This window comes from Saccopteryx bilineata, chromosome 2 (assembly GCF_036850765.1).
Source record: "Saccopteryx bilineata isolate mSacBil1 chromosome 2, mSacBil1_pri_phased_curated, whole genome shotgun sequence".
Classification (NCBI taxonomy): Eukaryota; Metazoa; Chordata; class Mammalia; order Chiroptera; family Emballonuridae; genus Saccopteryx; species Saccopteryx bilineata.
Window position 1 is genome coordinate 132,097,890 of NC_089491.1, and position 144,179 is coordinate 132,242,068.

The 144,179-nt window shown below is 41.2% G+C and overlaps 1 long non-coding RNA gene and 1 other non-coding gene across 2 annotated transcripts; one reads left to right on the plus strand and one right to left on the minus strand.

Annotated features, from left to right (window-relative positions):
• Window positions 1–2,448: 2,448 nt before the first annotated feature.
• On the plus strand, window positions 2,449–2,525 carry TRNAG-GCC (transfer RNA glycine (anticodon GCC)). Its single transcript has one exon. It is a non-coding gene; the product is annotated as a tRNA-Gly (tRNA).
• Window positions 2,526–62,935: 60,410 nt separating this feature from the next.
• Window positions 62,936–99,931, minus strand: LOC136322960 (uncharacterized). Its single transcript, XR_010728892.1, has 3 exons — window positions 99,595–99,931; window positions 65,104–65,181; window positions 62,936–63,455 (listed from the first exon to the last, which is right to left on the minus strand). It is a non-coding gene; the product is annotated as an uncharacterized lncRNA (long non-coding RNA).
• Between the last annotated feature and the right edge of the window lie 44,248 nt (window positions 99,932–144,179).

The window sequence follows — 144,179 nt, forward strand, 5'->3', positions numbered from 1 at the left end:
GTCCTCCCATGTCACAGTCCAGCTCTGAATAAGGCACTGCTTACCTTCAGTGAGCAGTGAGGACACACTTAGCAACAAATTAATTCAGCAATTATTTATTGACTTACTACATGCTCAGCACTGTACTAGAGACCTAAGGTGATAAGAAATAAAGCCACTTATAGGATAGTAGGGATACCAAAGGCTAGACTGGCTAAAGTTCATAACAGGAGAATTAACAACACAAAACATGTGTACATGGTTAATGAGAAAATTGCAGAACATGGAAGAAAGTGTGGTAGCTAAATAGAAATTAAAATCTAGACTCCATGTGGGTTGGGCAATCACTTAGAGAATGATTTAGAAGAAGGGGGGCAGTGGTTGAGGCCACTATGGAGGAACTGAGAGTACTGCTCAGGATTCCAGACCTTTCACTGAAAAGGGTAGCACCTGGCTTGCATTTCTGCCTGAGGCCACTGTCCTCCTTTGAGTCCAAAGAGCATTTGTAATCTGCTGGATGATGCTAATATTGATACAGTACACCATTTTGCTTATGACTGCTATTCTGCCCAGGAGAAACAGAAAGCAGATCTGATAGCATAGGAAATGGAGGAGAGCATGTCCCAGGGAAACTCTCAGTCTGAAATATGACTGTTCTAAAGAACTCCTCATGAGACAGTGGGCAAGAGTTGTTCAGGGATCATTTATCGGTAATTTATGTATTCAGAGAAAGACAAATCTCCTTTGGCAGAAGGAGGAACCTTGGGAATCTGAGAACTCCGGGGCCCTAATTACCCTTCTCTATCATTCACCCTACTCTCCTAGACATACAGAAGTTCTGTGGGTCTTCTGCAGTGAGAGTCACTTGGACAGGGAGGAGAGAAAAACAAGAAAGGTTATGATAAAGGTGCCAACCTTCCTTCCGACTTAGAATTCCTTATCTGGGTCATATTACAGAGCTGGAGACAACATTTCCAAAGGGCTGCACTGAAATATTTTTTGGAAAAGAGAATGAAGGCCCAAAAGTCTTTTCTTCATCTCACTGGCACAGATCACTAGTTCTTTGACACTTTGGAAAGACAGGTGAGTCTAGGATGATAAAAAAAAAGGGAGGGAAGTTCTGGGTAGAGTACCCCCTCATAATACCCACCATCTGGAACAACCAACTGAAACACACTTTTTTATTATTCTGCTAAATAACTTTTCTACCACTAATAATATTAACTCTTTGCTATTTATATTGCAAATACACTTATCCTGTTTGTCATTATTTTTTAGTTCTATTTCTGATTGTTCTTACCTACTGGAAGATTTTATTATCCTATAGTCTACTCTATCAGTATTGGCCTTTGTTCTTTCAAACTTTGGTTTTATATACAAAGAAGCCTTCAACATCCAATATTACAAATTATTGATGTATATTACCTCTAATCCTTTAGCACTAATTCATACTACTTTTGTGTATAACATAAGAAAACAATCCAATTTTATTTTATCTTTCCACATAATTAACTGATTTTCCCAGGTCCATTAAAAGTGTTATTCATTTCTTTAGTCATTTAAAATGCATCCTTATCATACACTAAATATTTTATATACTTGAATGTGGCAGACTGTATTACTACAATCCTGCCAAATAATCTAGTCACTTTCTGGGATAGCATTTCTGCGGGAGAATGACAAACGTCCCATTGAACTTAAGTGTCACCATATAATTTGTGTTAGCCAATGAAATGCAAGCAGGAATAACATGTATCACTTATAAATAGGAGCTTTAAGAGCCACCATACTTTTTTTTTCTATAACAATATCACTAATGTTTCCAGATAAATACTGCTCCATTAGCATGGGTCTCAGGATGAAAGCAACATGGAAGGAAGCTCAGTGGACCCAAGATGGGGCTGCTGTGTGGGCAAGAAGTAGACCTTTACTGCAGTAAACTACTATCATTTAAGGGGCTTTGTTACCACAGCACAACCGAGTCTACCCTCATGTATTTGTGGTCTCTCTCTTATGCCTACTCTTGTACTGCAAAAAACAGTCTTAATTTTTTATTAACTAGACCTCATCCAACTAAGACCAAAAGTTAAGCATAATTGCTCATCTGAAAGTTCTAGGAAACAAAGCAAGAAAAAAAATATATGACCAAACCATTGCCTCAAAGGTTCACATGTTTGCTATTTTCTTTCTACCTCCCATAAATAAAAAGTGACAAGCTGTTGGGGTCAAAAAGGAAGGATAAATACAGGGTAGGGCAAAAGTAAATTTACAGTTGTTCATATGAAAAATAACACAATAATTAATAAATAATAATATAGGAATAAATTCGTGCTTCACATACAACTGTAAACCTACTTTTGCCATATCCTGTACTTGGGGAAAAGCAGAAGAGTTGTGTTAAAACGGCCTTGAAAACACTTAGTTTTAGAGTTTTAGTGTTACCTTTCTCCACTAACAAAGAAGGCCTGGGCCCTGGCCGGTTGGCTCAGCGGTAGAGCGTCGGCCTGCCGTACGGGGGGACCCGGGTTCGATTCCCGGCCAGGGCACATAGGAGAAGCGCCCATTTGCTTCTCCACCCCCCCCCCCTCCTTCCTTTCTGTCTCTCTCTTCCCCTCCCGCAGCCAAGGCTCCATTGGAGCAAAGATGGCCCGGGTGCTGGGGATGGCTCCTTAGCCTCTGCCCCAGGCGCTAGAGTGGCTCTGGTCAAGGCAGAGCGACGCCCCGGAGGGGCAGAGCATCGCCTTCTGGTGGGCAGAGCGTCGCCCCTGGTGGGCGTGCCGGGTGGATCCCGGTCAGGTGCATGCGGGAGTCTGTCTGACTGTCTCTCCCCGTTTCCAGCTTCAGAAAAATACAAATAAATAAATAAATAAATAAAACAAACAAAAAAAAAAACAAAGAAGGCCTGGCATCAGAATGGGTTCTCCTGGGGATGGCTGTCTCACTATTTCTCTGTGATTCCTCTCCATCAGTTCCTTGGTTTGGACCTGAAACAATGTCAGAAGGCCACACTGGGTTGCTGAAAAGTGGTGTGCGATTTTACCTAGGGGAAATGCTGAAAGGTAGTGAAGTTTGCATAGCCTGTGAACGCTGTTTACTCCTCATGAAAGGGAGCACATCTGGTGAGGCTGCCAGACCAGCCGCTCTGGAAGGCTTTGCACGCTCTCAAAGGTGGCATTGTGACTTACACACTGCTGGGTCTGGAATGATTAGATGCAAAAGCCAGAAAGGATTTTCAGGGGAAGGATTTTTTTTAAAAAAGCTCTGCCTCCATCTGGAAGGAATGTCTGTCTCCAAAAGGGCAGAGTGTGAATCCTTGCACCGGCATCTGGGAGACGCCACTGAAGCTATGGAGAACATTTGGGTTTGCATCTTTCCAACTTTGAAACCATCTTCATAGCCTTAGCCTCCTCCAATTTAGCCAGTAATGTGAATTGATGGACTCTAGTTAGAATCACATTTGGGTGTATAAGACCTAATTTTGCTCCTCTGCCCAAATTTTGACATTGAAGAGAAGCCAAAATTCAACTCTCTTTTGAGCTTCAAAATCAGGGCAACTGTACTATTTCCAATACATTTCTACTCCAACCCCCCTTCTCAACCACCTCCACAGCTCAGCAGAGATTCCCAGACTTCAATCAGAGTTGGCTCAATTTAGAGAAGGATGCAGAACTGGACACCACCCAGAGAAGTCATACCCACAACAACTAGTTGCCGGCAACACACATCCCAAACAGCACATCACAGAAACAGGAATCTCTTAAGTTCACTACAATTCAGAACAGAAGCAGCTGGGAAAAAAAAAAAAAAAAACAACCCAGAAAAAGATTGGTAAGAATTCTAACACAAAGATACATTTTTGGTATAGACTGAGTATTTGCATCCCTGCAAAAGTTGCGTATTGAAACCTAATCTCTAATGTGATGGTATTTGGAGGTGAGGCCTATTGGAGATGCTTAGGTCTTAAGGATTCTGCCATCATGAGTGGAACTAGTACCCTTACAAAAGAGAGCCCAGAGACCCCTCGTCCCTTCCACCATTTGAAGACCTAGGGAAAAGCAGCTGTCTGTGAACCAGGAAGTAGACTCCCACCAGACGCTGAATCTCCTGACCCTGACATCTTGGGCTTCCAGCTTCCACAACTGTGAGAAGTAGATACTTGTTGTCTATAAGCCGTTCAGCATATGGTATTTTTGTTATAGCAGTTCAGACAGACTAAGACAGCTTTAAACAGTGAGGCAAAGAAACAGAATCTTCTGCAAATGTTACAAGAAGTTTTACCAAGAGAAAAAGAAATTCAAAAAATACGTTGGGTACAGGTAGAGCACATCGGTGAGTCAGAAGATGGAAAGCAGAAAAGGATACAAACTGGACCAAATCAAAAATATTCTCATCTCCTCTTTAATGAGAAGGAATCCAAGAGAACACATTCCACGTTAATGGCTATCATCATAGTCATACTAAAGATACTATTTAGTAAACTCAGTATGGTTCATACTCCATAGCTTATGTGAAACAATTGTAAGTTAATTAAAAATGTGTATTTTTGTAAATAAACTCCCAAAGCAAAGAATCAGGCTTTTTTTTTTTTGAGATGGATATCTGATAGGTGTAGATAAGTAGATTCCACTGCCAAGTGAAGTCAGCACTTTGCTACCCAGATTGGACAACCCAGATAACCAGCACCCCTTACAGAATTGCACCTTAACAAGCCTTAGTCCTGTTTGCTACAAGTTACACTTCACATCTACCATCTCCTTTCATCCTCCCAGTGCCTTTGTAAGGCAAGTCGGATAGATATTTTACAGATAAGGACAGAGGCCCAGGGAAAGCCAGGATCACAAAGTTGGCAAGTGCAATGCTTTATCATTGAAACCGACTCTTGGACCCTTTCCTCTAGCCCCAGCAGTCTAAATGGCAAACTCTTCTAGAAAAAATGCTGCAAATATCAATGTTCAAGCCAGCAAGGAAAGATGCGTGTTAAATGCTTTTGAGAGTAGTTTCCCGGTTTCTTTGGGATCTACCCTGAGCCCAGAGTTGGACCCTCAATAATCATACTAAAATGTGAGATTACTGTACTGCACTCTAGCCGTGGCTAATGGATCCAAGTGGATACGATGTAAAGCAATCAGAACAAAACACACACACACACACACACACACACCCAATCCATGAGAAATTTTGAGAGAAGGAGCAATAGATTCTGGTAGGGGCAACTCTCTCAAGCAATTGTTCTTAGATACTGATGAGATACTTCAGTATCCACTTAATCTTTTTTTTTTTATCTTAGAGAGACAGAGAGAAAGAGAGAGAGGAAGACATTAATTTGTTGTTCCACTTAGTTGTGCATTCATTGGTCACTTCCTTTGTGTGCTCTGACTGGGGATCAAACTCACAACCTTGGTGTTTCAGGATAATACTAACTGAGCTAACTGGCCAGACCTTTAATTTTTTTTTAAATATAATTTAGTTTTTTTGAAAATTTGCCTAACTAATCACATTCTGCTACTTGCAACCAACCAACCATAACAAATACAATGCAATTTTCCTAGTCTTTCCTTTTCTGGGTCTTGTACTTGACTTTTCACATAATACCTCTTGCTTTTATCCAAACATAGTGCTCTCTTCACTGATCATTTTTCTGCATTTCTCCAGCAATGGCAAAGTTGGGGTATATTTCATGTCAGCCATATTTTTCTTGAACTCACCAAACATTGATCATCTCAGATGATCATGAAAAAATTAGAAGCTGGAGAGAAAACCATACTGAAGTACTTAAAAGAGATAAATGGATTGGCAAAAAGCCAGTGGAATTGTGAAGTCACCGTTAAATTAATAAACTCCTTGTCAAATTGGCTCAGTTCCTCTAAACACTAGGAAGGTACTAAAAATCTGTCTTGGTCACACCAGAACCAGCAAATTGACTTATGTGGCAGGTTAGGTCAGTTTCGTATCCTCACATCACTGCTCTTTAGAGTCAGGTTTGCATTTCACATACTACCAGATCAGCAGGGTGGTAGGTAAAATAACACTCAGATGGAGAGTATTATGAGCTCTAAGTTTGCAAGTGAAATTATATATAAAAAAAGAAGTTGCTCTTTGCTCTTCCATTTGAAAAGACTGAGTGCAGTGACTGTAAATTAGAAAACGAGAACTAGAGCTGCGAGCAGCACCTGCAGCACGCCAGAGCCTCCTGTAGCTTGACTGAATTCCCTGCAGGATTATGGGAAAAGCACACCCGGAGTTGGAGGGAAATGACTTGTACAAACACCTGACGGCCTACACACAGAGGCCTTCTCAGCCCTGGGTGGCACCAGGCATGGGTAACCAAGGGAATATTTTATGAACCTCCAGTGTCTACTTCAACATGGCTAAAAGTGCTCTTAATTGGTTTTCTATTCAGAGGCATTAAATTAACTTTACCTAAAAATACTGCTTACTTAGTTCAGTAGAGGAAAATTGGATTTAGATTTAGAGTCTCTGTACATATGCAAAATAAGCTCTAAGACCTTCACATTTTTACCACAGCATATGGGCAAAGCAAAATGCGAATGACTTTGCAATTCTTGATTTGAATATAAGAACTCTCCTTTCTGACACCAAATATTTTTTTTTCATTTTTTTCAGGTTGATATTGGGGGGAGAGACGGAAGTTAAAGAAACAGAGTCAGAAGGACTCCTCTAAGTTATCGTTGTCAAGGGGTACGCCATTTCATTTAGAAACGAATCCAGCAGAGCAGGACCTTGTTATTGCAGATTCAGAGGAAGAGCATTGAACAGAATCGTGAGACTCAGGTCAGAAGTTAGACAAGTTCTTTCTCCTGGGTGAGCCTAGAAAATAGAGTCTCGACACTAGATTATCTCTAAATCTCCTTCTCAGTCTATATCATGTTTGTAAGTGACATTTTATTATTATTTATTATCCTCAAATTTGGAGCAGGGTCTGAACATAATAGACTCTTATTTATCTAAAATATGAACACCCAACACTTTCAAATAATCAGAACAGTTTTTCTGAAACTATATAATAGTCGCAATAATAGTTATTATGATGTATAATGTCCTAAATTGCTTCAGAATCATAAAAAAAGATTAATTTTGTTCTGCTTGGTTTTATGAAATGTGTTTTAATTCTCTTCCAGGGAAGTTCTCAGGAAATGAGAGACAAATTAGAGTACAGACAGATCTCAAAGATACTGTGGGCTTGCTTCCAACTACTACAATAAAGCAAACATTGCAAAAAAGTGAGATACTGAATTTTTTGGTTTCCCAGTGCATATAAAAGTTATGTTTACACCATATTATAGTTTATTGTGTGCAATAGCCTCATACATATATATATATATCTTAATGTAAATAGAGCTTATTGTTTAAAAATGCTAACCACTATCTGAATCTTCAGCAAGTTCTAATTTTTGTGCTGGTAGAGGGTCTGACCTTCAATTTATAAAAACTGGAATATCTGTGAAGTGCAATAAAATGAGGCATGCCTGTAGGTTAAAAAATAAGTAAATAAGTAAATAAATAAATAACAACAACAGGGAAAAAAGCAACATCCTCTATTATTCTATCAGGTTCCCCAAACCTCAAGTAAGACTGTTATTTAAATTTATTTTTTTCCTTATTGTAAATAAATCTCTTTTCATTTAGAATTGTCTCATTTCCATCAGTTATTCTTGGCATCCAGAAAAGACATAATTTTTTTCCCCACTAAAATCAGAATCCTGCAACATAAAGAAAAGAGTCACAGACAGCTTTATTTCTTTGGATTTTGTAATGACTGACCCAACTTTGGGTGGAAAGTTTCCTTAAGTCCAAAATACTATTTGAGGAAACTTCTTATGTTTTATAATAGAGAGCTAAGTGCACCCCTTTAAGATGTCTAGATCCTCCCAACAAGAGCACAGTTGTTCAGCAAAGACACTTCGAGTGCACCATGAGCTAGGTACCCACTAGACCAGGGGTCCCCAAACTACGGCCCGCGGGCTGCATGCAGCCCCCTGAGGCCATTTATCCGGCCCCCGCCACACTTCCAGAAGGGCCACCTCTTTCATTGGTGGTCAATGAAAGGAGCATAGTTCCCATTGAAATACTGGTCAGTTTATTGATTTAAATTTACTTGTTCTTTATTTTAAATATTGTATTTGTTTCCGTTTTGTTTTTTTTTTACTTTAAAATAAGATATGTGCAATGTGCATAGGGATTTGTTCATAGTTTTTTTTATAGTCCGGCCCTCCAACGGTCTGAGGGACAGTGAACTGGCCCCCTGTGTAAAAAGTTTGGGGACCCCTGCTCTAGACACTGAGTTTGTACGTGTTGGTGGGTAAGATGCTGTCCCACCTTCCAGGCCATACAGTCTGTCTGGGCGAACAGACATGTCTACCCTTGCCAGCCCTATTTTCCCTTGTACAGATAGGGGAAAAGGAGGCACAGAGAAATTTGGCTCCAAGATAATAGAATTAGTAGCAAACCTTATCCTTAAAAAAATCTATTTATTCTCAAGGCCTCATCCAATACAAAATGCGTTTAGCTATTTTTTAAAGTATAACTTGTACCTAAGAGAATATCATTACAATGAATCTTTAAAAATCCAAATCTACAAACAGTTAAGATAATGGGATTCAAATATATTGCATTCTGGTGGCCTTGTTGGTTGAAGGAACTCCCAAGTATTGTATCAATCAGTTGGGACCCAGTCAGGAGACAGAGACTTTGCCAGTTATTTTAACAGAGAGAAGATAACATACAAAGTTGTTAACTAGGTACTGAAAACTACTGATTTGTCTCCTATTCTTTTCTTGGCTCTTATTTATAAGAGGAAGTATCCTCTCATAAATCCAAATGTGTTATTAGTCTTTTAGATTAAAATCAGAGGTTTCTTTAAATTAAATATATTGGGGTGACATGGTTAATAAGATCATATAGGTTTCAAGTGTACATTTTTATGATACATGATCTGTATATGGCATTGTGTGCCCACCATCCAAAGTCACGTCATCTTCCATCACCACATATTTGACTCCCTTTACCTTTACTAGTCCCCACCCCGCCCCTCTGGTAACCACTCTACTTTTGTCTGTGTCTTTAAGTTTCAGTTTTATATCCCACATATGAGTGAAATCGTATGTTTCTTAGCTTTTTCTGACTAATTTATTTCACTTAGCATGATACTTTCAAGGTCCATCCACGTTTTCATAAATGGCAGCATTTCATATTTTTTATGGCTGAGTCATATTCCATAATATATGTATATCATACCTTCTTTATCCAGTCCTCTATCAAAGGACACTTTTGTTGTCTCCATGTCTTGGCCACCATGAATAATGTTGCAATGAACATACAGTGATGCATATATCTTTCAAATAAATGTTTTTGAGTTTTTAGGTAAAGACCCACTAGAGGGGATTGCTGGGTCATATGATAGCTCTATTCTTAAATTTTTAGGAAGTGTCATACTGCTTTCCATAGTGACTGTACCAGTTTACATTTCCACAAGCAGTGAATGAGAGTTCCTTTTTCTCAAAACCTCTCCAATACATTTTTACTTGTCTTGTTGATAATGGCCATTCTAATTCTAACAGGTGTGAGGTGGCATCTCATTGTAGTTTTGATTTGCATTTCTGTAACAGTGAAGTTGAGCATCTTTTCATATATGTTTTGGCCATTTGTTTGGTGCTGAGTTTTATTAGTTTTTTATATATTTTGGATATTAACCTCTTGTCAGAACTGTTGCTTGCAAATATCGCCCATTTGGTTGGTTGCCTTTTTGTTTTTTTGGTGATCTGAGAAAAGATGTTTTTATATCTTTTATTGGTTTTATATTTTTAAAAAGCATAACAGATTTTTCAGTCTACAAAATTATTATTTATCCACTATGCACATTGTTTTCATAAGTGCTATTTATCTTTAAGAAAATAATATATATGAACCTGTAATTGTAAAACAATGATTGAAAGATAACACAAAAGCTAATGGACTCTACTATGTATCAGTAAATGATTATAATGAATAGCTTCAGTAATGAGAATTGCTAATAGAATCCACATATCACTAGAAAATTTTCAGTGTTTCTGTTGTTTTTTACTTTGTTTAAATTGTTACAAAGAATGAACTGTCAAAGACATTTAATCTCTGACCATCCTGTTAAAACTTGATTTTGCTTTGCTCAAAAGTAAATTGTATTCACATTCAATGGAGACCAAGTATAGAGATAGTTAGCCAAAGAATAGTTCTTTTCATTTAGAGTACTAGCAATTTGAAAGGCATTTTTAGGGTGGCTATTGAGTGTCTGTCACTGAACATAACTTTGTAAGTTAAAATTAAAACAAGGTCTCTAACCCAGCTATAGTACATCTCCAGCATGTGGGGTGTTGTATAACGTAAGGGAAGGCATGGAGGTATGTGTTATCATAGCAGGTGGGTGCTGGGAGTGACGATAGCCAGGGGATTTCCCTTTCCAGTAATGTTCTTATAGGGAGTCCACCATGCTCCTCCTTCTTCAAATCACTCCCAGCATCCCTTGTAGCATCCTGTGGCCCTGTGATGAATTTCTCTCCAGTGGATTGTGGCAGAATAGTGGCACCTGGGTCATACAACACCCCACATGTGCTCCTTTATATGTCTTCCCTGGCCTTGGGATGCAATGACAAAGACAATAAGTGGAGTGACATCAGAGGTTACATGTTAAGGATGGTAGAGCAATACTGTCCTGAGTTTCTAAATGACTGTACACAGCAGAGGCAACTCCTTCCCAACTTCATCCACCTGCAACCTGTAACTTCTTCCCTGGAGTATTAATAGCAGAAATAAACCTCTACACACTATACATAAGCTGACATACTTTGGGGTTTTTTGTTATAGGAGTTTAGCCTACTTTAATTAATACATAGTTACAAACCCAATACATTGTATTGAAGGTTTTGAAATAGTCTGGTTAGAGTTCTTAGAAGAGATAAAACTGAATCTTGGTCGTAATTAATAACAATCAGAAATAATTTAGAACCTTAAAGTGGCAGGGACTATGCCAAGAACTGACATCTATCATCTAATTCTCACAACAGCCCTTTACACTTATGTGTTGTTAAACCTTACTTTGCAGATGAAGAAACTGAGATTCAGAGTAATCAGGTAATTTTCCCTAAGCCATACAGCTATAATAAGTGGTAGATTTACAATTTGCATACAGGTATTTCCTCCTCCAGAGCTGGTGGGAGATAACGTAAGGGAAGGCATGGAGGTATGTGTTATTGTAGCAGGTGGGAGCTGGGAGTGACAATAGCCAGGGCATTTCCCTTTCCAGTAATGTTCTTATAGGGAGTTCACCATGCTCCTCCTTCTTCAAATCACTCTTGACTTCTGAAATCTAAATTGCACTGCTACTTTCTCCATCAATGTTACAGCAATGGGAAAACCCAGAATAAATTATCAAGATATTTAGAGATGAAAAGGATAAAAAAAATCCCCAGCCCTCACCCCCTGTCATTCCCACCACCAAGCAGGAACCCAGGCCATCTGAGAGAGGACAATAAGATCAGTGACCCTTCTATGTATAAGGAGCTCCAAGAGGACCCAAAGGGTGAGGCACAGGGATCTTGGCCACAGAACAGAAGGAAAAGAAGCCCATTCAAAGACAAATTCACATTATTCAAGATTACCAACCATTTGCATAGATAATCAGAAGCTAAATGGAAGTCATTTGTTTTTGGCGTTTGGATAACCTTAGAGGAATTCAAGACAAATAAACAAATGTAGCCCTGGGGATGTCTAAATAAAACCACATCCAAGAGCTACTAAGCCTTAAGAAAACATGCAGAGCTTTGAAGAGAGGAGGTGGACATCAGTGGGGGGTATAGACAGTATTTCCAATGTTGTCTTTGGGCTGACATGTTTAAAGTGTGAGAACTGCTTTTTAGTTTTTAGTGGAGAACATTTATAAGTCATTTCTATTGCAGACGGCTCCGTGGCTCGGATTGACATGCGGTAGCTAAACAGAGCCTTCTGCTAAGCTTCCTGTACTCCAAGACACCCCCACGCTCCATCCTTTTGAAATCTTTCCCAGAACTCTGTTCTCCTTGACTAACAGTGACAGCCAGCAGCCAAAATGGTTAAGGCCACTCAAACTCAAACTAAGAGCACCAAATGCTTTCACTGCAGAAGCATAACAACAACAATAACAAAACACTGTGGGTGTCAAAGTGCTGTTTGCCAAAAATATTTGCCCCCTGCTTTCTAAGCACATGATAGAATGGCCCTTTCTAGCCTGCAGGTGGTCTACGGTGATCCTGGAACTAATTCTGGCCAATGAGTTAGGAGCAGAAGTGACAGTGTCACCTCTGACATGGAACATTTGATTGCTAGTGCAAGGCCCTCCAGAATTATCTTGCTTTCTACCCAGCAGTTGGCAACATCTGAGACAATGGCTACTCCATGGGGGACATACAGTTTAAGCAAGAAATAAAACTTTGTTCTTTCAAGCCACTGGGATTTTACAGTTATTTGTCATAGCAGCATGACCTTACCTTTCCTCACTGATAACAATAATTAACTGTCATTGAGTGCTCTATTCTAAGCACTACTTATATATCTTGACTTAATTCTAACCACACCCTTTTGAGATGGTTAGTAGTGTATCCTCCTGGCACAGATGAAGACACAGAGATAGAGAGAAGTTGTACAGATTTCCTAAAATGGCATAACTCATGCAAATGGCAGAATTAGATGCAGGTTGAGGAAGTCTGTTTTTAAAGCCTGAGATTTAGCCACTGAGCTATGCTGCCTCTTGATCAGTATCATTCATCTTAATATGAGCACTGTAACAAGCTTGAATAAAATTGTTCATCGTTAAAAATGTACACATAGAGAGCACATCATCATATCAAAGTCACCATATGCTACCATCAAGACTAACTCTTGCTTGCAGTTTATTGCAATCATTTTATAAGAAGAAAAACCTCACATCTGAAATCATTGTGCCCCAGATGTCACTACTAGAGTCGCCAAGTTGCATGACAATTTTTTTAAAAGTAATAGCCCACACATGAAACAAGTAACATTTAATCATGTAGGCTGCCGCATTTTCTGCAAGACCTACACTTTTGAAACTGGTCTCCCTGAATTAGACTCATACCAAAACAGTCAGGAAAACAAAACAAACAAATAATAAATAAATAAAAACAGGAACTGGAAACATTAGTGAGCATGTTTCATTTTAGATTTAACAGATTTTACTCCCTGTTCCCCAGTAATTATATATAATTAAAAGCAGCAAGGAATGTGTGTAATGATCAAGTGAAGTAATGATCATGTGAACAGTAGCTGATTTTGACTCACCGTGGAGAGGAAGGAGCTTTTATTCAGATTAATTTGTGAAAGGACCGATGAGAAGATGACAGTGAGACAGAAGGAACATGTTCTTTCAAATTGCTTTGCTCAGAAAACAGGATTAATGAAACACATCTAATTGCCTAAATGCTTCAGAAGGCATTATTACTGAATACACTTTAAAGGTCATGCTCTTTTATAACAGCTTTCTTTTGAGGGAGGACAGATTCTATTTTTCAGTACCTCTACTGAGGTCGAACCGACTCCGGTCACTATTCTAAAACAAGACAGAGTTGAGTAGCTACAATAGTCAGAAGCTGAGTTCAGGCATCATCTTACTCACATGCTGCCCTCCACTTGTGTGTATTCTCCAGAATAAAGACAAGTATGGAAATGCTGACTGCCCATCAAGTCATTTATTTGTTAAAAACAATGTATTGCCTGACCAGGCGATGGCGCAGTGGACAGACTATCAGACTGGGATGTGGAGGACCCAGGTTCGAGACCCCAAGGTCGCCAGCTTGAGCGCGGGCTCATCTGGTTTGAGCAAATCTCACCAGCTTGAGCCCAAGGTCGCTGGCTTGAGCAAGGGATCACTCAGTCTGCTGTAGCCCCTGGTCAAGGCACATATGAAAAAGCAATCAATGAACAACTAAGGTGTCGCAACAAAAAACTGATGATTGATGCTGCTCATCTCTCTCCATTCCTGTCTGTCTGACCCTATCTATCCCTCTCTCTGACTCTCTGTCTCTGTTAAAAAAAAAAGCAATATATTGTCTACTCAGCCATATAAACAGAACAAAATCTTACTTTTTGTAACAGCATGAATGAACCTATGCTAAGTCAGACAGAGAAGGACAAAGACTGTACAATTTCACTTATATGTGGAATCTAAAGAACAGAATGAACAAATAAACAAATTAGTAACAGACTTATAGCTACAGAGAACAGATTGATGGTTATAGGAGCAGAGGGGGGTCAGGGGATGGGTGAAAAAGAGGAAAGGATTAAAAAGTACAAATTGCTGGTTACAGAATAGTCACAGGGATGTCAACTATAGTGTAGGGAGGATAGTCAGTAATAGTGTAATAACTCTATATGGGGCCAGGCAGGGACTTGAAATATCAGGGGGAACACTCTGTCAATTGTCTAGCCACTGTGCTGTACATCTGAAACTAATACTGAATAATATTGAGTGTCAACTGTAACTGAAAAATACTGTTTAAAAAAAGAAAAGAAAAGGTAATGTAGTGGGCATCTCCACAGTAAGGCCCTGAGCTGGATGCTATGGCGTGCAAAGCATAAGGATTGTGACTCCGGCAGGGAGCTTACTGTGTCGGGTACAACCTCACTAAACCCTCGCACTCGGTGAGATCAGGGCCATTATTATCACTATTTTTAGATCAGGTGTAGTAGGGCTTATGTTAACACATACAGAATGCTATCTAGTGATTTAAGTGGTAAGAAGAAAAATAAAGCATGGAAGGATGGTAAACTGGCATTATATCTCAATTTGAAATGGCTAGGGAATGTCACTAGAAAATGACATTGGAATAGAGATCTAAAGGCAATGAGGAGAAAGCAAAGAAATCTCTGGAAGAAGGGCACTCCAGTCAGAGAGCAGCGCGCATGCAAGGGCTCGCACGGGAAATGTTGAAGGGCCTGCAGGAAGGAGAGTGGGAGCAGCAGGCTCCTGCAGATCACTGCACGACTGTGGATTTTACTCGAGGAGACAAGGACAGCCTTCGGAGCATTTTGAGCACAGGAGGGACATGATCTGACAATAGAATCGCTCTGGCTGCTGCGTTGAAAACAGACCGAAGGGAATCATGCACCTGAAACCTGTATAATTTTGTTAACCAGTGTCACCCTAATAAATTTGATAAACAAAATAAATGAAAAAAGACAAAAATGAAGAAAATAGACTAAAGGGCAGGAACAAAGAAGCCGAAAGACTCGTTAAGAGGATATGGCAATCAATCAGGTAAAAGGTAACAGCGATCTGGCCCAGGGTGGCAACAATAAAATGTATAAAAAGGGCCCAGGGTGGCAACAATAAAATGTATTAAAAGGGCGGGGCGGGGGCAGTTTCTGGATACACTGTATTCTTAAAGTGAAAACAACAGGATTTGTGACAGATCAGATGGAGAGTGTAGGAGAGAGGGATGGGCCTTAGGTCCTCAGCCTGGATTTAGATACGTGGCAGTGTCTTTTACTGAGGTGGGGAAAGCTGAGAGGAGCAATTTTGGAAACCCAGTTTGGGGTATTTAAGTTTGAAATACTCACTAGATGACAGGGTCAAGGGAATGAATGAGACCACCCAGGGTGAAGGAAATAAAACTAAAGGCTGAATCTGGAGTCACACCAACATTTCAGGGTTGGTTGATGGCTCCCCAGCAAAGGGGAGTCAGAGTAGCAGTCAGAAAGGCAGAAAGAAAATCAGAGTCCACAACAGTGATCTGGGGTCCACCGGGCTGGAGAAATAAGCTTTATTCCAGCTCGCCTGCTTCAGTGGTGTTTTGAAATAAAATGAGAGGGTAAATGTAAAATCTTTAGAAAAAGATAAAAAGCCTTCTATGTCTCCAGGATTCTCAAGAGCTTCCCAATTGTGAATGCAAATTAACTATATTGATTTTTAAAAATAAATTCACAAACATTTGCTATATTGATTTAAAATGTTATCACTCAGCCAAAATATATGAGGTAGTGCTCTGTGAATAATACATTTTAAAATGCACAACAGGTTATAAAAACCCACCAAGATTCTTAAACATTGTTGAGTCTCCCTGCATCTTCTAACCATTTGAACAATCTGTCTGTGGCCATGGCAACTTAAAGAGAAAAATATTTGCCTTTTATGGTATCAGTGTCACTTCAGGATTTATAATTTCCTGTTTCTTTACCAGAGGTCACAGAGCTGTCTCTGGAGGGTTAAGAACGAAGAATGAGACTGTACCCATTACCCGTTAAGTCAGTGGCATCCTAAACTTAGTGATTCTTAATAATGTATGCTATCTTTCAGGTATTTAAGACACTCTTTGGATCATGATACTTATATTTATCGAACCTAGAGCTTATAATGATCCTTTGAGTTTTTAGGTAATGATGATGACAGATGGTCATTCCCTTAATTCAGCAAAAATGCTAGACAGGCAGCATAAGGCAGTTGTTTAGACACAGGGTCTGGAGTCAGACTGCCCAGGTTCAAATTCTAGTGGGGCAAGTTACTTAATAGCATCCCCATCTATAAAATAGTGATAAGCATAGGACCTCCCTCATAGACTTGTTGTCCGGATTCAGTGAGTTAATATCGATAAGACTCTTAGGATGGTGTCTGACACATGAACTAGCTACATGAGGACTTACTCCATAATTAACACTATTTCATGCGTGCCCACTGTGTGCTCTGCTTTCCTAAGCACTGGGGATACAACAGAGAATAAGACAAGATTCGAGTATGGGTTGTGGAGTGGTAGAAAATAAACAAGGAAACAAATAAATGGGATAATTATAAAGTGTGTTGAGTATTAAACAAAGACATGTGGCAGACAGTGGCTAGGAGCAAAGAGAGGTGAAGAAGGGCTCTTTTGAGAAGGAGAAATTTGAACAGAGGCCTGAGCACTGAAAACATTTTCCAGGGTTAGAGGACTTTTAGTAGAGAAAACCATAAAAGTAAAGAGATTCGGCCATGAAGACAAAATAGACAACTTGACCTCGGAAAATAAACTCCCTACGTTAATGTGGGCAAGGGCCAGATTAAGCCCTGCAGGAATTAAGCCATGTGGGCCAGGAACAGACCACAGGGAAACCTTTCACCCTCATGGGAGAAAGTCTCAGAATGTACTGATGAAGAAGATGAAGAATTGATCGAGTTTGATGCTGCAAGGTAAGGATTCATTTAAACTCTAAGGTGATTGACCTGCAAATTTTAACAACAGAATGTAGAAGTATACCTCCCTCTTTTCAACCCACTGACCCCTCCTTAATATGTTAATATGATCTTTGTTTTCTTTTTTTTTTTAATGTGCTTTAAAACAAGGCTGGAAAAAGGACAAGTAACTTTTTTCCCTATATGAAATGGCTTTCCTTTATGTCTTATTTTGCTCACATAAATCTTGTGCTTCAAGGTATTTCTGTCAACTGCTGAAGAAACAGCATGAATTCAGACAAAAAGATTACCTGGTCCAACCTCTTCTGTCTGCTCCTGTCCTCCAGTGCTAAGTTAATAGCCACCTAGACTCATGCAGCAAGGGCAGGCTCTCTGCAGCGGCCTCCCCAGCCTTGCTGCCCAGAGTGTGATGGGTGCGTTTGTGCCTTTCGGTCATCCCCAGCCCTTTGTTTTGTTCCACTTCCTGACAGCTATGGACCTTGAGGAGAAGCCAAACAGGTTTGGAAACCAGTCTGGTCCTAGCAGACCTGCACAGTGGGACCTCACCTCTACCCACAGGGATCTGGGGCAGTGCCTGCCTGGGCACTAGAAAGTCAGCCCAGGTTCCCAGAGAGCCCTAAGGCATGCAGTCTAAACAGATACATCAATCTGCTCACTGAGAAATAAAGCTGGCTCCCCCAATATAATTACAGGGTGGCTGATTTATTAGTCTGAACTTTGGTGCATGGCAGGGGTAATGTTATTTGTGCCAGTTTATGGTATTGGGCCAAAAGATGAAATACCAAGCTAGCCTGATTGGTTCCAACAAGCCATTTGCACAAATCGAGCTTCTGCATATGCCAACGTGTGTTCAAGGATTATGCCACGTGGCTTAGCCTCTTTGGCAAAGCCCTTTCGAAAAGGAAATTACAAGTCTTTATATATTCAGAGCCATTTAATGGCTGGCAAGCTGCTGCCAACCACCTAAGCTACTGCCAAACATACTGAAATATCTTAAGGTGTACATCCTTGTCAGTTTAGTTTTGTAACTAAATAAATACACCACAAATTGAAGTTGCTACATTTTCTCTAAAGCAGTGGTCCTCAACCTTTTTTGGGCAATGGGCCGGTTTAATATCAGAAAATATTTTCACGGACCGGCCTTTAGGGTGGGACAGATAAATGTATCATGTGACCGAGACAAGCATCAAGAGTGAGTCTTAGATGGATGTAACAGAGGGAATCTGGTCATTTTTAAAAAATAAAACATCGTTCAGACTTAAATATAAATAAAACAGAAATAATGTAAGTTATTTATTCTTTCTCTGCGGACCGGTACCAAATGGACCAGTACCGGTCTGCGGCCCAGGGGTTGGGGACCACTGCTCTAAAGGATAAAACAATCCTTTATCTCTAGACCTGGTCCCTGTCCCTGTAAATCAGGGGTCAGGAACCTCTTTGGCTGAGAGAGCGCCAAGAATACCACATATTTTAAAATGTAATTCCATGAGAGCCATACAATATGTTTAACACTAAATACAAGTAAATGTGTGCATTTTATGTAAGACCAATACTTTTAAAGTACAATAAGTCACTGAATTCTTTTTAATAACGTTGTTATGCTGTTGCTAACCAATGATGAATAAAGTACTTATTAATGCGACTTCTGGTGCTGCATGGTTTTGTTGATGGCTTTGTAGTCTGGTTGATACGTGGTGAGGTTAAGCTTCATGCAGGCGTTGAGACTTCCATCCGTTAAACGTGATCGTAGGTTGGTCTTAATGTTCTTTAGATGTGAGAAAGACTGCTCACTTGCATAAGTAGAGCCAAACATTGTCAGTACAGCAATACTCACATGCTACAGTGTGTGGTATGTGATGGGAAGCGCATTCCAAGTTTTGACAATCAGCTGGTCTGCGGGTTGAAGTTTTTTCATTTCTCCCCACTTGTGTTTCCTCGCCAACTCTGCTTGCTGTTGTGCAAGTCTTTCCAAGTCTTCATCTAATGACTTGAACTTATTCACCCACATGTCTGAGGCCTTTAGGTCAGCAGCTTATAGCTCAAAATCTCTGACAGAGACACCGGGGTTGTAACTCAGGTCAGCGCTGACCACTGCACACTCGTGTGGATGGGTGATGAACTTAAAAAGACTAGTGCGCTCATGAAATTCTCCAAAGTGCACTTTGAATGACTGCAGGAGATTAGATGTGAAGCCCGCTAGCTGCTGGAGATCAAGATGTTGAGCAGGGTCACTTGCTGTGCATGCATCTTTAAACTCTCCTAGTTTTTCAAAGTGTAGTGGCTGGTCCGATGGTAGTGGGTTATCAGAACTTATTAACTTAGTGTCAAAGTGTAGTAAATGACCTGTTTCAATGTCAGCAATGAAGAGTTCCAGCTTGTTTTCAAATGCAAACACTGCTTGTTGAAGGGATAAGACTGTATTTCCAATGCCTTGCATTTTCACATTGAGCTGGTTCAGATATTCAGTCATGTCCACAAGATAGTAGAACTTCAGGAGCCACTCAGTGTTAGCTAACTCAGGATGTTCAATGTTTTTCATTTCAAGAAAAGTCCGGATTTTGCTCAGACAAGCCGCGAAATGGCTGAGCACCTTTCTTCCTGATAACCAATACACATTGCTGTGCAGAAGCAGACCAGGATAATTATTCCCAACTTCATCCAGTAGTGTTTTAAACTGGCAATCATTTAAAGCTCAGGCAACAATAGAGATGACCACCCGAATGACCAGTGACATCAGCTCACCAAGCTGCTCACCACACATCTGAGCACAAAGCGCCTCCTGATGTAGGATGCAGTGAAAACTTAGGATGGGTCTCTTTTCATGTTCACGAAGAAGCACTACGAATCCTGTTTTTCCCTACCATGCACGGAGCACCATTAGGACACACAGAAATAAGTTTATCCATCGGTAGATTTTTTTATTTAGTGAATTCAGTGAAAGACTTGAATAAATCTTCCCCTCTTGTTGTCTCTTTCATAGGCAAAACAGCAAGACTTTCCTCATGGAGTGTGTCACCAACAGCATACCTTGCAATCACACTGAACTGGGATAAATGGCTTACGTCTGTTGACTCATCCAAAGTGAGAGAAAAGAATGGTGCTGCATTTATATCCTTCACTTGTTGCCTCAATTTGATTTGCCATCATGATGGTACGATCATGAACAGTTCTTGCTGACAGAGGAATGTCTTTTATTCATTTGATTATCTTGTCTTTATCCAAAAAGTCGTCAAAAAGTTCATTGGCAACATCAAACATGAATGTTTTGGCATACTCCCCATCTGTGAATGGCTTTCCTTTTCTCACAATTACTAAAGCACCAGCAAAGCTAGCCAAATTTCAGTCACCTTGTTGGGTCCAAACACGGAGTTCCTGCTAACTAGCTTGCACTCTGCACAGTAGCTCTTGACATGCTTTCTTCCTGCTGTCCCCCGCTGTATATTTTGATGCAAATGTAGTATGGCGAGTGTCGAAGTGTCGCTTTATATTTGACCGCTTCGTCGATGCAATTTCATCATTGCATATTAGACACACTGCAGAATCTGTTCTCTCCACAAAGGTGAATTCCTCTGTCCATTCCTGCTGAAAAGTATGGTACTCCTCATCTTTTTATCTTTTAGCCATCTTCTTCGTCAAGAGTTTCTGCAATTAGCTAGCTGACTACTTGATTAAAAGGAGGGAAGTTTACTTCCTGACCTCACAACTACCCATGTACGTTACTCATTATCCAATAAAAATTTGATGTTTTCCCAGAGGACAGCTGTGATTGGCTCCAGCCACCTGCAACCATGAACATGAGCAGTAGGAAATGAATGGATTGTAATACATGAGAATGTTTTATATTTTTAACGTTATTATTTTTTTTTATTAAAGATTTGTCTGTGAGACAAATGCAGCCATCAAAAGAGCCAAATCTGGCTCATGAGCCATAGGTTCCTGACACCTGCTGTAATTACACTAAACCTGGGATGGATAAAGAATACTTTGTATGAGATTGTGGGAGGCCATGTGAGATCACAGCCCAGGAAACAGACCATGGAATGACAGAGATGGAGATTAGAATTATAGCTCCTCCACCTGACAGCACTGTGTCCTTCAACAAGTTTCATAACCTCTACAAGCCTCAATTACCTCATCTGTGAAAAGAGAACTTAATGTTGTTAGAATGAGTGAGTGGTTCTAGCTAAGCCACCTGAATAGCTCCTGGCACAAGAGAGGCATTCAATAAACCACTATTTCTTGAAAAGGCAGGGATCTAATGAGGAATCTTCTATATTTGGAAGTTCTCTATTAAACATTTTGACCTTTATAGCTTTACCTTTCAATCACAACTGGCAAATCAATAGAGCCATATTGTAAATCAGCTGAAAGACCCACCTGTATTAGAAGTTGGACCTCAATTTGGAGTCTGTGTTTACAATTACATTGGCACCAAATGGTACTACTTGAATTGTGATGAGCTACAAAGATGAGGAGAAAAATAGAGTTGATAAAAAGGAAGCATCTGTACCAAGTGAAGGCCCATGATGCTCGCAACTGGTGTGCACGCAGGTTCTAAGAGTTCAGAACAGAGAGCTGAGGTGGGAGAACCGAGGATCTCACAGCTCTCACCCACCCAGCACCAAGAAGGCAGCCCGCGTGCACCAGCAGTGAACAGCAGTCAAATTCAGAGCGACACTTGTCATGTTTCATTAATACTATTATTTTTATATGTATTGGTTTTGTAATTTTGTTTCTAACATACAAAATTGCTTGGAGTTCGTGGTTCTTTGCAAGGCCATGGTTTGAAGCTTTATATATTTAAGTAAGTAAAAGGGAAAACAATTCTTATAAATGGTGGATGTTCATGCAAAGTTTTTTCCCATAGAATGAGTTCATAAATTATTCAATTTTCAGTAATCCAGTAATAATTGACACTGTTAGTATAATTATTGTGAAGGAAACAAAGAAATTGATGCAAGGGATAAACAGCCTTATGTTACTTTAAGTGAAAAGGCAGTCTAGAATATGACATATATATTATGATTAACATTGTGTTAAAAAATTATGTTCAGAAAAAACAAGAACATAAAAAAATGCTCTAATAATTGTTATTTTTAGGTGATAAAATGAGTGATTATTTTTTCTATTTTAAAATATTTTAATTTATCTTTAAAGAACATGAATTCTATAATTTAAAAATACCTGTCTAAACGTAAGCAGCCCCGCCTGACCTGTGGTGGCGCAGTGGATAAAGCGTCGACCTGGAAATGCTGAGGTCGCCGGTTCGAAACCCTGGGTTTGCCTGGTCAAGGCACATATGGGAGTTGATGCTTCCAGCTCCTTCCCCCCTTCTCTCTTTGTCTCTCCTTTCTCTCTCTCTGTCTCTCCCTCTCCTCTCTAAAAAAAATGAATAAATAAAAAAAAAATTTTTTAATGTAAGCAGCCCCTACAACAGGGCGAGAATGTAACTTGCAAGTAATTCAGGCTGATTCCAGACAGCCGCTGAAGGTCTTAGGAACCCTTCACTTCCCAGCATTTATATCCCAAGCACCCAGTCTCTGGTTGCAATAGAGTCTTGTGCTATGCACTTCAGATCCCTGACTACCCCCCTCAGAGCTCCCACAGTGGTGATTTACAGGGCAAGTTTCTCTTTAAACACCTTTCTGGGAACTCTAATTCTCTGTACTAGTGGTGAGTTCCAGGAACCATCTGTGTGGCAGTGAAGGTGGTTACCCCCCACAGTTTCTCCCTTGGCATGTCTCCATGGCCCACCCCTGGCACACAAGGAAGAGGCCTCTGTGGGTTTTCTTGTCTCTCTGGCACTCCTTTTGGCCACCTCTGCTTTCTATCTGGCTTTCTTCCCCAAGCCTGAGTCACTGTACCACACCCGGGCCAGACTTTCCTTGGCTGATCTTCCAACGTTGTCCGCCCGCTCCTCCTCAGTACTTACCTTGAATAACTGCTGGGACTGCCCATGCCAGCTGCACTCCCTAAGTGCCTAAGGCTAATCGAATTTCTCTCTCTCTCTCTATATATATATATGTATATATATATAAACACATAAATATATTTATACTTAAATATATATATCTTTTTAAGTATATGTCTATATATAACTCTTTATATGTGTGTTATATATGTTATATCAGGTTATAAAAACATATGTACATATATGTGTATGTATATATATTATATATAATTATTTTTTTTAATACTAGGACTATCCCAAAAACATAAATCAGTGTCTGTGGAGGTGGGTGCTGGCATTGGTATTTTTCAGTGTACTATATTTTCAGCGGACGCTAATGTACAGCCAAGGCTGGGAAGCAGCGGATCAATGCCAGAAGCTGAGGCAGTATCCCCAAGACCTGACAGCCACACTGAAACTGCCTGAAACTGAATGCTGGCTCCGCCACAAACCTGTTCTCTGCATCACCTTGGGCAATTTAATTTACCCCTTGGTCCCTCCATTTCCTTATCGTTAAAGTGGTAAAGATGCTGATAATGCTATGTACCTCATAGGGTTGAGGTAAGGATTATATACCATTTTACCTATGAAGTACTTAGAGCCAGTGATGGGATTCAAATAATTTAACAACCGGTTCTCTGCCCTAGTGACCATTTTAAGTATAAAGTAAGATATACTGAAAGATAGTTTATTTCATGCATTTAATACTTAAGAACAATAAAAGAGGTACACAAAAGTAGATTGTTATAAGAAAGAGTTTTAAAAAATAAATGAAAAAATATTAAGTAATACCTGACAACAATAAAACTGTTATTTAAGATATTTTCATATTGCTTCTTGATTGGTGTCCTCACTTGCAATTTTTTTTCACCTATGGACGGAATGAACATTACTATGGGCGCTTAGAATACGCTCTTGGGCAGATGAACATTAAAAAAGAGTAAGGAATGTCGCCTGACCTGTGGTGGCACAGTGGATAAAGCATCCACCTGGAACGCTGAGGTCGTGGGTTCGAAATCCTGGGTTTGCCTGGTCAAGGCACATATGAGAGTTTGCTTACTGCTCCTCCCCCTCCGTCCCCTTTCTAAAATGAATAAATTACAAAAAAATTCTTATAAAAAATAGTAAGAAATGTAAATTTCTGATTTCCACATTGGGCGGCTGCCCAGGCCTACCTTAGAGAGAATTCTGATTACAAGTGCCATTTTAACAACCGGTTCCCCAAACTAAACAAAAAATTAGGTATGGGTTCTGCCCAACTGGTACAAACCAGCTGAGTCCCACCAGTGCTTAGAGCAGGTTGGCATACAGTAAGTGCTCCGTGCACGCTGGTTCTTCTTACCGATAATTATTATTACTCATCATCCCATAGGGCTCAGGGAAGGGACCCAGGGTGGCAGCTTCAGGAATAAAAGAACAGAATTCTGTCTCTGGGCAGAGTTGGATCTGCTGTGTAGGGAAGCAGGCTGCAGACAGTTTACAAGGTCCCGCTTTTCCTCTGAAACAAGATCTCATGAAAGCTCCTGTCCTAGACACGACCTTTGCTGGTCGTGGTCCCCAGTGAGTGCCTATGCCTAGGATACCCGGGAGTCCGTGTAGATCAGTCACACTTGTCCCGACCTCTCCGAAGGGGCCCACGGAGCCCAAGTGCCTGACGGAAGCTTTTCACTAATTTCAAAAACCCATCTCTGCAGCCCTGTTCCGGGAGGACCAGGCCTCCGCCGCCTGTGGCGCCCCTCCCGGTGCCCCGGGCTTGTGGGGACGCGGGGGCTGCGGCTGTATCCGGAGGGGGTTGGGTCCCGCCCCGCCTCCTCGCCCTCCCGCGCCCTGTGAGCCGCACACCTGTCAGTGTTTGTTTCTAACGGGCGGAGTTGATGTAGCGCTCGGCCCGCGGGGGATGTGGTTACAGGGCTACGACGACAAAGGCTCCCAGCGGCGCGGCGCGCAGGAGGGAAATGCCAAGTTGGGCAATGAAAACTGTACCGCCCCGTGCTCCGGCTTAAAAATATCTTTACCAAAATTATGAAAGCACCACAAAAACAAAACAAGCATAAACCATCCCGTTCTGCAAGGGATATTTTCCTCCCCCACCCCGGAAAGCAGTGTGGCGTATTGGAATCAGTCATAACTCAGCGGTGAAGTCCTGTCATCTAGTGATAACTTCCAAGGTTCCGCTGGGCCTGTGCCGGCAGATTTCTCCGTGTGCCTCAGTTTCCTTGGCTATGGGAGGGAAGGTCTGAATGTGCTCATCTCTATGGGCCCTTCCAGTACCCCATCCCCTTGCCTGTTCCATTGTCGATGAGGGATGCGGAATGCACTCAATTCCTGAGCACACACTATGCGTTAGGTGATATGAGAAACTGGGGAGAAGGGAGACCAAGGCAGACCAGGCATATCCCTGGGAGCAAGTGTGTAAACACAGAGGCACAAGCAGGGGTTGTGTAAATACGTACTGGATACATTTATTCAGGGAGAAGTTGATTTTTGCAAATCAGGATCAGTAGTTTCTTATAAAGAAGGTGGTAGCTGCCTGGGCATGCGAGGTGGGGGCACAGAAGAGTTGAGGGGAGGGAGAGATTCTAGAAAGGCAGAAACAAACCTTTAAGGGTGCTGGATATGTTCATTATTTTGATGTGGTGACGGTTTCATGGGTGCATGTATATGTCAAAACTTATCTAATTGTGTACTTTAAATATGTACAGCCCATTGGATGTTAACTAAATAAACAAACAAATAAGGAAACTCTAAAATTGAGTGATGAGTGGGTGATTGCCAAGGCAGGTTGGGCTGGAAGGGGTGGTGTCACAGGCAAAGTTTCACAAAGGCTGGGGTGCAGCAGAGCATGCATGGGTGCAGGGGGGCGGCAGGCACTCCAGAGAGCCAGGAACCTAGATTGTGAGGGTGTGTGTGTGTGTGTGTGTGTGTGTGTGTAAGAGAGAGAGAGAGAGAGCTGGCAGTAGAGAGGAATGCTGTTGGATCCGAGAAGAGATGAGAAGTGAGTAGGGGCCACAGGAGAGATGTATGATATGGAGGAGTTTATAGAATTTAGCCTACAAACACAGAAGAACCAGTGACGACCAGTTTTAACCACAACCCATCCAATTTGGGCCAATGGAAATTTCATGAAAAATAGTTGTATAAGCAAATGATCAAGAAATTAAAATAGGTGTTTTGTTTTCTGCCACATTTTTTATGCTGTTAGATAACAAATGAGCATTCAGTGTAATAATCCTATTTCCTTGCTTGCTTCCTAAGTGACAGTACTTGAGGCTTCAGGACATTAAATTTACAAGTTGTTGGCTTTAATTTGCAGACTTCTTCTTAATATCCTTTCCATTTAGGCCATGCGGATTGAGAAACTATCATTTCCTAAGTGCTTCCAAGATGAATTCCTTTGTACACTTGCCACTCGCTTATTCTCCTCTTTCCCGTTATGCATTTTCCTTCCTTTTTGGGCACCTTGATTATCATCTGGCAAGCAGAGATTATATCATGAATATTTTATATCCCCGTAGTGCCAGCATAGAAGAGGCTATTAATAGCGGAATGATTTAAAAGACTATTCCCACAAGCCTAGCACATGCCTGGCCCAGAGCAGGAACATAACTAGAAGAAAGCACATAGGCTGTGCTGTCAGAAAGTGCAGGGCTTTCATCCTGACTGAGTCACCTGAACATTAGTGCTCCTGAAAAAGTCATTTCACTCTGAGCTACCATATTTTCATCTGTAAAATGGAGTTTAATAATAGTGTTAAAGGATTTTTTTAAAGATACAATTATGACTCCCATGCAGATATAAAATGAACACATGCTGAAGATTTTAACAGATAAGGAGAAATAAATTTATTTGATGTAAAGGAATGTTGAAATGAGTTTACAAATAGAAATAGGCCCCAGTGGGTTGGTTCAGTGGCTAGAGTGTTGGCCCAGTGTGTGGAGATCCCAGGTTTGACACCCAGTTAGGGCACATGAGAGAAGCAACCATCTACTTCTCTTCTCTTCCCTCTCTCCCTTCTCACTCTCTTCCCCTCTCACAGCTAGTGGCTTGATTGGTTCTAGCATCAGCCCCAGGCAGTAAGGATAGATAGCTCAGTTGGCCCAAGCTTCGGCCCTAGATGGGGGTTGCCAGGTGGATCCTGGTTGGGGCACACATGAGAGCCAGTCTCACTATCTACCCTTCTCTCATTTAAAACAACAACAACAAAAACCCAAATAGACAGAAATAGGGGTTTTCAATGGATGGGGGACGAATGTGTAGAGAAGCCAGTTTAATTCCATTTAGCCAGTATGTCAGTATATCTACACACTAGACTCACTTGTATTGCTATCAGTTATCTATAATCTACCGACTCGTAAAATAGCTTAAGGGTCATGAACAGCTCAGACACCCCCCCGCAACATGCACACACACCCTGGAATCAGAATCAGATAACATGAAACGTGTGCACTAGGCCGTGCACGGTTTTCCACATGCCAGCATCCAGTGGTTGCTGGAAGGATTCTCCCATATGCAGAGCACCTTGCATAGTCCAGAGAATGTACCAGTTACTGAGCAAATTTGATAGCTCTTTCACTATTATTAATATTAATGTTATAAAAGAAAATTGTTTCTTTGGTAAATTTTTGCTCATTCAACCAGAATGTGTATTTTTCCATCACTATTATCTGATAGTATCCAATAGACTGCCCAGCACTGGCTTGGTACGCAGTAAATTTTTGAATGGCAAATTTTTATTAAGGACAATATTTCAATGAATTGTGAAACATGTTTTTAAACAATTGTGAGTCATCAACTGTTTAAATAAGTCAATTATTTTCAACATTGTTTTTTAAACAATTAGAGTCAGGGGAGCTGGCAAGGGCATCTAGCTGGCTGCTACCATCGCGTTCTCATTGTGAAAGGCAGGAAAGCTCAGGGCCTATGAATGTAAAATGATGGTTGAATACAATGTAGCCTCAACCTCCTCCCACTTGAGGCCAGTGTGGATTCTGCTGAAAATGAGTATTCTGGCTTTACCCTGGGTCTAGGGTCTATTCAAACACAACTCTCACTGACGCCAGCTGGATTTCCCACTGTGCCTGCTGTGACATCCCAGCAGTATTTCCTTCAAGGAATCCACACCAAATGATAATGGCACCAGTGTTGCTGGCAGCTTAATTCTCTTGGGAAGCCAACTAAACAAACCCTATTTCTCAAACTCACCTCTTTCAGATGATAAGGAGGTTAAAGCAGAATTGGGGCTGGGTAGCTCAGGTATGCATGAAGCTGAAATAATTTTCAGGTGATAAGGAGAGGGACATGGAATTGGGATAGGGATAAAAATTGGATGCATTTTGAAACTGTCTCTGGATTTAGAGGTTTAGTATTCACAGAAAAACTCTCTAGTGCAAATTAGAACAAGCCATAGCCTGCTAGACTGTACTTATTTCTCATGGTACTTATCATACTGGTAAAGTGTCTGTGTCCTTATCTATTATATCCCTGTCTGCCTGACCTGATAGACTCTGGAAAGATACAGGCTATATCTGTCGCATGTGGCCTGCACCCTTTTATAGCCCCAGTGCCAGGCACATGCAAGGGGACCATTAAATGCATGTTGAATGAATATTGTGCAGTATCACATGGAAGGAGAGGAGCTATCAAAGATAAATAGTAAAAAAATGAACTTAGTAAATTTAGAGAATATTGTACATGTTACTGAGTTTAGAGGTGAAAACATAGTGAGACATAAGACACTGGTAGTGCAGTGGACAGAGCATTGGACTGGGACACAGAAGACCCTGCTTCAAAACCCTAATGTTTGGAATAGAGACAGAGGCGGGATCAAAGGATCCAGAAGAAAAGCGGACAGAGGGAAAGGGGATGATAGGCTGATAGGATGGGATGAGAGCAGAAAAGCAAATCTTGGAGGGAAGGGGGGAAAGGTGTTATGGGGAGGGGGAGGGGGGGATGTACTAGGGGAAATGGGGGAGGGGAAGATGTATTCACGGGACACTAGAATCTATGTAAACACAATAAATTAATTTTAAAAAATGTAAAATAAAAAACAAGACAAAAAACCTTAAGGTCATTTGCTTGAGTGTGGCTCTTCTGACTTGAGTTCGGGCTCACCAGTTTGAGTGCAGGGTCTATGGCTTGAGTGTGGAATCATAAACATGATCCCACGGTCGTCAGCTTGAGCCCAAGGTCACTGGCTTGAGCAAGAAGTCACTCACTCTGCTGTAGCCACCTGGTCAATGCACATATGAGAAAGCAATCGATGAATAACTCAGGTGTTGCAACGAAGAATTGATGCTTCTCATCTCTCTCCCTTCCTGTCTGTCTGTCCTTATCTGTCCCTCTCTCTGTCTCTGTCACACACATACACACACAGTGGTAGAATTGTGGACTATCTTCTCTTCTTTCAACCTCCGTAGTGGAGGGAGCCAAAAAAGTACATGGAATGTGGCCAAAGATAGTTAAGATTTTAGTTAAAACTAAAAGCTCTTGCCCTGGCCGGTTGGCTCAGCGGTAGAGCGTCGGCCTAGCGTGCGGAGGACCCGGGTTCGATTCCCGGCCAGGGCACATAGGAGAAGCGCCCGTTTGCTTCTCCACCCCTCCGCCGCGCTTTCCTCTCTGTCTCTCTCTTCCCCTCCCGCAGCCAAGGCTCCATTGGAGCAAAGATGGCCCGGGCGCTGGGCATGGCTCTGTGGCCTCTGCCTCAGGCGCTAGAGTGGCTCTGGTCGCAATATGGCGACGCCCAGGATGGGCAGAGCATCGCCCCCTGGTGGGCAGAGCACCGCCCCTGGTGGGCGTGCCGGGTGGATCCCGGTCGGGCGCATGCGGGAGTCTGTCTGACTGTCTCTCCCTGTTTCCAGCTTCAGAAAAATGAAAAAAAAAAAATAATAAATAAATAAATAAATAAATAAATAAAACTAAAAGCTCTTGTATGACTTTGGTTACCCTGGCAACAGAATCCTCATCTTAAGATAATGATATTATGATATGATGAAGTATATACAAATAAATGAACAATTTACTGAAAATGGAGTGATAACTGGTTTAGTCAGCTTTATTTTTTAGAACAGCTCTTTGCTGTAGTAGAGGATGTTGTTCTACATTCTGGGTTCCATGTACAAGGGTGACCAAGTCATGGAAAACCAATTTTAAAATCTGTATAAGAGCGCACATAAGGCTAAGATGGTTATAAATAACAGAATAAGACATGAGACTTGCCCTATATGTTGGTTATCTTTTAGCACAATTATGTTATGGAACGAACAACTTCAAAACCCCAATAGCATAACACAATAAGCCTTTATTTTGGCAAATAAGTTTATTGGTTGGCTGTGCAATTCTAGTGTTTTAAGCCAAGAGTAGCTGTTTTGGCTGGCTTCATTTATATGGGCAGCTGGTGGGTTGGCTGGGCACTGGCTGGCTTAGAGTGGTCTCACCTTGGCTTGACCCTGCCCTGCATCACTTGTCTCATCCTTCGGCACACTAGCCTGAGCTTACTCTCGTAGTGAAGGCAGCATTGCAAGAGAGGGAGTGGAAGCACGCGGGATCCCCTGAGGCCCGGTGTGGAACTCTCACACTGTCTCTTCCACCATATTTTACTGTCCAAAGCACATAACAAGGCCAATCTTGATTCAAAGGGTAGAGAAATAGACTCAGCTGCTTGATGCAATGAGCTGCAAAGTTATGCTGCTGAGGATACAGATACTAGGAGTCTATTAATTATACCCATCAATGCAATTGACCTACCATACCAGCAATCAACTTACTATAGAGCTATAGTAACTAATTCCATGTGATATTGGTGTGGAAATAAACAGAATGATGCAGTATGGTGATCCAAAAGAGAGTCAGTCATGTGATAAAATATTATGACAAAGGTGGCACTGAAAATTCTCTAGGGGGGAAACTATAAACTATTCAACAAATGGTGCTTTGACAATAAACTATTCAGTGGAAAAAAGGGATTCTTACCTCACATTACACACAAAAATTAATTCCAACGTTATTAGAAATCTAAATATAAGAAGAATATTTCTATAGCTTTAGTGTCCAAATATTTTAAACAATACACAAAAGGTACAAACCATAATGAAAATGTAGATAAGTTCTATTTTATTATAATTTATAACTTTTATGCAAATAATCTCCAAAAAGTATAAAGAAACACCCCAGTCTTTAGGAAAATATTTATAAAACAAATAACAGAAAAGATTAGTATTGAGAACTAATAAAGAACTTCCTAAAATCAATGAGAAAAAAAATAAACAAATCAATAAAAAAACTAAACAAAAATAATTGTGCAAAATAAGAAGCAATTTACAGAAGAAGAAACTTAAATGGCCAATGAGCATATATTAAAACTATCAATTCCATTAGTAAATGTAAAAATGAAAATTAAATTCATAATGAAATACTACTTCTTGCCCATTAATTTGGCGGGAGTTATGTAGGCTGACAATAGTAAGAGTTAACGTGGGGCCACTGGCTCTCTCATACACAGGGAGGTAAGAATTGAACTCAGCACAACTACTTTAGAAAGCAGTCTGGCAGTAACTAGTAAGATTGAATATGTACATACCTTATCCACAGCAATTCTACATATACATTCTGGAGAAAGTTTCTCACATTTTCCTCAATTCATTCCTGAGAATATTCATTGCAGGATTATTTGTAATAGCAACATGAAAAACATTCTAAATACCTATAAGTAAGAGTATACATAAATGTATACTGGCATATTTAGACAATGACATACTACACTACAGTAAAAATGTATGAACTAGAAGTAATATATCAACATGGGAACACCTCAAAAGCAAGTCACAGGAGGTGTACACAATATCATAGCTGTTATATAAAGTTTAAAGACATATCAAACCACACCATAATGTGTGTTTAGGAATACATACATACAGCCTGACCTATGATGGCGCAGTGGATCAAGCGTCGACCTGGAATGCTGAAGTTGTGGGTTCAAAACCCTGGGCTTGCCCAGTCAAGGCACATATGGGATTTGATGCTTCCTGCTCCTTCCCCCTTCTCTCTCTCTTCTCTAAAATGAATAAATAAAAAAAATAATTTAAAAACATATACATACATACATAGTAAAAGCATAAAGATACACATACCAATCATACAGAAGAAATCCAGATAGTACTGGTACTTATCTGGGCAGCAGGTGAGGTTATAAAGAAGAAAATTTCACTAGGAAAGGTACATAGGAGAATTCAACTGTATCCATCATGTTATATTTTTTAAGTTGGATGATGTTAACATGTTTTTTTTATTATTCTCCAAATGTCATTTATACTTTTGATGTTTAGTTTCAAAAATCAGTGAATATTTAAGAGTCTTGCTAAGAAAAAGAAAAAAAGGTGATGAGGATGAAAGAAAAATAACGTTGAGGCCCTACCTACTCTAGTATGACTTCATCTTAACTGATTCCATTTGTAATGACCCTTTTTTTCAAATGAAGTCACATTCTGACACACTAAGGGTTTATAATTCAACCTATGAATTTTTAGGGGACACAGTTCCACCCCTAACAGAGATCAGTTGAAGTAATACCATTCTTGTAAGGACTTACAAAATATAAGGTTCTGTGTCTGTCGCAAATTCCCACATTAAAGCCCCTCATGACGTGCTTCATTGCAGCACTCTGCCAAGAGTTGGCTTGGCACCGCTTAGCCGGCGTGAGAATGATTTAACAGAGCTTGTCCAGGGACTCTTTAACGTGAATGCTCTGTTTAGTTCTAAATCTATTCCTAGTAATTGATTGCTTTACCTCAGCTAACGGAGAAAAATCCATTCTGTTGAGTTACTAACTACATTGGGTGTGTGTGTAAAAGGGCCTAGAGCAGTATGCAGAGAAATTAAATCATTGCTTTGGGAGCAGGGACTCAGTGAAATTTCCTAAATTATCTGGGCCATTCCATGGTTAATGTAAACAGAGAATCCAGATTCTCTAATGTGCACCTGGTGCTGTGCTCCCTGGCCTCAAAGGCATGGGCTTTCTTGAAGGTCTACTTTTATAGCATCATTTTCCCTAAAGAGGAATTCAGAATGGGATTAGGCAACCTTGGACCTAGCAAGTCTGTTCATGTCAGAATACTTTGTTGTTAGGAGAAGCCGCATAGCCTGGTGGAAAAAGCAGAAATTCTGATGTCCAACTGCCTGGGTGTATGTCCTATGAGATCTTGGGCCAGAGACTTCAATGACTTTCACCAATTAACCATACTCACCTGATAGGGCTTCTGTGAGAATTATACCCTATGCTTCCCTTCTTATCCTGAGCATGTTCTCAGATGCTCAAAGGGAAACAATATAATTATTTCTAAAGCATCCTTCCTCCTATTCTTTGCTTGCTAAACTCTTACTCATCTCAAACACACACCCTTCCCCTTGCCAGGCAAAAGTCACTGCTTCATCTTTACTGTTTCCAGGACACTTGATACATATCTTAGTACTCTGAATAACTAACAGTAATTGCACATTGTAGATACTCAAAAATGCTCAAAAAATGATGGCATATTGTAGATAAATACATTATTTATGGACAGATCTGTGTCTGAGAAGTCAGAAAATGCTTAAGTAATCTGTTTTGACAGTATTAGATAAGAATACAATGGTTATAGCAATGACTTTGGAGTCAGATAGACTTTGAAATGAATATTAACTCTACAATGTGCAACTTAAGAAACCTTGGAGAACATAAGTCAACCTCTCTGAGTCTCAGTCTTCTCATCTGAAAAATGGGATTATTTCTACCATCAACTTTCTTGGAAGGTTAAGATGTGGATTAAACATAGATGCAAAGCACACAACAAGCACATAGTTTAAATTGGCAGCTATTAGAACTAGCAAAAAGAAAATGCTGAAAAGTCAAACTGGCCAAAAGTGTTGTCCCCCACTGGATCTTGTCAATGCACCCCAGGTTTTCAGCTCTCAAGAAAGAAAAAAAGCCCTAGCCGGTTGGCTCAGCGGTAGAGCATCGGCCTGGTGTGCGGGGGGGACCCGGGTTCGATTCCCGGCCAGGGCACATAGGAGAAGCGCCCATTTGCTTCTCCACCCCCCCCTTCCTCTCTGTCTTTCTCTTCCCCTCCCGCAGCCAAGGCTCCATTGGAGCAAAAATGGCCTGGGCGCTGGGGATGGCTCCTTGGCCTCTGCCCCAGGCGCTCGAGCGGCTCTGGTCACGGCAGAGCGACGCCCCGGAGGGGCAGAGCATCGCCCCTGGTGGGCGTGCCGGGTGGATCCCGGTCGGGCGCATGCGGGAGTCTGTCTGACTGTCTCTCCCCGTTTCCAGCTTCAGAAAAATACAAGAAGGAAGGAAGGAAGGAAGGAAGGAAGGAAGGAAGGAAGGAAGGAAGGAAGGAAGGAAGGAAGGAAGGAAGGAAGGAAGGAAGGAAGGAAGGAAGGAAGGAAGGAAGGAAGGAAGGAAGGAAGGAAGGAAGGAAGGAAGGAAGGAAGGAAGGAAGGAAGGAAGGAAGGAAGGAAGGAAGGAAGGAAGGAAAGAAAGAAGGAAGGAAAGAAAGAAGGAAGGAAAGAAAGAGGGAAAGAAAGAGAAATCAGAGCAATATGATTAGTTTACCTAGAAGACCGAGTGACCCAAGTTTTCAGTTACTTTCTGGTCCTATTGTTGATGGGGATATTCTGCTCTGGTCTTTCACTATTTACTGCTCAATCTTACCAAGATACTCATTTAACATAATGGGCTGCTGAAGGCACATGCCACCCTGTCCTGCTCCAACTCTAGTCCATATCCAGGCCTTTTCCACAGCTGCTTTGTTAGCTAAGATCCATCTCATTTTTGTCTTTTCTCTGAGTTGAGGGTTATTTCTAGCCAATTCCATGAAAAGTAAGAATTCAATGTGTGATCTGGAAGGACTGACATATAAAGTCACAAATGTCCATATTGATTATTGATGACCAAGAACTATAGCTAATATAATAAAAGATTATTGACCCCAAAGGAAGGGTCACCAAGTACAATTGTTATGAATAGAGGAGGAGAAAGTACAGAGGACAAAATCGAGATCTAGATGGCATTCCACAAATGTGGCCCTGAGCACCAAGGGGATGGTAGACTGTGGATTATTTTAGGAAAGAAAGAAAATTACAAAATGGGAAGAAAGAAAAGACAGAGGAAGAGTGGTGTCCCACTTCAGGGTTACCAGGCATCAGCCCTTCCTGTGCCCAGCGGCACTCAACACTCTTTGCTAGGTTGGTTAATGGGCTGTAGGCTGAGCGGAAGACACAACCAGCAGGTTCAAATCAAGCTCACAGGCCTCAGCAGCACTGGGCCAGTGCCAGGTATACTTGTTACAGGCTGTCAGAACATCCAGGGACAAGGAAAGAGGTGCTCACTGGCCCTAGGAAAGCTCTTTAAAAACTTAAAGCTTTGTATTTCATTAAATTCTGTAAGATACAAAAGATAAAATGTTAAAATGTACAAATCTGCTAAGAAATAAAACCAAAGCGATGCCAAAAAATTTAATCTAAATGCAGACACAAAACAAAATTATAACTCTGTTTGCTTGGCCTAGATACCTGAAGCATCTTGAAACAAAGCATCTTGAAACAAACCTGTCATACTTCTGCACATGAACAATGGTCATCTTCGGTTTAAAAAGAATTAGAGTATATAGGGAGAGTTTTAAGACTGCTGAAAATCACTTTTGATTACAATTAGATATTCTAGCAAATCAACCAAGTATATTTTAGAAAACTGTAATGTAGAAGACACCATACTAGAAAATAATGATGATGACAACAACTAACCTTTATTTTGGTACTTTAGAGTTGACACAAAGCTTTTCACATGGTGGAAGATGCTCATTGATCCACAAATAATGTGCACCTGTGCAATGTGCTATAGGCCTGGTTTTATCCCTTAGGGAGCTTACAATCCAGGAACAAAATAAGACATGTACACAATGTAGTACAATCTAAGCTGGATGATGATGAGGGCTATAATAAAAGTAATAAATTATTGTTGTCAAGGAGTAGGCAATATAAAGGAAATATAATTTTAAATGTACTTTGAACTTTTGATCAGTGGAGGTGTGAGACAGATATTTCAAGCAAAGAAGACATCACATATAGGGCAGGAAATGAAAAATTGCAGCATGTGTTCAAAGAATGATAGGAAATGCAGGAAGAGTAAGTTTTGTGAGACATCTGTTGCTTTTGCCTACTCAATATACATACTCTCTTTGTAATGGTACCTGTACCTCTATATCCTTTGGGGAAGCCCATTTTCTCTTAGTATCTGAAGAGAGGAGTTGAACCTTCCCCTGGAGTCAGGAAAGAACCTATCATTATCACTTGACCAATCACTACCTTCCTTCTCCCTGTACATTGTAATTGCTTCAGAGTTAGGTGCATGACTCAAGTTATCTACTATACCGAAACTAAATTCTAGGAATTTTGTTGGAACTTTAAGAAAGAGACATTCCATGACGGTAGCTATAAGGATGATGTAAACCTGTAGTTACCAAGTGTCTCTCTGAAGAGAGTGTCTGTCATAGAGAAAGGTGAACACATTTATACATCTGGATCTTGTCATGTCTAAAACAATCTGCCCCTTAACTTTTCAGATACAGGTGACAACACATCTCTCAATTGTTTAGCCAGTTTGAATTTTCTGTCACCTGACAGAAAATTGGGCTGTAGGCTGAGACTCTATGAGAAAGGCCTAACTATCATACCCATATTGAAGAAAATGAAACTGAGGCATGAGATTAACAAATCATTAATGTTCCACAACTAACCAAATGGCAAAACTAGAATTTGGACCTTGGAAGTCAGGTTTCAGAGCCTGTCCAGAGCCACATGTAATTAGAAGAATCATAATGTACAGCTAAGGACAGATTAGAGAGGGTCTTGAGTGACCCATCATGGGACTTCATTCTCTAGTCAACAAACCCTAGAAAAGTGACTTTTTAAAAAAAGTAATGGATTTTGAAATTCCATACCAAAAACTGTTTGAAGGCAGTGTGTTAGACAGGAAAACAAGGCAAAGCCAGTGGTAAGAATGATTGATTCTTTGTGAGTTTTTCTTGAGTGTTCATGGAATCATTGTCATCATTTCTGAAGCTTAGTGTGCACTAACATTTTTCTAATCACTTGTACACACATTAACTCATTTGACAAACATTATGAGAAAAGTCCACTTATTATCATCTAATGCTCACATCAACTCTATGAGAAAGGCCTAACTATCATACCCATATTGCAGAAAATGAAACTGAGGCATGAGATTAACAAATCATTAATGTTCCACAACTAACCAAATGGCAAAACTGGAATTTGGACCTTGGAAGTCAGGTTTCAGAGCCTGTCCAGAGCCATGCCTATCCCAGGACAAACTCCAAAGTCTCTTCTCCAGTGGCCCATCTTCTGCCAGTAGCCGGAATGTCCATATTTAGAATCACTTCTTTGCCCTAGAAAGAGAAGTTGGAGGTGTTGTTTCTAGAATGTTCCAATTACATTCTTATTTGAGTAGAAAAAATAAGATGATGGTGTTTTCCCATTAAAATATCAACAGAGCCTGACTAGTGGTGGCACAGTGGATAGAGCATTGGCCCAGAGCACTGAGGTTCTAGATTAGAAACCCCAAGGTTGCTGGCTTGAGTATGGGCTCATTGGCTCGAGTGCCAGGTCACTGGCTTGAGCACGAAATCATCAACACAATTCTTGGGTTGCTGTCTTGAGCCCACAGTCGCTGGCTTGAACCAAAGGTCGCTGGCTTAAACAAAATGTTACTACCTTGGCCTGAGCCCCCCAGTCAAGGCACATACAAGAAGCAATCAATGAATAACTAAAGTGAAGTAATTACGAGTTGATGCTTCTCATCTTTCTCCACCCTCTCTCTCCCTTCTTGTCCTGTCTCTCTCACATGCCCTCTCTCACATTTCTCTCTCTCTCTCTCTCTCTCTCTCTCTCTAAAAAAAAGAAAAAAGAAAAAAAATCTAACAGAGCCATAAGGGAGACAGGTAAGGTTTAAAGAGATAAATGTAGAGAAATTAGGATGTGGGACACCACTGGGGGAAATGCCAAATTTCCCTGGTGTTGGCATGTGGTGTGCAGATGAGGAAAGAGAGGACACAGATAAAGACTTCGCCTCCTAACAAAAACTCCTTATCTTCTTCAAAAGATTTCTGTCAAAATTTCCAAAAGCACATTCTTGCAATTCTCTGCTCACTTCCATAAACAGCCGTTGCCTGTGTTGTTTCAGGAAGTACTTGGACACAAGGCAATGAAGTCAGGCCTCCCTAGTACTGTCACTGTCAAGTACTTTCTCTGCCAGACCTTCCCACAGCCCCAGATGGTCTAACTTCTCCTTCCCTGTCATTTCCTGAGGGGGTGGGAAAGAAGAGAGAGTTAGAAAAGAGGCAAGAAGCATAGAATTTGCCAGTACCAGTCCTGGCTCTTACACAACCCACCCAGCAGGGCTGGTTCCAAACAGACCATGGGTTGGTAAGTGGTTGAAGCTTGGCCCTGTGCCAATGCCTCCCAGCCTGCTCTCCTTCTGCATGAAGTAGCACCCACTTCCTTCCCACCCCAAACTACCAGTTCTCATGGGGGTTCTCATTGCATTCTCGTTGCACTCACATAAGTGATTAATTATATGCAGAAGTAACGCCCTCCTAGGTCATTGGAATGATCACCTTAATGGGAGCATTTGGGAGAAGAATTTAAAAGGGGAGGCATAATTCTTCGGAGTCCTCCATTTATTCACAACCAGGGTCTGCACTTGATGCTGGAGACAAAGTGGTGAACTACTATCGTCGTAAAATTTTATTCTTGAGGAAGACAAACAAAAAACAAAACAAAAAAATACATGAAACAGTGTCAGATGGTAAAAAACACTATGAAAAAAAAAGACATCTGGAATTTGGATAGTTAGTACAGAATTTTAATTTAGGAAAAATTGTCTGGGAAGTCCACACTGAGGGGGTAGCAATGAACTGAGACATGAGCCAAGCAAAAATTGGAGGGAAATTTATACTAGGCCCGTGATGGCGAACCTTTTTATAAAAACCACCCACTTCTGCAGTGCTGGTCAACCTGCTCCTTCCCACCCACTAGTGGGCGTTTCAGCTTTTATGGTGGCCAATTGTGGTGCCGTTTGGTTGCTTCTCTACTGCCCACCATGAAAGCTGGAACTCCCACTAGTGAGCGGGAGGGACCAGGTTGACCAGCACTGCAAAAGTGGGCGGGTTTTTTTTTTTTTTTTAGTTTTTTTTTTTTTTCATTTTTCTGAAGCTGGAAAAAAGTGGGCGGTTTTTAGAAAAAGGTTTGCCATCACGGTACTGGGCAGAAGGAAAGAAAAGAGGCGGAGTCATTCTTGAGAAGGAGTATATATATAGAAGAGTCATTGGGAATTAAGCTGGAGAAGGAGCCATGGGCCAAATGAGAATTTTGTATTATATTCTTTGGGTGATAGAAAGGCATTGGAGGATTCTTGCACAGAAGAATGTTATGATGTGCTTTAAGCCAATGGTTTTCAACCTTTTCATATTTGGGGACTGGTGAAAATAGAATTATTTTGGGGACCACTAAGGCAGAAATCACCCTGAGCATAAGCAAATCCGACTAAGATCAGTAGGTCTGTAATCTTCATACAACATCAGGGTAGTTAACTCTTTCACAGACCGGCACAAAATTTCTGGTGGACTAGCACCAGTGCATGGACCAGCATTTTAAAAATACTGCTTTAAGGGGTACTGTGAGGCAAAAAAGACTGTAAGCAAGAAAGCAGGAAGACCAGTTGGGAGGCTTTGTTGGGGTCCAGATGAGAGAAAAAGGTGACCAGGACCAGGATGATCATGGTAGAGATGGGTAGAAGTAGTCAAGTTCAAGATCTATTTTGAAATTAGAACCTTAAATCTCATCTTGTGGCTGTGTAGTGGACACCTCTGGTGACTGTGTCAATGTGCCATTGGCTCACCTCTGATTTTAACCATAACCGTGATGGTGATGGACAGTTCCCAAGAGCCCACCCTCACCTGTGTTACTTCTCCAGTATCAGAGCAGTACCCTTGGCCTGGAGTCAAGCAAAAGGGAGGGCATGCTGGGGACATTATTACTCTGGGACAACCCTCAGCTAGCAGGGCAATGGAACCATATAAATTTTCCAGTCTTCTGTCTTTCATGTGGGAGATTCTAGAAGACATTCCATATACTTCTCAGAGGTCCAACCTACAGAGCGACCTCAAACACATCTCCTCATGTTAACCTGTCCTCCTTCCCTTGCTCTCCTCACCCACTCACTCCTGCCTCTTACGATCACCTCTTAAATACACTTCATTCCCTCAGTTCCTTGCTTCAGTCTGTGTTTGGGAAGAACTCAACCACAGGAAATTTGCCCACTCCACCTGTTCCTCACTTGCCCCCAGGCTGCCCCTCAGCAGCCACAGTTCTCTCCACAGGCCTCAAGCTCCTGAGGGGAACAACCAGGGTATACAATCCTCATATACCAGTTTCTACTTTTCTTCCAAGTTTGTCTGAGGTTTACAACCAGAAATAGGGTTTTTCCTCAACTCCTCCAAAACATCCATCATTCATCCTCACTTCAAAGGTTGACATCTATAGCCCAGCTTATGAAAATTCAATTGAAAGCAATTGCATGTTATAGGAAAAATAATCAGGAAACTTTTCCAGTCTTGATACTATAGGATACTATAAAGAAGACACGGTCTCAAAATACATAAATGAGTTTGTAATTATGGACCTGAATGGACACATGGCCAAGTTTATAAATGATAAAAGGACAGGGGTACGGCTGAATGATAATTCAGCTGAGAAATAATATGCTTAAATGAGACTTGGCAAGAATTACTTAAAGTGCTTTGGCTGGTAGGTTCTGAAAGTTCTTTATTAGAAATGACTATAGATTAAAGAGGTATGAGACAAGTGAGTAATACAAAGCAGAAGAAACCCTTAAATCAAAATGGACATTTTAATAACTATGCTTTAAATAAATCCCCCCTCTGAAGTATTCTAATGTTTAACAGCTGCAAATAAATATGACACCAGGAGAAGCTAATCAAAAAGTCTAATATTGCAGGAAGCAAAAAATCAAAAAAAGAAACTGAAACAACCCATTTTCAGTCCCTTCTGCATTTCAACCTTTGTCCTTCTTCTGCCCACCCATCCCCCCAGCAGCCCGCTGCCCCACAGGCGACTCCCCATCCTGGGCTAAGAACCATGGAGACAATCAGACTGGTTGGAAATATCAGCTCTGTCGTGTTTCATTTCTGTGTTCCTGGGCAAGTAATTTAACCTTCCAAGCCTCCATGTTTATGTCTATAAAACGGGACTAAACCACCTGATAGGTTTGTTCCAAGACTTAATTGACTGATACATGTAATTTATTCTACAAAGGCAGAATAAATACTCAAGAAATCATCAACTGGAATGGAAGAAAACTAGAAGATAAGAAACAGAAAAGGAAATACGGGTTGACAGGAAAATTAAATAGAAGGAACGAGTGCCCTGAAGGCAACTAAGCTGGCCATCCTCTTTGGGCCCAAATTCAGGCCACTGGCCTCAGTGTATATCAGCAAGTACTGATGCCTCAACTAGTTGAAATATGTTGAAGCTCATCCCTGCCTTGGTTTATGCATTATTCAGCCATAAAAAATTTCATGGGATGTAAACCTTCACATATCTTTAAGAAATCAATATGGCAGCACATATCAAAGACCATGAAACTGTTAATACTTTATATCCCACTCCTGGAAATTTTTTCAAATACAAAAGAAGAATAAGCTACACAGCCACTGATTCTTATGGAAGTATTACCTATGAAGATAAAACACCACAAGTAATGTCGAAGTCCAACAATAGAGACGTAGTTAAATTTGATGTCACTTTTTCCTTCAGTAGAAATGATGTACTATGAAAATTATAATTATGAAAAGCAGAAACCCATAAAAATATGGTATAATGTTCAGCCAAAAAGAAAGTAGCATAGAAAATTATGAATACATTCTGATATAATCTGTAAATTACATATGGATAGGAACAATAGACTGTGCAAGAATAACTGTGGCTTTACTAATTTTCTTTCTTTTTTTTTCAAAACCATTTAGTATGTTTGTTATAGTAATTTAATAATTAAAAGAAACTGGGTGTTGGGAAGAGACACAGCCTTCCCTTCCCAAAATCCCAAACTCAGAAAAAAATAATAATACAGTGGTACCTTGAGATACGAATTTAATTCATTTTGTAACTGAGCTCGTAAGTCAGCCCACTCGTATATCAAACTGCTGATACTGGACCCATGCGCCAACGCACCAACTAGCGGTAGCTTCCAGAATCACGACTCATATCTCAGAATTTCACTAGGATCTTGAACAAAAATACAGACCAAGTCTCAGCTCGTATCTTAAAAAATTTGTTTGTTGGTCTGTTTGTATCTCAAGGTACCACTGTATATACAAAACATGGTCCAAAGTTTTCTTTCTTACAGGGACACCATTAGCCCACTGTGGGCTTTTGTGCAAATTAGGAAAAGCAGCTCCTATTGAAGAATACCCTTCCTAGAATGCAGACATTTTCTTTTGTACTGAGTTCTGTTCAGAGCCTTGCCATCCTCCCCTGGAGACTGGTTGTAAAGCCAATAGCCGCGGCCGCCATCATAACTGCCTGACCTGTGTAGGTTCACATTTAATTCAAACCAATCGTAGAGAAACAACAGAGCCAAGTACTGGTGAGCCATCCTTTTTATTCCTGCTCGCAACAGGCAGGCGAGAAAATACACACAGCAGGAAACACTTCCCTTTCCATTCAGGGCTCCCAAAGCCACTGACTTTCTCCAGTTTTTGCTAGAATCAAAGGCCTCACTCAGTCTCCTCTGCATGCTGCCATTTTGGCTGCCTCTTCTCTTTCATGTGACCTCCCTTCCCTGCTACAACATGAGCTCCTTCTCTCTACAAGAACTTGGTCATTTACCACAAAATGGCCTCCTAGCTCCTCCTTTTAAAACCTTTCAGTGGGACAATCCCTCCCCCAGCATACATTAGCATAACCAAGCCCCTTTCCAAGCATGAAGGTAACCAGCTGCCCCACGTGGGCAGTGCCATTTTTAATTAAAAGTGAGCAAAACCAAATAACACAAATTCTAAAAACTTATTTGCCCAACACTGGTAAACTAAGATTCTTCTAAAAATATGTTGGCAGGGTTGTCAAAGAAAGAAGCTACTGTGAGACTCGAAGATTAGTTATTTTAGGCAGTATGCAGATAAGAATTAAAACAATGCCTGTTAAATAAACAAATGTGTGTGGAATGAAAGTTGACCTATATGGTATAATAGAAATTAGATCTCCTTCCCCTTGATATGAGCTATTTGTGTAACTTTCTAAGCATTTCTCTTCTGCCTACTGAAGATTATTTTTAGACTAAATCAAGAAAGATATTGCACCCAAAATCCCACAAAAAAAAACTTGGGAAGTGAGTCCCAGATGTAGAGAAAGTGAATTTGCCAAACCATGCTGTCTGCACCTTGTCCAGAGGCCGCACTATGCTGGGCTTCTGACGCAGGGTGAAGACGAGCCTCCACAGTGCTGTGGGTGGAACCAGAGTCTGGGGCCCTGGGTCCATCCCCAACAAGGCCCTTGCGAGCTCCCTCCATTTCCACATGCATCAAGGGAACACAATACGGACCCAGGCACCTCACATATGGGTTGTGTCTTTTTAAAGAGACTGCAAATACATAGAAATGGTTAAGATTGCATAAAAATTTTCCTGTAAAAGAGAGCTTTTATATATAGCTCCTTGTGATCAAGGACTGAGTTTTTGGAGCCATGCTCCAAAAATGTTTAAGCAGTGTGACCCGCTCCAGTGTACTGAAGAGAAACAAGAAAAGGTAGTTTATGCTCTGGGTGAAGAGTAACTGAAAGTTCTCCCTCCCTATCTTGGCTTCTATATATCCTGGGCCCATCAAACTTCACTGGAAAGTTCACCTTAACACATATAGGGAACCACTTTCACTAGAGGTTTGGATGAAGTTGATCTGGGACTGAAGCAAACAGCTATGCAATGTCCTTGGGCTCAGCACAGATTCCTATAGCTTAAATGTTCTTTTCACATCTTCCAGCTAGGGTTACAGAGGCCATGACCCCTACTGAAGCCAAAGGTGTGACTTCTGTTGGGTGACCCAGAGTTCATGCCTGCAAAAGCCCCATGAGCCTTAAGGTGGGGTGGTACTGCCCTGGGGAGTGGCTGTCTTCACCAGGGGCGGGTTTCTGAAACCAGCAGTTCAGGATGCTGCAGAGTTCCCTTTGGCCCGTTCACCTTCTACTGCCGTTTCCTGACGACACAATACTCTTAACAGAAGAAGGCTCTCCTGTCCGGACAGTCCAGCCAAACCTGCCCAGTGCCCCAATCATCCAGCAAATAGGCAATGGCACTGAGAGCTGTGTGACAGGGCCTTTGCCAGCAGCCACAGGACACGTCTCCCCTGTGAACCTGCACAGTTCTTCACCCTTAGCACACTTTACATTTTCTGGAATAATTCCATCTTCTTGTAATGGTTTGGTAAACAGAAGGCAGTCATTGGAAATGCGTTCATGCAAATGTCACTGCACACGTCACTCTCCCCCAAAGCAACAGCAGCCTGTCCAAATGCCAAAGGATATTGGGAAATTAGTGAGGAGGCACTAGAGACAGAAGCCTAGCTTTTCCTCTTCCTGGTTGTGCTGCAGACAGCATACTGTCTTGGCAGCCCTCCAGGTCTGCTTCGTGTTCTGAAAAGTCTAGGTGCCCAGACTCTCTGCTGCGCTGCCTGCTTAACCAGAGTACGTTTGTACTCTGCTTTGAAGGGGGCAGCCATTAACAAAGCACAGGCTGGCGCAGACCTGGGCAGGCTTCAGCAGCATCACCGTCCTTCCTTTGAATGAGGAAACCATATTCTGAGATGTGCTTGTGGCTGGTGGTTTAACTTTCAATCTGCCACAGCTCACTGACAGAAAGGTTTTATTCTCTCTAACCTTCATCTATGGTAGAGCTACAAAAGTCTGCTTCAAAATGGAAATATTTCCCTGATCCACTTGATACACAGTTTGGAGAATGTATGCTAACAATCCTTATAGCGTACGGTACTGTTCTATTTATTCCTCTTACCTTCTACTTCCTCTGCCAGGGAGAAACCACCCACTGTCATGGCCAAGTCCAACCCTCCCTCTAAGATTCAGTTCATATCCCTTTATCCAACAAATACGGCTTAAGCACCCACATTGTGCGCCATCATTGAACTGTCAGCCTACAAGGGAAGATGACAATTAAAATAGTATGTGCACAGCCAAGGGATGTATCTGCTATGAGAGTGACTTCATTTGAGGGGTTAGGGATCACAGAAGGATGTCATCTCCTTTTCAAATTCTTCCTGACTTTTCTCAGGCACCATTATTGCTCCATTCTCATGTCTTCTCAAAGGCATATGTCCCACCAGCTCACTGCGTGGTCTTTCAACATGATGCTACCCCCACCCCTGCCACCCCTGCCATTTCATTAAGAGGGCTTTAAGGTCACAGACTGTTTGTTCTATTAATCAATTACCTGATAAATGTTCAATGATTGAAATAAATCAATCTCTACCAATGCAATTGCTATCTACCTGTCCCCATAGATCTCTGTTTGACCAACCTCTGAAGTGACAGCGTATTTTATTATTTGGACCGGGAGCATACAGATAAGAATGACTCAGCAGATGAGCAAAAGCTGAGTTAGGTAGCTCATGCAGGGATGAGTGCATGGGGGCAGCAAGGTGAGTGCAGGAGGGTAGTGAGGGCCAGGCAGTGACCAGGGCCTGGCAGTGGGGACCTGGAGTGGCTGCTGAACCAGGGAAGGAGCCAACCAGCAGCAAGGGTTAAGACAGAGGCCAGTCCCAAAGCACATTTCACCCAGGAATTTCTGAATCATTGACATCCAAACTACTGAAAATATACAGAAGTGATTTCCATGCCATAAAAATATTTGAAATGTTATTAATCTCTTTGTACAGGATGCCAAATACTACATCTTGATAGTAATTAGCCAACTCAATGTAGTAATTAAATGATCAGTTGAGAATGGCCTAACACAGTGATTCTCGGGCCTTCACGTGTATACCAAAGATACTGAGTATCATGATAATACTCAAATTCTGATATATTAGTGAAGTGAAGTAGATACTCTGGACCTGAAATATCTTTCCAGGATCTGTCAGTCCAGATACCTCACTCTGAGTAGCCAGTTCTAAAAGAGACCAAGAAGAGCAGCCATGATTTGGGCAAAATACACTATTACTCTTCTTTCACATTTTTTCTGTTCATTGAAAATGTTCTAATTATGGAATTAATACACAGTCATCAAGATGAGTTTGGAAACTGTAAAATGTATAGGGAAAAAAATTAAAACACCTTCAATCTCATCATTCACAGATAACCTGTGTAAACATTTCATGTGTTTTCTTCCAATCATTTTGTTTCTTTGGTTTTACACCATACTCTCAATAAATTTTTCTATTTTTTTTTCAAATTGTGTGTTTTACATGCTTTTATATTATTTGAAAAAGTATTTTATATTAGCAAGTCAAAAGCACATATTTAGAAGAGTACCAGGCCCTCTTCCAGTCACTAACTATACAGCAGTTAAAGAAAGCTTTTTTAGTGAGGGAGAAAAAATCAAAAATATTCTGATAATAATTAAGATTGAATGGATAAAATTCTCATTTTAAATGACTGCATTATCTTCTATTTTATAGAAGATTATAATATAGTTAACCAATCCTTTCTTCAGATATTTAGATAGTTTATTTCATATTTCATATATAAAATGAACATTTTTGCAGGTCAGTTTTTGCATGTACCCCTTTACGTGAAATTTCTGGGTCACTGAGTGTATACAATTTTTAAGCTTTAGTACATATTACCAGTGTAACTTCAGCAATGTTGTACAATACACACTCCTACCAGCAGTCAAGAGGGTGCCCACGTCTTTTTCATAATTTAGTATTTATTTTTATATTTGTCAAGTTATTTTAATCTAAATTTCTTTTATACCAATAAACTTAAGCATTTTTACATGTGTATAAATCATTTGATATCTTCTTGTGTGAAGCATCTTTCCTTTCCATTTCCACTCTAGGGTATTTATCTTTTCCTCTTATTATTTTGTAACTGCTCTTTACATATAGAATATATTAACCCCTTGCTATACATTTTGTAAACATTTCTCTAGTTTATTGTCTTTTAATTTTGTCCTCTTTTTTCAACCCATGCGTTATTTAGAGGTATGTTATTTAATATCCATGTATCTTGGGATTTTACTGTTATCTTTCGGTTATTGATTTCTAGTTTAATTCCATTGTGATTTGAGATTAGACATTGCATTGTTTATAGTCTTTTAAATTTGTTAAGGTACGTTTAATGACTCAGAAGTCATCTACCTTGGTGAATGTTCTGTGTGAACCTGAGAAAAATGTGTATTCTGCTGTTGTTCAATGAAGTATTCTATAGATGTCCATTAAATCCAATTGACTGATGATGTTATTGAGTCCAACTAAGTCCTTACTGATTTTCTGCCTGCTGTATTGGCCCACCTCTGGTAGAAGAGTGCTGGACTCTCCAACTATGGGAATAGATTCATTTATCTATCCTTGCAGTACTATCAAGTTTGGTCTTATACAGTTTGACACATTTTTGTTAGGCACACATATTAAGGATTGTTGCCTTCTTAGAGAAGTGACCATTTATGATTATGTAATACCTTTCTTTATCACTGACAACTTCTCTTGCTTTGAAATATACTCTCAAAATTTAATATAACCACTCTTGCTTTCTCTTGACTAACATTATCCTGGTATATTTTTTCTCCATCCACTTACTTTATTTTTTTAATTAAGTGAGAGCAGGGAAGGCAGAGAGACAGACTCCCACACGTGTCCTGACCAGAATCCACCCTGATTGGGATCCACCTGGCAAACCCCCTATGGGGTGATGCTCTGTCCATCTGGGGCATTGCTCTGTTGCTTATTAACTGAGCTATTTTTAGCACCTGAGGTGGAGGCCAGAGAGCCATCCTCAGTGCCAGGGGCCAACTCACTCCAGCAAACAGAACCATGGCTATAGGCAGGGGGAGAAAAAGAGACAAAGAAAGAGAGATGAGGAAGTAGAGTGGTGGAGAAGCAGATAGTCATTTCTCCTGTGTGCCCTGACCAGGAATCAAATCAAGGACATCCACATGCAGGGTGGAGGCTCTACCAATGAGCCAATCAGCCAGGGCCATCACTTACTTTTAATATATATGTGCCTTTATATTTAAAGTGGGCTTCTTGTAGAAACATATAGTGGATTGGTTTTCTTATCTACTCTGATAATTTTTGTCTTTTAAATGGTACAGTTAGACCATTGATGTTCAAAGTAATTACTGATAGAGTTGGATCTACCATATTTGTTACTGTCTTTTAATTACTCCCTTATTTTTTATTTCTATTTTTATCTTTTATTCTTTTTCTTATTGCAGTTTTAATTGAGAATTTTGTATGATTTCATTTTTTCTCCTTAGGATATCATTTTTATTTCTATTTTTGTCTTTTTAAAGTAGCTACCTTAGACTTTGTAATAGAATTTACAACTAATCAAAGTCCAATTCAAATAACACTTTCCACTTTACAGGTAATATGAGTACTTATAATAAATAATCCTAATTCTTCCCTCCCATTTCTTTTATCTTTGCTTTGTATGTCATTCATTGCACTTATATATAAGTATTCGTAAGTGTAGATATATATATATATGCATGCATAATTGAATACATTTTTGTTCCTGTTTTGAACAAGCTGTTATTTATTAGAGCAATTAAGAATAAGAAAAAAAATATGCTTTCATTTTACCTTTACTTATTCCTTCTTTGATGCTCTTCTTTTTTTAATGCAGATCTGAGTTTCTGACCTATATTATTTTCCTTCTCCCTAAAGAATTTCTTTTTTAACATTTATTGCAAGGCAGATCTACTGGTAATAAATTCCCTCAGTTTTTTCTGTCTGACAAAGTCTTTATTTCTCTTTTACTTTTGAAGGATAATTTCACAGGGTATATAATTCTAGGTTGGTGTAAAGATTTTTCACTTAACATTTTATTTCCCTCCACCATCTCCTTGCTTGCATGGTTTCTGCAGAGGAATTGGATGTAATTCTTGTCTTTGTTATAGGTAATGTGTTTTTCTATAGCTTTTATCAAAATTTTTTTCTTTAATTTTGATCTTTCATAATTTGAAAGTGATATGCCTAGGTGCCAGTTTTGGGTGCTTTGTTTTTTGCATCTATATTGCTTGGGGTCCTCTGAGCTTCTTGAATCTTTGGTTTGGTGTCTGACTTTAATTAGGGGCAATTGTCAGTCATTATTGTCTAAATTTCTTCTATTCCTTTCTCTTTTCCTTTCTTTCTGGTATTTCCATTATACATATGTTACACTTTTCTGTGGTTGTTTCACAGACCTTGAATATTCTGTTTTGTTCTTTTTCAGTCTTTGCTTTCTTGGCTTTTCAGCTTGTGAGATTTCTGCTGAGATATTCTCAAACTCAGGGAGTCTTTCCTTAGCATCTGGTCTACTAAAAAGCCCATCAAAGTCATTCTTTATTTCTGTTACTGTGTTTTTGATCTCTAACATTTTTATTTGGTTCTTTCTTAGGATTTCCATCTTTGCTTACATGGCCTTCTTGAGTGCTGTCTGCTTTATCCATTAGGCCACCTAATATATTAAAATCTTAGTTGTTTTAAATTCCAGCTCTGATAACCAACACCCCTGCCTTGTCTGGTTCTGATGCTTGCTCTGCTCCTACAAGTTGTATATTTGGCCTTTTGGTATGTCTTGTGAATTTTTTTTTCTAGCTGAACATGACAGATCAGGTCAATTGAACTGCTGTAAACAGGCCTTTTGTAAAGTAGCTGTGAGAAGGGAGGGTAGTGCTCTGGGGACCTGTAATTGAGTCTCAGTGTTTTAGTGAGCCTGTGCCTCTGGACCAGGGGTCAGGAACATTTTTGGCTCAGAGAGCCATGAACAACACATATTGTAAAATGTAATTCCGTTGAGAGCCATACAATGACCCCTGTACATTACGCATTATCCAATAAACATTTGGTGTTGTCCCAGAGGACGATTGGCTCCAGCCACCCGCAATTGTGAACATGAGCGGTAGGAAATGAATGGATTGTAATACATGAGAATGTTTTATATTATTAACGTTATTATTTATTTTATTAAAGATTTCTCTGTGAGACAGATGCAGCCATCAAAAGAGCCACATCTGGCTTGGGAGCCATAGGTTCCCGACCCCTGTCTGGACTGTGAACTTCACAAATGCTGCTTAATTTTCCTCCCCCTCAGGTGGGACAGAATGGCTAGATTGAGCTGAAGTTCAATATTTCCTTTCTCTCAGGCCAGTTGGACTCATAATACACAACAGGTCTGGCTCTGGTTAATTAGTTTCCCCTGATGGCGGCCTTAGTAACTCAGGCCCATCTGAGGTTAGCCCATCTTCCCAATATGCCCAGGTATGGGTTCAACCTCGGTCAGAGCACATACACGAATCAACTAATGAATGCGTAAATACGTGAAACAACAATCAATGTTTCTTTCTCTCACCCCTTCTTTCTCTAAAATTCATTAATTTAAAAATAATAAACAAACAAACAAACAAACAAACAAACAAAAAAACCCAGAGTGCTCTGGTGTATTTCAGAATGGCTCCTCCCTCCTCACCCTGCTAAAAGCATGATGAGATTTTCCTTCTATATTTACCATGAGATCCTGGTTGAGCTCCAGGAGGTATATTTCACAAAATTGTGGGGCTTCTTATGACAGGGCCCTGGATTTTTAATTCTCAGAGTTGCCCACATTGACTGAGCCTCCAGCAATGCACTGGTTGCAGTTTAGGTGTCCCTTCCCTAGCACTGGTTCCCACGGCGTTTCAACTCCCGAATCTGAGTTCTGGTCATGTGACTCCCTATACTAACCTGTCTGTTTGTCCAACTTGGGGTCATCAGTTTTCCTTGTATCCCCCTCTCTCTTATGGATACCAGACAAGTTGTTGATTTTCCAGTCTTTTCAGGTTTTTATTTGTTTGGACAGAGTGGCGACTTCTTACATGTGGAACCAGAAACTGAAAACCCCCGTTTCTGTTTTTTAAAAAAACCTATACAGGTTTTGAATTTTAAGTAAGTCATAGATATCAATGCTGTTCACTGAATTCAGTGTTTGTTTTTATATTTGGAATAGTCTTGCCCAAAACAAGGTGAGAAAAATATGAATCCTTGTTTCTTTCTTGTTTTTTAGAAGCCTCTTACATGACGTGTATATGGGAAGATTAGAGGGCAGTATTGCAAAGAAACTCCTCTCTCCTGTAATAAAGGTTTCCTAAAGCTGACATGTGCAACAGGCTTCTCACCAGAGAACTAGGAACAGGAAAACACTGGAGGTTGATATCTTTCATGGTAGTAGTATGTTTCACACAGGAAACATATGATGGGGTCTTTTGCCTGTCTTGGTATGTATGGTACACAAAATAATACCCTCCAAAGATGCCCACATTCGAACCCCTGAAACTTGTGACTGTGTTACCTTTCATGGCAAAGGGACTTTGCAGATGTAATTAAATTAAAGATCTTGAGATAGGGAGATTATTACAGTGCGCCCAAAGTAATCCCAAAAGTCCTTATAAGAAAGCCAAAAAGCTCAAAATCAAAGAGAGAAGGCAATGAACAATGTAAGAACAGGTCAGAAAGAAAGAGAGAAACGTGAAAACACTATGCTGCTAACTTTCAAGATGGAAGAAGAGGCTATGAACCAAAAAGTGCAGGTGGCCTCCGGAACTGCAGAAGTCAGGGGAACAGATTCTCCCCTAGAGTTTCTGAAAGGAATGCTGCCCTGCGGACACCTTGGGTTTAGGACGTCCGGCCTCCAGAACTGTAAGATGAGAAATTTGTGTTGTTTAAGCACTGACTTGGTGGCAGTGTGTTACAGCAGCCATAGGATAGTGGTACAGAATTGTGAGAGCACAAGTCAAATACAAGCCAAATCCCCACAATGGTTCCTGAATATTGTTGCTTCTCAAACTGTGTGCAATTTAATTGGGCTACTGCCAGTATAGCAAGATTGATTCTACCATCAATGCATGGTCTCCAAGCACTGATATCGTTCTGAGAAAGCTCTGGTTGGAGTCATTTGCCTAAAAATAAAAGGGCAGGATTTTAAGTTTTTGATTCTTATCCTTTAATTATCCCAGAGAATTCCTATGAGTCCTTAGAGAATTTCATTCTCATTAGCTTCTGATAGGGAGAAAAATCTCACTACCTTTTAAAACTATTGTGAGGATTAAAAAAATGACTTACTAAATACATGCGTAGCCTTTAAAATCTTGCCTGGCACATAGAAAGCCTTCAGTAGGTGTTAGCCCATACTATTTGCATTACAGTTTTCCAGAGAAACAGAACCAATAGAATGTGTATGTATAATATATAGAGATTTATGTTAAGGAATTGCTTGACACAACTGTGAGGTCTGGCAAATCTGAAATTTGTAGGCCAGGGCAGGAGGCTGGAGACCCAGGAGAGAATTGATGCTGTGTGAAGTTCAAAGTTAGTTTGAAGGCAGAATTTTTCTCCTCGGGTACCATAGTCTTTTTCTCTTAAGGACTTCTACTGATTAGATGAGTATGGGAAGTAATCTGCTGACTTTTAACATATATTACTGGTTTAAATGTTAATCACATCTAAAAAATATCTTCACAGCAACATCTCAGCATAAGCCTAGCCAGATTGACACACAAAATTAACTATCACACTGTTAGTTGTTTGTTTCTTGTTTTATTTCAATGGCTAAAACTTTCAGGAAAATAGTAAAAATAATACTGGACCTCTATCCTATTTCTAGTTTTAATGGAAAAGCCCTACTGTGTCTTCGTTAAACATCTCTCTCAGTGCTACTAAGGAACTGTTCGCTATTCCCATTTAGTGTATTTTAAATCATTAATGGGAACCATCTGCTAAAATGATTATATAATTTTCCTCTTTTGACTTATTGAAATGTTTTATTTATAGATTTCCTATTAATCAACCATTCCTTGCATTTTTATGGTAAACTTTACTTGATCAGATCGTAGGTTTCTTTTCAGATGATGCTGGGTTTAATTTCTTAGTATTGCAGTTCATTTTAAATTTGTATCCGTAAGTCAGTGATGGTTGTGTCTGAAGTGTTTTGGTTTTCATTTTTGAGGGGCAGTGTCTGTTTCTGCAACCTTTATTAAAATGTGGTGTTGTAGTTTTAATTTTGCTCACTTCATAAAGTGAACTGTAAGTATTCCCCGTTTCTTTGTACCATGTAATGATGCATAAAGCATGAGACTAATTGTGTTCTTAGTGTCAAGATATGCAGACTATCTTATCACAAAAGTAATTGGGTGTCTTTTCCCTTGGAAATTCCCTTCCATTGACTCAATATTAACATTATATCAACCAGTCTTATGCTAAACATCAATTCAATAGTATACTTTAAAAAATACATACTTTTTTTTACCAAAAATAAAAGGACATTTCTTTTTACTCTGTCTTTTGGATCTCCTCCTTAATTGCTGTAACTTTGTAAATTTCCCACTTAAAAAAAAAATGTGCCTAGCATGAATAGCCAGCTGTGATTCAAGGAGTGATAGCCATTAGAACTTAGGTGCCCTTATGAGTCATTCTGCTTTAAGAATCAATCGTATATTCTTTGATGAGTTATAATTTTCTATTTCAAAAGCATCACTGTTTGGAGCGTCTCCTATACTGAGACCAGCATAGTTTAGACTTCATGTGGTTTCCTACAAAACAAGCTCAAATAAACAAAAGTACAAAATATGTGTGGCTACTCCTGGCTGAAAAAGAAAGTCAGGGTTTGGCCTGGGTGGTCTTAGTGAGGACAGACAGCACAGAACTCAGGGCTCTTCTGCTGAGGACTGAGCTGCTACTTAGAGCTTCGTGTGGCTTCTGTTTAAAAGTGAGGCCAGCCATTGGAACAGCCCATTCTGATTCGGAACTGAAGCCTGACCTGCTGCACTGCGTTGTGCCCATCACGGCAGATGGCCGAGATGGTGATCTGCATTGTCCCAGACTCCAGGAAGGCCAAGAGCCAAATGCAATATTAGTCCAATACTCACTGAGGACAGGTTCTGCACTTAAGCTTCTTTATATTTAACTCTTGTTTTGCTTTCTGGTGAAAGATTTTGAATTAGTGGCACAACTGGAAACTATTTCATAATCCAACATTGTCCAATGTTATCCACTGCCTACTGCACTGCCAGTCATATAAAAATAACATATACAATGTTCTTGGGGACACTAGTGATCCATAAATGTCAAATAGATGTCACTAAGTATTACAAAAATAAAAATAATAATAATAAAAAGGTTGTCTTCAAATAAATTTGAGGAAAGCTAGGTTAAACAAAACTCACAACTGATTTCTTTACTGTACAACCCCTCAGAGCTTTTAGTACACTGATGTTCTCTGTGACTTCAAAACTTTTTTTCACAGTATATCTATTAACTTTTTCTTTTTTATTGAATTACTGGGGTGGCATTGGTTAATGAAAGTCTATATGTTTCAGGCTATAACACCTCACCTGTGTATTATATTGTGTTCACCTCCCCAATCAAGTCCTCTTCCATCATCATCGATCCTCCCCCCACCCCCTGTTCTTGTTGTAAACCCCAGAGTTCTCTGTGTCTATGAGATTTGGGGGGGGGGGGTGTTTGTTTGTTTGTTTTGCTTAATTCCTTCACCTAACATTTTCAATTACACTATTATTGGGTAGAATATACTTTGGGCAACATTATCTTAAGTCGTCATTATTATCACTCCCTGCACTTACTGAGTGCTTAGTAGGCACCGAGTAATGCGTTGGGGAATCTTCATGCTCTATCTAACTTAATCCTTGTGATATTTCTAGGAGGTGGGTGCTGTCTTCATTGCATAGTCGTGTAGAGGGGTTAAGTAATTGGCTCACAAAGACAGCATGAGTGAATCACAAACCCTAATTTGCATGCAGGTCTGTCTGATTCCAAAGTCTATGTACTTAACCAGTAAGCTACATTTGTTATACTACTACTGTACTTTGAAATAATTACCTCATAAAATACAGTCATGTGTAGTATAATGACATTTGGGTAAACAACAGATGGCATATACAACGGTGATCCCATAAGGTTATAATGAAGCTGAAGAATTTTTATCATCTAGAGTCTTTACAGCAGTGCCCTAACATCATAGAGCAATGCATTGCTCATGGGTTTGTGGTGATACTGGTATAAACAAGCCTACTGCACTGCTAGTCATATAAAAATAGCATATACAATATGTGATAATGGTAATAAACAACTATGTTACTGGTTTATATATTTACTATACTATACTTTTTATTGTAATTGCAGAGTGTACTCTTTCTAATTATAGAAAAAGTTTTCTATAAAACAGTGTGCCTTGTTATACCAGCAGTGGCCTCATACCTCTTGTGTTTTCCACTTCTATCGCATCTTGTGTTGTTTTGTACAATAACATGCTTTATCAGCTTGTAGCCTAGGAGCAATGGGCCATATAGTCTAGGTGTGTAGTAGGCTATATACCATATAGATTTGTATAAGTACAATCTGTAATCACATAACAATTAAATTGCCTAATGATGCAATTCTCAGAACAACGTATTCCCATTGTTAAGCAGCATAAGCCTGTATTACATTGTTAAAATATACCTTCCCCATCTTTTCATGCCCTGACAGACAGCCTGGCAGAGCCTCCTGTCAGTAAGGACAGCATGCTGCAGCCACTCTTGGCCAATGGAAGCTGAATCAAGCATGTGGTAATGCATGTTGGTTTCTTACTTGGGACCCTTCCTTCTGACCTCTATGTGTGTCAAGAGATATCTAAGTGATGGCACCAGACCTTCTACAAACCAACAACAAAGAATACCAACCTGTGTGTTAAAATGCAACTTTGATAACATATTCAAGGACGTAGTAGAAGAAACAGGGTAAAGATTAGCAGGCAATTAAGAGCTCGTGGAAATCCTTTGGCAAATGAAGAGCATCACTGTGGCCTAGGAGGCCTAGGAGGAGTGAGCAGCCATTGTGTGAAAGTCTGGCCAGAGGCTGGCCATGACCTCAGAGGATTTGAAGAAAAGGAAAGACTTATTACCAAAGAAATGTCTGGAAATTCATCTTCACAGGGACCATTCCATGTACTGCTATGATTGCTCCCATTTAACGATCTCATCTCCTCTGTTAATGGAGCAGCCTTGTGCTGCCTCTTTTAATAGCTTCCACATTTCTCAGGCCAGTGACTGTCTTATCATAGCCTTTCATACATAGAGATGAAAAGTTTATAGCCATGCAGTTTTTTATATCAGAAGAAGAAGATCTATTAGCAGAGCCAACCCCAGAGAGACCATCTTACTCAGCGAGAGACACGGCAGCTTGTTTTATGGGAAGCATGACCAGTTTAGAAATTACACAGCTCAAGAAATCTAGGAATAAAAATTCCAGACCTGGAAGATGTAGTTTGGGTGGCCCTACTCCTACCAGCTCCTCTCTTCAGATGTTCCCTCGTCTTCTACATTCAAAAAAGTTAAGATGTTTCTACACATACAAGTTAGCTATTGTTATATAGTAAACCACTGCTACCACTAGTGACTTAAAATAGCTAGCATTTGTTATTTTTTATGATTATACAGATTGGCAGGGCAATTCTGATGACTTGGGCTTGACACAACAGATTTTAACTGGGCATAGAGTTCATGTGGCCATGCATTCTCTAGCAGCCTAGATGGATTCATGCTCAAGGTAGGAGCTGAAGAGAGGAAGGAAAGCAAACTGCAATGTATAAGCTCTTTCTATAAGCCAGTAGCACCATCCCTAATTGAGTATTATATTTGAGTTACTTATTGAGCAACTAAAGAGATATCGAAAGAACAAATGGACATATAAATCTACATTTGAAGAAGAAGTCAGGGCAGGAGATAGAGATTTGGAGGCCAAAGACATAGATTTTATTTAAAGCCATGTGACTGGACAAATCACATGGAAGGAATGTAAAAAGAGTAGGAAAGAAGGAAAGGATTGAATCTTAGGGAATTAATATTTAGAGGTTGAGAAAGGAAAAGAAGAGACCAAAGGAGACTCAGACTAACCAATAAAGTAAGAGGAAAATCAAGAGTGTGATATTATGGTACCCAAAGGAGAAAGAAGGGGATCTCAAGAGAGAAGAATAGTTGGATGGTGTTGAATAGTTCTGAGAAGTAATGCTCTGTCACCCTTTTGGACTTGTAGACCTTCATCTGTACCAGTGCCAGCACCCTTGTCCTCCATGCTCCAACTATTGCACTTTATTTTCCTCTGCCTTACATCTCTAGGCCATGGTTTCCTTGCCTCTGTGGCCTCACCTGCACCTCAGCCTCCACCCAAAACCCCTCCATCACCCTTCTCCAACCACTGTTCCTCCAAATCTGACTGATGGGCCCCTTCCATATGCTTCCAAAGAATCCTGCACTTCCCCACTATATTAGTCCGCTGGGGCTGTTAGAATACTACAGACTGGAAGGCTTATACAACAGTTCTGGAAGCTAGAAGTCCAATATCAAAGTGCCATCATGGAGGCCTCTCTCCTTGGCTTACAGATGGTTGCCTTCTTACTGTGTCACCACATGGCCTTTCTCTGTGCACATACCCAGAACACTCTGATGGCTCTTTTTATAAGGACACCAGTCCTCTCAAATTAGGGCCCTACCCTTATAACAGTGCATGAGGGTTTCCTTTTACCCACATCCTCACCAACACTTGTTTGTTGATTTATTGATGATAGTCATTCTGACAGGTATGAGATATCTCATTGTGGTTTTAATTTGCATTTCTCTGATGATCGGTGACTTTGAACATCTTCTCATATGTTTGTTGGCTATCTGTATGTCCTCTTTGAAGAAATGTCTATTCAGATCCTTTGCCCATTTTTAAGACACTTTATCCTTTAATTTTATTTATTCATTTTAAAGAGAGAGAGAAGGAAAGGGAGGAGCAAGAAGCATCAACTCCTACATGTGTCTTGACCAGTCAAGCCCAGGGTTTCAAACCAGCGGCGACCTCAGTGTTCCAGATCAATGCTTTATCCACTGTGTCACCACTGGTCAGGTGCTTTTGCCCATTTTTAAATTGAATTGTCTGTGACTGGCAGTTCTTGGCAAGATCCAAGCTGGCCCTTAGAAGAAGAATCCCTTTGGGCCTCTCTGCAGGGTACAGTCTAAGCCAGGGGCCGGGAACCTATGGCTCGTGAGCCAGATGTGTTTTTTTTTTATGGCTGTATCTGGCTCGCAGACAAATCTTTAATTAAAAAAATAATAACGTTAAAAATATAAAACATTTCATGTATTACAATCCATTCATTTCCTACCGCTCATTTTCATGGTTGCGGGTGGTTGGAGCCAATCACAGCTGTACTCTGGACAACACCAAATTTTTATTGAATAATGCATAACGTACACGGGTCATTGTATGGCTCTCACAGAATTACATTTTAAAATATGTGGCATTCATGGCTCTCTCAGCCAAAAAGGTTCCCGACCCCTGGTCTAAGCCATCAAGATGCGCACTCTAGTGCTGGCTATAACCCACTGTTAGAATTGCCTTTCCTTGCCCTGGTGGGATCAGGAAAACCTCAGTACTCCTCAGGCACCCACAGGCTGCCGGGATAACATCAGTGTGCACACGTGAATACACACACACACACACACACACACACACACATACACACACACACAAAGACATGTCAGCCTTATTGAGCACTGACCCAGTTTGGTAAAAACTGTCATCCTTGCTGACCTCCTTCTGTCTCCCTGGCTCTAGAGATTGAGGAGATTATTAAACTGATTTTGACTTTGCTCATATCTGATATCTCAGAATTCTTTGGAGAAGATCCTGCTCACAACTTTATCTTCTGAAATAGTTTATTAATCTTTAATGAGAGTTCATTCACAAATTCACTAGGATTGATTTGCTTTCATATTTTCACTAATTTGGCTCTCACCTGTGGAGTGGGATTACAGTGCCCTACTCACAGACCTGTTATGAGGCTTGAATGAAAGGAAACAATGTATGTGATAACGTTTTATAAACTGGAAGGGAAAAAAAAGGTAAGTCCTTAAAGATCTATTGATCGAAAGCCAAATTTATTCATGTTGATCTAAGAAGAAGATTCTAGGATCATGCATTCTTAGTCATTTTCAAGCTGTGTTAACTTTAGGAAATTAATTAACTTCTTCAAACCTTAACTTTCTTACCCATAAAATTAGGAAAACTATTTTTACAAAGCTGTTGTAAGAATTAAAAATACATGCTCTTACGCTGACCACGACGCCCAACATTTCGCGAATGCTTTTAAAATTGTAGTTATGGCTGTTGTGTTAACCGGGGAAACCTTTGTACAAATGAAATATTTCTTTCTTCCCTAAGTTGCTAAAGTTCTCTTTCCTGATCAACAATTAAATCCTGACCTCAGCTATTGTTACGAGTGTGCAAGCATGTGGTTAATGAGACTGATATCTGAGGTGTGTAAATAATTCAGGGACTGTACTTTGAACACATTGCTTGAATGTGTATGAGGATTAGTAGTATTTCAATGTGCTGGGCTGGAAAGGCAAAGATATGAAAAAAATTAAAAAGATAAAAAATAAAATAAGAGCACACCAAAACAACTAATTAATCTTCCCAGTACACAGTTTGCTGAATTTGCTCTGTTTAGCCAGAGGTTAGGGTCTTTATTGACTCACAGGAGAATGGAAAAATTACATATTGGGCCTACCAAATAATAACCTGTAATTTAAAATTTTTAAATTTATAAAGAAAAAATATCCTAATGACTTTTGATAAATAAAATACTTTCAGATCCATTAGTATGGTCCATTAAGAAAACAAAAAGAAAAGGGAGAGAAACAGCAGAGAGAAGGGAGCGAACAAAAGGGAATAATATTCCACGAGACAAAAATCTCACCTGAAGACTTTGTGGGTTGCAGCCACGTTGTACATTTCCAACCACAGGCTTATTGCAAGGGCATCTTATATTGTCACTCTTCTCCCAGGAGTGACTTGAGACAGAGTTTTCACAACTACACAAGTACATAAATAAAAGGAACTATGAACATTTCTGCTGTTATTTAGTAAACAAAGGCAACTCATGGGTCCTGGATCTGGAGTTAGCCATGGCTGGGTTGGCCCTGGATTCAATTATATTCTCCAAAGAAGAAGAGTTTGTTTGAGGTGAAACAGCAGAAACAAGGAGGCAGAAATTAGAGTTGTAAGAAACTGAATAACTTGTGTGCATCACCTCCATCCCCTGCAGTCAGAGCCTCTCTCTGTCCCTCCCTCTCCCCCCCCCCCAGGTCCCCCTTTCCCTATCTCTTCCTCTTACTCACACTAAAAGGTGATATCCACTCACTCTTCCTGGGATAGTCATATTTGGATGACAGTTCTGTAAGTCCAGGTAGCATTGCAACACAGGGGCAAAACTTGTTGGTCAGTTGGTCATCAGCAGTCACTTAATCTAGGGATGAGGTACTGCCAAGCTTTGTCCAGGAACCGAGTGACCTGACACCCATTTGAGAAGTTTCTATTTTAACAGTCCTGAATAGAGCTTTTTTATTTGTCACCCTGCAAACAAACACACTGAGACAATCAAAAATCCCTCAGAGACTGTGAACAGATCTCCCCTCCCATGCCAGCCCGGATCTCTCTGAATGGCTCTGAGACCATCTGCCAGCGTGGAAGCAGTGAGATCTCGTTGGTGCTCACAGGGGCTCCGAAAGTGGAAGCAGTGGGACACAGATATTGTAGCTGCCATCTCTGAGCTGCGTGCAAAAGACAATCACAAATGTTTAACACCAGAGTTGCTGTCACCTAAGAATTATCAGCAGCGGCATGTTGGCCTTTGGGTTTCAGCAGCTGCTTGGGACACCCTCGCCCTGCCTCCAGAGTGGCATTGCCTGCAGGCTTTCCTCACACTCGTCCTGCAGCAGTTTCAGTTTCTGTGCTGCCTGGTTCCGCTGCCATTGTCACATCTCTCTCCGAGTCCTTTTATTTGCATGATCCTGCCTGAATTACACTGCTAGGTTGGAGAAACATCTTTGGCTAGCTAGGGAAAACAAGTAACATTTTTTTTAAATCTCATATACTTGGTATCTTTCATTTAGGTTCACTTGGCTCAGTTTATCTGGTGCAACCCTAAACCGATGAGTTATGCTAATCTAACTAACTCTTCTCCTTTTTGTTTCCATTTCTCAAGGTAGCAATGGTTGTTTTACAACTGCCCCCTTAAAGTTAAGTCTAAGGTCTTCGGGTCCTTAAAGACCACAGACTTGCCCAAATAACTGTCAAGTCAATGACCTCACTGACTACGGAGCAAGGTCCCCAGGCTCCAGTGACTACAGCAGCCACCCTGGCCATCCATCCCTCTTTGTGACTTTTTGTTTCACTTCTGCTTCCCAGGAGGGGCTGCCCCATGACGTGGAGCAGGAAAGACTGGTTTCTAGGCAAACTGCCAATAACAGAAATTGACACATTTCAAAAACTTCCCCTTCTTAATTAAAATTACTGCTACCTCTGCACAGAACTCCCCTTTGAGCTCGCAAGTCCCTTATACACTCTTGCCTCCCTCTGGGTAGAAAACAGACCACAGCGCCAATCCCATGTTAGGGCACCCACCAGTGCAGAGAAGCAGAGAAGAGATGGAAGAGAGACTTGACAGATGATGAGAACATCTCCTCCTTGTGCCAAAATTGTGCTTGTTTGCCATAAGCCACACCTCTGGTTGGTCTCAGAGGTCAACCCCACAGTGGCCTGTGCATGCGGGAGGCCCAAGGAGGTAGAAACCCTTCAGCACAGCAGGGAGAGAGCAGAGCAGATGGAGCCTGTGTGAAAAAGAGAGCTAAAAATACAAACGTTTTGTGACATTTACCTGTCCCTTTATATAGGTCTAGCTAGCTACTTGGATACACTCCATCAGACTCTTCTGGATGTACTATTATACTTATAAAAAATGACAGCAACTATCTGAGATTCCATCATTGCTACTACATACAAAAAAGAGATTTAAAAACTTGTCGAAATTCATAAACACAAAATAGATTATTAAGTAAAAGTAAAGAGTACAGTGAATACACTTCTAACCATTTGGGCGATATCATGGAGAGTAGCTCCTGTGCTCTCAAATAAAATTTAGATTGATAAACTGCTATTAGAACGGAAGAGAGAGATGGACAATTAATGACTTAGGGAGAAAATAAATTATGTTTCTTACCTTAAATAAATTTACCTTCCAGTCTTCCATATGGGAAAAATAATATTTTGCTTTTCTTTCATTTTTCAGCCACTTATGACAACTGCAGAGTCTCAAGTTCCCATGATTGGATTAAACCACTATAAATAGACTTTGGAAAGATCATTCTTTCAGACTTTGGCACTCAGATTCAGATTCAGGAATTTCCTCTCTCCTTCCTGATTTTATATATATTATATGATATATATATATATCATATATTATATATATAAATCTTGCTATACTCTTTGGTCTGTGGATTAGAGTTTCTCTTTCACATGATTTCCATGCCAAGTGATGAAAAGTGTGCAGGTAGAGAAAGAATGTAGAAGTGTATGTCGCTTGGTAAAGTGCCTACATGTGACCCCAAGAGTCAGTGGGCAGCAAACATGAATTTGATAATCTGAGAAAATTTTATTTTAACAACTGGGCTATTTAATCCATAGATAGTGTGCTTACTTGTGCTTAAACCTTACACCTTATTCAAGTCACAGATAAATCCATAATGCTTAGCAGATCTTCAAGAGGTGGGTTTATTTAGGTCTTGTCTTTTCAGAGGAGATTGATATGGGCTTGTTGGAAGGATAACCTGCCTTCAATTATGCAGATACCTGCTTGGACACATTGGCCCTATGGAAAGGAATTAAATAAAATACCAGCTCATTGTAACCTTGTTTGAATGGACCTCAATCTGATCTTAAGGGAAAATGAGATCCATTAGAGACAAAACTATTAGACCAGAATCAATACTTTGAAACTTGAAAAATTTTTAAATTTTTTAGTGAGAGGAGGGGAGGCAGAGAGACAGACTCCTACATGCACCCCAACCCAGATGCACCAGGAAAGCACACTACGGGGAATACTCTGCCATCTAGGGCTGTTGCTCTGTTGTTCAGCAGCTGAGCCACTTTTTCAGCACCTGAGGCCAACTCTCTTGAACCAATTGAGCCATAGCTGCAGGAGGAGAAGAGAGAGAGAGAGAGAGAGAGAGAGAAGAGGGAGGGGGAAATTTGAATTTTAATAAAAGGGGTTATGCCATCTCTCTGAATTGGTAATAACATTATTTTTCTTTTCAGGGACTTTATTTTTACTGCTTCCATTTGATAATATTTAAGTTTGAGGGGTTAATTTTTTAAATTACAATTGATGTACAGTATTATGTTAGTTTCAAGTGTAGAATGTAGTGATTCAACACATACACTGTACAAAGTGATCACCACAATAAGCCTAGTAGCCATCTGTCATACACAGTTATTACAATATTATTTATTTCCTATGCTATACATTATTTTATCGCTGTAATTTTGTATTTCTTTGTTTCTTTCTGAAAATATACTTCCTTCCCCCAGTTATAACAAGTATGTGGCCACAATGTGGCAGCAAGTACCTGGGCTTCATGTAATTCGGTACCTACATTTTGACAAGCTCTAATCATTTCTGCTATATTAGGGGGCTTCCCCTTAAGAGGAGCCATTACCTTTTGGCAATCAGCATTTGCTTTCTCATAAGCCATTGTAGACTTATGAGAAAAACCTTTGCTGCTTATTCTACCTGTCGTGAGATGACTGTTTGCAGGCACTTGATGGAATCAATATGGGGTTTGTTAGGTATCTGATGGATGCTTGCAAAAGAGCCCATAGGGGTCTTGGTATCTGGAATCCAAACCCATGCCTTAGAAGCCCGTGTAGAAACCTAAGACAAGGTGGCGCAGTCCATGCAGGCCTGAGCATGGGGAGTGTCATAAACCCCAGCTCCTGTGAGCATATCAGCACCAGCTGGAACTCCCACATTCAGATTCTCTACAGCTGTGTCTGAGCTGCATCCTGGTATTCTTGTAGCCAGACACTGTATGGAGCGGTGGTGGCTACTGCTCTCACTAACCCCTTCCAGTCCCATGGGGTCATTTCATATCCTGCCCCTATAGCATCTACAATTCCCTTAATAAATGTACTCTGTAATCCATTTTCTGCTGTGCTTTTTCTTAATTCCTTAAACACTTGAAATGGCAGGCTCTGATGTCTAACAGGCTGTCTGGGCAGGTGGGTTACTGAAAATGCATAGAAGCAATTTTCGCTGCGCTCCAAACCTTCATGCAAACATCGATCGATTATACTTTCGATTTACGGTGGAGGTGGGCAGAGGTGATGGTAATTCTAGCTCAGAGGAAGCCTTGGGGGGTTAGGGAGGTGGCTAGTGAGGTTGGGGCTCATTAGGAGGGGGAACCTGGTGATTTCTGCCCTGAATCAGGCTTCGTGCCAATTGACAATGATTCCATGTTGGTAGATGTTGTACAGTCACTGGCCCTAATGAGTTGCGGAGCCAGTGCCCCATTCGCTCCCAGTCTTCAATGTCTAGGCTTCCTTCTTTCAGATACCAAGGACACTGCTGACACACGATAATAAGCAGCTTTGTGACCTTACATCCCGCACTGTGGAGGAGGCCATGAAGTTGGAGCTTATGGTTGTGCTGCTCCAGGGTCAGGGAATTCCCCATGATAGTCAAGGGAAAGAAATGGGGAAAAGGAGGGGAAGATGGTATGAAACCTATTTGACTTCACCACAGATGTTTGGAGGCTATTCCTCCATCATCCGTGTCCCCTTACCTGGATGTGTTGGACGTCGTTTCCCTTTTCCAGGCTTGGGGAGGTCATTTTGTTCCCATTCCTCACACTGGGCACCACCTGTGGTGGAGACAGTAACTACTCAGAGACCACATGGAGTGCACCGAGGGACCTAGGGGAGACCACCTCACAATCCCCTGTACAGGTTTTATGAGACAGCCCCAAACCCCAGTCCTTATGGGTATTTATTGATACACACAAATAGAAGCCGTTTCAAGAATGAGAAAGTCAAAAAATTAAAAATCGAACTGCCTTTTCACTCAGCTATCCCACTTTTAGGAATATACCCCAAGAACACCATAGCACTGTTTGAAAAGAAGAAATGCACCCCCATGTTTATGGCAGCATTGTTCACAGTAGCGAAGATCTGGAAACAGCCCAAGTGTCCGTCAGTGGACGAGTGGATTAAAAAGCTTTGGTACATATATACTATGGAATACTACTCAGCCATAAGAAATGATGACATCAGATCATTTACAACAACATGGATGGACCTTGATAACATTATACGGAATGAAATAAGTAAATCAGAAAAAACTAAGAACTATATGATTCCATGCATTGGTGGGACATAAAAATGAGACTCAGAGACATGGACAAGAGTGTGGGGGTTACGGGGTGGGGGGGAAGAGAAAGAGGGGGTTGGGGGAAAGGAGGGGCACAAAGAAAACCAGTTAGAAGGTGATGGGAGACAACTGGACTTTGGGTGATGGGAATGCAGCATAATCAAATGTCAAAATAACCTAGAGATGTTTTCTCTGAATATATGTACCCTGATTTATCAATGTCACCCCATTAAAATTAATTTAAAAATATTTTCTAAATAAAATTATAAGAAAACAAAAAAAATTAAACATTATCAACTATATATCAATAAAGCTGAAAATGGGTAACTTTTTTTTCCATCAAATTCAATTTCTAAAAATAAAGGATTAAGTATTTACAAATAAGCACATTTTAAGATATGTACAAAAAAAAAGAATGAAAAAGTCAGGAAGGGAAACTTCTTTAGAGATAGACAAAAGAGCAAGGGAGTAGCTCAAATGTCCCCACCTATTGATAAATCAGAATTGCTCATTCTGTCCCTATTGTGCTGTGTTCAGCACAGTACTGCATTCAGTACTTTTGTCAGTAAAGCCACCTTGGCTTTTGCCTCAGGGCACTGAACTCTCTCTGGTCTATGTTCCTATTCAGGGCCTCTACACTTAGTTCCCTTCCTTTACCTTTTTAACCCATTCTCCCAATCCACCTCCCTTCTGGTAACCATCAGTTTATTCTCTGTATCCATGAGTTTGTTTCTATTTTGTTTCATTTATTCATTTGTTTTGTTTTTTAGACTCCACATATAAGTGAAATCACATGGTATTTGTCTTTGTCTGTCCGCCCTGTTTCACTTAACAAAATACTCTCTAAGTCCACCCATTTTGCCACAAATCACAATATTTCATTCATATTATGGCTGAGAAAAATTCCATTGTATATATGTACCACATGGTCTTGATTCATTATCAGTGGACACCTAAGTAGCTTCCACATTTTGACTATTGTAAACAATTCTGCAATGAACAAAGGAGTGCATATATCTTTTTTAATTAATTGTTTGTTTGGGGTTTTTTTTTGGAGGGGGATATATATCCAGAAGTAGAATTGCTGGGTTGTACTGAAGTTCTATTTTTAAGTTTTTTTGAGGAAACTTCATACTGTTTTTTATACTGGCTGCACTAATTTACAATTCCTACAGTGAACAAGGATTTCCTTTCCCCACATTTTTTCCAATACTTGTTATTTGTTGTTCTTTTCCTAACGGCCATTCTAATAGGTATGAGGTGATATCTTATCATAGTTTTGATATGCATTTCCCTGATAGTTAGTGCTGTTGACCATCTTTTCATGTGTCTGTTGACCATCTGTCTATCTTCTTTGAAGAAATATCTACTCAGGTCCTCTGCTCAATTTTTCATTGAATTATATATTTTTATGTTGATTTATATGTATTTATTTTGGATATTAACCCCTTATCAGATATGTAATTTGTAAATATCTTCTCTCGTTTGGTAGGTTGCCTTTCTTCTTGCTGATGGTTTCCTTCTCTGTGCAAAAGCTTTTTTGTTCCATTTGGCCCCATTGGTTTTTTGTTTGTTTGTTTTTGTTTTTGTTTTTTTTTGCTTTTGTTGCTCTTTCCCAGGAATATACAACCAAAAAGAATATTGTTAAAACTGATGTCAGAGAGTTTACTGCTTATATTTTATTCTAGGATTTTTATAGTTTCAGGTTTTGCATTTAAGTCCTTAGTCCATTTTGAGTATATTTTTGTATATGGCATAAGAAAATAATCTAGTTTTATTTTATATTTTTGTATCTGTCCAGTTTTCCCAACACCATTTATTGAAGAGACTGCTTTTTCTGCATTGTATATGCTTGCCTCCCTTGTTGTAGATTAATTGACCATCTAAGTATGGAGTTTCCTATGGGCTCTCTGTTCTGTTCCATTGATCTATGTATCTGTTTTTGTGCTAGTACCATACTGTTTGATTACTATAGTCTATACTAGTATAGTTTGAAATCAGGGAATGTAATACTTCCAACCTTGTTTTTTCTCAAAATTGCTTTGGCCATTTGGTCTTTTGTGGACTCATATAAATTTTAGAAATAGTGATTCTAGGTCTGTGAAAAATGCCATTGTTTTTTTAATAGGGCTTAAATCTGTAGATTGCTTTGTGTAGTATGAACATTTTACCCATTTTAATTCTTTCAGTCTGTAAATATAGTCTTTTATTCTTTTGTGTCTTCAGTTTCTTTCTTCAATGTCTCATAGTTTTCAGAGTACAAGTCTTTTATTTCCTTGTAAATTTATTCCCAGTTATTTTATTGTTTGGATGCAATTGTAAATGTGATTGTTTTTTTAATTTCTCTTTCTAATAGCTTGTTATTTATGTATATTATGATATTTATGTTCTTCATGATTTATGAATATAATTTTGTATTTTTCAACTTTGCTAAATTTATTTTATTAGTTCTAATAGCTTTTGGTAGAATCTTTAGGGTTTTACATATATAGTATCACTTTATCTGCAAATAACAACAATTTTATTTCTTTGATTGCTGTGGCTAGGACTTTCAATACAATGTTAAATGAGATTGGTAAGTGTGAACATCCTTGCCCTATTCCTGATCTTAAAAGCTTTTCACAATTGACTATGATGTTAGCTGTGGGCTGGTCATATATGGCCTTTACTATTTTGAGGCATGTTCATTTTATACCTTTGTTGAGAGTTTTTATCATAAATGGATGTTGAAATTTATCAAATGCTTTTTTTCTACATATATTTAAATGACCGTGTGATTTTTATCCTTCATTATGTGTATGTGGTGTATCACATTGATCGACTTGTGGATATTGAACAAGCTTGAATTGCTGGAATAAATCTCAATTGATTGTGGTGTATGATCCTTTCAATGTATTGCTGATTTCTGTTTTAATATTTTATTAAAGAGTTTTGTATTTATGTTCAATAGGGATATTGACCTGTAAGTTTCTTTTCTTGTAGTGTCATTGTCTGGTTTTGGTACCAGGTAATGTTGGCCTTGTAGAATAAGTTTGAAAGATTTCCCTCCTCTTCAATATTTGGAATAGTTTGAGAAGGCTAGGTATTAGTTACTATTGAATGCTTGGTAGCCTTAACCTGAGAAGCCATCTGGTACTGGACTTCTGTTTATTAGGAGTTTCTGGATTACTGATTCAATTTTGTTTCTAGTAATCTGTCTGTTCAGATTTTCTGTACACTCTCTGGACATAGTCTGCCCTCTGGCTGACGTGTCCTGATTGGGCCCACCGAGACACACAGACAGCGGGGGCCCATACACCTCTGCAAACGGGGATCTATGTTTTCACCTCCAATTTGGCCTTTGACTCTCAGTGACCTGAAGAAACTGGGTAGTAGATTCTCTTGGCAAGTTTTTCTGAACGGGAAGAACAAGCCAAGCAAGTAAATAATGGCCTCCCTTTCCAAAACCCTTTTTTTTTTTAAGTATTTACTTCAAAGGCACCAGAGTATCCCGCACCCTCCCATTTCTACTCCAGCCACAATGATTACATGCCTGCAGAAATAACCGTGTAGGAGCGGTTGGAAAATGAATATGATGCCTGCCGTCTTAGGCTCGGGCTCGCTCACTCCCCATAGTTTGAGAGTCTTGGTTACTGAAAGGCTCTCATAAATCTTGTGTATTGTGTACCTGCCCCCCATGTTCTTCTTTAAGACCTTCTACACTGTTTCTAAGTAATGAAGAGTCATTATGCCACGTTCATTCCAGACATCATTAGTGGGGTTTACTCTTCAAGTCTCTCATAGTATTTTGTCCCTGAGGCTGTATTTTGGGGATTAAAATCTCTCAAATTTACTTGTAAATGTCAGGTACTCAAAAAGCTATGCAAGTAGCTCTAATCTTTAACAGATACATGCACCATTACCTAGAAAATGAATGAGAAATATCATAACACCTAACATTTTGTCAGCTGGAAAAATTTTGCCTCTAATAACCAACATAATATTTTTAAACAAATTAAGAATATTTCTTAAAAGAATAGTATATGGAATTTGTACAACCTTTCATTTTTTTTAGATGGGGAAATTGAGCCATAAAAATGTTAAGTAACATAGAAAACAATATGACAGTTCCTCAAAAAAATAAAATTGCCTATGACCCAATAATTTCACTTTGGGTATGTATCCAAAGAAATTCAAAACACTAATTTGAAAAAAAAATACGTACCCCTATGTTCATCACAGCATTATTTACAACACCCAAGATATGGAAGCAGCTCAAGTGGCCATCAATACAGGAGTGAATAAAACAGTTGTGGGACATATACACAATAGAATATTACTTGGTCATAAAAAGGAATGAAATCTTAACATTTGAGATAGCATGGATGGATCTAGAGGGTAGTTTGCTACGTGAAATAAGTGTCAGTCAGAGAAAGACAAATACTATATTATTTCACTTATAAGTGTAATCTAAAGAATAAAATAAAGGAACAAACAAAATAGAAACAGACCCATAGGTACAGAAAAAGACTGATGGTTGACAGAGGAGAAGGTTAGGGGACTGAGTGAAAAAGGTGAAGGATTAAGTACTAATTGGTAGTTACAAAATAGTCACAGGGATGTTAAAGTACAACATAGAGAATATAGTCACCAATATTGTAATAATTATGACTTATGTATGTTGCTAAGTAGGTACTGAAAATATCAGGGGGAACAATTTATATAGTATATGATTGTCTAACCACTATGCTGTACACCTGAAACTATTACAAAAATAATACTTTTTGTAAACTAAATGAAAAATAAAATTAAAATTAAAGAAAGAGGTTAAGAGACTTGCTCAAAAAAATTATACTCCAAAATTCCTTTTATAATAATAATATTATTATTTATTAAAGATAGAGAACTCGCCTGACCAGGCAGTGGCACAGTGGATAGAGCGTCGGACTGGGATGCAGAGGACCCAGGTTTGAGACCCCGAGGTTGCCAGCCTGAGCACGGGCTCATCTGGTTTGAGCAAAAAGCTCACCAGTTTGGACCCAAGGTCTCTGGCTCAAGCAAGGGGTTACTTGGTCTGCTGAAGGCCCATGGTCAGGGCACATATGAGAAGGCAATCAATGAACAACTAAGGTGTCACAATGAAAAACTGATGATTGAAGCTTCTCATCTCTCCCCATTCCTGTCCATCTGTCCCTATCTATCCCCCCCACCTCTCTCTCTCTCTCTTTCCCTGTAAAAAAATAAATAAAAAATAGAGAACTCAAGTACCTATATAGACTTTATCAATAAGCCTGCAACTCTTGTCACAGGGTGACAACTACACTGCATTTGGGGTCCTTTCTGCTGAGGATGTTATTACTCTCCGTAATTTAAGTCTGACGGTTGGTGGAGTGGCAGAGACTGCCCACAAATGGTCACAGGATAGGATTTTCCCACTTTTAGGAATATACCCCAAGGACACCATAGATCGGTTCCAGAAGGAGAAATGCACCCTCATGTTTATAGCAGCATTGTTCACAATAGCGAAGATCTGGAAACAGCCCAAGTGTCCGTCAGAGAATGAGTGGATTAAAAAGCTTTGGTACATATATACTATGGAATACTACTCAGCCATAAGAAATGATGACATCAGATCATTTACAATAACATGGATGGACCTTGATAACATTATACAGAGTGAAATAGGTAAATCAGAAAAAAAACTAAGAACTATATGAACCAATGCATAGATGGGACATAAAAATGAGACTCAGAGACATGGACAAGAATGTAATGGTAACAGGGAGTGGGGTGGAGGGGTGGGGAAGGGGCGAGGAAGGAGAGGGATGGGGTGGGGGGAGGGGAGGGGCACAAAGAAAACCAGATAGAAGGTGACAGAGGACGATTTGACTTTGAGTGAGGGGTATGCAGCATAATCAAAGGTCAAAATAATCTGGACATGTTTTCTCGGAACATATGTACCCTGATTTATCAATGTCACTGCATTAAAATTAATAAAAATAAGATAAATAATAATAATAATAATAATTTAAAAGAGAATTTGTAGACCTAAGAGAAGAATTCCTCCCAGATTAAGCCTTCCTGGAAAATTTCACTTCAATCCATGAATCAGAGAGAAAATGTGGAGACAGGCTCTGTCTTAAAGCACAGCAGTTCCTAAACACTCCTCGGTTTGCTCATCCTGCATCTAGAAGGAGACAGCTGTGGCGTCAGTCAACAAACTTAGTCTTGCTTAAAATAGTTCTTGTCTCATCCTTTGGGATTTCCTGGTTCTTCCAGGACTTGAGGAGGGCTTCAGGGAGGAGAAAGGAGGCAAGATCAGAGCATGAAATAATGCAGGGGACACTGAGCACACAGAGAGCCAGGGTGCTGCTGGGATCACTTCCCACCCACCCCCAGCCCACCCTCCACCCCCGGGCCTCACAGGAGCAGTTTGGCTTCCCAATGTAATATCCTTCATCCAGAGAAATTCTTAGGAAGGCACCACATTCCCCCGATTATCTCTATTTTCCTTGTATTCCCAACAACTCCACAGAAGAAAAGGCTTTCATTGCAAGGGTGGAAGATAAAATCTTAAAATATTAATCACTGTGTTTCCTTGCTTTCCAGCACTTCCTGACCTTTCCCCTACTGGGCAGAAGTGTCTCCTTTGCCTGCAGAAAAATTAGAGTTGTTATGACTGGAAGGCTGAGAGACAGGAAAGGTTATTTTTCAGAACTTTCATTTCCACTCAAGGTAGATCAGAGAGCTTATGCTCAAAGATTTACAGGTGGCCAGTGCCAGGAAGCCGGCTGGAGGCCTGGCTGGTTCAAGTCAAGAGCACATGTGCCTACTGCTTTCACTTGTTCTCTGTTTGGGGCTGGGCAGGGGACGCCCATGACAGGTTCCCTGTGCCACCCTAGATAATCCTCCATGATGTGAGAAGTTGCTAGTCCATCTGAACTGCCCCCTGTGGACAGCCCTCTTGTCAATGGCTCAACAACACTCACAGAGCCGGACACCCTGACCCTCAGGTGGCGGTGATATGGGGAAACCCAGCACAGTGCCTGCATGGCCTGGGGGTTGGCGTGGGGGGATCTGCCACATAACACAGCAAACAGCGGTGTTTCTAGAAGGACAGAATATTTTGAAACAATTTTTTAAAGACTTTCTAAATACGTAAGAATCCTGTGGAGATGCTTGCTAAGTGCCTTGTGTCCCACGGATGCTGGTGGTATTCATTGCTGACCTCTGTTAATTGGTCTGTGCCAAGCTAGCACTGTGTACTTCCAAATCATTATTTCATTTCATCTTTACAACAACCCCGTGGAGTAGATGTTAATTTATGGATGAAGAATCAGAGACTCCATTGCTTCTAACATTAACCATTAGAACACATTACCTTTTAACAAGAGTGGATGATAGAGAATGAAGATAATAAATTCCTCCAAATAGTCTACTTCCTAAATTATATCTATTTTTTGAGGGATTTGATTTGACTATAGAAAACTACACTTTCCATTGGAACTTGAACTTTTCTCCACTAAGTAAAATGAAAATCAACCTACTAAGACCTAGCTCCTAAGTTGGCTGATATGCTAATATAACACAAATTTATACAAAGAAGTGACACTTTGATCACTCAAATGAGAGCTTAAGCATCAAAAATAATATTTTAAAGAACTAGTCGAAGACTAGCATCCTTGGGGTTTAACTCTTAAGAACATGGTGGTCCCACCAGCTTGTCCTCCATAGCGAGCTGGCCCCTCCCCCAGCAGCCCCTTCAAGAGCCCAGAGGAACAATAAGCACTTGGAGGGCTTCATCAGTGGCAAGAAAGTAAAAAAAAAAGATAGGTTCTTCATTACTATTCCAGTCCTATTTTTTCCAAGAGAATTGGCTGGAGAATTCCCATTACATATCATAATTGAAGAGGGCAATTCTCCCTGTGACCCTTCCCCATCTTGACACAGTTTAGTATAGAAGAATGAATGGGTAAATAGACTGACCAAGTTTTAAGGCTAATAATTTTAGAAGGCTTAGGATATGCAAATTAGGTCCTTCGATTCATTTTTCCCAGTGTCTATAAAGCAACATATTTTTGCTCCATTTAAGAGAAAATTAGTCAGTGTGAGCTTCCAACAGCTGGCTGACAACCTTGAGCACTGGGTGTGCTGGAACGGGTCCAGATTTTGCATAAGGAGTTCATTTTGGGTGAGTCAAAAAGGGAAGAAGTTGGCCCAGATCCTGTCCCACAAATTCAGGAACAAGGAGTTGAGATTCTCTTCAGAAATTGGTTGGAGAGTGGCTCTGCAGGTCCATTTGCCAAACACTCTTTGACGTCCCTTTGATTTTCTATCTGATACAAGAACCATTAGCTGTCCAGGTTTTTCCTCTGACAAGCCAATGATTCAAAGTAGCAATTAAACCAAGTGAAGTTTAATTCTGCCTTTTCTCTATATCCCTTTCATAAAGATCTATTATTTCTGCAGACTCCAGATTTTTTTAACCTTGTTTTTTTTCTGCCTCATGAGGCTTACTTACCCTTTCTTTGAGGTTAGCTTATTAGACTGAGGCTGAGTTTACTAGCATAATAAAGAATTTAATATTTACCTTGGCTGGATAGCTCAGTTGGCTAGAGCATTGTCCCCTACATACAAAGCTTGTGGGTTCGATCCCTGGTCAGGGCGCATACAGAAACAAATTGGTGTTTCGTCTCTCTTTCCCTTCCTCGTTCTAAAATCAATAAATAAACTAAAAGAAAGAACATAATATCTGTTGAAGAAAGAAATTCTCTTATTTTTCAAATCTGTGACCCATAATTTCAGATTAATAAAAATGTCATATTTCAAAATGGTAACAACCATTTTTATTTTCAAAGAAACAAGTAATCAGTATAAAAAGGGAATAAAGAAAAAGGTGAAAAAAATTATCTCAAAGCCCACCTTTAAAGAAAATTACCCACCACTAACTTTTTAATGTATATGATTTTAGTCTTTTTTATCTCTTTTCTTTTTTACAAAATTAATTACAAGCTAGTAATCTTATTCTTTTCTATTAATATTTTGGATACTGTTCCATGTGAATAAAATAGACTAATATCATTTTTAAGACATGCATAGTACTGTGATGTATGTGCTTTAACTTACATTAATAGATAATTTTGCTAATTTAAATGATGCTGCTATAAAACCCCTGTGCTTGTCCAATTATTCCTTGCAATAAATTTCTATGAATACACTTTTCTAAATCAAATCATGTACATTTTTAAGGGTTTTGATATATTGTCAAATTGTCCTTCAATCCAGAAAGCTTGTACTCACTGACAACCTCACTAACTACATAAGATTCCATTTTTTTCTCTCAAACTATCACAAATACTGTATATAAAGCTTTTTAATATTTTGTCCATTTGAAAGATACAAATTGGTACCTCAAGCCCTGGCCAGTTGGCTCAGTAGTAGAACATCAGCCCAGTATGTAGATGTTCCAGGTTCGATTCCTGGTCAGGGCACACAGGAGAAGTGCCCATCTGCTTCTCCACCTCTCCCCCCCCCCACCTCCCTCTGACTTCTCACTTTCTCTCTCTTTCTCTTACTCTCCTGCAGCCATGGCTCAACTGGAGCAAAGTGACCCTAGGAGCTGAAGATGGCTCCATGGCCTCCACCTCAAGTACTAAGAAGAGCTCAGTTGCAGAGCAACAGAACAATGCCCCAGGTGGGCAGAGCATCTCCCCCCACTGGGCTTTCCAGGTGGATCCCCATCTGGGTGCATGCTGGAGTCTGTCTCTGCCTCCCTTCCTCTCACTAAATTAAAAAAAAAATGGTACCTCCATTGCTTTCTTTTTCTTTGACTACTAATAAGCTTGAATACATTTTCATATGCTAATAACTGTACTTTTTTTCTCTCTTACATTGTCTTTTCTCTCTTGTGCCCATTTTTCTATGGGGGTATTTATATTATCCTTCCTGTTTTTTAGGAATTTATTTTATATAAAGATGATATTTTTTAGACTGTATTTCAGAAAACTCTATTGTTTTTTGAGATATTAATAGTGTGCTGAGGGGAGGAAAAAAACTCCCAAGGTCAGATTTAATACATCATTTCCAAAACCTAACTGACCATCAAAACTTTTATTCCCCCAGAATATCTAGTATCATTCAAGATACTGGTGTTCTAGGCAATAACATTTTAGAAATTGTTATGTGAAGGCTATTAATGTTTTATCTGTTATATAATGTGGCATGATTTTTCTCCATTAACATTTGTGTTTTACATGATTTTTTTCCCATACAGTTTTAATTCATATATTCAAATCTCTCAGTATTTTCTTCTTCAGTACAGTGATTTAGAACTATAGACCCTGAAATCATATGTATTTTGTTTGAATTCTGGCACTATTGTTTGTTGGAATAATTACTTAACTTCTCTGTGCCTCAACTTCATCATCTGAAAATGAAAAAAAAATTATATTAAAACCCATAAAGTTGTGAGGATTAAATAGCTTAATATAGGTAAGGGACTAGAATTGTGTTTGGTATAGGTTGTTCATTGATGATGGTGATAGGTTACTTTCTGGATGATGTAGAAAGTCTTTCTCCATATCTATGTTGTAAAAAAAATTCGTATTTTCTTCTAGTATTTTTATGGAAATTAATTTTGTTTTTTGCTATAAAGAATCTTCTTTTTTCCCTCAGTGGTCAGTCAGAATTTTCCAACACCATTTATTGATTAATACTTCCTTTCTCATATACTATTGTTTTCCTTTTCTGGATTTTTCTCTTCTGCTCAATATATTTTGAACATAAAAGTCATAGATATATTTTCCTGAATCAAGAGCATATGTTGGATCCACTCTCAGAGTTGCCTCAGGAGACACTTGGTCAGGGCTAGGGACCTTGAACATGAGGCTTGGTTTTTTACAATGCCAGTGGGAAATACAAATCCCACAGTTTTTTATTTTGTCGGTTTTGATGTTACTACGCCTGTTGGCAATCACGTGCCGCTGACGCCTGGTAGGTTTATCACCTGGGGTTCCCTCGGGAATAACTGAAGCCCAGCATTTTTCATCGTATCACAGAAAAAATGAACATCCTCAAACTCTATCCACTCTCTTTCCTTTCTGTTGTTTCACCCAAATGACCTCTACATAACTAGAAAAGATGTGAGGGGGAAGGACACTCACCTGGCCCACTGCAGGCTATGGGGGGAGAACCACATGGTCACAGATAAAAGGAGGATGTGATACTGACAGGCGTCAGAGAGATGGGAGCAGAGCAGCTTTGAGGGCATGTCACTCAGAGCTGAAGGAAAGTTAGGTACTCAGAATCGCATGTAAGGCCCAACACAACCTTCTCCTTCTTTGCTCTTCATTTCTCTCTTGTTTACCCTGTTTCCAGCAGCCTTTGCTGCTCCCCAAGCATGATCCCACCTCAGGGTATTTGCACATGCTGATCTCCTGGAACGTTCATCCCTCAATGCCCACACTACATTACTGGTGAGGCCATCCGACCTTTCTATTTAACGCTATGCCAGCACTCCTTACACACACACACACACACACACACACACACACTTTGGTGCTTTCCGCAGCACTGATCACTGTCCGACAGCTTTTTTACTTACCATACTTTTTGTTTATTGTCTATCTCCCACCCTAGAACATATACTGCCTGAGAGTGTATATTCTGTCTGTTCTATGACATAATCTCAACACCTGGAACAGTGCCTGGCCTAAATAGGGCTTCACAGTTGTTTGTAGTGAAGAATCAAATGAGTGTACCAGCAGACAATGTCACTTACACAGTCCTTTGGGATGTGACTAGGCCTTTAACGATACATAGCTGCCTCCAGGTCTCTGGATTGTCGAGCTAAGCTCTGTGAGCAAGTTGTTTCTCAAATGGGGTAAAGAGGCTGCATCTCTTGAAAGTGAGAGCAAGCATATGTCTACAGTGACTTTCTTCATTAGATGCCCTAACTTTATAGCTCAGGCTGCCCCAGAACCAGGTAATGAGTGTAAGTTAAAAAGTTAAAACCACAGTGGCATACTACCATACACCCACCAGGATGGCCAAAACAAATAAATAAATATATCAAAAATGCCGACTGTGCCCTGGCCGGTTGGCTCAGCGGTAGAGCGTCGGCCTAGCGTGCGGAGGACCCGGGTTTGATTCCCGGCCAGGGCACACAGGAGAAGCACCCATTTGCTTCTCCACCCCTCCGCCGCGCTTTCCTCTCTGTCCCTCTCTTCCCCTCCCACAGCCAAGGCTCCATTGGAGCAAAGATGGCCCGGGCGCTGGGGATGGCTCTGTGGCCTCTGCCTCAGGCGCTAGAGTGGCTCTGGTCGCAACATGGCGACGCCCAGGATGGGCAGAGCATCGCCCCCTGGTGGGCAGAGCGTCGCCCCTGGTGGGCGTGCCGGGTGGACCCCGGTCGGGCGCATGCGGGAGTCTGTCAGACTGTCTCTCCCTGTTTCCAGCTTCAGAAAAATGGAAAAAAAAAAAATGCCGACTGTGGTGAGGTTAGGGAGGAAGAACCATGCAGCAAACGCAGACCCTATGAGCCAGCGTGTCCATACCTACACAGACCCAACAGAAGTACCTACGAAGGTCCGCCAGGAAGACAGGGAACACAACGTATACAACACTACCGTTTGTAATGGCCAAAGTCTGGAGCAAAATGGATTTTTGAAAATATGGTTATGTTCACATAGTAAAACACTACATTTTCCTAATGTCCATTAACCATTTTTCATAAATCTTAGTCAAGTACCTAGGGCTTAATGGATATTATAAGGAATTTGAGGATAAACGTGCATTAGGGCAAACTCCTTCTCGTACCTGACCCAGGGACATCAGGCCAGAGCTACTCACAAAGAAGCCAGAAAAGGCATTCCATGGACAAAAAATAAGCCATAGTCCTTTACTTTTTTTTTTTTTTTTTTTTTTTTTTTTTGTGACAGAGACAGAGAGGGACAGATAGAGACAAACTGGCAGGAAAGGAGAGAGATAAGAAATATCCATTCTTCCTTGCAGCTCCTTTGTCTTCTTAGTTGTTCATTGATTGCTTTCTCATATGTGCCTTGACCGGGGAGCTACAGCAGAGCTAGTGACCCCTTGCTCAAGCCAGTGACCTTGGGCTCAAGCCAGCGATCATGGGTCATGTCTATGATCCCATGTTCAAGCCAGCGACACTGTGCTCAGGCTGGTGAGCTTGTGCTCAAGCTGGTGACCTCAGGGTTTCGAACCTGGGTCCTCTGCATCCCAGTCCAATGTTCTATCCACTGCGCCACCACCAGGTCAGGCGATGGTCCTTCACTCTTTTGAGCCCCTTGGAAACTGGTAAGGGAAAGGCCTGGAAGCAGATGCTCAAGGCCTTAGTGACCTCTTCCAGCCAGGGTCTTGCACCAGGATCAGCTGACCACAGCTGGCTTAATTTTTTTGGCTTAAATACGCTGACTCCTGCATGGAGGACTTCAGAGCTGTGCTACCCGAGGAAGGCACCAGACACAGAGCTAAGTGCTGCTGGCAGAAGCTGGACCTGTATGAGCTCCAGTATCCCGTTTACAAATCAGAATTTTTCGACTCTAAGTTAGACAGTGAGACGGAAGTTCTAGGAGATGTGTCTGTGAGGTCTAGGGGTGATGAGTAAAAACCTTCTCACCTCTGGGCTCACCAACGCCATGCAGCATGTGACAGGACAGTAGCAGGTGGTGGCCTCGCAGCCTCACCCACAGGATGCCATGTCTCTTGAAGGAGTCAGAGTCATGAGATCCTGGAGTCTACAGGGATCCAGTATCCTTTATGCCAGAGAGCTTGGGGCTTTCCAAGATGAAGCTAATCATGGCTCTCACCTCTGTGGCTCAGTCAATGTCACTGCTTCACCTGAGAGAAACCACAGGGAAGCTCGGAATAGGTGGTGGTCAAGGAAGGAAACCTAGGACCTCCTGTTCGACTAGACCAGGGGTCCCCAAACTATGGCCCGCGCATGCGGCCCCCTGAGGCCATTTTTCTGGCCCCCCACCGCACTTCTGGAAGGGGCACCTCTTTTATTGGTGGTCAGTGAGAGGAGCACATTGACCATTTCATTAGCCAAAAGCAGGCCCATAGTTCCCATTGAAATACTGGTCAGTTTGTTGATTTAAATTTACTTGTTCTTTATTTTAAATATTGTATTTGTTCCCGTTTCGTTTTTTTTACTTTAAAATAAGATATGTGCAGTGTGCATAGGGATTTGTTCATAGTTTTTTTTTATAGTTCGACCCTCCATCGGTCTGAGGGACAGTGAACTGGCCCCCTGAGTAAAAAGTTTGGGGACCCCTAGACTAGACCCAAGTTTCCTTTAAGTGAATTTAAACTGGGCACCAAGACAGGCACAAATTAGAACTACTTAATGATGTATTATTAAAATGGTTACTGGAATGTTTTCTGCAAAAACACTTTTCCACAAAGAGCACTGTAGTATGATTCCAAGAGCCTTAAAAAGCTGTGAGTGGCACATACGAATGTCAGAAAACTTGACACCTTCCAGGAATCTGGAACTAGAAAGGGGTGGAACTCCAGGGGTGTTCCACTTACAAGTCTCACCCTAACCATTCTGGTGATACTTAAAATAATAAATTTTAAAAGTATTTTTAGTTCTCTAAACAAAAATCTTAAAACTTAACCTTACCATAAACTAATTTACTCATATTCTGCTGCACACCAAAAAAATAAAGTTTTTGCCAATCTGATAAAAAAAAATAGGTATGATTTTGATTCATTCACATGCGGTGTCTGTTCTTGTGTTGGCTGTTGTCATTTTTTATATTTGACAATCTAGGGGAAACAGGTCAGTGCCCCTGACTAAGCAGTCAGGTATTATGTGTTTTAAAAATTCTCACATGCCAGTGTGCCTCTTGTGACATGCACAATAGTTGAACATTGCTGTGCTCGATCAATTAGTCACAATGCTGGCTTTCAAACAGAATCACCTGAAGAACTTTAAAAAATACTGATGCCTGAATTCTATCCCATACCAATTAAATCAAATTATAACTATACTTAAAGCTCTGCAGATGATTCTAACATGCACCATAGTTGGGAAGAAGCATGGTGAGCATGCATGGAAAGCCATGAGCCTTTGCTGAGTATCTATGTGCATCCAGGTGTCAGGCCACAAAAATCATGCCATGGAGGAGTGATATAACGTGGAATCTCCAACCAAGTCATTCAAATTCTCCCACTCACTGTGCTTTCCCTCCTTTGCCTTCCCAACTCTTTAAGACAGGGATCCTGATACTATAGCAATTTCTGAGAACACAGGCATGCACTTGGCTTCTTTCAGGAACTCCTCTGCAAATTTCTTAGATATTAGCACTGCAATCATTCTCATTCATTCAGAAAATGTAAATCACCCCATTGCTTTGAGTTCATCATTTCCCATTTTCCCAAGGTGATTCAGAAATTCAGAGCTCACTGGCAATGAGTGGGCAGGTGCGTGGGCCTGTGGACACACCTGGCTGTTCCATCAATGGTAGGATTCACCTTGGGAGGCAATTGGCAATAATAGCAACAACAATAAAAATGAGCATCTGTCTAGTCATGAAAAAATAAAAATGCCTGTCTCTGAAAACATATTTTGATTCCTCTAGGTTTCAGGCAGAGTTAAAACACGCTAACAGTGATAACTTCGTTTGCACCAATCATCTTTTCATAAATTGCACATTTGTTTTCAAAGCATTGGGTTAGATCACGGAGCTGCTACATAGAAACCATATCAACAATCATACTCAGAACGTGACATGCAGTTGCACGTAAAGCCCATGCAATTTTTAACATAAATATTACAATATTTTTTACTATATTCCTTATGCTGTACTTCACATCCTCATGACTACATTGTAACTACTAATTTGTACTTATTCATGGTCCCCCAACCCCCTTCCCCTCTGGTAACCATAAGTCTATATTCTCTGTGTCTAAGAGTCTATTTCTGTTTTGTTTGCTTGCTTATTTTGTTTTTTAGATTCCACATATAAGTAAAATCATATGATATTTGTCTTTGTCTAACTTATTTCATTTGGCATGGCACCCTCTAGGGCCATCCATGCTGTCACAAATGCTAAGATTAAGCCCATGCTGTCTGCTTACCCACCGGAAGCACACAGGAAAGAGCAAACAGGAACTAGAATACAGAGCATTGAGCCAACAAATATTCACTTTTTAAAAATTGTGACCCGCTGTGGTTATTAATTACTATTCTCACTAGCCTTCTCAGCAGAGGTTAATTCACTCACTCGTCCACTCCTTCAATAAACATTTCCTTAGATGTCTACTGTGCGCCAGACGCTGTGCTGTGAGTTGGGGCTAGACTAATGAATAAAACATAATCTCAGCCCCCAAATCTACAGTCTACAATCAATCATAGAAACAGATGTCTATATGATTTGCAAATGTTTTTCCTCTCGTGGTGTGCTCTTCTACCATCTCTTTGGCTATATTCTATTCAACCTTTTAGATGTTTACTAGAATGTTATTTCATCTAAAAAAAACCCTCCTGGACACTTCAGGTCTGGGTTACCTGCCCTTTCTGTGGACTTCCATAGCACTCAATGCTTATTCTTATCTTAGGACTTTCCTCCTTGCATTACAGGCACTTGTTTCTGTATCTGTATCCCCTCACAGACAATGAGATGCTTGAGCACAAGAGGGAGGCGTGTCATATCCATCTTTGTATCTCCAGTGACTAGCACATAGCAGGAGCTCAGTAGGCAAGTCCCGAATGAATAAATAATGAGTGATAAAGGTATTCACAGGGTATTAAGAAAACACAGAAGAAAGATACTTAAAAAGACTTCCTACAAGAGGTGGCTGCTAAGTGAGGTCATGAGTGCTAAGTTTGGGTTATCCAGATGTGGGCTGGTTGGAATCTAGACGCAGAAAGGCAGCATGGTTTCTGCTGGAGAACACGCAGCGCAATGTGCAGAGTGTGAGGTGGGAGAGAGCAGAGGACAAGCTGGGACAGCTAGAATAAGGTCACGGGTGGAGGCAGGTTCTGACCAGACCATATTTAAACCCTCTTTCCTCTTTGTTCTTATCTAAACGAATAAACACAGAGATTTGAGGAGTCCCAGAAGCTGTTCTCCAGGGTGACACATTTGTTCCCAGCATGTGTGACAGTCCCTAAAATACAAACCATACTGAAGACCTTTCTCTGGTATAAGAACCATTTCCCACCCTGCTTTGTGAGAATCAGTGCATGGGCGGAAAAGGGGAACCCCAGAGGGAGCTGTCAGGCTACCTGCTTAATAGTTATGGAAGGTTTCTGTCCCTTACTACAAATGATAGGTGAAATACCCTGTACAGTGTGATGGGCCCATCTCTCCTCTGCCCAGCCTCTTCCTAAAACCCAGCTCTTTGTTTTCAACCTGGGCAGGACTAAAAAGAGTATATTGTCTAATTTCTTTCTACTGTCTTGTGATTTTAATAGTAATTTCATTGATTTAATCATTTACATTCAATGCAACCAATATCCTATTTAAGGCAGTGGTCCCCAACTCCTGGGCCGCAGACCAGTACTGGTCCGTGGGTCATTTGGTACCAGTTCGCAAAGAAAGAATAAATAACTTACATTATTTTCGTTTTATTTATATTTAAGTCTGAACGATGTTTTTTTTTTTTTTTTAAATGACCAGATTCCCTCTGTTACATCCGTCTAAGACTCACTCTTGACACTTGTCTCGGTCACGTAATACATTTATCTGTCCCACCCTAAAGGCCAGTCCGTGAAAATATTTTCTGACATTAAACCTGTCCGTGGCCCAAAAAAGGTTGGGGACCACTGATTTAAGGTAACACCAGGCCTTCAAAAAACCTGCTTCTGTTTTAAGATCAAGCTGACAGGATTCAGTTATTACTTAATTCGACAGCCACTTGGCTAGTGCTTTCTCTGTGTCCGGCACTCTGCTAGAGCTGGGGATTCACAGATGAGTGAGATGTGGCCCCTACCCTTAAACTGCTCACAGTCTTGTGAAAGAAGCTCTCAGACACGAAGATTACTTCCAGGGGGACACTGCTGAGGCCACTGTTGACCTGCCTACGCCAGTGTTTCTCGAAATAAGTGCACCCGGGAACTGCTTAAAAACACACAGTCTTGGGCTCCTCTGCCAGAGCTACAGAGTCAGAACTCTGAGGTGGAGCCCAGCAGTCTGGATTTTAACTGACCCTGCAAAACATGCTGAAGCTCATTTTCTTTCGGGAATTTCTAGTTTAAGCTCTACACTGAGTTACGCGAGGCCTGTATGGACGACCCACTAGCCATACCCAGCCTTCCTCTCCACAATTCCCCTTTCTCTTCTTAGGCAACAACTGAGAGTGATGGGAAACACCAATCTGGAGCAATACTATCCAACATGAAGTCAAATACTATTTTATCACCTCGTGGTAGGTAACACAAGACACTTCCTAGAATCCCAGAGAGAGGTGGCTTCACTAAGGTCAGTGTGGTATGGGCTAGACTGGCCAGAACCATTTCAGTATCAACATAGAAGGAATCAGAGAGGATGCTGTCATTCTGGTCTTGTCTCCATTCTGCTCTCTGCCTCTTGGGGCATGGAGTTGGGGGAGAAGAATCCTATCAGCTCGGCTGTTCAAAAAAGGAAGCAGGAGCTGCCAGTTTTTGCAGTGCGTGGGAATGGAAACGGGCTAAACGGAAACAATAAACAGCTCGAATGGTTAAAACAATAAAGGCAAAGGGGAAAGGAGATGAGAATCTGAGCATGGGAGTTGTGCAAGCCTACGGTTGTTCTAAACAAATTCAAGCAGATCACTTTCTTTCTGGAGTTCTAGTAAAACAGACCTCGCCACCAGCGGACGGTTCAGAGCTACTGGCTGCAGTGTTTCTGGCTTATCGCCAAGTGTCATTAGTGACCTATTTTTGCGGCAGTGAGATCAACCATGTCTGCAGACCCCTGAATCAGCAGTTTCTCCTCCACTCGCCGGCTCTGGTCTGGCAAAGCGGAGACCAGTGTCGCACAAATTGCCACCCCTGCACTCTCTGCAGAGGTGGGAAGAGCACCGTTTTGCTGTGAAGATGTTGGCTTTGACCTGAGGCTGCCCCGAGAGCCCAGCTGTCTTGTCTCCTCCAAATAAGCTGCTGAACTTGGAATTATCTTGGCCTACTAATTAATCAGGACTAAAAATAGCCCCAAACTGCCTAGGCTTTGCTTAAATCCTATCCAGGGGGAAAGGTAGTTAACAAAAAAAAAAGTCTCATTGGGAAACCATATTTTGTAAGCTTTATACCAAAATATGAATATAATTACCCAACATGTCAGTTTGGGCATAGTTAATCTCACTCTCTAAAAAAAAAAATAATGCGATCTTTTGAATTGCCCCTTGATTTGAGTTTATAAATTCTTGGTGCAGATTGAAAGCATCCAGGAATTCACTCGGAACCTTCTAAGAATACCCACAAAGACAAATTCACTGGAAGGGGGAAAAAAATCATTGGTTTTTAAAGGTCTTCAAAAGCTTGTTGCCAGGCAGATTAGACAAAGAGCAGAGAGCAGAGTTCCACAAGAGGGCGCCATCCCCACTCGTTCTCCAGCATAAGCGTGCTTCCCAGACAGTCGGCTGCCCTTTGCTTTGCCCTGGGTGTTCAAGTGCTCAGTGTGGGAGGAATGCTGCTTCCTTGATAGCTTTCTGGCTGAGGTCATCAGGCAAATGCTATCTCTCCAACATCAGAGAAGCAACTTCAAATGAAGGAAAAACAAGCAAAACATCACAAACAAAAGGGCAATAAACATATCTAGATGAACTTCTTTCTTTCCATAGTGATCTTTGTGTGTCCATTTTTTTTATCCTTTAATAACAAGAATACAGCAAGATGAAATCAAAGTACACTCATCACAGTGATCTGTGGCTAGCCCAAAGTCAGAAATAGGTGTGCCAAACAACAATTGGCACCACCAAGTGTATTTCAGGAGGCCCTTCATCCTCATTGTCAGTTCTCTCCTTTGGCACAACTTCACCTCACACATAAGCAGCCCCCTGGGCTATACCTCAGGCCGTTTCTTCTCCATCTGGACCTCACGGCCTCCAGTCATACTCCCTCTTCCCCAGTTCAAAACTTACCTATCTTACTGATAGATAAAATGGTTACTCAGCTGCCATCTTGAGAACAATGCAGGCCCAAAGGAGAACAACCAGCTTACTTAGTAACCCAGAAAAAAAACCTTTCTTGCTGATAAGAGACGGTTGAGCTAAGGTGCCAACAATTTTGAGGACTTGTGGTGCCACTCCAATCCGCACAAGGAGGAAATTGTCTTGCATTAACAGATACAGCAAAATTCAGTAACAGAACATTCTCATCCCCCACTGTAAGGGTATAGTTAATTTGCTTGCTATTCTTTCTTAAGGGCTTTCTGGTCTCTCCTTTGAAATGTAGCAAGATGTTTATCTTCACAGCAGGATCTGGGAAATGTCCTTGGGAACAAACATTTAGGAGGAACCTGACCTTATGGTTAGGAAACAAGACAGCCAGTCTTGAAAGGGGATAAATCACAAATCTTAAATCTGTATCTTGTCTCCCAGAGAGAATGTCCGACAGACTGGTAATGGACCTATACTAATTAGACCTGTGTTAACTTACTGAGGAGACATTCCTGCCAAACAAACTCCCTACCCCCTGTTCATCATCAAGTCAGGGACCCAGGCCATAAACCAGGATATGTTCACCTGAGTGTACCTATGCACCACCCGATGTCAACAAAGGCCTGTAGCAACCACCCCTAACTCCTATATCTAACACTCCCTCCCACAGCTCAGTGATGACACTCTTTGCTGGTCTCAGCCTGCTTGCACCCAGGCTTTTTTAAAATAAATTTTCCTTTTTGAACACACTAGCCTTGTGTTTTTATTTTGGCCAGCACTTTCTGCCTTTCACTTATCCCTTCAAAGACATTCAGAGAAGATGAGCTGGTGAACAAAATAATACATTTGCTCCATCTGTTCACAAGAATTAGAAAAAGGGTTTTAGAACTATCGTAAGATGAGTGACTGAGATTCAACATTATCTCTTCTGAAAGGAAAGACGATATCAGTTCTATGCTGTAAATTATTCCTGGCCTAAAATAAAATAATGTATGTGAAACTATTTGTAGGGTTATAGTAGCTATAGAAACATCTCTGGAACTGTTCAAGCAATAAGAGACTGGAAAAGGTAGACAAGAGAGGAAGGAAAGGTTGAATTAGGTTTTATTAATTATTAATTCATCTTTCAACAAACAGAGGGTCACTGTTTTCTCTTAAAGAGAAACTATGATTCTATGACTCTGTCTCTTGTTGTAGATTGCCCAATGTTATGTATGTATGGACTGAATGTTTGTGTCTTTTCAAAATACATGTCAAAAGCCTGCCCCAGAATGTGATGCTATTAGAGGGCCTTTGGGAGGTATTAGGATTAAATGAGATCAGATGAGATGATGAATGGCATAAGTGCCCTTGGAAGAGTCGCAAGAGAGGTTACTGCTGTCTGCTGTCCATGGTGCAAAGTACAAGGAGAAATTTTCATCTGTAACTTTGCATCTGTAACCCAGAAAAAGGCTCTGACCAGAACCCAACCATGCTGGCATCCTGATATTAAACTATTTTGGCCTCCAGAGGTGTGAGAAATAAATTTCTGTTGTTTGTAAGCCACCCAGACTGTGGTGTTTGTTATAGCAGCCCGAATGGACTGAGACATCCAAATTGGCCTTGACACAGAGACGTGTTTCTAAAGATAAACAGAGTGTCTTTGCAAAGATTTTTCTGTGAGAAAAATTTATCTTAGACTTGTGAATGTTGGAAATTCTAAATACTCCACACATAGAGAGTTTTAATTAAACCTCCCTATATAATGAATTACATCCATTAAAATTATAGAGAACATGTAATAATATAAGAGTTCATAATGAAGAATTAACAGAGAAAAAATAAATTACCAAGCAACATGTACACGTAACACCCGTCCACACATGCACATGTAACACCCGTCCACACATGTACACGTAACACCCGTCCACACAGGCACATGTAACACCCGTCCACACATGTACACGTAACACCCGTCCACACAGGCACATGTAACACCCATCCACACGTGTACACGTAATACCCGTCCACACATGCACATGTAACACCCGTCCACACATGTACACGTAACACCCGTCCACACAGGCACATGTAACACCCATCCACACGTGTACACGTAACACCCGTCCCCACATGCACATGTAACACCCGTCCACACGTGTACACGTAACACCCGTCCACACATGCACATGTAACACCCATCCACACATGCACACACTCGCACACCATGCAGGTGGCACGGAAACCGGAGAGTCCGGGAGAATGTGTGTCCACAGGCAGGATTCCACTCTAAGGAGGCTGGAACTACGGATGATCTTAATTTTATGCTTTTAGCTTTGATCTATTATCCACTGTTATAGAAGGAACATGTTATTTGGGTAATATAAAAATAATAATAACCCTATATAAAATATACAATCCTGAGCTCTGGAGAAAACCAATGGGTGAATTTTGAGGCCGGGCTCCTTTGAGGACACTCCGCACGGTTATGGACAAAAGAGGCACTGGGCCCACGGGCTCGGCCCCTGGGGCCCTTATCTGATGACTCAGGCTCTGGTCTGAGGTTTTTGTTCAGTAATTTCTATTGTGTTTGCTTATCCAATGAGGCCTGAATCAAAGAGGGAGAGGCAGTTTGCTTCTCAAATCTGTGTGGAAGAAGAAATACCAGCCAAATCTGATGATAAATTTTCAGCCTCAAGCCAATGGTTGCCCACTGGGCGACTTGGCAACATCGTGATTCTGTGAAAGGAGATGGTCCCTGGACTACAACAAAGGTGTGCACTCCTAGCTCATTGTCTTTGACACAGGCTGAGTAAGAATCACGAAGAACAGGAGAAAAGCTGTGGTAGTTGGCACAGAAATACACACGATTGATCTTGAAAAATCTCACCCCCTCCCCAGAAATGTCGAATAAACTTTCTTAATGCATTTTTCCTGCTCAGTGTCGTCAATTTGTAATAAAAGTCTAAAGGTCACAGCTAACTTATATTATTAAAATTCTAGCAAGTATTCCAGATAGCGGAGCTGGAAATGCATGCCAATCTCCTCATTTGAATAGTTGATTTAATATTGCTCTATCCTGTATCATCTAGTTAGAGCTCAGGTCTAATGAAGCCTCCAGAACTGTCTTCATTCCTACATAGGCTTGTTAGTTACAGAGCGAGAATTTTCCCCACAGCCACAAAACTCTCCTCCCAAGCCCTTAACCTAGATATGTCACGAGGAGCATGAGGCATCATAACTCCTGGGAAAATGACCCTCAATCCTTATGCCACTGAGACAGTAGCCCTGTGTTCCTGTAAACAGGAAACCGTTGGTCGTAAGTGGTGGGGGTGGCCAGAGGCTGCGGGGTGTGAAGCTTGGTTTGGCAAAACTGATGCAAAGCAGGGACTTGCCAGACAGGAAAAGCAAACACAGGATGACTTTTAACTGGCTACGTGGCAGAGAGTCGACCAGATGGGCACTGACGATTTGTGTCCTGTGGCTGTCCAGAGGCAAGAGAAAAGCAGAAAAGGCAATGGAAACACCTAGAAGATGAGACCAACGGAGGCAGAGAGATTTTTCTACCCCTCTTCAAAACAGTAGCCTTCCTCCTTTCTCTCCTCTGTGCTCCCCGTACATACCTTCTGTTTTACTTCTGTCAAAGTACTTGGCCCTGGCCGGTTGGCTCAGTGGTAGAGTGTCGGCCTGGCGTGCAGAAGTCCCAGGTTCCATTCCCGGCCAGGGCACACAGGAGAGGCGCCCATCTGCTTCTCCACCCCTCCCCCTCCCCTTCCTCTCTGTCTCTCTCTTCCCCTCCCACAGCCAAGACTCCATTGGAGCAAAGATGGCCCAGGCGCTGGGGATGGCTCTGTGGCCTCTGCCTCAGACGCTAGAGTGGCTCTGGTCGCAACAGAGCAACGCCCAGGATGGGCAGAGCATTGCCCCCTGGTGGGCAGAGCGTCGCCCCTGGTGGGCGTGCCGGGTGGATCCCCGTCGGGCGCATGCGGGAGTCTGTCTGACTGTCTCTCCCCGTTTCCAGCTTCAGAAAAATACAAAAAAAAAAAAAAAACCACAAAAAAAACCAAACAAACAAACAAAAAAAGTACTTGTCACCCCATGTCAATCTTGCTTATTTGTCTGTGTTCCCTAGTAAACTTCAAGCTTCACATGGGCCAGTGGGCCATGTTTAGTTTGTCCATAATGATGAATCGACTAGTATTCTCAAGCCTCGCACAGTGCAGGCTTGTAGCGGATGCTTGATGAATATGGCCTAAGTAGGAGTGAATGAATAGCGTAAGGCCAAATGAGCAATCGGCTGTAATAGGGGTGGGCATGGCGCAGAACTTACAGAAGACCAAAGTCAGCGCGGTGGGTAAACGTCAGGGCCGGGCTTTGGACAAGGAGGCAGCGAGAACCATGGCGTTGCCTGTCAGTGAGATGAATAAGCCTCTGGAGTTCAGCGGGCTGGGGAATCTTGTGTATTGGCAGCACCCTCTTTGTTTAGTGTCAGTTGCATATTTTCTTCTGTTTCTTATACCTTTTAATTTAATTATGTGGGAAAATGAGTGCTGTGTGTTTCAGATATTCCCAGGGCAGATGGGCACATAAATCAGAGAAGGACACAGAGGGTGCACATCACTGGGCAGTTTCCTTTAGGCACCTGGGGTAACTTTTGTAAAATGCACTCATGGGATGTTACATGGCAAGACGGATAGCTCTTAACATCCAGGCAAGAATTTTCCTATCTGAAGCCTGCTCCTGTGTCACTAATTTGTAAAGGGACTTTTCCCTGCTCTTTTTGGTTAAGGCCATCAGTGTAAACCAGGAGGCGGGTCTGTTCACACATACGCAGGTGCCCTTTCTTAAATGGACAGTACATCAGCCTCATTATAAGGTTCAAGGATGAGGTCTTTGAGGATTAAAGGTCACGATTTCTATTAGTAGTAGCTAAGAAGAATAATTGCATGCCAACGTTGGCTTCAGTAAGCATTGTAGACACAGATCTCAGCAAAGGTTTTACAGGCTTAGCTAGAAATAGGGGTGATTGAGGAAAGGTAGTGACTTGAAACCAGCCATACAATCTACATTATTCTTTTTGCCAGAGACAGCCCTGCAAAAGGGGGAAACTCAGCAGAAGAGCTCGTGTTGTCAAACCTGTGGGCACCCGCGCATGACAATTTAGAGAGCATAAAACTGGCCTGAGAACCTAGGCACCCAGCTGTTCTCAGCATTGGCAAAGCAAAACAGCTTCTCAGCTCTGAGATGCGCTTTTTTCACCCTCACACTGGATGTTCCCTTAACATGGGACACTCTGTCCCAGACCCAGCCATGGCAGATCCCTGTCCTCTGGTGGCAGTGGGCTCAAATGCACTTCCTCAGAGAGGCCTTCCCAGATACCTCCTCTGGTCATTGTTTATCATGTTACTCTGTTTTGTTTACTATCTGAAGCTGTCTTGCCCACATATTTATTTTATTGAATGTGTCCTCCACAAAAGCAGGGATCCTGTCTCTTTTAAAGTTCACTGCTCTATTATAAGCACTTAGAAAAGTGTCTGGCACATAGTAGGCCCTCAATTACTATGTGATGAATAATGAATGAATGAATAAAGTAGCCTGGATATGCGGTTTAAAATGGCAGTGGGAAAAGTGCTCCCCATTACTAATAGGGCAGGTATCTTCCCTTGGAGAGGAAATGTGCATTTCCAAAGACAGAGAAGCAGGGAACATAGTGGATATTCATGTTATAGGAAAAGCCCTTTATTCCCATATTGGAGCACTGACATTTCCTCCCAAAAATGCATTTCTGCACATGGGTGAACACACTAGAAAGTGGCTGGGAAGCTAAAGGTGGGGAAGGGAGGCAGTATATAATAAACTAACCACGTTGTCACTGTGATTTAAAGCAGGTTTTTACATACAGCTCCCAGAAGGCAGTGAATGGCTTCGTCTTACCATCTGTGTGCAGTGAGAAAATACAATTATCCGAAAATCTCATGAACCTTGTTTAATTCTCTTGAACAAATGCTGTGTGTGGGAAAGTGCTCAGGGAGAGCACAGCAGCAAGCTCAGACCACTCATACTTGGCTGTTTTCCATTAATCCATGCAGCTCAGAATTCTGGACAAAAACGGGGCTTCCAGATCATGACCTCCTCTTTCCACAGCGCACGCCCTTCGGCCCTGTCCGCCCAGCAGCAGGGTACCCTGCCCATCGGAAGCATGCCCGCACTAACCTGGTTCCCTCCAAACACCTCTGTCTAATCGAGTCATACAGGATGTTCACTATGGACTTCGACCAGTGTGAAGCTAACGCCTTATTTATATAATGACTCTCATTTATAGAGGATGCAATGTTCTAATGAGAGAGGTGGGGGAAAGCCATGCTAAGAACAATACCCATTGCATACAGTTGTTTACTACTTTAAAGAGCCAACAAATCTGTTTTACATAGATTATCTCATTTTCATTTTAACCCTCATCACTGCATTTCATGTAAAAAAGGGGAAAAAAGAGCAGATGTTATTCCATCATCATTTTATCAAGGAAGCATCTAAGGTCAAAAGAAGCAAATGACTTGCTCTTGACACAGAGCTGAGAAGACCCAGGTCTCCTTGTCTCTAAATGCAGTATCAAAAGGCAAATTTCTAGGGAAAGAACAAAGACTGACACCCAATTCTATCACAGCCAAATTGCCTCTACACAAACCTTTATGCAGATATAAGAAGAACCTCTTTCATAATTTTGTTGTGTCTGATCAGGATGGATGGCTAAGAAGACTTAGAGTGCCTCACACATGAAGTGATTATAGAATGATAGGAAAGAAGAAAGAGAGAGAGAGAGAGAGAAGAGAGAGAGAGAGAGAGAGAAAGAAAGAAAGAAAGAAAGAAAGAAAGAAAGAAAGAAAGAAAGAGAAAGAAGGAACAAAAGAAAAGAGTTAGGGAGGAAAAGAGTTAGGGAGGGAGGGAGGGAGGGAAGGAAAAAAGGAAAGAAAAGCTCTTCTGTTTTAGCAGATGAGATTGGCTGCACAGTGCACCCAAACCCTCCTTATGAGAACTGGTATTACAGCAAGATCTGCTGATGGTCACTCAGTAAATATGAACATAAAATTTGTGCCTACGGTGGCCTTGGAGACCATAGTAACCTGTGCAGCTTTGTTTCCTAAGTTTTTTGCCCCACTGCAGCCAGTTGTTAGACCCTGATCATCAGCTGATCTGAACTCAGATTCCCATGCACAAATATGTAAAGCAATACTTCCGGGACTAAATATAAAATACACATAAAAGTCTGTTTAAATGAATAATTTTTGGTTTGAAGCTAAAAAGAAGGGAACAGTTGACAGGCTATATGGGACTAGTGGTCTCCCTCTGATCTTCTGAGAAATTCCAAGTTGAAAAGACCATGGAGAGATGATACTCTCCTGTGAGTTACAGGCTGCATCTGTCCTTCCCCTGTGGGTTTTATTTTTGAATCTCTGCCCCCTCCAGAGTGATTTATTCAGTAAGACTGTAGCTGAGATAGAAGAGGCTGAAAGGTGTCCAGGCTGGCTGACATCAGACAAGGAACCTTAGTATATATTTACAGTAATGCTGGGGGTTGGCCTCCTTCCTTTCTCTCTTGCCTTCCATCACATGTTCATTCCTTCATTTGTCTGTTCTACAAACAGTCCTTCATTGTCAGGCTTGTAGGTACAAATACAAATAAGAAATCATCCCTCCTGCCAAGGAGCTCTAATCAAATACGAAGGAGCAGGCGAGGGGGAAGGGGCAGGAATGAGGGGGAAGGCTGATCGGTCTTTAGTAAAAAAAAAAAAATTACTAAATATTCTTAGTATTGACAACTTATTTTCAGTACAGGATTACTTAAATATATAAAACATAAGCCAGGCATAACTTCCCAGTGTTTTTAACCCTTATACAATAATAAAACCAAAATAAATTTACACACACTAAAAAAAAACAAAAAAAACCCAACACAATGCAAATCAACAAAATTCACAATGCAATGGGTTTTGTTATTTAACAAAATGGCTAGTGCACTCACTAAAAGCATGTGCATTATTTTAAATTCAGCATGCTTATATGACCATGTGCTAAATAATGACTCAACTCACCCACTCCTTCTTTCTAGTCACACTAGCATGAACCTGCCATTGGAAGGCACTATGGCAATGTCACATAGCTATCACTTTCTTTGTGTACTATCAAGTTTGTATCTATTCTCTTCTCAATAGCCTACAAGAATGAAAACAGGGCTACTTGTCTCCAGGTTACAAATGGTCATCAAATACCTAGAAGATACATCTATTTAAATTTTAAACTGTCCTGGAAATTTTTTTAAAAAATTGTTTTTGTTTTTTTGTTTTTGTTTTTGTTTTAATTCATTTTAGAGAGGAGAGGGAGAGACAGAGAGAGAGAAAGAGAGAGCGAGAGAGAGAGAGAGAGAGAGAGGAGAGACAGAGAGAGAGAAGGGGGGAGGAGCTGGAAGCATCAACTCCCATATGTGCCTTGACCAGGCAAGCCCAGGGTTTCGAACTGGGGACCTCAGCATTTCCAGGTCAACGCTTTATCCACTGCGCCACCATAGATCAGGCTAAAAAATTGTTTTTTAATGTCCAAGAGATCCCTCATCAAACCCAGAAGTACATTACTGAAGACCATACTCCGAAGTTTGAGAAAATATTACATAAACGCATGGGGCCCACTGCTGACAGATTTTGAGCGAGGAAGTGACATGCTCAGATTTCCATCTTGGAGCAATTACAGGAGAGGCAGCAAGGATGATACATTAGAGAAGAGGGAAGCTAGGAGTGAAGAGGTCACCTGGGAGACAACTATGCTAATTTAGGTGAATGATGATGAATGACCTAACAGAGACAGGATGAGTGATGAGGTGTAGGGGAACAGACCAGGAATCTCTAGAACTCAGGGACTAATTAGATGTGACAGGCAAAGGAGAAAGGGTGTGTCTAGATTAGGTGACACTGTTATGCCCAGATGGGAATAAATGAAAGTGAGTTTCGTTTCAGACATGCGCCACTTTAGGAAGGCTGTGAATTACTGGGGTGCAGACAAATGCAGTGGGTTAGGTAAACAGGAGAGAAAAAGCTTCCAGGTGAGGCTGTTGTGCCAGGGTAGCCAGGTGGTCACCAGCTTGCAACCTGTAACTTCTACGTCCAAGACAGCCACAGTGCCCACTCTCCCCACTCCAAATAAAATGTTTCTTCTGCCTCCTACTTGCTATCCAAAGTTCCACCCCACATGATCATAGCTTTGACAACTAACTTAATACTCTGGTACTGTTTAAAGCACAAAATATGGAGAACCTGGCGTTTACCTTGTGATTGATGATCAGGACCCTGGAATGCTGTAGTGGACAGAACATGGAATTGGCAATCATTCAGACAACGGCTTCGATTTCACTAGTTATGAAATCTTGGCAGTCACTTATCTTCTCTGTCTTCCTTTTTATAAATTGGGGCTATAAAACTTTATATCAAAAGCTACTTAGGAGCATTAAATAAATGCGCTACAGTATCTAGCACAGTACGTACAGCATCTTGGTCATAGGTCATTCTTATTCTCTGAGTACAATGTTTAAGCACATGGACAAGACCAGATTTCCTGTATCGAAGCCATGCTCCACCATGTTCTAATAGTATGACCTTGAGCACGTAAACTGATCTCCCCGTAACATAGAGAAATAATGATATTCTCTCTAGTGCATAAAATTATTGTGGAAACTTACTGAGTCAAGGTCTATACAACTCTGAGTACCATGTGTCTTACATATTTAAGTTTAAGCTGTTATCATCATCTTCAATCATTACTTCTTTCTTTCTTCCAATGATTAAGCTTGAGATTCTTGGTCATCATCCTGATGGAAGAGGAGAGATAAACATTGGGGTGCTGGACACCGAAGGCACTGGGCATGAAGCCCCACAGGGAAAGGGAGAAAAGGAAGATTGACAGTCCCAAAGGTATTTTCTGTTTATTTCTCAATTGTGTCCAAGATAAGCCAGGATCTGTTGTGCCTCAGGGAGGGAAACAGGGCGACTTACGTCCAAAGCTCTGTGATGAAATAGAATGACCGTCATCAAATGTCTGGCCAAGCAGCCAGCCACCCAGATGTAGGTACTGTAAGCTCTTTCTTATGATATGACAACAGTCATGGTTTTAAATGAGCTTTATTTTTCCTGTATCGGTGGTTAAATGACACAATTATGCCAGATTTTGTCTCAAACCGGGAAGAGAAAGCATACAAAGCAAAACAAAACAAAACAAAACAAAAAACCAAACCAAACCAACTTGCATTTCCCGAGGGCTAAATCCAGAGAGGTCAGAGCTGGAAAAACTAAGCCAGGAGCACGGGCCAGTGAGCAACCGGATTTGTCAATATAGTCAGCATTATCATGTCAAGTTCCTGACCCTAATCAGCCAAGGTCACGGACAAACGTGTCCTTTTGACATTTTTATGAAAGAAACTGCTGTGGTTTTTGTCTCCAGACTCTCTTGGAATAAAAATGTGTCCTGGCTCTTCCATGCTTTTTCTCATAGCAGCTGTTGGCCTGAGAGCCAGCCCAGTTCTCAGTGATTTGCTGCCTCCTTCAGGATCAGGGAAGAATATATTTTTTAATACATTTCAATTGGTTTAATCCTGAGAGGATGCAACAACTTCTGGGTCAAAATGGAGCATCAGAGGCGCCTGTTAGAGATGGACACCTTAATTATTTGGGAACAAATTTTAATTAAATTTGGGTACAAATTTTAATTAAATTGCCCCAAAATTTAAAAAGAGAGAGATCAAAGAGTAACAATGAAAAAGCTTTGTCTTGGGGGGGGGGGGGGTGAGGCAGATATTAGGTCTAGTTCCATGTCTGCCACCTCCACTGTGTGAATTGGGCAAATCACTTCACACCTCCTGAGTGCACTGGCCTCGGCTGTGAAATGATGTCAGCCCCACCTCACAGGGTGGCTATCTAATCACCCTGTGACCACCACTAACCAAGTGCTAAAACCAGGGGTCCCCAAACTTTTTACTCAGGGGGCCAGTTCACTGTCCCTCAGACCGTTGGAGGGCCGGGCTATAAAAAAAACTATGAAGAAATCCCTATGCACACTGCACATATCTTATTTTAAAGTAAAAAAAATAAAATGGGAACAAATACAATATTTAAAATAAAGAACAAGTAAGTTTAAATCAACAAACTGACCAGTATTTCAATGGGAGCTATGCTCCTCTTACTGACCACCAATGAAAGAGGTGCCCCTTCTGGAAGTGTGGCAGGGGGCCAGATAAATGGCCTCAGGGGGCCGCATGCAGCCCGAGGGCCGTAGTTTGGGGACCCTGGCCAAAACTATATAATTCAGCAATTCCCGTAGCCTCCTTACTAAAAAGTCCAGAATCGCCAGTATCATAAATAGTCCAATCTCCTGTACCATTAAATTTAAAATCGCCTCCACTTCTATCTCTTCATATTTGAGACTCCCACCTCAGTTCCAGCCACTGCCTTTTGGCACAGTCCTCTCTAGTCATATTGGGCCACTTAGGTCTCCCTTTGGCCTCTGGCTCTTACTCAAGTCATGATTCATCTGCCTGAAACCACTTCCCCAGCCCATCCCCACTTTCCAGGCTGACATTGACTCATGTAACATTGTAGATGCTGCTTTCTTTAAGGAGTCTTCTTGGACACCACTTCCCCCAGCTAAAGTCTAGATTGTGGGTCCTCCTATGAGCCTAGAGGACCTGTGCATATCCCACCACAGCTCCCACCACACCAACGTGTTGATTTGCCAGATTGTTCCCTGGTCTGTGGCACACTACCTCCAGGGCTTGGTGCAAGGTCAGACACATAGGAAGCATCGAATATATATGTATTTGTAAAGTACGTGATGAGTAGAAAATGCTGTCCTATATTTATATGCATGCATCTTGAATGAAAGCTACCCTGTGAGAAGTCAAACATATCAGAGCATTCTTCGGGATGTCTTCCCACATTGCTGTAACCAGCACTTGCAGTTGTCCTTCTGGCCACACCAGCCCCCTTTAGCCCAGACTCTACCTTTTCCTTAAAAGTGAGACCACTGGCTTTTCTTCTGAGCATCATATGCACTCACCTGTAACTTTTCAGACAGGATGCCAAACAGAGCCTGATGCCTGATCTACTCCTGCCTTCATGGATCCAGCAGCTTCCTCAATCCCATTCCTGTCAAATCTCATTCTAGAGCCACTCTATACCTCTCCAAACAGTGGTGCAGCGAATAGAGCATTGACCGAGGATGCTGAGGACCCAAGTTCAAAACCCTGAGGTCACCAGCTTGAGCCCAGGCTCATCAGCTTGAGCACAGGGTCACCGGCTTTAATGTGGGATCATAGACATGACCCCATGGTCACTGGCTTGAGCCCAAGGTCACTGGCTTGAACAAAGGGGTCACTGGACCAGCTGGAGACGCCTGGTCAAGACACATATGAGAAAACAATCAATGAACAACTAAGGAGCCACAATTATGAGCTGATGCTTCTCATCTCTCTCCCTTCCTGTCTGTCTGTCTTTGCCTGTCCCCAACTCCCCACCATATCTCTAAAAAAATAAAAAGATTCACTCTGACTTGCTGTCTTTGAAACCATGAGACCAAACTTATATAGGTTTTCACTGAAGGAAGATCTTACCCAAGTATCCACCTTTCCTTCTCTTCCCTTCATACGGGTCAGATTTTCTAAGAACATGTTGGATGGAGAAATTTATTTCACATCACTTCTGTACTTACAACTTGCTTTTGAGCACCTTATTCTCCCTCCCACTCTGCCATGGGCCCCTCACCATAGGGAACTCACAGACAACCCCCTTCAATGGGCACATGGTCCTTCTTTTGGGCTCAGACAAGAGGTTGTTGTGGGGTTGACCACACTTCAGTCATATGTCCGGACTTTTATTCCACCTTGTGTTAACACAAAGGAGTAGAGTGGGTTTGTCTGAACAACTTGGGTAATTCAAGTGACCAACCATACATTGTCCCTTTACAAAACTTAAATCTGAACACTACCTATGATTCTTCCCACAGCCCAAGGAAAAAATATCAAAAAGATAGACTTTTCTCATGGGGTTCCCAACATGAACACGAGACTATTTCCAAAGAGGTGCTCTCTGCCCCAAATTCTTTATTCTTCTTATTCAGCAGAATAGTGACATCAGCTTTGAAAATCTAACTCACTACCTAAAGATCTAGTCTTGACCTGGAAGCCATCACCTTCCAAGTGGTGAATTTTCCAAAGGCTGGGTGATTCAGCCCGAAGAAAGTAAAAAAACCTCAAAAGGAACTGACCAATAGAGGATACCTGACTCCTTAGTGAGGTCTGGCTTGCAGTAGAAGAGAGCTGTGGTTCCAAACAGAAACTCTGAACCAAGGTGACCAGAGCTTGAACATGGCTCTGATCTTCCTAGCTGTGTGACCTTGGTAACATTTCTTAACCTCTCTGAACTTCATCTCCCTTATTTGGGTTATGATGATGATAACATTGAGGTTTTACAAATATTGAAGTCTTATGAGTTAAAATACATATAAAATACAGCTTAGTCAAAAAGTACAAAATAGATTTTAGCTACAACTATGTATTATATCCCACCAATGTAGACCTGTGTATTACCTTTTCTGTTATTTTATGGCTTCATATTCATTTTGAAATATCTTCTAATTTTTGTGAGCAGTATAATTGTTGAAGCAGATATATGCATACTCACAGACATTCTGAGAACAATTATCAGAGATACTGCAATCTGGAAATATTTTTTTCTGAATGACTCACGAGGGAATCTCAAAGTAAAATCAGCACAGAAAGTTCACTCTTCATGAACTTTGAACTTACGGTTTCCATCGGGTGCGAAGGGAACTTATCCTTTTTGTCTGCCTTTTGGCTGAAGCCTCGAACGTTAAAACAATAAATGGCAAGCACCTCCCTTCTCAGTCCAACAGAGGCTTGCGCAAATCTCACTAAAAGGTGGCCAAACTTATCTTTTGCCTCCAGGGTATATAAAAGGAAACTACACTGCTCACAAAAATTAGGGGATATTTTATAGCTTCATATTCATCTTGAAATATCCCCTGATTTTTGTGAGCAGCATATTTCAGGCTGCTGAAGTCTACAGCAACAGAAAGGAGCATGAAGGGTGCTTTGGGGGTTTTGGTAATATTCTGCTTCTTGATCTGGGTTCTTGAGACTTGAAATGCCCAAAGGGAGCTTACTGAAGGGATTTATAAGGATAAAGATTACTTGGCTATTCTCATTTTACCACAGAAGTGCTTGACATGTGACCTTGAAGGCTTGAGACATCACTGAACAGAGATCACAACCTGCCTCATGCACAGACAATTTCTGCCTTGAGGATTGAGATCACGGCTCCTAATGACATAATTTCATTCAAAGTCAAAGTCCTGTCACAATTTCTCTCTGGGGAGAGAAAAGTGGCATTTTCTTTCTGTCAGCCACAGAGACATTGGACATTTAATGTTGGGTGGAGAACAAGTAAGACCTTTGGGGAGAAAAATAACCTAAGAACCTTTCCCAAGAAATAAAAACTTTCTCTGAAAGAAGCAAATTTAGAGAGTTCAAATGACTCCAAGAAGGACTCAAGAATGGAATGGAATGGAATGATCCTGCCTTTCTCAAAACAATAAAAATAAACCATAGAAAACCATACCATGCCAGTAAATTTCAAGAATGCAGCCAAGTAGTTGGGCATCCCCTTTTCCTCCCCCTTTCCTCTTTTCTACTCTCTTCTTTTGCCCCCACCCCCAGGACAAACTCATTTCTCATTCTTTATCCCACCTTGTTATATGTCCCACCATTGTCTGAAAGCACGTCTTCCTTTCACAAGGACTCAGGGGAGCAAGCACCAAGTCCGTGTGGAAAACAGAAAAGCCAAGGGGAAGTGCTGGTTTTCGTTTGATTTTCCACTTTCCTGAAAGCTTATGTTCTGGTAGAAATTCTGAATTTTCTCGAAGTAACTAGAGGAAGCACAGCTGAAATTGCAATATCTAAATAAAAATGCTGCTGACCTGCTAATATTAACTAGTCTAAAAATACCAGGAAGCATGTGGTTTCCATTAGAGCAACAAAGCAACCAGGGTACGACAAGCAGCCTGCCTTCCAAGATCACCCTCATTTACATGATATCATGTTACTCATGGAGTTGGACTCTTGGGTTTAAAGCAAAACAAGAGTTCCACAGCAAAAGATGAAATGAAGTTTTAGGCACTCAGCCAAATGTTTGAGACTACCCAGAAATGATTTGAGCTCAGTCACATGGCCGTGCTCTGCTCAGTAATCTAGTCACTCGTCATTTGTTCCACTCATTTGGAAGTTCTCACACGTGGCCCTTATCACAGGTAATTGCATCTAAGATCAGGGCAGAGACTTTTTCTTGACCAGAATCACATCTCACACAGCACCTTCCATATGGTCTTCAGCCTCGTTGGAACTGGATACGGTATGGCTAGAAAGAGCACAGACTTTGGCATCCTAGCACTGAGTTTCAAGCACAGCCTCTGCCTCTTCAACACTACAGTGTGTCCGTAAAGTCATAGTGCACTTTTGACCAGTCACAGGAAAGCAACAAAAGACGATAGAAATGTGAAATCTGTACCAAATAAAAGGAAAACTCTCCAGTTCCATACCTATTCAGTGCAGTTCAATGTGGGCTCATGCACAGATTTTTTAGGGCTCCTTAGGTAGCTATTCCGAATAGCTTCTACAGACTTGTCACTGATGGCCTACCAGAACAGGGTTTCTCCACCAAACTGCAGGTTTCCTTCAACTGCTTATCCCACTGAGTAATGTTATTCCTATGTGGTGGTGCTTCATTATAAATGCACCAATATTCACATTGCACTTTGGTCACGGATTCTAATTTAGCGAGCCACAGAACACACTGAACTTTCCTCTGTACTGTCCACATCTCAACTGGCATGGCCGTGGGCTGTTCCGCTGTATACACGGTGTTACGTCATCATCTGCGCATGCGCACATGCTGCCACATCATCCTACAGAAACTGGGAGGGTTTTCCTTTTATTTGGTGCAGATTTCACATTTCTATCTTCTTTTGTTGCTTTTCTGTGACCGGTAAAAAGTGCACCATGACTTCACGGACACACTGTATTTAAACTTGGTCAAGTTACTTCTCCCAGCTTCAGTTTGCTAATCTGCAAAAAGGGCATTAGTATAAAAAGAGATTATTGCTATTGTATTTGGAGTTAACATTCATTGCATGCTTACAACATGCCAAGGACTCCACTTCATGTTGTTATATGTACTATTTTATTTCATATCTACAATAACCTGATTAGGGAAGTACTAATCTTATCCTCATTTACAGATGAGACTATTGAGTGTCAAAAAAGTTAAGTAACTTGTCAAAGTTACACAGTGATTAAGTGGCTAAATTGGGATTCAAACCCAGGGCTGACTCTTTTCAAGACCTGTGTTCTCACCTATAGAGTTTAAAGTGAACACTAACAATTCTACAACATGCAAATAGCAAGGTGGCAAAAGGCAAGGACTATGGGTTCCACCGGTTCCTTGCTGACCCTTCTCTAGACTTCAGTTTCCTCATCTGGAAAATAGGAATCACAGAAGGACCTACTGAAAAGTATGGCTGTAAGGATTATGTGACCAATAAGTATCTAGTCTATGGAATAATTCCCAGCACACAGCCGTGATTCTGCCAGGTTTACTATCTTTATTACGATAAAACAGCTGACATATAGATGATGAAAAAAGTGGGAGTTAGAATAGAAGGAGAAAGAACACAGAAGGCACCAAATGACTTCTCTGTGGCACTTATAAAACCCTTATGGGAAACTTGCACAGATGACTAGGAGCAATTTCAGGGATGCTGAATTTTTATTTATGCAGATGGAGGGATCTCAGAGACATTAAAATTTTACCATATTAACATGACTCATAATATTTTATATCAACAGCTGGTAAAACCAGGAGACATCTGGATAAGAAATGTAATGCTAAGCAGATGTATACCTTAGGTATGGCCCCACATTGGAGGGCTGGAAAGGCAAGCTAGAGCAATCTGCCCATGACCTGGTTCAAGCCCGTGCACCCCTGGAGGGGCCTCTCGTTTCTGGTAACATCATTACGTAAAGCCATATGGTAATCCTGATGCTGACTGGCCAGTGGATGCGTAGTGATAGAGCTGACAAGCCTTGTGTACACCTCCATGGAATCATTTTTGAATTATGCCCATTTTGTTTTTTTGTTTTTTTAAATTTATTTATTTTTAGAGAGGAGAGGGAGAGAGAGAGAGAGAGAGAGAGAGAGAGAGAGAGAGAGAGGACAGAGAGAGAGAAGGGGGGAGGAGCTGGAAGCATCAACTCCCATATGTGCCTTGACCAGGCAAGCCCAGGGTTTCGAACCGGCAACCTCAGCATTTCCAGGTCGACGCTTTATCCACTACGCCACCACAGGTCAGGCCAATTATGCCCATTTTGGAAGGCTGGATATGTACTTAGTTGAAGGCTTCTGTGACCATAAGCCTCTCTATTAAAACTGGGAACTTCTTAACAAACTTTGCAAACAAGAAAAAGACCTCTCCGAGATGTGATCTGAAGCAGGATTAAATGATCAGGTAGAAAATGCAAACTACTTTCCAATAATTTATGGAATTGCTGTCAACATTAAAACTGTGGAGACTGACCAACTCACTTCTTGAGTAAGATCCAAAAAAACCAGTTTTGTAGTCTCTAGATATACATAACAAGGGCACCAGGAATGAGCCATCATGCTGCAAAGCCAGAAACAACTTTGTCTTGGACTGCGCTTCTAGATTCTGTTTCTAGGTGTGAATTTCTGGCTATACCACAAATGATAAGCAAGTAAGCGAGCATTTCACTGCTTTTCAGACTCCTCACTTTATTGCACATATCAGATGTAACCTCGGGTTTATTTTAATTTTAATATGCATCCCCAGCTAAATCACAATGTCCTAGAAATAAAGGCTTATCATACAAAAAAAATCTAAAGAAGAAAATGATAAGGCTACTTATGTGAAAAGGTCTCTTTTTCAGGAAGCAATAAGAAATTACCAACCAATATGAAAAAAAAACGAGATTTTTTTTTTTGCATTTTTCTGAAGCTGGAAACAGGGAGAGACAGTCAGACAGACTCCCGCATGCGCCCGACGGGGATCCACCCGGCACGCCCACCATGGGGCGATGCTCTGCCCACCAGGGGGCGATGCTCTGCCCATCCTGGGCGTCGCCATATTGCGACCAGAGCCACTCTAGCGCCTGGGGCAGAGGCCACAGAGCCATCCCCAGCGCCCAGGCCATCTTTGCTCCAATGGAGCCTTGGCTGCGGGAGGGGAAGAGAGAGACAGAGAGGAAGGCGCGGCGGAGGGGTGGAGAAGCAAATGGGCGCTTCTCCTGTGTGCCCTGGCCGGGAATCGAACCCGGGTCCTCCGCACGCTAGGCCGACGCTCTACCGCTGAGCCAACCGGCCAGGGCTAAAAACGAGAATTAAAAATCTGGCCATGTTGAGTCTTCTGTCTCCTTACTCAGTGATTTTAAAAATATAGCACTTTTTTTTTTTTTGGCAATACTATAAAAGTAATGCTGATAAGCAAGTTACTGAAGTCTGGATATGCTATAGACTTTACTATAGCAGGAAAATAACATTTTATTTTAGAAGCTGTTGATGTAATATCTCTTAAGAAGAAAGTGTCTTTTGCTTAGCAAAATGCCGTAAAGGGCCATTTGGTTGTGAAAAAGTAGGCTCTGAGATATCATTCAGGAGAAAGACCAGTAAGCCAAGGGAGCATATATTTCTCTGCATAATAATACAAGAAAAACAATGTTTTCAAAGGCAGACCGAGACAGTTCGGGGCAGGATAAGTTGGTCGAAGAAATAAGTTAGGTAAAGACAGACAGTTGGCAGGAAAAGGTCTAAGAAAGTGGGATTTGGAGGCCCAGGAGAAGAGAGCACAAGAGAAATTCTCACCCTGGTGGGAAGAGCTGGAGGCTACCTCTGTTTAGAAATCAATGAAGTCGTTTACCATCAGTTTTGAAGAATTTTCTATGCTCTGCAGCAGTGCAGTTCCCATTTTCTCAAACCTTGGGTAAAATCAGACTATCTACAAATGATTTCTGTAAACGATATCAAAGGAAAAAGCAACATTGTTCAAGTTTGAGAAAAGGAAAAAAAAAAACAAAAACAAAAATGTGAGGCTAGACAGACGTGAGATTGAGAATTCAATAGGAGAGTTACTCTGCCCCACCCCTGACCCTGAGAATTTTTAGAAAGTGAATAGAAAAATATATGGTGTTTTCCTTTTTGTTTGCGTGATAAGGTCTCAAGTCATTTTTATTAGATTACTAACGGTTAGGGTGAATTGGGGAACACCCAGAGAGAAGACATCTGGATTACATTAAATAAGTGTCATCTCCCCTTGTGCAAATATCTCCCTTATTCAAGAAAATTTGGTAGCTTCACTACCTTTCCTGCAGCAGGTGCCATGACCCAAATACGCTAATACTCATTAGAAAAGCAGCTGGTGAGATTCAGATAGTACTGCCTTTACAGCTGGAAAAACAGTTCTATCTCAAACGTGATTACTCAGGATACAGCTGCCAGAGCATGATTGCTTTATGTACAGAGAACATTTTCCCGTGAGCCTTTGGGGTGGCAGCGGAGAGAGGACTGAATCCGCGGTCCTGGGCGTCTGTGTGATTTTGACAAAGACGTGGATTTCGCTGGGAGAGCCAAGTTTGCCTCATGTTCAGCCTTCTACTCAGGAAGTGATGCCCTTTGAAGTAAGTGGATTTTAAAGTTTCGGAAGCACTACTTTGAGGTACCTGGCTGCAGATCTCAGACTGCTGAAAGGATATTTGTTCTCTTAGGACTTCTACAGGCATGATGCATGATGGCAGAATTACTACAGAAACAGAAACAGTGTGTCAGATTGTTCCACCGCCATCTCTTGCAGACGGTTGTAAAGAACTGTTTTTTAATATCCACTTTGCTGCCTTCCTCTTTGGTCCTGCTAAGAGTCCTTCCGTGTTTTCTCCTTATACTCCCTACTCTCCTCTGAACTGCTCTTGCAAGGACCAGCGGTGACAAGCCAAGAGAGAACTGGGTCGTTCTACCCCATTCTACCTGGCCTCCTTCTCTGGCCTCTGTGAACTCACAGGTGAGCAGGTAAGAGAAGACTTAAACACCTGGCTGAACCGACCAACAGATGAGGTGTTGGGTCCTAGAAACTGAGGGCTCCATGGATCTCTCGTAATCATGTTTATTCATTCCCATTGACAAGAACTCTCTCCTTTGACCACACTTGTGTCAGGCTCCTCTGAGCCCTCTTTCTGAGTCCTCTCTCTGACTAGGCCTTTTTCTTTATAGCAAGAACCCTGCTGTGTCAGTTTATCATAGATCTCCTACCCTTGATACTTATCTAATTGTCTTCTTCATACCTCACCCTCAGTATCTGATCACCCTGTACTGCCTTCAGCAAGAGTCCTGTCATGAGTTTAGTCAGACTTCCCCTAGCCTTGATGTTTCTCCTCAGTAATTTTCCATCCACCGACCTCCACCCTGCTCCTTGGCAGTAAATTTCTACTTTTCCTTATTTTATTTGGAGTGCAGCTCACTCTGTCTTCCCGACTGCAAACCACTCATTGCAGTAGTTTCTCTCAGATGAAGTTTTCCTTCCAGGCTCTAACAAGTGTCTGAGTCATTTAAACCCCGTCCAGAGAGGCTGGTTCCACAGCACACTTCCAGAAAAGCTGCCTTCGCTCTCCTCCTCAGACTGTGCAGGACTCAGGACTCAGGACTCTAGATCCATGCTCTCTGGTTTTCCATCTAAATCTCTTTTTCCTTTTCATCACCAGCCCCTGAGATCAGGCACTGCTGCCTCTTATTTGTCCATGTGACCACTGTTATCTCTGGCCTTCTAATGGTTTTACACACACACACACACACACACACACTTCCCTCCTCCACCCGATGTAACCTAAATACAACTCTACTTTATTCCTTTGCTGTAAATCTTCAACATCTATCTCTCCATATACTCCAAGATATAATTTTATTTTTAATTTTGCCCAAAACATTTTTTTTTTTTTTTTGCTGTCCCCTTGCCCAAAGAACCCATTGCTGTTTCACACTCCTGGGCCTGATGATCTCCTGTCAGGATTCTCCATTCTTTGCCCTGTGCCTTCCTAAAGTCAGTGTAACCATCATGTCTCCAGGAAGCCTTCCCGAACCCTCCCCAGTGTGAGATGCGGGTCCCTCCTTGTGCTTGAAATAATCTTGCCGATGACTGGGCAAGCAGGCTGGTGAAAGAGTCTCTCACACATACATCTCATAGAAATTACAATTGACCTTGATAATAACAAGGTGTGTGTTCTCAGCGAGGCCCAGCCAGAAATATGAGAACAGGGATGGGTTTGGTGGACGTGGCTTCTTAGTGTCCCCCATAACTCAGGGGAGCTCACTTAGATTGATGACATTGGTGTTTACCTGTTCAAGGTGAGATCCCACAAGGTTGTGTTGAGTCTCGAGTGTGGCCCTACCAAGCTTCATATAACTCAACCATAGCACCCCCCAAATCCAGCATAATTAATCTGTGTGGGTTGAACAGCAGCAGCCTTTAACAAACCATGCCTCCTGCGTGTAACATCGTATTTTTCACAGCACACCAGCATCATCTTGCTGCCTTCTCCACAGGTCCACTACACGTGTCTGTGGCGTTGCTGCTGTGCAATGGTGATCGCTGTGTATGTGGTAGCATCTGTTTTACCTCCACTGTCACAGGAGCGAAGAGGAACAGAAAACAGCAGGCTGGCCAGGGCTGTGGCAGTGTTCCCATGGAATCCTGACTAATCTACAGTGTACCACACACAGTTATCTATCACAGCATTAGTCACAGGGGCCTGAGAGTTGCATTACTTGCATTTCTTGTCAATCAAGCTGTAAATTCTTGGAGAACAGAGGTCGTGTCTCCTTTATCTTTGTAACTCAAGGAATTTTGCTTGATAAGCAGTCAATAAAATTTTGTGGAGAAATAAATGAAACTGAGCTATGAATTACATGAGAACAGGCTCCACACTTCTGCATCTTCCTAGCACTCCACACAACGTCACAGTTGAGTAGGCCAGATGTTCCCAGTTAGGAGTCTGCAGAGGTAAAGGTATATATCTTTCAATGTGTGATATTTATGATATATTTACAATATTGCAAAAATCCTAACTGAAACTGTAAGATATTTTTCCCCGCTGAGGAAGAAGGAAGGGGCATAGCCACGAAGTGTGGAATACTAAAGGCTTTATTGAGTACAGAGCGCTTCCCGGACAATGTTCCCTGAAGTCGCATGGCGTGATCCGCATGGGGGATATTTAAAGGGTCTCTAGGGTGGTCGAGCTAATATGATGTGGTGAAGTCTCACCAGCTGGCAGACAGACGCTCTTTTCCAAAGGACTCCTGGAAAGTTTCTTTTGGCACGCATGGATGTGGGCAGCTCTAGCCAAAGTTCCCGGGTCTGGTGTCTCAGGTGACCTGTCCACATTGCTGACCACCTTACAGAAACTATAACATTATATTGCTGTTCATAGCAGGAGTTGTATCAGTTCAGTACAGAAATGGCAAACCGTTCTGACTGATTGCTTTTCATTTATACTTATTTCATATAGTAAAAACAAATCCATAATTATTTAGTACATATTTTAGTAAGCAAAATCTTTCACATGGAAAAGAAATAAATGGTGTTCTTTGTGCTAAATGGTTTGAGAGCCAGTGCAGTGCAACTTAATTTTTTTTAATGTTTATTTTATTGATTTTAGACAGAGGAAGGGAAAGAGGGAGAAAGAGAGAGAAACATTGATCTGTTCCTGTCTGTGTCCTGACTCAGGATCAAACCAGCAACTTCTGTGCTTTGGGACAACTCTCTAAACCAGGGGTCTCAAACTCGTGGCCCGCCGAACAATTTTGTGCGGCCCGCAGACTAATCCACGAAGTTCAAAATATTTTGGATAAAATTAAGTAAGCCTAGGGGCCTACTTGTATTTTTCATTTCTCTAGCATCCTAGCTAGATATTAGCTTAGTTAACAGCAGTTGTGATGCGAACTACAGTTTCTGGTCGTTTTGTGACACTGAGTAAACTGCATGTACGATTGTGCTTGTTGTACTGATTTTTTTTTTGTTTTCAACTGCAGTGAGAAAAGTGTTGCGTAACAGTTGCCTTTTGTAGACCTAGTGCGGCCCGCCGAACGGCTGTGATCTTGCCCTGTGGCCCACATGCTGAGTTGAGTTTGAGACCCCTGCTCTAAACCAACCGAGCTATTCAGCCAGGGCACAACTCAATTTTCAAGAATTAAATATCACTAATATTTACTTTTGTAAAAACTGGGAACAGTATTACTACGTTCTTAGTTTTATAGACTTGGCCTACACCAGGTGAATGAAAAAGAATCAGAAGACTGAGTAAGTAACTTTCAGTTGTTCCATATGGATTTGGTGTTGGCAGAAAATCAGGAACAAAGAGAAAACTTGATTCATTCATAGTTGATATCAGGAGACCATTTATTGGACCTCATGAGATCCTCCCTGGAATAGTATCAACATGGAGGTTAAATAAATCTTATTTCTTCACTTCCCATTTGTTTGAACAGATATTTCTACATATGTTGTTGTAATAGTTGAAAACCTTGTTTCAAATGATAAATATCCAGTTCAAAGTAATTTGAGCTAAATGAGAATTAATTGATTCTCATAATCAAAAAGTTGAGTTTTTTGAGTCCAGGTATGGCTGGATCAAGGACACCTAATTATGTCATTAAAATGCCATTGCTCCATCTCCATCTCTCGTGTTCAGGTATGGCTTCCCTCTTCCATTAGCAACTTTTCTCCACCTTGCAGTTTCAGACCTAAATGGCTCTCCACTCTTACAGTCTCTCAGAGAAGAGAGTCTCTTTCCCCCAGCCCACATCAGTGCCCCTGAAATGACTCAGAATGGCTTGGCTCGAGTTAGATGCCCCCACAGGACACATCACTATGTCAGGGAGAATGGTGTGTGATTGTGCAGTCTGGCTGCAATGTTCAATTCTCAAGAAAAAGCACCACTCAAGTGAGAGTGGCGGACCACCAGACATGGAGGAGAACTTCCCGACAGAAAGGCCCTGGGCAGACAGAAGGGCTGCTCACACTCCCACAGCAAATCTCTGGGGAGTGTCTTCTCCATTACCCTGACTGCAACCTCCCCACATATGTTATTTCATATATTTTTTCCCAAGAAACCTGAAATATTTTCTCCTAGGTCGAATTCAAAACAAAATGAAAAGCCTCAAAGACAAAAATCTCTTCATGAATGTATAACCAGAGAGGTTCCAGGCACTGTAATAAGATAAAAGGTTTTGAATGCTCAACTTGTGACAAATGAGTTGCTCAACCTTGATGCCTTTGGTTTCAGCAAAAGGTACATGTTCTTTAAAACAGATTGACCCCTTCAGCTGAGGTGGAGAGTTAAGACAGGATAATTTAAGATCTGGAAAAAGCCAAATAACAGTTTTCATCAGGAAACTCAAATAGCATCAGTTTTCTGGATTGGACACTGCCCAAGAAAAGCCATTACCCAGCAATGACATATGAAAGATCTGCTCTGATTTCATGTGGGAGACTATTTAGCAGTGTCAAGACAAAACATGCCAATTCCCATGGGTTGTCACAAGATGCTATTATAAGCGCAACCCTGAAAAAAACAAATTCACTCCCACTTCAAATGTCATCAAGCATCTGATGGAAAATGGACACATTTGCCAGCTTAGAAGAATAAAGAGAAGGTGGGAGGGAGGAAAGGAAGGAACAAAGGGAGGAAGGGAGAGAGCACAGAAGGGCCGGGGGGGGGGGGGGGAGGGAGAAAGGCATGAATGAAGGAAAGGGAAAAGAGACCGAGAGAAAAGGGACCTTTCCCACTATGTCGTATTTATGCTGGAAAGTGGCATGGTTAAGAATACAGACTTTTTATAAGAATAGAAAGACAAATTCTGTTATGATCTCACTTACATGTGGACTATGAAATAGTCATGCTCATAGATGTGGAGAGCACAGTGAGGGTTGCCAGGGCCCGGGGGAAGGATGGAGGAAAGGGGCAGGGGGTGACCGAAGGGCACCAGGTTTTAGTTTTGTGTGATGACTAGTCTGGGTCTCTGCTCCACAGCAGAGGGCCTGTAGCCAACAGTGCTGTATTGTACACTTAAAAGTTGCTAAGAGGGTAAGTCTTACTTCAATAATAACAATGGCAATAATAATAAAAGGACGGTAGGAAAGTTTGGGAGTTGATGGATATGTTTACAGCCTTGATGGTGATTATGGTTTTATGTGTCTATACTTATCCTCAAACTCATCAAGTTGTACACATTAAATATGTATAGTTTTTTTACAAACCAATCATATACCTTAATAATGTCATTTTTAAAAAGGGTTTGTTTTGTTTTGAGTTTTCTTGAGGGGGTGATGAAAATGTTCTAAAAGTGATTTGATTGATGGTTGTATAACTGTAAATATAATAAGTCGTTGAATTGTACACTTTAAATGGATGGATTATATAGCATGTGAATTATATCTCAATAATGCTGTTTAAGAAAAAAAATTTTAGTTGGGAAAAATAAAAAAAGAAAGATCAAGGTCAGGCTCCGCTACTTAACAGTTACCTAAATGTGGTTACTTCCCTAAGTCTCAGATTGTTCATCTGAAAAACAGGAGAAAAATAATAGCCTGTTAATGATTTTAAAAAGCAGTGATCTCTTAGTACTGAGTCGGGAACTGGCGGGGGTGGGGTGGGGATGTAGTACGTGCTCAGTGAATGAGATCTGGTGTCGTTACAGGCTAAGTAAGGCACACAGCGTGTCCTGGCACTGCATAGAAAATATTTCCTGTGTTGAGAAGTTATTTAAACTCACCAACTTAAAAATACCTAGATGGAAATCCTAAATAGGCTATGCCTCTTGATTTTATTTTGATAGAATGGCAAGCTGTGAATAAAAGTACACTCTTGTTTGATACATAGAAAATGGGAAATGGCATCTAACAATAATCTTCAGCAGTAATGAGTCTGAATTTGCACAGAACACTAGAGGTCCCTCTTGGCGCTGAAACGTCCAGCTCTCCTGGTGCTGAATCCTGAAACTATTTCCTGCCTCAGCCCCAGTAGATGTCTCTTCAATGAAGTTCCAGGACAATCAGGGCCCTGACATCAATCCGTGTCTGGAAATTATTACACAGAAAGGACACAGTTTTAGTGAACCAAACAAGTTGCCTGGATGTGCACATCTCCTAGAAGCTACCTTCTGCTACCACATGTACAATACTGAGAGAAGTCTTACCTTCCAGAACCACTGTCTGGGATAAGAAGATAGGAGTGAGGCAGAGGTACTGATGATGTTATTTTGATTAATTAGGAACCATAGCGGATACTTGGAAACCACAGGGAAAGTACAGCCTAAGAAACTGAGAATAAGGTTATTCTCTCAATGTAAAACAACCAAATCAGTGGAGGTGTTAGGAAATGTACACTTACCTTAATGAGATAAAGCAGCTCACGGGTCAGAGCGGACTTGGTTGCTGGTTTGATCCCCGGTCAGGGCACATACAAAAACAACTTGATGTTCCTCTCTCTCTCTCTCTCTCTCTCTCTCTCTCTCTCTCTTTTTCCCCAACCTCCTCTCTCACTAAAATCAATAAATAAAAATTTTAAAAAAGAAAATCAATAATACTTTTGCTAGCTGGCCATCCAAGGGGAGCTGGAGAGTGAGAGAGGCAGTCATGAGAAATACAACAGAAAGGGCAGATAAATCCTCAGTTAGGGCCTGGACCATCTCACTAATAACCCTGAAGTGCCTGAGTTGTCACCTCATCAGACATCATCCTTGTCAACAGGGCTTCTGAATGGTATCTAAATCCCATGTCTGTCAGCCAACAGGGAGGGAAAATACTGCTCAAGTCACATTGAAGAGCGTTCTATTCCTTATAATGGGCTCATTTCTCATTCTGAACTTCATGTCTCACATGCTGGCACTGTCTTCTATCTCCTCTGAATTTGGTAGTGAGTTTGCTTCCTCCAAACTCATGAACTCTAGGGCATTGACAAGACTGGGGTTCCCACCCTGTAAGACTGAGGGAGGGTCATATCCTGGGTTGAGGTACGTTCACCAAACCAGTTCTGTCTGTAAGACATTTTCAATAGGCTGTGAGCTCGTTCCTGGAAACATCTCCTATAAATACATGGCTTCCATAATTTGGTTTCCAACATAAATCTTATTTGGTTGTCAAAGCTGATTGTTTTTCAGTGTAGCTAAAATTCAGGCACTGCTAAGAGCAGGCCCTCCATGACCGTGTTGGCTAAGGGGCTTTCCTGGAGAAAAATACTTAAGGATTAGAAAAATGTTTGTATTCTTCGGGGCTTCTTTGTTGTTAACAGAGGTGAACTCTAATAAACTCTTGCCAAACCCAGTAGTTAACTAGTAATGTCCAGATGACCTTTCTTTCTTTCTTTCTTTCTTTCTTTCTTTCTTTCTTTCTTTCTTCCTTCCTTCCTTCCTTCCTTCCTTCCTTCCTTCCTTCCTTCCTTCCTTCCTTCCTTTCACTCATCCAGCAAATACTGAGTGAGCACTTGCTACAGCCAGATACTGTCCTAAACCTAGGGATAAAACACTGAATTAAAGAGATCAAAATTCTGCCTTCAGAGAGCTACTAGTTATGGTTATACACACATAACTAATAAACACATAACTGAAGTACAAATTGTGTCCCATCACGATAAGTGCAGTGAAGAAAACAATCCAAGGAAGGAGCACCAGAATTGCAGGTGATGGGAGTGACCAGGTTAAGCTGCACTGAGGCGGTGACAGCTGGGTTACAGCCATGGTTACCTGGGAAAAGACCATTCCAGCAAAAGCAATAGTAAGTTCAAAAGCCCCCAAGGTAAAAGCATGTCTAGAGAGTCCAGTGTGGCTGGAGAGGAGTGTGGGAGACAGAGTAGAGAAACTAATGTCACATACATAAGGTAGAAAGTGAGAATTTGATCAAGCCAGGAATATTAGAAATGTAAATATAAACCTAAATTAAGTGTGTGCTATTGATTTTCCTCAGATACAATCAAGCCTGGGTTTTGCCACACACACATACACACACACACACACACTCTCTCTTTTTGTTACTACTTTTTAGTGTAACAATTAACACTATGAACAGCCCACTGAAGAAATGTCTATGTGCAGGTGTATGTCATGCCTATGTGAGGACAGTCTTTTCTCTGTGGCTCCTTGCTTCATATCCCTGGTATGACTCTTTCCACACTGTCATATAATTACCTGTCACTTGTCTGTCTTCCTTTTCTTTCTTTTTTTTTTTTTTTTTTTTAGTGAGGGGGGGGACAGACCAGGACAGACAGACATAAAGGGAGAAAAATGAGAAGCATCAACTCATAGTTGTGGCTCCTTAGTCAGTGATTGCTTTCTCATATGTGCCTTGACCAGGGGGGATGGTGTCCAGCCGAGCCAGTAACTCCTTGCTCAAGCCAGCAACCTTGAGCTTCAAGCCAGTGACCTTTGGGCTCAAGCCAGTGACCATGGGTTCATGTCTATGATCCCACGCTCAAGCCAGTGATACTGCACTCAAGCTAGTGAGCCCGTGCTCAAGCCAGCGAGCTCAGGGTTTTGAAATTGCATCCTCAGCATCCCAGGTTGACACTTTATCCACTGAGCCACCACCTGGTCAGGCCATTTACCTGTCTTTTTTTCAATTATGAATGCCTTTAGAGGAAAAAGCTTCATTTATTTTTCTCTATCTAGCACAAGCTAAAAGCTCATTAATAAAATGTATTAATATTAGGAACTCAATAATTTCAATGATTATTGTATGCTTGGGCAATAGCTGTTCACTTCATTAAGAGCCCTCAGTAAATCATATTTTTTTAAGAAATTTAATCTACAACTTTTGAAAATAAAAGTACAAATAACACAATAAATCACTTCCTCAAGTTTAAAACACATTATTTGAACATGGTAATAAAACATAATGGGGATAGCATATTTTGGATCAATGAATTGGCCAAAATGTCGAAAATTAAAGTAAGAACAGAGAAGGGCCTGACCAGGAGATGGTGTAGTGGATAGAACGTTGGACTGGGATGCAGAGGACCCAGGTTTGAAACTCCGAGGTCACTGGCTTGAGCACAGGCTCACCAGCTTGAGCACAGCTGTCTGGAGCATGACATCATAGACATGACCCCATGGTCACTGGCTTGAGCCCAAGGTTGCTGGCTTGAGCAAGGGGTCACTCACTCTGATGTAGGCTCCTGGTCAAGGCACATATGAGAAAGCAATCAATGAATAACTAAGGTGCTGCAACGAAGAACTGAGGCTTCTCATCTCTCTCCCTTCCTGTCTGCCTGTCCCTATCTGTCGCTCTCTCTGTCTCTCTCTCTCTCTCTCACACACACACACACACACAAATAAAGAACACAAAAGGAATCTGATTATACTTTAGGATAGCTGATTACATTTGTAGACATTAGCTGATTCCCTAGATTAACTACACATACAAGCACAATCAAGAAAAATTGTTGCCTGCCACCTTGGCATCATGACTAAGGACCTAAACTTCCCTGGAGTCAGACAGATCTGGGTTCCAGTCCCAGCTCTATTATTTATTAGCTTGGTGACCTTGGGTAACCTACTTAACCTCGCTGGTCCTCAGTTTCCTCATCTATAAAAATGGGATCATAATAATACCATCCTCATAGGGCTGTTTAGTATAATAAATAATATGATCAACGAAAAGTGCTTAGCATGATTCTGGACGAAGCATTCCACCTGCTGTTGTCTGTTATCATGGACAGAATAAGTCAGTGTTACATATTTCATTACACTCTCCAACTTTTATTTGGTTTTTCTAATTTTCATAATTGCAACTCTTTCTTTAAAATACTCTGTATGAAGAACTACAGACTAAAATCTACAGTAACAGGTATTTGAGCAGGTCCATAATGCCTTATCTGCAATTTCAAAACACAAAAAAAAACTTTATAAATTTGAAAGATTTTTTTCCACAATAGTTTTGAAAGTAGAACCTGACTTGACCTACATTACTGGCTATAAATCCTCCCTGGAACTCCTTTAGCCTTTATTTATCCCTTTTGCTTGTGAATATTCATGGCTTTGCTACAGAAATATTAATACATTTCTTTATGAAGTACGGCCCCAGATTCTGCTGGAGTGTTGCAAAACACATGGTGCATGGTCTGCATTGCTTTGCTAAAATCCAAAAGGTCTGCATTCTTTTATTATTATTATTGATTTGAGAGAGAGAGAAAGGCGACAGAGAGAGGAGAAAAGCATCAACTCGTAGTTACTTCACTCTTGTTGTTCATTGATTGGTTCTCGTATGTACTTTGACCAAGGGGCTCTAGCCACCCCAATGACCCCTTGCTCAAGGCAACCGTCTTGGGCTTCAACCCAGCAACCTTTTGGGCTCAAGCCAGCGACCTTGAGATTGTAGATGATCCCACACTCAAGCTGGCAGTATTGCGGTTTTGAACCAGGGACCTCAGTGTTCTGTGTCGATGCTCTGTCCACTGAGCCACCACCAGTCAGGCCCAAAAAATCCAAATTCTGAAACACATTCTAAAGAAAGGCAGTTTCTTTTGGTCACATTAAATCAAAACTAGACTGAGTTGGCATTGGCCGTTGCTCTCCTGGGGAACACTGAACCCGGGATGCTGCCAGCTTCTCCACAGCGGCAGAAACCAGCCCAGTTTTCTGAGCATGATCCCCGACACAAACCAGCATCGTTCCCAGTAGTTAGAAAGCCAACATTTTGTCTCGTGTCTAATGAGCTTAAAAGCTCACAAGCTCACTGGGCATTTTTAACTAGCATTTACCCATTTGTCTGAGTGGATAATGGATTAGCTCATGAGAGTAATAACTGACTGCGGTTCTGTTTCGGGTCGTGTTGGGGAACGGAGGGAGCTGCCTGGGAGGTCTAAAGTTTCGAGAACATGGTAACTGGTCCAGATGAGGCAGAGAGAGCCGGGGTGGGGGACAGTGTGAGTGCCTACAACTTAGGCTGGCACTACAGTTTTAAGGTATTTTCATTTAAATGCCTTCAGGCATGGCACTCATCCCAGGTTGCCACGATTCCCATCATACCGTAACATTTTCTGGTCTTGGGCCTCAGGTAATTTGATAAAGTTAAAACACTTGGCCTTTTGGGTGGGAGGCTGGGGGGGAGCTAATGTGTGTTATGAAGGAATTTATTGGGACAATTAGTAGTGTAAAAAAAAAGAAGCTGACTGTGATCACTGTACTGTGATTACAAAGAAGATAATCTCAGTTTTCAGAAAAACACACTGAAGTATAGGAGGGGAAAGGCGAAGATGAAAAATCTACAAAAGTAGGAGCTCCGGAAGAGGCGTTTGTAGGAAACAGGCCAGAAGGTTTCTGGCACACTATGATTTAAGAACCATTAAACTAGATATGTCATCGCTATTCAAAGTGTGTTCCATTGGCCCTGGCTGGTTGGCTCAGTGGTAGAGTGTCAGCCTGGCGTGCAGGGGTCCCGGGTTCGATTCCCGGCCAGGGCAACAGGAGAAGCGCCCATCTGCTTCTCCACCCCTCCCCCTCTCCTTCCTCTCTGTCTCTCTCTTCCCCTCCCGCAGCCGAGGCTCCATTGGAGCAAAGATGGCCCGGGCGCTGGGGATGGCTCCTTGGCCTCTGCCCCAGGCGCTAGAGTGGCTCTGGTCTCGATAGAGCGACGCCCCGGAGGGGCAGAGCATTGCCCCCTGGTGGGCGTGCCGGGTGGATCCCGGTCGGGCACATGCGGGACTCTGTCTGACTGTCTCTCCCCATTTCCAGCTTCAGAAAAATACAAAAAAACAACAACAACAACAACAAAAAACAAGTGTGTTCCATTGACTGCAGCTCTGGCCTCACCTGGGAGCTTGTTAGAAACACTGAATCTCTGACCTGTAGTGGCTCCATGGATAAAGCGTTAGTCTGGAATGCTGAGGTTGCTGGTTCGAATCCCTGGACTTGCCTGGGTCAAGGCATATATGGAAGTTGATGCTTCCTGCTCCTCCCTCCCATCTCTCTCTCTCTCTCTCTCTCTCTCTCCCTCTCTCTCTAAAATGAATGAAATCTTAAATAATATTTTTTAAAAAGAAGAAACAGCCTGACCTGTGGTGGCGCAGTGGATAAAGCGTCGACCTGGAAATGCTGAGGTCGCCGGTTCGAAACCCTGGGCTTGCCTGGTCACGGCACATATGGGAGTTGATGCTTCTAGCTCCTCCCCGCTTCTCTCTCTCTGTCTCTCTCTCCTCTCCCTCTCTCTCCTTTCTATAAATGAATAAATAAAATAATAAAATAAGTTAAAAAATATTAGGACATTTAAAAAAAAAAAAAAAAAAAGACTGTGATTAAAAAAAGAAGAAACACAGAATCTCTGGCCCCACACAGTCTGACCGCATCTGAACCTACAAGTTTAATGCAATCCCCAGGTGATTCCTGTGCACCTTAAAGTTTGAGAGGCCCCGATCCATATCACCTGCTCACAGGTGCAGGTGTTATGGGTGCATGAAACTCATTTATCAAATAAGGAGAGGGTTTTTTGACCCTGGCCAGTAACTCAGCTGGTTAGAGCATCATCCCAATATGCTAAAGGTTGTGGGTCCATCTGTGGTCAGAGCACATACAGGAATCAACCCGTGAATGCATAAATAAGTGGGACAACCAATTAATGTTTCTTTCTCTCTCTCCCTCCCTCTCTCTCTCTCCTCTGCCCCTCACTCTAAAATCAATAAAATAAAAAAAAAAGAAGAAAAGGAAAGGCTTTTCTTTGCTGTTCTCCCCGGTTGTCTTCAAAGGCCAAGGGAAGGAAGGAAGGAAGGAGAGAAGGGTGGCTTTGGAGACTGAGCTTTTATTTATAACTCCTGCTACTCTCCATTCAGCTCAATGGAAAATGTACTGCCATTACCAAGTGTCACTGAAGTCCATCAGGGGAGTGCTTGATGTTCTTTCTCTTAGACTTACTGCCTGGGTGAGACATCTGCCCCCAGACAGACACACCCAGATCAACACTCAGAGATGGCATAGCGATTTTCACCACGGAGCTGGAACTGCAGGCTTAGTCAGGTACAAAAAACAACAACCCTGCTCTTGCCTCAAAATCCATGAAGCAGAAACTGAACTTCCAGTGCTGAGCACAAGGCTTCTTCTCACCATTAAACATCCTTTCCCAAAGAATGTTCCAAAGGACACTAGCCTAGTAGACGCTCCTGGCACAGAGGGATTCCATCACTAAATAAGTGTTGAAAACACTGTATTTTCTATTTTTCCTCTTGAAAGCGGAAGATGTATATTAGTATAAGAAATGCTCTGAGATGTCCTGCACTGGAGGGAAAAAAATCTGACTCCTGTCTAGCAGACTTTCCCAAATATATTCATGGACTCCTTTTTTTTTTTTATCCAGTCCTTATCTAATATTTTCTAGAACTACTAATGTTTCAAGGAAAAAACTGAAGAAACACTTCAGTGGAGAATTTATACCAAAGGAAGAACTCAATCAGCTCGACAAATGGGAAATTAAAAGGAAAACCGCAGCTCTGACACACATTGAAGAACACTGACAGGGCCTTGGTAGGACTTGGGGGATGGCCCGCTCCTGGCCAGGGGCCCACCAGGGATTGAGCAGTATTCTTTGTCTGTGGTAGAGTGGAAAACTGGGATGTTTAGAAAGCTTGCAGAAGAGTCGAGTGCGATCTTTTCTATTCCGTCAACCCTATATCCACTCTACCACCAGTCCTACTTTACTTATTCAGGGTCCCACTTCTTACACGTCTGCTGCTCCCACCCTGGCTCAGGTGACCAGTGTGGACAAAGAGGGGGACACACACTCAACCTGACTAGCTCAGGGGAGACTTACAGACCCAGAGACTGAAAGTAACCACACAGGATGATCTGACATTAAAACTTTCCAACTAAAAGTGAGCCGTGGCGGGTAATCATGTCCTAGGCCCGTATATTCCCTGACAAAGGTCGATCTTTACCTTAACTGAACCTGGCTATTGTCTTGTTCTCATCTACAATAGCATGCCTTCATACCTCTGGATGTAAGGATAATTGCCTTTTTCCAGACCCCTCACAGCTCAGTCTCCCACCAGAACACAAGACCACAGAACCCCTCACTACTATTATCATGTTAATATCATATTTAACTACCCTACACCCGCCAATGTAAAAGGAGTATATGTCTATTAATTTTACATTTTATTCAATCCCAGAGATCCCCCCACCACTTTGCTCTCTCCTGCCTCCCTAGTCTATCAGCAACGGATTTCGTGTAGCCCCCCTATGACACCCCCTTAGGTTCCAATGTATAAAATAAGTGGTGAGACTGCCATTTGTCAGAGCAATGTCTTCATCCATTGAGACTTTGCTTCCTGGCAACTGTCAGTTTGGCTCAAATAAACTCATAAAAATTCTTGCAGGTTTGGAAGTGTCTTACGTCAACACCTGGAGCACTGCAATAGTCTGTTAATGGGTCTCCTGCTTTCCCTTTTGGCCCCAGATACATCGGCCACATGGCAGTACACTGTTTCAAACCTTCCAGGAGCTGCCCCTTGCCAGGAAGTAAACAGATGACAACATCGCCTGGCATGGCATTTCCTGGCTAACCCATCTTTGCTAATCTCCCACTCATTCTCATGCTCCTACCATCCTGGTCTTCTGCTGCATTCTCTCTACCTGGAATTCTCCTTCCCAGCTAAGTTTTGCCCATTAATCCTCCAGTTCATTATGAAAACAAAAATAAAAATCCTCCAGGAAGACTTCCTCGATTAGAGAGCCTAGGTCAGAGCTACTCAGAGGACAACCCACTACCCAGCGCCTGTTCCCAAACTGTTCTCGATAAGTGCAGAAATTGAGAAATAAACAGGTAGAAATTTTGAAAACATATTAATACACTGCTCTCAAAAATTAGGGGATATTTTATAGCTTCATATTCATTTTGAAATATCCCCTAATTTTTGTGAACAGCATATTACCGTGACATTCAAGCACGTGCTCAGCGTACTGACCTCATTGAAAGGGTAAAGACCAGCCCAGGTGTTGTCAGGCTCACAGGGTTAGTCACCCGTGGCACCAATCTCTGCAGTACTGGAATCGGTCCGTGACAGATTGGAAGGGAAAAGTAGTCCTTCTACCACACGCAGTGTGAGAAGCACTGTCCTCGGACACACTGCCGTGCTGCATGTTCTCACAGCACCGGGCGACCTCCTTGTATAGCATTTATCACCACTGGTAATTTTACATATGTTTTTGTGATCTATTTCCTTATCGTCTGTCTGCCACACAGACTCCTCGCTTCCTGCCAGCCACCAGGCTGTTGCTGCTCAGTGCTGGGTCCTCCTAGCCCAGCACAGTGACTGGCACACAGTTGGTTCTCAATAAATTGTCTAATTAATAAGAGGGAAGAGTGAGCCTTGTTGATGTTAACTGTGTCACCTCAAAATCACATCACTCTTAGTGCTTACTGGGTCACCTATGGCTTTATATATGAGGCTGGGAGAATGGGGGGGGGCGAGAGGGAGATAAGAGAATAATTATTCTATTTCATGAACTGACCCTTTCAAACCGCACTGCAATGGCATAATGGATATAAAATGAACTGTGGACAATGTGGTCTGAAAGAGTACAAAGGAATACAAAGGAACGTTTTTTTGTCTTTGGTAACTCAGATCTATAACTTTCTATTGTCACATCTTGTGGGTGGTCTGTGTAATATTTATATTTTACTCTAAGTAAGCAACATCAGAAAATATTATCGCCTTTAAAGGAACAGCTGGGGACATGCCAATTTTCTGCAGTGTTGTATTTCCTCACTTGGCTCCCCTCTCTACACCTTTGTTCCCAACTGCTTTGCTGATCAAATGCAGAGAAGGAGGGGGCCAGTGCTGGCGGGTCTGACAGCTAGACTTCTGGAAGCTGCTGGACCTCAGCGTGTAACTTCCTCCCTGGTGGGTCATCAGAATCAAACACCCCTGACTAATCAGAATTTCAAAAGATGCAGATGTCCGGTTTAATTTAAGCTCTGAGTAGGACAGTTGGACTTTTGTCCCCCTATCTGTTAGCTCAAACAGGCCTCAGAGGCAGCTGGAATCTTGAACTTTTTGCAAGGAAGAAAAGAAATTTTAACACCTGGGAAGAGAAGCAGATGGCATCCAATTCTTAGCCCAGTAGTGAGAAGGGACCTCATCTCTCTGGGCTTTTACTTCCTCATGTGTTAAACTAGAGCAGTGCTGGTCAACCTGGTCCCTACCGCCCACTAGTGGGCGTTCCAGCTTTCATGGTGGGTGGTAGTGGAGCAACCAAAGTATAAATAAAAAGGTAGCTTTAACTATAGTAAGTTATTTTATAAATATTTATTCTGCCAAACAGCGAAAATCCGACATAAAGTACTTGGTAAGTAATTATTATTATATGCTTTAACCTGCTGTAACTCTGCTTTATAAATTTTATAAAGTAAAGTTACTTCCCTACTTTATAAATCACCATTACTGTGGAACTGGTGGGTGGTTAGAAAAGTTTACTACTAACAGAGATACAAAAGTGGGTGGTAGGTATAAAAAGGTTGACTACCCTGAACTAGAGGATTAACCTGATCACCTCTTCCATGCCTTCTCGTTCTGAGGTCCTCTGACTGGAATTTCTAAAGCTTCTTTTTGCTCTAAAACTTTGGGACTAAATGATTCCGATTTCTCTAGCTCATAAGCTTCAAGAATGCTAAGCAAGTCTGTGTCTGCTCCTTACCCTTTCTTTAGTATAGAGAGAGGTTGCAAAAGTTAGACTTACATAAAGGCTTCCCTTTGGCTACTCAGCTTAAACTTTCTCCTGAAAAGTCTACAGTACAACATCTACCACATGCCTCGTATTGTAAAATGAGTTTGCTTATGAAATCCCATGACTCGGAGTTCTAACTCTAACTCCATAAATGCAAAGGGTATATAGTGCTAATATTATTCCCCTAAACAATGTGCCTGGGGCCCTGGCCAATTGGCTCAGCGGTGGAGCATCAGCCTGGCATGCAGGAGTCCTGGGTTCGATTCCCGGCCAGGGCACACAGGAGAAGCGCCCATTTGCTTCTCCACCCCTCCGCCGCGCTTTCCTCTCTGTCTCTCTCTTCCCCTCCCGCAGCCAGGGCTCCATTGGAGCAAAGATGGCCCGGACGCTGGGGATGGCTCTGTGGCCTCTGCCTCAGGCGCTGGAGTGGCTCTGGATGCAACAGAGCGACGCCCCAGAAGGGCAGAACATCGTCCCCTGGTGGGCATGCCGGGTGGATCCTGGTCGGGCGAATGCGGGAGTCTGCCTGACTGCCTCCCCGTTTCCAGCTTCGGAAAAATGAAAAAAAAAAAAAAAAACAGTGTGCCTGGATAAATGGCCCTAGGGTCAAATCAATTTCTGAAATACTGTGCCAATTCACTGTCACTGATCTGTCACCTTACAGTGGGCACATCGGAGCCTCACGTCCTGCACTGAGGAAAAGCTACTGACTGCTTGCTCTAGCATTTCTCAACATTTAACCACTGAAGTCCTTTTTTTTCCTCGGAAGCATTTATTAACATTTACTAAACAAGGGCTCCACCAAGCATATTTGGGAAATGCTGCTCTAATCATCAGTGACCTATTAGATGCAGGTTGCTCCTTAAAAAAGGGCAAATTTTTCAGGCCCACTTCAGATTTATTGAATTAGAATCTTTGGAAGTAGAGCCCAGAAATAGGTTTCACAGCTCCTTGTATACCAGGGCTGGTAAGTACCAATTTCCAAGAACAGAGTGTTAAAATTCCAGGAATTTTAGCAATTTGTGAGCCAATTGACTTCACATTGGTAGACAGAAATTGGCCATGGTGGAAATATTTACACCATGAAAAGTAGTAAATGCAATTCAGGGCTTTTTTTCTTCCCCTGGGTTACTGGTTGTGAGACATTTATCTGTAAACTCTGCTTCTGGTGATCTTTATGTATGGCACGGTTTAAGAACCACTGATAATGCAAGAATGCAATACTATCAGAAGATATTATGTGTTAAAATTATGTTTAAATTTATTTTATTTTATTTAGTGAGAGGAGGGGCAGCCGAGAGACAGACTCCTGAAACGTCCCAATCAGGATCTACCCAGACAAACCCACTAGGAGGCAATGCTCTGCCCATCTGGGGCCGCTGCTCCATTGCTTAGCAACTGAGCCATTTTTAGCACCTGAGGCAGAAGCCACAGAGCCATTCTCAGTACCCCAGGCCTTCTTACCAATGGAGCCATGGCTGTAGAGTGGAAGAAAGAGTAAAAGAAAGTGTGTGTGTGTATGTGTGTGTGTGCGTGTGTATGAGAGAGAGAGAGAGAGAGAGAGAGAGAGAGAGAGAGAGAGAGAAAGGGAAAGGGAAAGGGATGGAGAAGCAAATGGTTACTTCTCCTGTATGCCCTGACCAGGAATCAAACCAGGGACATCCACATGCTGGGCTAATGCTCTACCTCTGAGCAAACCAGCCAGGGCCAACTATGTTTAAATTTTAATCACTACTTTTACTATGTTTTTGAATATTGTGAGAAAATAAAATTAAAATTAAGTCAGAATTATCTAGGAATAGAAATAATCAGGTAAGCAGATTTGCATCACGAGGAAATTTTTGCATTTACAAACTTTGTAAATTGAGACATGTAAAGACCTTGCTGACAGATGTTGCTTTGTGATGGTCTATTGTTTTAGTAATCTGGAAAATTCTGGAGGTGTAAAAATATTCAGAGACCATTGATGTTAATTTTTCTTCTGAACTTCATAAAATCCTCTTCACCGCCACATTTCAGACTGAAAAGAAACATACCCCACACCTGTGGAGATACTAGCCAGGTTCCTTCGTCCCCATGGTGCCTTAGGTGGAAGTTAATATAGCACATTATTTCTTTCTCACAGTTATGATTTCATGTTTGAGAGCAAACACAGAGCCCTGGGTGATCATTCCTTCATCTCTCTGGCTCCAACAAAGTGCAAAATCCAAGGACAGAAATTGTGAGACTGGAAGTTTGTGTTTCCACTTAACATTTGTCCTTCTATTCCCTCTAAGGGGGACAATCTCCAAGTGACTGCTGGATGAAGCACGGTTCTGTTTGAACAGCTTATCTGGCACAAACACATTCCACTGCATGTCATATCCCAAGTCACTAGAATCCTGACCTACCACCAAGAAGTGTTTAATCACTATAACTCCAACAGCTCATTTGATGGCCAGACACAAGGACATTGCCTGCCTGTCCTGTAAAGTGCTGAGTGGTCTATGCTTGAGGACAAGAGCCTCTCTTTTTTCCCACATACAAGCCTAAGGCTTCCTGAAAGCCCTGACATATGCCTGAGGCCAACTGGTGACTTCTATAGAAGGAAAGAAGGGTGGATCCCACCTTTAGAAAACACTTCATGGTTGCCAAGCTTTCCCCAGGTATTTTGTATAAGATCTTAGGCAATCTTTACAACAGACCGAAGGAATTATTTGCTCTGTCCATTCTTCTCCTGCCCTTTTAAACGAAAGGTAAAACATTAAATGCCTTTGGGGCCAGCCAGGTAAGATAAGTAAGTGAAGTGAACGGGTGAACCAGTGGACACACAACTAAAACTGGTGACTCCTCACTAGTGGGAGACAGGACAGAGGGAATAGTGGAGACTATGATGAAGTCTGGTTTTTATGGCAGTACTTTAAATTGTCACATAAAGACAAATGAGTCCAATAAAAGCAAACAGCTCTGTGGCCAAAGCAGCCCATATGTGGACTGGATGTGGCCCCTGCTCTGCTATTTTTCATCATCTGCCTTAGACCCAGCCCACCCAATTACCTACTGCTTTCCGGAAGCCTCAAATAATAGCTCAGGGTGGACAGGTTCGAGGCAGTGGTGCCCAGACCCTCACATGGACAGTCTAAGCTGTAACTGTGCATACTGACTGCTTTCTAGTTCTAAGCATCGGATCATTTGGATCAGTGTGTTGGCTTTGGGAAGCCTCCATTTAGATGAGTATCCCTCTCCTCCCCCTTTCTTTTTATCCTCTTGGACAGTGTTTCTCAGATCTAAGCTCAGCTCACTCTCGGGTACAGTCATCATCCCACAGTCGAGTGAAAAATTTCCTAGTTCGACCCTGGCCCAGGAAACGCCAGCCCTGAAACCTAAAAATGGGTCAGAATGGAGTGGGGAGCATTTCCTGGAGAAAAATGAGGCAATCTCCATTTACAAATGAGAAACCTGAAGTCTAGTTGGGTCAGGCAACTGGGCCAGTAAAGTGGATGCACTTTGGACCCAGATCTGTTCCTCCTCTTATATCCCTTCCTCACAGAGTCTCCCTCTTCAACTGAAGTGCTCTGAACCAGGTGGCCACCTGTAGGAGACCTAGGATGTCATGTTTCTACTTTGAAATTTCATAGAGATGTTGCCTTCTACTTTATTTGTATTTCTTAATTTTTAAAAAAGTTTTTTCCTTCAAGTAAAAGAGGTGATTCAGAAATACTTGCTATACTGTTGTCACTCTCCGTTTTCCAGGCTCTGGACCACACGCCGGGGGACACAGGCACACATCACATCAGTGGCCTCAGTACTCCCATCCCCCTACTGGCACCTCCCAGCCTCCCCAACCCAGACTACTCGTGGTCATCACCCCTGTTGTCAGAAAGGGAACCCCCAACCTGGGGCTCATGAAATTTTTCCTGAGTTCATACTGTTGAAGGCAGTAATGGTCTCCATGTAAATTTCCATTATATAAAAAAATCAATCAATAGAATACTTCATTGAATTTTTTTTACCTTTAAAGAACCAATCAAAAAACTGCAAATGTGCTGAGTAAGTTCTTGTTTATTTTTTCAGGTCAGATAAGTGAGCTCAAAACTCTACCACTCAAAATGCTTTGTCAGCTGAAAGGTGAATCCTCCAGTCACCAAGGTGGATTTCACCTCCACACAGTTTTCAGTGTATTTCTTGTCGTGTATTGTTTATCATTTACCCATAATAGGTCATTGAATAAAGATTAAAGAGCATTGAAATGAAAATTAACATGTAGCTGTAACTTTGTACGTTCTAAATTAATTCAGCAAATATATCATAAGACTCTTTTCATCAAATTTATGTTATTTGCATCTGAATAAAATATTATATACTACATAAAGATATCACTAGTGTATCTTTTTAATCAATGCTAAAAGTACAACAATTTTTAAACTCAATTTGGCTTTTAATTCAATGGGAATAAAGACCTGTATGTCATTTGCAAGGATGTGCTTAGAAATAACAGTCTAAGACTTTCTGTCTTATCAGATAATTAAGGTGGAGGGGAACTCACTTTAACCAGTTAATATTTACAGATCAAATGTTGAGTCTGAGCATCATATTTTAGAGGAAAAAAAATGTCTATTTTCATGTTGAAATTTAAATTTCAGTCTATTTTTTTAATGTTTACTTCACAAGCAAGACATAATTCACTTTAAAAAATATTTTAACATATTTTATAAAATTGAAAGAAAATTAGCTGTGCCACTTATCACTGAATACATTAGAATTAAAAATAAAATTTCCTGACCTGTGGTGGCGCAGTGGGATAAAGCGTCGACCTGGAACACTGAGGTTGCCGGTTCGAAACCTTGGGCTTGCCTGGTCAAGGCACATATGGGAGTTGATGCTTCCTGCTCCTCCCCCTTCTCTCTCTCTCTTTCTCTCTCTCTCCCCTCTCTCTCTAAAAATTAATAAATAAAATATTTTTTAAAAATAAAATAAAAATAAATTAAAAAATAAAATTTGTATAGTTGAACTATGACATTTAAAATTAACTTCAAAATATTTTAAATGAGTTTTTTCAAAAATTACTTTATATCTTATGCTACACTGAGAATTTTTCAAAGGAAATTCTTGGCCCTCGTTGGTTGGCTCAGGGGCAGATTGTCGGCTCAGTGTGTGGAAATCCTGGGTTCGATTCCCAGTCAGGGCAGAGAGGAGAAGCAACCATCTACTTCTCCACCCTTCCCCCTCTTTTTTCTGTCTCTCTCTTCCCCTCCCACAGCCAAGGTTCCATTGGAGCAAAGTTGGCCCAGGCGCTGAGGATGGCTCCATGGCCTCTGCCTCAGGTGCTAGAATGGCTACCACAACAAGGGAGCAATGCCCCAGATGGGCAGAGCATCGCCCCCTGGTGGACATTCCGGGTGGATCCCGGGCAGGAGTCTGACTAATTCCCCACTTCTAACTTCAGAAAAATACAAAAAAAAAAAAAAAAAAAAAGGAAGTTCTTAAGATTATGAATTAACTTGAAAATAGTTTGGAATTTGGACACATTTTGCTAATTCTGCTTTCATGTAACTTTATACAAGATGAGGAAAAAGTAGGTCTACAGTTGTGAGTATGCAAAACAAAGTTTGTTCCTGTATCATTATTTATTATTTATGTATTATTTTTCCATATGAACAACTGGAAACCTACGTTTGCCCTCATCCTGTATAACATGGAGCATAAGCTCTTTAAGAGCTTGCTACATTGGACTAAAACCCCAAAGAAATGATTCCCAATGACAGAGTGTCCAGCCCATAATAGAAAGATACTGTGGGCCAGTAGAACCAGTTTATCCAATCGTTCTAATCTAACTACATAGGTAAATATCTACTTGCCAAGTGACAAGATTATATTTTTTAGCATCTTAACCAAAGTTTCAACTAAGGTACCCATATTATAGATATAGGATGCCATATTATAGTTTTAGGTGTTGCCAGTATAGGTACACAAAATTTATAAAGAAAATATATAAAACCAGTTCATGATATTTATATACTCACTCACATGAAAGAAATGCCAAGATGAGGGATTTATGAAGATACTCTTCTGTAGGGAACTGTTGTAGGGTGAGACTCCAGCCACTCCTCTACCCTCAGCGCTCGATCTGAGCCTTGCAGAGTCTCTGCAGTGGGAGACGAAGGGTGCGTGAACATTCCCTTAGACAGACGAGGGCCAGGGAGAAAGCCAATACTGGGTCTTCCCAGCCAATACAGGACTTCCCAGAGGGCTGGAAGGAACCTAGCAACAAGAAGTTGGAGGGAAAATTTGCTTGTCTGCTGGTTTCAGAGGGAGTCAAAAATGACGACATTAAGTTTTAGACAAGGCAAAAATGACGACATTAAGTTTTAGACTTTAAAAAAGTCAGTAACTTTTTTCTAGAAAGGTCCAAAGAGTAAATATTTTAGGTTTTGAGGGCTACAGGCTCTGTATTACAACTACTCAACTCACTGGTTATAGTGTCAAAGCAGCCATAAACAAGATGTAAACAGCTAAGTATGGCTGTGTTCCACTAAAACTTAATTAACAAAAACAGGTAGCAGGGCGGAAGTGGCCCACAGCCATGCGTTACCAACTGTGCTCTAGACACACTGTCTGGGGCAAAGGAGGAGAGCAAACAGAGCCCAGTGTGGACACATCTGTGAAGGGCAAGTCTACTTCAACATCTGCAGAATGCTATGCCAGCTTACACGACTACTGATTCACTTGAGAACCTTCCTCGCTGCTCAGTTCTCTTTCTTCCCTCTACTCCTGCCCTAGAAAAGTTAGAAACTGGCCAGCAAGCTTGGGGGGGAGGGGGGCGGGCAGGGAAGGGAGAGAGAATCCAGAAGGGGAGAAACGAAGAAGCAGTGGCAAGCACTCTGTCCTCCCGGCAAGCTTCCAGCCGGGGGAAGACAAAACTGGGCAGCAGAGAATCTTTGACATGAAGTCCAATTCAGAAATCTTGAGCTGAACACACTTCATTTGTGAGACTGTATTTTCAGCTTAGACAATAGATAGGCCTGTTTATTACCTAAGAGTCCATAGAAAAGTCATGGGGCTGAGGAATAAAAAAATAAAGATATGTTAATTAAATCACACTTGCTTTTTCAGAATACTACTGGTGACTTACATAATTACTTAGTCCAAAGACCCAAGATAGAACGGGAAAACAAATGGTGTGGGTCACCCCTCTCAACCACTCATTGCAAACTCTTCACACAAGAAGCTCAGCAAGAAGGCACTTCCCCGGTGTCAGCATTATTATCATAACCAGTTTCTCCAACTGTCCATAACAGATATTTGATTATAGAAGATAGCTGGGGGTTATTTTTGTCCTTCAATAAATACCACATCTAATTTATTTCTCCCTTCCAGTAACATGCACACATCCACTGAGATGTTTTTCATTTTTTTTAAAGATTTTATTTCTTGATTATTCAGAGAGAGGAGGGGGGAAGAGCAAGAAGTATTAACTCATAGTTGCCTGATTTTAGCTGTTCATTGATTGCTTATCATATGTGCCTTGATCAGGCAAGCCCAGGATTTCAAAACAGTGACCTCAGCATCCAAGGTCAATGATTTATCCACTTGTGCCACCACAGGCCAGGCCACGGAGACATATTTCTAAAGGTCCTCCTGCCTTCCCAGGTGTTCTTGCTATATGGGAGAAAAGTGAGGAATGACACCACTGGGAGTCCTTTTCGTGGCCTGTGATCCAGCAAATGCTTAATTATAGAAGGTGCTGATCAATTTATTAGTGGTTCTGGAACCACTGCCTGCTGAAAGCCCATAACAGCAATTCCTCTAAATCTATGCTGTATGGCAGTGGTCCCCAACCTTTTTTGGGCAACGGACTGGTTTAATGTCAGAAAATATTTTCACGGACCGGCCTTTAGGGTGGGACGGATAAATGCACAAAATAAAATTATGCAACCGGCGTAAAAACTATGGTATTTTTAAATATAATCGTCAAATTTACGAGACAAGTGTCAAGAGTGAGTCTTAGACAGATGTAACAGAGGGAGTCTGGTCATTTTTTTAAAATAAAACATCGTTCAGACTTAAATATAAATAAAACAGAAATAATGTAAGTTATTTATTCTTTCTCTGCGGACTGGTACCAAATGGCCCATGGACCAGTACTGGTCCACGGCCCGGGGGTTGGGGACCACTGCTGTACAGGGTCTGTGGAGCATTTGCAGGGATCAGCTGGGAGCTCTTGAGTAGAAAGCTTCACTCCCAGCTCTAGGGCCAGCACAGCCAGCAGCATGAGAATCTAGCTGGCTTTTGTTAGAGATATAAAAGAAAGTTGTGTTTTGTTTTCTAAACTAGGTGGGGTATTTTTTTCCTTAAGTAAGAGGCAAGGAGGCAGAAACAGACTCTCATGTGCCGGAAGAGACCCAACCGGTTCAAGCCCCCTTTACGGAGATGCTCTGCCCATCTGGGACTGTTGCTCTATTGCTCAGCAACCAAGCTATTTTAGTGTCTGAGGCGAGGTCATGGAGCCATCCTCAGCACTGGGGCCAACTTGCTCCAAGCAAGCCATGGCTGCAGGAGGAGAAGAGAGAAAGATAGAGAGAGAAAAAAGAGAGAGGGAGAGGGGTGTAGAAGCAGATGGTTGCGTCTCCTGTGTGCCCTGACTGGGAATCAAATCTGGGACTTCCACATGCCAGGTGGATGCTCTACTGCTGAACCAACCAACCAGGGCTGCTAAATGGTTTTTAAAAGAAACAATGTCACTGTTTATTGTTCTTAGAGACTCAGGTCTATGAATGTTACAACATAAGGTTACCTAACTCACATTTCATCTACATTTTCCTGGATTTCATTGTTCCAATGACTATCACAAAGACACACTTTTGCTTGATGATGGTGTGCAGTAGTTCCCTCTAAGCCACAGTGCTGGTTTCCAGTTTTAGTTACTCGGTCAACTGAGGTCTGAAAATATTGAATGGAAAATTTTAGAAATAGTTCATAAATTCAAAATTGTGTGCCATTCTCAATAGCATGATTAAATGCCCTGTCTTCCAGCTCCATCCTGTCCAGGACTTGAACACCTTTGTCGAGTGCATCCATGCTGTACACGCTTCCCGTCCACTAGTCACTTAGTAGCTGTCTGGGTTACCAGATTGACTGTCGAGTTAACACAGTGCTTGTGTTCAGATAACCCTTATTTTACTTAATAATGGCCCCAAAGTACAAAAGTAATGATGTGGTCAATTTGTATATGCTAAAGAGAGCCATAGAGGGCTTCCTTTAAGTGAAAAGGTATGTATGTAGGAAGAAAACAGTATGCAGTTGGGTTCAGTAATATCCATGGTTTCAGGCATACATTAAGGGTCTTGGAACCCATTCCTTGTGGATAAGGGGGTAGTATGGTGTTTGTCAGGGTGGTTTTTTTTTATAGTCATAAACTGTTTTATGTTTCATCACAATGGAGTTTCTTAGCCTATTAGCTACTACTAGCAGGATGGGTCTGTCAGTTACCTAATTTATACAGTTTTATGTAGTGTAGTATAATACATACATATCATACTTACTTAGATAGTTTTCTTTTTTTATTTTTGATAAGTTTTCTTCTTTTAAAATTCTATCACATCTACTCTAACATGGTGATGAAAAGAAAAAAAGAGAAGAGGTTAATGATTATGAGTTTTGGTTGATTGCCAACTCCAATAATAATTTTATTTCTTAAAATTTTATATTTATGCAATACTATTTATCCAAAGTTAGTAGTAAATTTTTGTTTGTTTGTTTGTTTGTTTTATTTAGGTGAGAGGACAAGAGACAGAGATACAGACTCCTGCATGCACCCCAACTGGCATCCACCTGACAACCCCCGCCTGGAGCAAATGATCTGCCCATCTGGACCCATGCTTGTAACCAAGCCATTCTTAGCACCTGAGGTGGAGGCTCTGTGGAATCATCCTCAGCACCCGGGGCCAACATGCTCAAATCAATAGAGCCATGGCTTGCAGGAGGGGGAAAGAGAGAGAAATAAGAGGGAAGGGGAGCAGTGGAGAAGCAAATGGTCACTTTCCTGTATGGCCTGACCTGGAATAGAACTCAAGACTTCCACACACTGGGCTGATGCTCTACAGGGCCAAACAGCCAGGGCCTAGTAGTGAACTTAATTAGGATCTATATCTCCTCTTTTTTTGTTTCAGCAACTCATTGTCATTAAGGATAAAAGACTCTTGCTTGACCTGTGGTGGTGCAGTGGATAAAGCATTGACCTGGAATACTGAGTTCACCAGTTTAAAACCCTGAACTTGCCCAGTCAAGGCACATATGGGAGTTGATGCTTCCTGCTCCTCTACCTTTCTCTCTTTCTCTCTCTCTCTCTCTCTCTCTCTCCCTTCTATCTAAAAATAAATAAATAAGATATTAAAAAGAAAGAAGACTCTTAATCAAGGTTGGATTTTGTCTTCAAAAGAATGAATTTTGTGGAAGATTATCAGAGTGATAGTTGCAGATTTGAATCATTAATATCATTTTTTAATGAAAAAAAGTATTCAGACTCTCACACTATTTAGTCAACATTTCTTTCTCATTTTCATTCAATGATACTTATGGAGAGTTCACCATATTTGAGAAAATGTCCTAGATGATGTCAGAGTAATGGCAGCATGAGAAATACTCTTGCTCTCTCCCCTTGAAATTTCAACAAATTGAATCACTAAAACGCAGTGAAGGAACCCCAGCTGGGCTCACAAACATGCCTAAAAGATCTATGCACCAAATGAACTAAAGGTGGGACGAGGTGAAGAAGGGGTGGAAGATAAAACGCATTTGCAGTGGGCTTTAGAGACGAGAGGACACAAATTTGGAGTGACTGGGGTGTTTTCTCTGCTGGACTGTGGGGAGGAGGGAAGCTCAGGCTGTCTGGATTTTGTCTGAGGGGTACAAAGAGGAAAACAGAATGACTGGGTCTCCTTCTTCCAGGAAGAGTGATGAGACAGAGGGGCAGAGGAGGAGATAAACCAAAGCTGCCAGAGCACAGGAGACAGAGAAAGCTAAAATGTGGCCCCTCAGCCTCCTATATCCCACCTCCCTCACCTCACGGTACAGAGAATGGCAGAGACAAACCCCACAGCTAGCTCTCCAGAGCCACTCTCTCCCACAAAGAATATAGTTGCCCCATGTTCACTCTTCATGTCTGTTCAGACATGGGGAGGAGCACCTGAAAGCCTGAGATTGCCATTGCTAGAACCCTAAGGCTGTAAAGCTTAAGCTATAAAGCCAAAGCTGTAAGGCTGAAGCCATAAAGCCCTCACAACACACCCCACTCAACAACATGACTGCAGCCCCACCTACATCATTGCCACAGCAACATCTCAGCAGAGGACAGCCCAGGGACTTCACAGAGCTAAAAGTTATAATACAGCAACACCCACTAAAGGAAATCTCTCAACACCATAATTTAATTTTTCTTTTTTTTTTCCTGTTTTCTTTTTCTTCTTCTTCTTCTTTCTCTTTTGAATTTTATTTTCTTTAATTTTTATATTTTTATTCTTTTATGCAGGTGTTTAATTTTTTATTTTTTGTTTGCTTTTGATTTTTTTTCTTGTGGTTTTTCTTCACTTGTCATGATTTTTTAATTTATAATATTTTTATTGTATTGTTTTTATTTTAATTTTTATTGTATTGTTTTATTTTTAATTTTAAGTTCTGTATTTTGTTAGAGTTCTTAACAATACCACTCTCAAATGCCATCAAAGAATAAGAAATCGAATACCATGGCTATACAAAGAAAGAAATATTAGCTTTTGCAACAGCATGGATGAACTGGAGATTAATATGCTATGTGAAATAAACCAGGCAGAGAACGACAAATAGCATATGATCTCAGTTTTACGTGGAATCTAATGAACACAATAAACTAATGAGCAAAATAGAAACAGAGGCGTGGACACATAGAACAAATGAATAGCTCAGAGGGTGGGGGCTGAGGGGACTGGATGAATGACGCTAAAGGGCTTAGCCAAATACACACACACACACACACACACACACACCACGTAGACAGAGACAACAGGGTAGCAACAGCCAGAGGGAAAGGGGGAGTGGAGGTAGAAGGAGGGGCAAAGTTGGAGGGAAATGGGGGTGGAAAAACAGCTTGCTTGGGATGGGGGGGTACATGATGCAGTGTGTAGATGGTGTTATATTAAGTTGTACAGTTAAACCTGTATGGTTTGGCAAACCATGTCATCCCAATAAATTAAAAATAAATTTTAAAAAGAAGTTGATCTGGATGACAAGAAATAGTCATGCAAAAATCAAGAAAGAAAAAACACATTCCAGACAGAAAAATGTGACTGCAAAGGACCTATAGTCAAAACAAACTTCAAGGAGCAGAAAGAGGCCCAGTGTGGCTAAAGCCTTGTGGGTAATGTAGAAACACTGAGAGATGAACGCCGAGAAGGAAGTAAAGGTCGTATGATGAGAGCTTCTCAAGAAAGCATATAAGAACTTTTGATTTTATTCTAAGTGCTGCAAGATGTCAGATAAGAGAGGAGTTTGAAGTCGGGAGAATAACATAACCATAATCTGATCTACATTCCTAATACAGTACTGTGTTCTGGCTGCCATAGAAGAATGCCACAGAAAGAAGGGATCAAGAATGACGAATCAGTGTAGAAACAGTTATAGTCCTTGATAAAAGAAATGGTGGTGTGAGATCAGGGTGGTAGTGAAGATGGAGAGAAGAGGAAGAGTTCAGGATAGATAGATTTTGAAGTAGAGTTGATGTGCTTTGCTGAGGAATTGATGTAAATGTAAGGAAAATAGAGAAATAAAGCACACTTAGATTTTTGGCTTGAGCACTGGGTGGCGTAGTAGTGCCACTGGTGTGAATGGAGTCTATGGAATAGGAGCAGCATGGGGAGGCCAGCACAGAATAAAGGTTGTTTAGTCATTTTAGATTTGTGATATCATTTGGACAACCTAAGTGAGACGTCAGGTGGGCAAACATTTTTGGAGACGCCCATGGTGGAAATAGTATTTAGGGGTTATCAGTATAAGATGGTATTTGATGCCATGAGGATAGGTGTCAAAAAGCAACAAAAGGACAGAAGAAAAGTAAAAGAGAGGTCCTAGAAAGGCCCTGGGATAGTCCATTGTTTAGAATAAGAGAAAGAAAGATCCATCAAGCAATCCCGCAAAGAAGCAGCTGACAAAGTAGGAGAAACCCCAGGCAAGCGTGGTGTCACAAAAGCCAGAGAAGAAAGTGTTCTATGAAGAAAGGAGTAGCCAACTGCACCGAAGGCTGTGGATATGCCAGGTAAGGGAGGGGAAGACGTGTGACCATGCTAGTCAGCAGCACAGAGGACACTAATAGGATATTGAAGAGCAGTCTCAATGGAGGGGTGGGGTCAGAAGCCATGAAGTCGAGATGAAGTGTATCACTGTAGAAAAATCACTTAGGATATCCCACCAAGACAAGAAGCAGAGTAATAAGGAAGTAGCTGGAGGGTATTTTTTCCCTGAACAAATGTTTCTTAGCCAAGTGATAAATGCAAGGCACTATGCCAGGTACTGTTGGGGAATGGAAAGATAAATACTGTATGATGCATGATTTTAAAACACTCACAATGTATGGTAGAGCATTAGGAAAGTAATAATAGTCACCTGAGTTTGTCATCTATTGTTGTAATAATGCTACATAACAAACCACCTCCAAACTCAAGCACAATAAGCTTTTATTATTGTTCACAAGCCAGCTGGGAGGTTCTACTGATTGAGGTCTGGCTTAGCTGAGTCTGAGCTGGACTTGCTCACTGTCTATGCTCAGGGACCTTTGTCAGTACAGAGATTGCCTATTCATGAGGCTGGCTCTGCCTTCTGGTTTAGAAGATCATCTGCCAAAGAAGAGAATGAGGCCAGTATGCGGAGAGGAACCAAGATAATTCTTAGTCAACAATACCATTAAGCCTGAATCCAAACATGCCTGAAGTCTTTCACTCTAGATGCTCTAGTGATATAAACCCCAAACTTCCCTTGATGTTGAATATCGTCTGAACTGGGCTTTGTCACTTGCAACCCAGAGAGTCCTCGCTACTGCATTCCAGTTAGAATTTTGGGACCTTGAAAAAAATACCCGTTGATGATGTCATCAAAGAACTATTTTTAAAAAGAGAGTTTTTTTTAGAAAGACTGGTTCTCACAGATTGGTTGGAAGAGATAAGAACCTATTGAAAGTAAGTCCAGCTGGCAAGAGCTGCATAATTTAGCTCCAGGGGATAAGAAGGATTCCATTTCCCTGTCCCCAGCTGACACTAAGATACTACACATAAGTGCAGTGTGCGGGGTCCATTTTGCTAAGTGACATCCACATCTGCTGCTGGTTACACATCTTGAGTATCACCTCCTCCCACACGTAGGCTGCACTATATTTTCAATAAAGTGAAATTGTTTAGAAATATTTCAGGATTCTTTTTTGTCTGGAAGGCATGACTTCAATTATTTCTACCTTGGATATCAAGATGCAACAGAAATAAATTTGCCTGCGGTCTAGATAAACTGGCTTTTCATGAGAGGGACTGACTTCACTCACTCCTCTTCTCTGACTGCGTCACGCTGAAATAATCAGAGCAGAGCCTGGCAGAATGCAAGTGGCAATGATATCCAGACTGTCAAAGGCACCAACAGGAAGCTGACCTCTGGCCACAAGACACTGAACGCAGACAAGAAAGGAGGGGGCTGGGAAGATGTCATAAAGAAAATGCAGGTATGATATTTGTAAGAATCATGTTAGCAATGCACAATGTATCACTGAGTCAACTTGTATTATTAACAACAGTGCAAGGGCCAGCGGAATATGCATGCTAGAAAGATGGCTCCCCACCCCAAACTCCTCCCCTACCCACCGGTGCTGCTCCAACCTCCACCCTACAAAGTCAATTCTTTGTCTAAGAAAACAATCAAGCAAATGCACAATGATTGAAGCTTTATTTGTAATAACAATCATTTGAAAAGAACCTCCAAGTCCAAACTCATTCAGCATCCTCGAACTAGCTGGATAAATTATGGTGACCACACAATGAGACACTGTATTTTCATTTAGTCAAAACCATATCACATGCCACCCTACCTAAAAGGGATTCTGGGGACACTAATAGTTTTAGTTGAAGATATTGCTATCTTGAACAAAATCAGAGTTCTTTTCATCAGAAAGAAGTGGGAATGGATATTCATAAGCAACTTGCAGCTTCAGCTGTACAACTTAAATATCCTATAATATGAGAGTATTTGAGTAATGAATGGTACAGCCACAGGATGGAATACTCTGCAGCTGTCTGTAGCTATCAGGAAGAGGGAAGTAAGAAATTGTATGCCAAATGTCCTAGACATTTTAAATGAATAAAGCAAGTTGAAGAAATATAAATAATAAGATCACATGCTTGTGTGTGTGTGTGTGCATGTATGTCTTCTTATCCTTGCATACAAAATTTATGGAAGGATATATAAGAAAATAGTACTTATTTTTGGAAGGTGATACTGAAGAGTGTGACATTTACTTTTCACTTAAATAAATAGTTGTGTGTTTTTTTTGTAATTGGGATCAGAATTTGGTATGAAAATACTCAAGGAGTCCTTGCTTCCAGATAGGTCTAAATATAACAACATTCTGGGCCCTGTCCGGTTGGCTCAGCGGTAGAGCGTCGGCCTGGCATGCGGGGGACCTGGGTTCATTCTCGGCCAGGGCACATAGGAGAAGCACCCATTTGCTTCTCCACCCCCACCCCCTCCTTCCTCTCTGTCTCTCTCTTCCCCTCCCGCAGCCATGGCTCCATTGGAGCAAAGATGGCCCGGGCGCTGGGGATGGCTCCTTGGCCTCTGCCCCAGGCGCTAGAGTGGCTCTGGTCGTGGCGGAACGACGCCCCCTGGTGGGCAGAGCGTCGCCCCTGGTGGGCCTGCCGGGTGGATCCCAGTCGGGCGCATGCGGGAGTCTGTCTGACTGTCTCTCCCCATTTCCAGCTTCGGAAAAATACAAAATAAATAAATAAATAAATAAATAAATAAATAAATAAATAAATAAAACATTCTGGACAAGTCTGCCTTGCTCCTGTCCTCTGACCATGTTTCCACTTCAGCAAAGAAAGCTCACCCAGAAAAGCAGCACACACACACCCAGGACTCTATCTCAGAGAGCAGCCTATCCGAAGGTTTTGTGGGGCAACATGTCTGTTCCTCTCCGTGTTAAATTTTTGTAAGGTAACAAGCATACTTCTAATCTTTCTCAATTCATTTGGATAATCTGATTTATTTTCAGTCACCCCCAGTAAAAGTCCTTTTTTGTATTTAACTTAAGACCCTCTGTGCTGCCTATGAAAATGGTTCTGTCAGGCTAACAGAAAGCTGGTCACCATCCTCCATGTTGTAATTCGAAACTGGAATGCCTTCCGATGGCTGACAAAATTAAACACATCTCTCCAGAGATCAGAAAAGTAAACCTAGCATCTCAGACAAAATCATAAAAATCTTTCAATCTTCTGTTTTATGTTAACAATTTGTGAGAATTTTGCACTCTGTGTTACTGCTATAACTGACTCATATGAAAATAATCCCCACCCCATGCTTGATTAAATGAATGCTCCAACAAGATGTGTCATGTCCTTGCCAAGACCACCCTCAATAGCATATTTCAGCAGATTATGGCTTCCATATGACCTTGCCCCTTAGGCTTTTCAACTTTGAAGTCAACCATTTCCAGTTTCTTAACCCATTAGACATAGGTCCTAACTCTTCAATTTTTTGAATTCTTCCATCAATTTCCTTCAAAGCCTATTCCAACTTATCACTACCCATAAAGCATAATGCTCAAAAATTTAATGCAGTACTCCAATGAGATCCTACTGAAAAGGTTTTTATTTGCAACCATTTTATTTATAAAATTTATAACCCTCTTATTTGTACACCCAGCATTTATTTGTGCCTCTGTACTCCCTCAAAGAGAAAGCATTTAATAAGCAAGTCAATTAATATGGCTGAGCCTTTCCACTAGAGACTCGTATACCATTGCATAGTGCACAGTAGGATTGATTAGCATGCCAGAGTGAAAGTACTGAAAGAATAAACTAGAAAAGTCTAAGGTAAGTTAAAGTAGAGTGAGTGTGTTATAGAATAGAAAGTGATTCAGAAATCAGTAAGGAATGTAGGAAGTCAACCTGTCTGTGCATTAAGTGAGCACTCAAATACTAAGTTTCTAACACCCACCATCCGTCCCATTGTCATTCCCTCACTTTTAAGCAGACCAACCTGCCCACCACATCACACAGCCTCAGTAAGAGGAAAGCCCATGGAATCTCCTTAGATCCTGCCCCATGCTGGACCATCTAGTCTGGCCAAGCCCCAGCCTATTTTGATGATGCTAGTTCTTGTCTTCTCAGCTGCTGCCTCTAACCTCCCTGCTCTATCCAATGCCTGATATTATTGTTTCTGTCATATTGCACTTGGTTCCGTGAAACTGCATTCACGTCTCAAAAACACGTTTCCTTTAGCTGCTCCAGAGAATGTCCTAGCATAGTATAGAACATCCTCTAGACCAGTGGTCCCCAACCTTTTTTAGGCCACGGACCAGTTTAAAGTCAGAAAATATTTTCACGGACTGGCCTTTAGGGTGGGACAAATAAATGTATCACGTGACCAAGACAAGCGTCAAGAGTGAGTCTTAGATGTAACAGAGGGAATCGGGTCATTTCTTAAAAATAAAACATCATTCAGACTTAAATATAAATAAAACGGAAATAATGTAAGTTATTTATTCTTTCTCTGCGGACCAGTACCAAATGGCCCACGGACCGGTACCAGTCTGTGGCCTGGGGGTTGGGGACCACTGCTCTAGACAAAATCCAGCCTGGAACTAGCCAGCGAGTTTGAAGTTACTAACCCTAAAGAGGAGAATTGGACAGTAATCTGGCAGAATTTCCAGTACATTTTCTGAAACAAAATATTTTTGTCCAGGTATACATAGTTGGAGTGGAATAATGCATCTATGATAGAAGTCCACTGATTATAGCTCCAGAATGGTAGATCTATAAAGGTCCAGAAAGACCTGGATAGAAGCAAAGGAAAGAATAAGCATAGGATACACACAAGGTAAAACATGCCTTGCATATTTCAGTCATCAACAGAGAAAATTTTATTTGGTTATAAAGAAAAAGTTTCTGACTCTCAGAAACATTTTTTCATTCTCAGAAAATAATGAGAAAAATAATCAGATTGTGAGTGTCTTTCCTTGAAAAACCTTTAAGTAACATTTCTTTGCTATCCAGGGGCCAGTATATACAGTAGATCAGTGGTCCCCAAATCTGCTAGATTATCAGAATCAAGAGGAAAAGTTTTAATGCAAAATCTAGACTTAATGAATCAAAGTCTTATGAGAGACAGCCAGGAAATCTATTTTTAAAACCATCTGTTTCTGGTGATTGGCCAGGTTTGGAAGCCATTGCAGAGGTACTTTATGGTACCTTTCAGAGCCAAGATTAAACTTTTATTTTCTGAAGGTGATCAGCAGTTAGAGATTTCTCTCTTGTTATACTGAATTTTATTATTTAATAATCTCTGTTCTTGATCAAACTTACTGGCATACACTTTGATATATATTAATCCAGCTTACAATTCCTCCCTCTCTAGAAATTTCCTAGTCTAATATAGGGAAGACACCTGGCAGATATTTTTATGTGGTACAGCCCAATGCCCTGGTCTCAGTTCAGTGAAATTAGAATGTTCCAAGTTGAGAAAATCAGAAGTCCAGCCCCAAGGAATCTGGAACTGGGAGCAAGAGAGTTAGTCCTTTGATATGGCTAGATCTCGTGAGCTTGGAAACTGTTTGCTATCATCTTCCCCTGGATTGAGTAACAGGAAAAGCTGTTCCCCCAGATGAATGCAGGAGATGCACAGAAAGAAGCCCAGCAGGAGACCAGAGGGAGCACTCTCCAGATCCCCAACGGGTTTCTAGATGCCTAGTGCTACCTTTCCAAGGCCTAGCTGCATTCTCACCCTTGGCTTCCTTAATTTCCCATCTTCCTTTAATTATTCGGTTAATTTCAAGCTAGTTCAATATATAACTTGCACCAAGTGGTCTCCCTAATGTGCCTACTTACACTTGATAATGGCATATCAAGATAGAATAGGTTCCATGGCTCCCAGGGTGATTAAAGTCATTCATTTTCCAACTGGAACAGTGCAGGGGACTGAGACAGTTTCCTTCGTGGTTAAAGATCTATAGACACTATGTGTCCATGAGTACCTATATAATTGAAAAAGTCAACTATTTTCTTCATTAATATGAGTGAAAAATGCCCCTAACATGCTCTGGGACAAAATCATTCCATTAGATTTTGTACAATCTTCCCGGGGGAAAAAATTACCATTCTTGAATAAAAATGCTTAAGCGATTTTCAAATAAAGTTTAATTAGCTTAAGACAACTTCTAGGAATTTGCTCCCCACCCTCTCAGCTGCCTGTTTGTCAGAAATCTGTTTATTATATCCAGTCAAATGAATATTATGTAGCCAGTCTCTTTTCCTATAAAACTTCTTACCAAAATAAATCTTTGAATTGATCTGTGAGATTACTTTGCTTTCAGCAAGTGTAAAATTAAATGTTGACACCAGCTCACAACAAAATTGTCTAAAAATTTTAAAAATCACTTTGTTGGCTCTTTTTTCATTTTCATTTATTTATTTTAGAAAGAGAGAGAGAAATATCAATTTGTTGTTCCACTTATTTATGCATTCATTGGTTGACTCTGGTGTGTGCCCTGACCAGGAATTGAACCACAACCTTGGTATCAGGATAATACTCTTTCAACTGAGCTATCCAGCCAGGGTTTTTTGGGTCTTTATATAGACCATTTCTTTGGTTGTTGCTAAAGTTTATGTTAGCAAATTGGTCATGACTGCTTTAAACAAGGTTTTATTGTTTTGTTCAAAAACATCCAACTTGGTTTTGATAATGGATTAGAGCTGTTCAAAGTCTTGTCTCTATGTTGTTTAAAGCTTCAGTATTATGCTTAAAAATTTTGCCTATCTACAGTTCTTTCACCTTTATCCTTGTTCATCTAGACGTGGTTTGACAGCTGATATGACTTACTTGCTTCTCGCAAGAAAAATCCCTGGGGTTTTTTTTTTTTCCTTTCTGACACAAAGTAGATCATCATTGCTGGATATATTTTTTAAAAATTGCTATTCTTTTCTTTTATAAATTAATGTAAGAGTGTGTTCAAAAATTAGTTCCTATTGTTATTATTATCTACTCTATGCAAAATATGCTTTACATTCTGTCTTCCAGAAGCTAATGGAACACAAACAAAGCTCAGTGATGCAACACTACTTCATGTTTCAATCCAGACTACTTCATGTTTCAGAATGATGTTGTACTTATGCACCAGATGCCACCAAAGAACATGTTTAGGTATGGAAAAGAATTGTATAAATGTACTGAAATATTTCGGAGGTGTTCTTACCAGACGTTACAGTGTACAACCCCAGGCCCCACCCTATGAATCCTTTCTCACAGCCCCACTCTTCAGAGCACCTGCTTCTTTCAAATCTCTTTTGTCCTATTCCAATTCTAGCAGGGGGTTGAGTTTTTCTTTCTTTTTCTCTATCCTCTTACCGCAGTCTAGCATCCCAAATGAAACTGGTTCTTTCGAGAGTAGCTCCAAGCCCTTTCTAACCAGTTAAGAGGGTGTTTTTGCTTTTGTTTTTGGAGGGGGAGTGTTTGTTTTGTTTTGTTTTTTGAGGTTCTGTAGCTCTATTATCCAGATATGGAAGCTCTTCTATCAAACAAATGGTTTTCCCCTTTACTGGGAGACCATGGGAAGGCAACAAGACTTTTTACTAACATAGCAACATACTGGAGAGAGACAATAGACTGCCTTCGGTACAGCTGTACTGTGATGCAGTGTGGCATACGGGCCTTCTGCCCTTGAAGGTACTAAGTGCATCCAGAATAGTTAGAGCCCATTTCTATCTGTGAGGATTAATGAAGTTTCATGGGCCAATGGATGGAAATCAAGTCAGAGTTGACACAATTATAGATGTCATCTAGGCCCCAGGAAGCCTGACTATCACACTGAGGTAAGACTGGAACTTGCCATGCCTTACAGCCCCTTCTGAAGTCCTGCAGCTTGGGCATTCTAGCTGGACTCTCTTCAGCTATCCCCATCAATTTGCTGAAGGCCTGGGTCCAGGCTGGCATGGGCCAGCCTCAGGATACTGCACAAAGCGTGAGAAAGTTTCCACAGGTGCCTTTGCCACTCTGCAAACCTACCTGTGCCATAAGGAGTTAACACAGCAGGCCTGAGACCACATCTCCTTAGAAAGGCCTACTTGTAAGGTTGCCTTTTAATGGATGCTTGGGAACTTGGATTCCAGGACACTTCCCACCATTCCCAGACTGATCACTGTGCTAAACAGTCATTCGCTGTTTGTGTAAACCATGTGGTTTATGCTGAACCCCTATTTACTTTTCAAGAGTCTGGGATTTTAGCCTAACCTGTGGTGGCGCAGTGGATAAAGCATCAACCTGGAATGCTAAGGTCGCCGGTTTGAAGCATCGGGCTTGCCTG